Genomic DNA, 144,179 nt, shown 5'->3' on the forward strand with positions numbered 1-144,179 from the left:
AACTCCCACCACTATTGGCATTACAAATTTCAATATAATTGGCTTTAATAAATATATTTCAACCTGTACTTTTGTGTACAACTCCCGTTTGCATGTACATGGATGTTATACGCGCACGGGCAGCGCTCCGCCCACGCGCCACCCACCGCGTGCTGGAAAAAACTCGCGTGTTAAGTCGGCACAGACGCGACAGTGGTGCCGCCCTAGCGGCTAGAGGTGCGACACTCGTAAGTCCTATACTACTGACAAACATAAAAGGAACGGAAGTCATCCGCTGCGTCGTTGGTGATTTACGAGCAAAAGCAAATTACGCTTTCTATCTCCTCCTCAAGAGGCTGACAACGCGGAGCACTCTCTCATTGGTGTCCGCAAACCACGTCTCCAATCACTGCGGGAGATCGTTTGAAGCGACCTATCCGACACCTTTCCGCGTTGCCCTGTTTCTTTGGAACGAGAAAGAGAGGGAAAGTATGCATTGGTGTTTCTTTGTTCATAACTCACGAAGGATACAAAGGATGATTCCAGTTCTTATTGTCTTAGCCATACCGTGTACTCACACGAGCGACATCCTCGCGCAAGATTCTAAGCGAAGAAAAAGCAAAAACACTCACTTCTCACGGATCCGAAGTTCCTCCCCGTGTTATGTTGAGCATTCACGCGGTGCCGGAATAACGGGAGTTGCGTACTGCGCACCTAGCAGACGAAACTTCGCAGACGACATCGTCAGCGTCTTGTCCTGTCGTCTGCTACGGAACATCTTGCGGCTTTGTGGCAAGATATTCTCCATGGTTAACAGCGTACGTTAAGACACGACGTTCAGCGCTCACGCGACAGCAGAAAGCTATGACGTTTTTCGCGTGTTCCGCCATAGTATTCTGGGGAATGTCGCTCGTGTGAATATTGCGTTCCGCGTTCAGAAACTTTTGCACTTTAGTGCACTTTGAATTACGAGGTAAAATGTATCGTAGCGGGAAAAAGTGCCGCACCAAAATGTCTTGGAGACCTTGGCACAGTTTTGTTTGAACTGCCTTCAGGGAAACTCTCTTCGTGGGCATGTGAATCAACAATATAGGCGACTAATGCGAGGACAATATTTGAGTCAGTTGAGTCAACATTACCTGGCTATTACTCATTACTATTGCTACTGCGAAAACACATTCCTTCTACACGTGGCAGCGAGCAGGAAGTAACACTGGATAACTTCACCCACTTGCTGGGACATTTCATTTCACTTCGAGGGATGTTCATTAGAGAAGGGAGTGAGACACATATTCGTTGCCCAAAATACACACAGGAAAGCTTACGAAATAGAGAAACAAATAAGTACAAAAAGAGGAAGAATGGTCAAAGTAGAAGGAGTGGAATGCTTAGAATTATCAGCATAAAATGTGATGCGATAGAGCCAATGAGTTCTTCGTGATCAGCAATCGTTCAAACATGGCGTGGAAGTCTTACGAGGTGAACGAAAGTCCTCATTTGAGGTAGTTGGTAGTAGATTATAGTACATCAGAGCAGCGCTCAACACACAGACAGAATAAACCGACAGCTGCTTATCACTAAAGAATATTATTTTCACGCAAAACGGCTTCAATAGAGGCAGAAAAACATGAAATCCAAGTTGAAACTAGTTTAATATGGGAAAACCGTCAATGCGGAGCAGAGTGTGCGGAAGGCAAGTTGATATCACTCTATGATAAAAGCGATAAAATACCCCAGTGCAGAGGCCAAACAAAAAAGGACGAGCACAAGGACCAACAAAAGGGGCACTGAAGAAGCAGTGCTCCTATAGAGTTCGTCTTGTTTGAAAACGAGCTCTCAAACACAACCGAAGCGCACTTTTGCATCATGGCATGGTCACACTGGTTATACACCCGTGACTTTGAACATGTTCTGACTGCGTTTCCGCAGTGTGACCACAGATGTTGAGCCATACATGTTTGGGGGATGTTTGTCAGGCATTTTCGTCAAACATGTTTGACGGAATATTCGTGTTTTGTGGTTTTATGTTTAACCAGTGTGACTGCAGTCTTAGCTTAATCACGCATGTTGCACGTTTGCTCAGATGGTTCATGTGAATTCATGGACATGAATAGGCTGAATGGGAATGCTCATATGGCTCATAGGCTGTAGGAGAATGCTCATGTAGCTCATACGCTGTACGAGGATGCTCATATAGCTCATACGCTGTATGAGTTGTTTGCATGTTGCACGTTTGCTCAGTCGGTTCATGTGAATTAATGTGCATGAATAGGCTGAATGAGAATGTTCATATGGCTCATAGGCTGTAGGAGAATGCTCATGTAGCTCATACGCTGTACGAGGATGCTCATATAGCTCATACGCTGTATGAGTTGTTTGCATGTTGCACGTTTGCTCAGTCGGTTCATGTGAATTAATGTGCATGAATAGGCTGAATGAGAATGCTCATATGGCTCATAGGCTGTAGGAGAATGCTCATGTAGCTCATACGCTGTACGAGGATGCTCATATAGCTCATACGCTGTATGAGTTGTTTGCATGTTGCACGTTTGCTCAGTCGGTTCATGTGAATTAATGTGCATGAATAGGCTGAATGAGAATGCTCATATGGCTCATAGGCTGTAGGAGAATGCTCATGTAGCTCATACGCTGTACGAGGATGCTCATATAGCTCATACGCTGTATGAGTTGTTTGCATGTTGCACGTTTGCTCAGTCGGTTCATGTGAATTCATGTGCATGAATAGGCTGAATGAGAATGCTCATATGGCTCACAGGCTGTATGAGAATGCTCATGTAGCTCATACGCTGTACGAAAATGCTCATATAGCTCATACGCTGTATGAGTTGTTCTCATATAGTTCATACATGCTCATAGCAGCCCATGTGATTGCTCATACAATAAACGCGTGGTTTAGGTTTAACCAGTGTGACTGCAGCCTTAGCATAATCATGCATGTCGCACATCCATCTGTATGTACTATCAGCTGGGGTGGATTAACTGAGGTAGTGACATCAGGTAAAGATCAGTTAAAAACTGGTCTGCTTGGTAGTCCGTGATAAAAGCGATGAAGTAGCCCAGTGCAAGAGACAACAAAAATTTTAAAACACAAACTCTGGGACCACTGCCTCTTCAGTGCTCCTTCATTGGTCCTGTTTTCATCCTTGTTTGTTTGCCCTATGCACTGGGGTATTTTATCGCTTTTATCGTAGTGATATCAACTTGCCTTTCGCCACACGTTGATTCGCATACCTGATGGTTTTCCCATATTAAACTAGTTTCAACTTGAATTTCAAGTCGCAAGCTTCTGCTGAAGCCGTTTTTTGTGTGAAAATAATATTCCTTAGTGGTAAGTGGTTGTCGGTGTCGTTCCTTTTTATTCTGTCTGTTTGTTGAGCGCTGATTTGAAGTACTAACGTACGTAGGTGCAGTGTAAGTAAAGTAGTGAGTAAAGTACTGAAGTTCAAAAGTCCTCAAATGAGGAATTTACTTCACCTCGTAAGACTTCCAGGCCACATTTCAACGATTGCAGAACACAGAGAACTCGTTAGCTCTGTCGCCTCACATTTTATGCTGACATACTCAACACTCCGCTCCTTCTGCTTCGACCGTTCTTCCTCATTTTGTATGTTGATTGATTGATTGATTGCGTGTTAGCGCCGCGAAGCAACTGTGGCTATGAGCGGCGTACAGATGTGGACAGACGGAGAGAGGACAGCAGGAAGGAGTGGGGGATAGGGGGATTAGTATGCGTCCTGGGCCGACTTCAGGGGGAACTGTGCCGACATTCGTCTGGAAAGTCTTCGGGAAACCCAGGGAAAACCTCAGACAGCACAGCCGGCGGTAGGATTCGAACCCACCACCTCCCAGTCTACAGCACGACCTTGGTTACCACCAACGAGCGGACGCCTTAGCCCACTCGGCCATGCCGCTGGTCCATTTTGTATGTACAGTCATGGCTCGCTTATCCGGAGTTCAGATATCCGGAAACCTCGTTATCCGGAATACATTACGGGGAACGAACCTGCTACCATTGGATTTTGTCTCAGATATCCGGAATTCGTTATCCGTATCCGAACAGCAAGTACGAGGAACAACCTTCCAGGACCCGGGTTATTCTGATTCGGTTATCCGGAAAAGTGTCAACGTCAAATTGTTCCAGAAAAGGGTCACATTTCGCGGTGGTCATTCTGTAGTGTTTGACCTTCCTTTCTTCTGAGGTCACTCCTTTTTGGTGTGTGCGGACACACGGTAGAGATGGTATCGACGATAAGCCAAAGAGGTGCCCTGAACCCACGGAGCGCAAGAAATCCACACGTCAATGTCCACGTCAATGTGAACGTCAAAGCCAGGCCGTCTGAAAGCATCGCCGGTCGTTTGGCCTATGCCAAGTGCATTTGCAAGAAGACAAAAACATATGGGCAGGACCAACTTTCTCAGACATTGCCCTCAATTGAACAGCAGGGTGCCGTGCACTCTTAAAACAGAACTTCACCGCATAGCACGCTCCTAGCCAACCATCATCTCGAAGGACATCGTTCTCTCCTCTGATTTGCTGGAAACGGGAGCCGTACGCCATTTTTGTGACAATTATGAACTGCATAAGTGTCACAAAAAAGGCGTACGCCTCCCGTTTTCAACAAATCAGGGAAAATAACGATGTCATTCGAGATGACGGTTGGCTAGGAGCGTGCTATGCGGTGAAGTTCATTTTTAAGAGTGTGGCTGTGACCAAAAATATGTCACACGTGTGGCTACTAATGTCAAGAAGCTTACTTCGCATGGATCAAGTAACGATCTTCTCCTTGTTTTTCTTTTTTTTTTTTTTCTGGAGATTAAGAGGTCTCCCCAAATTTCTCTGCTTTCTCCGGAAATTTGCTTGGTCCGGACACCCGGAAATTCGTTATCCGGACGAAAAGGGACGACTCCCGAGGTGTCCGGAAAATCAGGACATCATTGTATTTGTTTCTGTATTTCGTAAGCTTTCCTATGTGTATTTTAAGCGACGAATATGTGTCCTCCCTTCTCTGATGAACATCAAACGCCTCCCGAGGGGACAATAAACGAAGTGAAACGAAATGTCATAGCTAGATGGCGAAGTTATCCGTTGTTACTTCCTGTTCTTTGCCACGTGTAGAGGGAATGTTTTTTCGCAGGCGTAGCGAGTAGTAGCCAGGTTATGTTGACTCAACTGACTCAAATATTGTTAGTCGTGTATATTGTTGATTCATATGCCCACGGAGAGAGTTTCCCTGACGGAAGCTCAAACAGAACTTATATATATTCTGGTACGGCACTTTATCCCGCTACCATACATCTTACCTCGTAATTCAAGGTGCACTGAAGTGCAAAAATTTCTCAACGCCGAACGAAATATGTCGTAACTTTCAGCATGTATGAACACGGGCGACATTATCCAGAATACTACAGCGGAGCACGCGAAAAACGTCGTAGCTGTCACGTGATCGTAAGGGCTCAACGTCGTGTCTTCACGTACACTGCTAACCTTGGGGAATATTTTGCGACACAGCCACTAGATATTCCGTAGCAGACGACAGCAAAGGACGCTGACGATGTCGTCTGCTAAGTGCACAGTACGCCCGATATTGCGGCACCGTGTGAATGCTCAACATTACACATGGCGGAACTTGGGTTCCGTGAGCAATGTTTTCGTTTTTCGTTCCACTAGAATATTCCGCGAGGAGGTCGCTCGTGTGAATACACACTCTTAAAAATGAACTTCACCACATAGCACGCTCCTAGCCAACCATCATCCCGAATGACAACGTTCTCGCCCCTGATTTGTTGAAAACGGGAGGAGGAGCCTATTTTGTGCCGTGCATAATGGCACAAAATAGGCTCCTCCTCCCGTTTTCAGCAAATTAGGGGCGAGAACGTTGTCATTCGGGATGATGGTTGGCTAGGAGCGTGCTATGTGGTGAAGTTCATTTTTAAGAGTGCACGGTAACGCAAACACAAAAAGAACTGAGCAAAAGAGACAGCAATGTATGCTTTCACTCTCCTCTCGTTCTAGAGGAGCAGGACAAAGCGGAAAGGCCTCGAATTGGTCGCCTCAGACGACCTTGTGCGACGATTGGACAGGTCGTTTACGGACACCAATGAGAGAGCGCTCCGCGTTGTCGGTCTCTTGAGGAGGAGAGAGAAAGTGTCAGTTGCTTTTGTTCACAAATCACGAACGACGCGGCGGAAGACCCCCGTTCTTCTTCTGATGGCGTCAACGTAACGGCATATTTCCTTCCGCGAGGGGAAACTTTTTGCACCCTTTGGTGCACCCTAAAGAAGTCTATCACTTCACCCTGGTGGCGGTGGCGGTGCTGGGGAAAGAGTACCACCTCTGATTCGCACGTGTTGCGGGATTGTCGAATTGCAGCGGTTATTGCAACGCGTGCGTAACAACGCGGTTTTCATTGCTGTCTGCGCATGACTCAGTATTCACAAAATTTCACATCAACATCTAAAAGTAACCTGTATGGAGAAGAATGCAAGGTTCTTGATCAGAAATCTTATAACCGGAAACTTCCGCCGAGAGAGAGAGAGCGAAGTTACGCGTATATCCACACAACATGCATCTTCCTCTATGCCGCCACCGTGCTGCTGTCCCAACATTCTTCATCTAATTTGTAACGTATTGTAGGTGTACCTCTACATTAATTGCTGCCATTAATCTTGGTAAGTGCTTTCAGCCTTCCAGAAAACGTCTTCGCTCGTATATTACACGTGGCGTCATGTTTTTTTTTTTTTTTTTGTCTGTCTTGTAATGCGATTAGCGCTAGAAGGCTCAGGTGAAAGGGAAAACTTTTTTTTTCTTTTATTGCGTGTCTGCGCCGCGAAGCAACTGTGGCTATGAGCGGCGTACAGATGTGGACAGACGGAGAGAGGACAGCAGGAAGGAGTGGGGGACAGGGGGATTAGTGTGCGTCCTGGGCCGACTTCAAGGGGAACTGTGCCGACATTCGTCTGGAAAGTCTTCGGAAAACCCAGGGAAAACCTCAGACAGCACAGTCGGAGGTAGGATTCGAACCCACCACCTCCCAGTCTTCAGCACGGTTACCTTGGTTACCACCAACGAGCGGAAGCCTTAGCCCACTCGGCCATGCCGCTGGTGAAAGGGAAAACAGCGGTGTTGGTGTGCGGGCTTATTGTATTAAAGGCGGAATTGCTTTTTCAGGAATTGCGGTTTCAGGTTGCTAGGTTTCTTTCTAAGAGGTTCAGACTTTTGTTCCTTATCTTAATAATCATTACTGAGGTGGATTACATCCATTTACGTTCACCGGAACTGGAGTTGCGCACTGTGTTATTCTTTTTCCTCTTTCAAACCAGGACCGTCCAAGTATATGCGAGCTAAAGTCTTCCACCGGGGTAACATTTCAGAACGACTCCAGCAAGTGCTCTGCAGTTCACCTCTAAAGTAAAGAAAGCTACACTTGATGCACCATGTCGTCAGGAGATTTTGTTACTGTTACAATTCGGTGCTTCGTTTTATATTCAGGGCCTTTGCTAGGGGTGTGCGGGGCCTGGAGCAAAGCCACATCGCGGGGCCTGCAAACGCGGGGCCTAAGGCGGTCGCCTTACTCCCCCCCCCCCCTATCGCCTGCCCTGTTTACATCACCAAAACAACCTTACCATCCATTACTATATGAGTGGTGTACTGCTATCTGGGCATCCTGTAAAGCCTGCACTCTTAAAAATGAACTTCGCCGCATAGCACGCAGCTAGTCAACCATCATCCCGAATGACGACATTCTCGCCTCCGATTGGTGGAGCCTATTTGTGTTCATTATGTACGGCACAAAATAGGCTCCGCCTCTCGTTTTCAGCAAATCGGGGGCGAGAACGTTGTCATTCGGGATGATGGTTGGCTAGGCGCGTGCTATGCGGTGAAGTTCATTTTTAAGAGTGTGTGCAGCGACTTCAGCCCTTATTTCCTGATAACATTGGTGCCAATGCAGTCGTTGGATGAGCTGTATCCCCAAGAAGACACATGGTCCTCAGGATATGTCCCCACAGTGTCATCGTGTCCTCGTCCTTCAAGGTGTATCCCCAGAACGTCCTGAGGATAACACTCGCGGATTGACCGTGAAGAGTCATTCAGGTACGTCCTGTGCCCGTCCCTGTGGATAGCTAGAGGGACGAGAAATATTATTTTGTTTAGTTTACCTGCTCAGACTCCCTAAACTTTGTTTTGTTTTTGGGCCGATCCTGGCCGATGTTTCTTAAATAAAGGGTGGCCCAGCGTAAAATTCCCTGCCGCCAAAAGGAATGACTGTCTATGATACATGAAGGATTTCCCGTGGAAAGAACAGAAACGCGCGATTCTGCCGCACTGCTTTTGACTTTCAAAGGTCCTACCTGAATGTCTCAAACCAAAGGGAGTAAGAAACATAGACTTTGCAATGAAGCAGAGCTAATACTTCAATCAATTCCTCGCTTTGAGTATTTTTTTCTTTGCGTAATCGAAAGACAGCTCGAATGGACAGCTCACCTCTCGTTTTGCGTAGCAGGCGAGCAGGACTCTCGAATTTACGGAAGGTCGCGTTATAAGCAACAAATGGTATCTGTGTTGACTTCGGAAGAGAATTCTAGTACCTTTCGGAGTGGGTTTCGGAGTGGGCAAGCTTAAGCTTGTCCCACCCTACGGTTGGCAATACGAGGATTTCTCAGACTTGTGTCCTTGACAAGATTCTGATTCTCACTGGAAGAATAAAAATGCTGCCATAACTTTGGTGTCACTGCAATTTGATGTAACTTCTGTAAGCACTTGGCGGATGTGCGTGCCAGAAATGGCAAAATAAAACAAAACAATGCAGGGAATAGACCTTTTTAGAAAAGCAAGCGCCACCTGTGGCACGCAAGGGCTCATGGGAACTTAGAGCGCCTTAAAGCATTATGAGACGACCAGAGGCGGAGGTAGAAGAAGAACAACAACATTCCCGGTGTGCGTAGCAGCGGCGTCAGCCCTAGATACACCATAACCGTAGCAGACGACAGAGCAGTGTCCCTCAAAGTTCCCATGCTGCTTTGCGCGGCGCGCTTGGTGGCGCGAGCATCTTTTTCAAATCGTCTATTGAGGGAAAGCACTGTCCTCCATGTGTACTTAAACTGTCCTAAATTGGTCCCTGAGGATGGGCGAGGGACAGCCTCGGGGACGTCGGGGCAGTACTATGACATTCTGAGGGTCAGATTTTGACATCCTAGGGACATACGTGTCCCCATCTGACAACTGTAGGATAGCCCTGGGGGCTATCCTTGACTTTGCTGGCCAAGTGCGAGGGAGGCTCCGCCTCCAAAATGCGCGCCAATAGGAGGACTCGGAAGGCGGAGCGCTGCGGCCTGTGCTCTTGCCTAAAAGATGGCGCACCCGTAGCGCTCGACTCGGGATATGTTAGCCGCTGTCGTACAGTTTCTTCCGCTAAACTCTTAGAAATGAACTGCACCGCACAGCACACTCCTAGCCAACCAACATTCCGAATGACAACGTTCTCGTCCCTGATTTGTTGAAAACGTGTAGCGGAGCCTTTTATGCTGTTCATAATTGTCACAAAAAAGGCGTACACCTATACCGTTTTCGACACATTAGGGCAGACAACGATACCATTCGAGATCATGGTTGGCTAGGAGTGTGCTATGCGGTGAAGTTCATTTCTAAGAGTGTAGAGCTACGACCTTGAAGCTGACCCACAGCCTCTGCTCTGGCAACATTCGCGCTTCGATAAGGGCACGCGTGGTCGCGGTAACCTATATACCGATGACGCGGCGATACTGCGTAGTTTTGACAATCATGCTTTATGTATGTGCCGTTACCAAATTTTTGGCCAGTTCGACGATTTCGCTCCGCTCTTATGTGTGAACATTGCCTCAGCTCACGGAAAAGGAATGCCGCTGCTTTTCTTCTGCTCCTCGCACTGAAATAAATCATTTGAAATAACTGTACTGTATGTTTCTTCTTTTTTCTTTTTGTAAGTAGTTACGGAAGAAAATAATTGTACTGTGTGTGTATGTGTTTCGTTTTTGTAAGTACTGAAGTACGCAGAAAGGAGAGAGATGTTGCTGCTTGTTCTACTCCTCACACTGAAGTCAATCATTCGAAATAATTATACTGTGTGTTTTTGTTTCGTTTTCGTAAGTGCTTACGGAAGGAAACCGCTATTTTGGTGCGAACCGGAACGGAATTGAAACAGTATACTTTTTTTTTTGTTTTTTTTTTCACTCAGGAGGGAAACCGAAAAATATATTTAACGGTTTTCGGTCCAAGAAAAAACTTCGCCGGTTTGAACTACGGATAGGCGAATGAAACAGACGTTGTGTGCTCTGAAGTCATGTCATGGATACTATACGAGGGTTACGGTTACGGTGGAATGTATGTCGGTATACTATGACCCTTAGGCTCCCTTTGTAATGGTTTATCGTTCGCGCACGCACACAGACTTAGAGGTACATGTGACGCTCTAGCAATGTGCCGTAGTGTTCGTTTTAATTTGATCCACGCAAACTCTCCTCAACTAAACAGCGACCCAAGGGGGCTGCATAACGGCTTCTTTATATGTAATGTCGTGCAACGCGTCCCTTGTTTGAGAGCAGCTAAGTTGAATACATTTACGTATACGCGAGGGCAAGCCCGTGCGAAGTGGCAACTCTTTTGTGGACAAGACACGAAGAAAATAAAACGGAGCCGTCGAGCGCGTTTGTGAGTGAAGGTGTCCCTCGATTTGCGTCCTACTCGTGCGGTGGTGCTTGCTGGCTAGACAGTAGCAACAGACATTCGGATGGGACACGATCGCTCCAATCCAGCAAGAAAGTACTTTACGTATGACGTCACGACAAACAAGTCCGTTTGTAGCATGTGCTTCAAGAAAGGAGAAAGCCCATTTGAACAGACAGTAACCTACAGGAACCAGGAGCTACCAATTTCACAGCTGTCTATTAATATTAAATACCATATATGCGGAATAAACGGGTTTACATTTTGTAACATTGATTTTTTTTTGTGGAGATGAATATTCCTAGCAGAAGCGGAACCGGTTAAAAAACGGTATGAACCGTTATTTTTTTGCTCCGGAACAGAACCGGTACCGGATCGTTTATGATTTAACCGGAACGAAAACCGGAACGAAAAACGTTTCGGTTCGGCACCCTGGAAATAATTGTACTGTGTGTGTGTGTGTCTTTTTCTTTTTGTAAGGATTCCACGACATGTGATCGAACGTCGTTAGGTCGAGAGCAAGGCCGAACATCGTTTGATCGAAAAAAATTGAGAAATTTTTTTTATTCGTTCGGTTTGAGCGTTGATAAAACAAAAAAGAAGAAGTTAACAACAAAAGAAAGCTTCAGTTCTAAATGGCGCCACCCTAAGGAATATTTCACTCTATGTAATGCGCTTGCCCATAAACACATTCCTCATCCCAATCCACTTTTTCGTGTGTGTGTCTCTTTCTTCCTTTTTGTAAGTAGCTACGGAATAAAATAATTGTACTGTATGCGTGCGTCTCTTTTTTTTTCTTTTTGACACTAACAAAGACGGTTAAGAGCGTCAGCTGTTTACTATATACATTAAAAACAAGACTTTCGTGCAGTAGGCTGCACTTCTTCAGGTACTGCACGAAAGTCTTGTTTTTAATGTATATAGTAAACAGCTGATGCTCTTAACCGTCTTTGTTATTTTTGATTCTGCATCGCAGGAAACTTGCACATTGTTTTTGAAACTAGTTAAGGAAGGTGTCCCGCCCGTTTCGTCGAAAGCCAGATGATCGACGCCGTTTGTTCCAAAGACGTTTGTTCGAAGGGTAGTTCTCACCTGAATCAGAAGCAGACAAAAGAGGAAAGAAAATTCAGGCAGCAGCGGAGGGTCCGAAAAAGAAATGGTCCCGCGTCCGGGGTTTCTCTTTCTTGCGACATAACAAGTGGAAAGAGAGGCCCGGATTGGGCACTCAGTCGTCCACTAAGCTAAATTAGCAAGTTGGTACTTAATTAATGGTACAAGCGTAATTAAGTATATTCGCTTGAATTGATTACTTTAACTACTGTAGGACGAAAACAGGACCGGGTCCTTTAGCTCAGACAGCAGTCAGTGCCGCAGGCTACTCTGCACCGTGCTCCGGAAATAATGCACAAGCACCGGGCTTAGCCTATGGCCCATCGTGGCATAGGCTGAAATATGGTTCGGCGAGGTTCCACGCTTCCAAAAATACAGGAGCGGCGTTGTAGATAGCTCATGAAACAGATCATACAGACAACGTGACAAGACTAAGAAGCAATTCTCCAAGGCCCTGATACCTTCTGCGGATTTCCGGCAGATATGTTGGAAAAATGCAGCGAACAACATGTCGCACGTTAGCGTGGTCGTAGGGAAAACTGTCACGGGCTGCGGAGCATTTTGCCAAAATGAAATGCTTGCTCTCAGGAAATGCGCTCAGGCAGTGTCAGCCACGAGGGCATGAAAGTGGAGCTAAACGTCTAGCTTTGCTTGCCAACTGCTGCATCTAACTTTCAAAGCTCCTGCAGACGCGGTTTCACCACTTAATGCATATAAATAGCGAAAAAACAAAAAGCATACCATCGGATCACCTTCTGGGCTGTACTTTAGTAACGCTGCCGCGGCAGACGGATAGGTGTGGAATTAGCGTTTGGGGATTTTGGCACGTTGTCATTGTTGCCAGACGATATGAGTGCATACGGGCGAGTGGTCGGCGATCGGCTATATGTCGCATAGTCGTCTGCTATCCAATATAGTCGCACGAGACGCGTATTGGGTACGGAGAGGTTAATAATCGTCCCTTATCGGATGTAGTCGTACGAGAAGCGTTTTAGGTATGGTAGGGTTGCGTCGTTTTTGTTTAATAGAACTTTTTATGTTGGAAGATTGAAATAAATGCTACAAATTCAAGTAAAGAGCAACACCTGGATGTGGAGGGAGTGCATCTTTTCCCAGGTTAGGTACTGATGTCGAAGAGTGGGTCCATGTAGAATAAGCATCCGGCGTGACTGAGGTTAGGTTAGGTTAGGTGATTACGTATTGCACATGTCAAAGAGTGGGTCCATGTAGAACGAGCATCCGGCGTGACTGAGGTTAGGTTAGGTTAGGTGATTACGTATTGCACATGTTGAAGAGTGGGTCCATGTAGAATGAGCATCCGGCGTGACTGAGGTTAGGTTAGGCCAAGTGAATACGTATTCCATCTGTCGGTGGGGCTGATGTAGACTGTGCATCCGACGTGACTGAGGTTAGGTTAGGTTAGGTGACTACGTATTGCACATGTCGAAGAGTGGGTCCATGTAGAATGAGCATCCGGCGTGACTGAGGTTAGGTTAGGTTAGGTGATTACGTATTGCACATGTTGAAGAGTGGGTCCATGTAGAACGAGCATCCGGCGTGACTGAGGTTAGGTTAGGTTAGGTGATTACGTATTGCACATGTTGAAGAGTGGGTCCATGTAGAATGAGCATCCGGCGTGACTGAGGTTAGGTTAGGCCAAGTGAATACGTATTCCATGTGTCGGTGGGGCTGATGTAGACTGTGCATCCGACGTGACTGAGGTTAGGTTAGGTTAGGTGACTACGTATTGCACATGTCGAAGAGTGGGTCCATGTAGAATGAGCATCCGGCGTGACTGAGGTTAGGTTAGGTTAGGTGATTACGTATTGCACATGTCAAAGAGTGGGTCCATGTAGAACGAGCATCCGGCGTGACTGAGGTTAGGTTAGGTTAGGTGACTACGTATTGCACATGTCGAAGAGTGGGTCCATGTAGAATGAGCATCCGGCGTGACTGAGGTTAGGTTAGGTTAGGTGATTACGTATTGCACATGTTGAAGAGTGGGTCCATGTAGAATGAGCATCCGGCGTGACTGAGGTTAGGTTAGGCCAAGTGAATACGTATTCCATGTGTCGGTGGGGCTGATGTAGACTGTGCATCCGACGTGACTGAGGTTAGGTTAGGTTAGGTGACTACGTATTGCACATGTCGAAGAGTGGGTCCATGTAGAATGAGCATCCGGCGTGACTGAGGTTAGGTTAGGTTAGGTGATTACGTATTGCACATGTCAAAGAGTGGGTCCATGTAGAACGAGCATCCGGCGTGACTGAGGTTAGGTTAGGTTAGGTGATTACGTATTGCACATGTTGAAGAGTGGGTCCATGTAGAATGAGCATACAGCGTGACTGAGGTTAGGTTAGGCCAAGTGAATACGTATTCCATGTGTCGGTGGGGCTGATGTAGACTGTGCATCCGACGTGACTGAGGTTAGGTTAGGTTAGGTGATTACGTATTGCACATGTCAAAGAGTGGGTCCATGTAGAACGAGCATCCGGCGTGACTGAGGTTAGGTTAGGTTAGGTTAGGTTAGGCCAAGTGAATACGTATTCCATGTGTCGATGGGGCTGACGTAGACTGTGCATCCGACGCGACTGAGGTTAGGTTAGCTCAAGTGAATACATATTCCATGTGTCGATGTGGCTGATGTAGACTGTGCATCCGACGTGACTGAGGTTAGGTTAGGCCAAGTGAACACGTATTCCATGTGTCGATGGGGCTGATGTAGACTGCATCCGACGTGACTGAGGTTAGGTTAGGCGAAGTGAATACGTATTTCATGTGTCGATGGGGCTGATGTAGACTGTGCATCCGACGTGACTGAGGTTAGGTTAGGCCAAGTCAATACGTATTCCATGTGTCGATGGGGCTGATGTAGACTGTGCATCCGACGTGACTGAGGTTAGGTTAGGCCAAGTGAATACGTATTCCATGTGTCGATGTGGCTGATGTAGACTGTGCATCCGACGTGACTGAGGTTAGGTTAGGCCAAGTGAACACGTATTCCATGTGTCGATGGGGCTGATGTAGACTGCATCCGACGTGACTGAGGTTAGGTTAGCTCAAGTGAATACGTATTCCATGTGTCAATGCGGCTGATGTAGACTGTGCATCCGACGTGACTGAGGTTAGGTTAGGCCAAGTCAATACGTATTCCATGTGTCGATGGGGCTGATGTAGACTGTGCATCCGACGTGACTGAGGTTAGGTTAGGCCAAGTGAATACGTATTCCATGTGTTGATGGGGCTGACGTAGACTGTGCATCTGGAGTCACTGAGGTTAGGATAGGCCAGGATAATACGTGCTATTCCACATGTTGTGGAATGGTCAATGTAGAGTAGGTATACAGTTAGAGTATGCATTAAATAGGAATGAGTATATGTGTTGCCGAAGAGGGTCGTTGTAGTTGAAACGTATTTACAAATATATACATGCAGGTCCATGGAAAGCTTTAAGAGCCCTGTTGAGGACTGTAGAGACTCTTGATGTCGTTTAGCAGCCTTTCGAAAGGCTGCTCATTTTTGTTGCTACAGTCAGTCCTCCAAAGGTACTCACTGAGGTGGTGTGCCATGTTTTCACTTGTCACACCACCTCTGGCCAACCTATGCCGTAGTGGTCTCCACTGAGATTCAATGTGGTTGGTGGTCACGCCGGTGTCTGGGTCAACAAAGTTGTACGTGTGATTGACCGTCATGTGCTGGAAACCTTCTGCTGACAGACCGGCGTACCCCTTCCAGCAGTCAGTGTAAAGGGTTGTGCCCTTTTCAACGTGCTTGTCAATGAGGGCAAGGAGTGTCTCCTTGTCTCTTTTGTTCTGCGGGCATATTTCCAGGCACAGTTGTTTAGTGTCAACGTCAATCAGCCCCAGTATCCATGTCCCTTCGACGATACGGCCACGTTGGTATTTTCGACGACCAATTTTACATTCGTCGATTTCCACAACGTGGCCAGGACCGCCGATTTTCTGAGTTTGTGCATTGGCCAGCGAGTCCGTGCAGACTTCTCGGCAGTACGAGTACCAGTCTGCAACGGTAGCTGACGATACACTTACCTCCGGAATTATGGAGGCCTCGTCGAGGGCCTGCTGAAAAGTCATTTTTTTGGCGAAACAGTACGTAAGAATCAGGACTTGTTCTGGTGCGAGTCTCACGTTCTCGAACCATGTTCCCACAGTAACAGACTGTGAGAACTGGGCATGGCCGTGCCGACATCGGAATTGTCCGAATGTACGCTGCGACGGCTTCACGCTTAGTTCACGTCCGCAGCGGGGGCAGTTCATGTTGTTGGGTAGGAGATCTTTGGAGTGAATCCACGATACAGTTGTGTCGGTGTCCGTGAGCACACGGCCTAGCATGAACAGGTTCATTTTTCCACTCATTTCGCAAGTTCGCGTTTCAAAACGGCCGCTTATGTGTCGTCTGCTATGTTGTTTCGTATATTTTTAGCTTTTTTGTCTGCCAAATGTTTGTGTTGTCTGCCGTGCGTTTATTAATTGCGCTCGTAATACACAAAAAAAGGCTGTAAAGTATTAGGATTTCGTTTTGCATTTCTATGAATTTTCGTGTTCGTTGTTGGTGCCGCTGAAGTAGTCGGATGGTGGTAGAATATAGATAGCCGTAGTGCTCAGTTTCGAAAAAGTCATTTTCGTAAAACATATTTTAAAAGGTGCATATTTTTAACTAACTTTGGTTCGTAAATTCGGAGATTGTCTTAAAGTTGCTAGGAAGATAGCGCATTTTTGGCTTTTCTTGTTTTTTCAGTTCGAAAAGGCCGCGGCATCGTTGCTAAAGTATATCCACCTTCTGGATGCGAAAAAGTGGATTATGATGAGGAATGTGTTTTTGGCAAGCGGATTACACAGATTGAAATATTCCTTAGAATAGCAGCATTTAGAACTGCAGCTTTCTTTTGTTGTTTTCTTCTTCTTCCTTGTTTCATCAACGCTCCAACGGAACGAATAAAAAAATATATCAAAGCTGCCATTTTGATCAAACGGTGTTCGATCAAATGGCTCTCGACCTAACGACGTTCGATCAAATGTCGTGGAACCCTTACAAAAGGAAAATGACACACACAGTACAATTATTTTCTTCCGTAACTACTTAAGAAAACAAAAAATAACACACAGTACAATTACTTCAAGTGATTCATTTCCTCAGTGTGGGGAGTAGAACAAGCAGCATTTCTCTCCTTTTTGCGTGCTTCTGTACTTACAAAAACGAAACACACTCGGGTCAGCTTCTAGGGGCGTTTATGTTTATTCGCTCGGAGCAGAGCCCGAGCTGAGCGGAAGTGCGTCACCGAACCGGAAATCGATCGGTCGGGTGTAAAGCGAGGAGAAAATTAAATTCCATACGCGACCGAGCGACAACGGCTTTGCGCTTGCGCAGTATCTATTGCTGTGTCGTCTGCTTCCGTTGGTGTTCGTCGTAGGGCACCGTTTATGCCTTAGTGGCTTGAAGGTTTCGCTTCTGTCAGTTTTTCTGATTTTGTGTTCCTTCTTTTTTCTTTTTGTACATCATTTCATGTTTCATTCCATGTTGCACGTAGTGTGTGGAAGACGACGACGACCGATTTGCTTGCCGTTCACGCGGGGCCACTCGCGCGTTCGTCCATCACGACGCTGGCTGCAAACTCTGCATCAAAGCCTGTGTTACATAAAGTTTCTCGACATCTGTCAGAGAGTTTTGCATTTTCAAGCACTAATTCTACAACTGGTTCGTGTGGTACGGCGGTCTAGATTGTCTGGATGAAAGCAATCTCAAAATTTCAAAATAGCCGCCATCTTCTAGCTCAGGAATTGTGGGAAGGATCTGCGAGCTCGCCCTCCAAGCTCCGAGCGAAGCGAGCTGCCTCGGAGGTGACTCTGAGCGAATATCCAAACACAAAGCGGGCGGATCTGAGCCAATTCTCATACGCTCTCGAGCCAGATCTGTGACGACATATCCGCTCCGAGCGCCTCCGGGCGATTAAACATAAACGCCCTAGGTCGTAGTTCTACCGGAAGAAGCAGACGACAGCGGCTCACATATCCCGAGGCGAGCGCTACTGGTGCGCCATCTGTTAGTCAAGAGCAGAGGCCGCAGCGCTCCGCCTTCCGAGTCCTCCTATTGGCGAGCATTTGGAGGCGGAGCGTCCCTCGCTTTTGGTCAGCAAAGTCAAGGATAGTCGCTCTTTCAGTTAAGTGCCGACATTTCAGCTGTTTGAGCCTAGTGCCCTCGCCCTTGACACGTATACAGGGTGTCCCAGAAAACGTGTCATTGAATTATAATAAAAAAACTACACCACCTAGAGTCATGCGGTCAATGGCATTTGTTCTTACTGGGTTTTTGCCACCTCCTCGTGTGGATGTCGTGTAACGTAAATTTAATTATGTAAATTTTTGCGGGCTTAAGTCGGAAATTTGCCTAGTAAAGGTCACTTTTTTACCCCACCAATGTGAAGAGCGTGTCTAATTTAGTCAAATTAATGATAATTTACAGGAATATTCAGAAGCGATCCCATCGGAAAAAATAGCCGAACATCATGCTCTACGGAGGTCGCACAGAATAGCGCACGATGAATTTTTCAGCGCAATCTTTGTCAGTCCGACGAAAGGAGGTTGGAAACCCAGCCCTCCCCGACATCGCAGAAAGAGATAAAACAGGCACGGCTTATCACGTCCGACTTTCGCTGGGATAATGCTTTCCCACTCCCAATTTTAGGAACTGTTACTTTTTCTACTATCACTCTGTGGGCTGGCTTCGGAACCTCCTTTCGTCGCACTGCGAGCGATTGCGCTCAAAAAGTCATCGCGCGCTATGGTCCCGTGCTCCGAAAAGCATGATATTCGGCTATTTTTTCCGATGGGATAGCTCGTGAGTATCACTGTGAATTATCATGATTTGAGTGAATTCGGCACGCTCTTCATATTGGTAGGGTAAAAAAGTGACCTTTACTTGGCAAATTTCCGAGTTCAGTTCGCAAATATTCACATAATTAAACTTGGAGTACATGACATTCACATTTGGAGGTGGCAAAAACCTAATAAGAACAAATGCTGTTGACCGCATGATTCTAGGTGGCGTAGTTTTTTTATTACAATTCAATGACACGTTTTCTGGGACACCCTGTATGTGTGGGCTCACATCCTCTGTGGAGCTTGCACAGCAGAGGACGCTCTGTCCAGGTGGCAATTTGGACAGTTCTTTCACGAAGAAGGCAGATTTCCGCCAGTAGACCGAAAACAGTTATTTGAAACAGTACCAGTTACTTCTCTTCTTTTTGAATTGCACAATATATGGCATGTTACGTGACTAATGGGGCTTCTTGCTTCTTTCCAGGCACCTCAACTGGTCATTTCAAGCTTCTGTATCACAATAGTATAAGGTGGCAATGAAGCAGGCGAGCTGGTGCCGTTAGTTTGTGTCCCTCGGTCTCATTACATAGTATTGGAAACCTAGTTGAACAACAAATGTATTAAACAACAAACAATTATCAGATAGGCCACCCACTCAATGCAATCAATGCAAACAAATCGGGTGACAAATGTGGGACAGCTTCCTAATATCGCAGTCGCACTTCACAACGCACTCGCTTTGTTGTCAGATCGCCAACACGTAAATATAACTGCAACTGACGTAAATATTATTGCAACACCAGACTACTACCAGACACTTTCCATTGGTGACGGTGATACAAACAATTCAACGTTGCGGTGAACCGCTAGAGGATACTTATATAACACGTCAGCAAAAATCTCATAGCCACGGAGATGGGTGCTTGGGTTCTTTCTTGCAAAGAACCGCCCAGCAGAAGACGATTTCATTCATTGAAAGAGTACAGCTCACATGCCATACCTGCTAGCGCAAGTGTAGCAAACTATTCATACACAAAAAGCTGTTCATTATCGCGTGTGATACGGACGCCTTCAACGAACGAAGAGAAACTTTAGCCTTGAGACGCGACCAGAGACCTTGTGAACTTGTAGGTACGACCAGCAGGCGCCAACAGGCGAGCATTACTTGGCGTTACGCAACACCAGTGACGTAAAGAGGGCCAAAAAGAAAGCCAAAAAAGAAAGCAGGAGAACGCGGGAGAGGAGGAATGCGGAAGAGAGACTTCAAGCGCGCGCTTCTCACAGAGTGGAACGATTTCGCCCGGAGAAATTTCTGGCACATTAGTTTCCCGGCGGGAAAAACAGTTTCCAGCAAAAAAATATATAGGGATTCGGGAAATTTCGTAGTCCTTTTAAGTCCCAACGTTTTGGGCACTGATCGCAGGTCTGCCGGGGACGCACTACCTGACCAAAGTGGGCCGATACAGACCAAAATCGTGCAGAAGAAACCTGTCCAAATCAGATCAAATATGGGAACTGCAGCGGCCATCTTCCAATCTATTCACGGTCCTGTCCACAGTGGAAACAAAGAGACGTCCTAGGGTGCTAAAGCAACTGAAAATATGACGTAAAAGAAGAAATGAATTTCCCAAAATAGGCGGTTATGCCGCGGTGGTGCGTAGGGGAGAGGCGTTACAGACGAAATCCGTAGAGTCCCAGACTACTGGGTCTTAGCTCCATGCTCACCAAACACAAGAAAAGCCTGCGGAGAGTTCCCCTCCATAGGCTCCGGCTACTCAAATGGGCAGCCACAGCCTCTGCTGAGGGTGATGGCGAACTTGTAGTCTGGGATCAACTCCCTGGGAGTTCATCCGAGGCAGGCACACACATCATGGAGCTCGACGATAATGTGACGGCATAGCGCAGAAATGATCGTCAAGTCTCCCCAGTACTTCTAACACACGCGCTCCTTCCGACATGAAGAAGCAAAAGGAGAAACAAGAATCCCTAGGTAGGGGCAAGTCCCAAGACAAACAGAGATCACTTCCACCAAGTGCTGTGCCTCTTTAGTACACACACTGGCCGGGCTTTCTTTGTTCCTGTTAATCCCCACATTCATTATGGGATAAGTAATCCTTCAATGGAACTGTCGAGGCCTCCACACGAACGAAGATGATATCCACGATCAACTCGAAAAGTGCAGGGCCCGCCTGCTTCTCCTTACAAGAAACATACCAACACGAAAAAAAGTAACAATCCTTTCCGCGGACATAATGTTTGTAAAAAGGACCATACAGGTGGCACTCGTGCATTTGGAGGCCCGGCTGTGGTTCTCCCTTAGGCTATAGATGCAACACATCTTCCAGTCGTCACAGACTTGGAGCCAGTTGCTGTTCAGGTCGGCCTTGAAGTTGTCTTGGCAGTATGTTCATTATACTTGCCACCATCATCATTAATAGAACAAAGAGGGCTTGAAAAGCTCTGCGATCAACTTCCTCAGCCCTACATCACCTCAGGCGATTTTAACGCTCACAATCCCTTGTAGGGCAGCCCAAACCTATAAAATAGCCCTTGGAAAATGTTAGAGAGAGTTCTTCTCTCAAGACCACTATGTCTCGTAAATTCAGGGTTACCAACATACGTTAAATTCGTAAACACAAAAGTTTCTTTTCGTTAGACATTTCGCTGTGCAGTCCTGCACTTTTTCCACGCCTAGAGTGGACAGTTGAGCAAAACCCTCGTGGTAGTGACCACTCTCGTATCGTTATAAAATTTCTTGGTCCAACAAATTCTCTAAGGTCGCGACCTCCACGATGGAAACTTTCTGAGGGAGGCAGCAGCTTGTTTCAGAAAGAAGCCGGCCTTGTACCTTTACCTTTTCAGGATACCAGAATTGAAGAGGCCAATAATGTTATCATCAATGCCTCTCTAAAATTCGTACCACGAACATCTAGCCGTCTCCCCAGGCATGCCAAACCTTGGTGGACACGCTGGTAGTTGAAATGATCAGTTTTTTGCTACTTTTTTGTTCTCGCAAAGGATCATCATACCCTATTATCCATACCAGGATATATGCATGTATCTTCGGAAGCCTGTACTGACATAGTTGTTCTAATAGTCTCTACGCCTAGCTGAGAGAGAGTTCAAACAGAGAAGGAGTGCCAAGGCTGCCTTGATCAGCGACATAAATTTTCCGCATTGCTTTTTTTCTATGTTTGCACAACGAGGCTGCTCCACTATATCGTCGCAAGAGCTGTAAGTCCAGTTGCTACGTTGGTCATCATGAGGCACGTGTGGCTGCTATTCATCGGAAGCTGTATTCTTACTTGTGAAGCCGGCGATGGTCCGAAGGTAATCCTGAAGAGGATCATGGCGTTTAACCCAGCGACTTTTACGCCAACATGCAAGAAGGGTACTTATTTTAAATTCAGTTTCGCACGGATGTCTGTGAACTTAGGTTTCATGAATGACAGCTCATGAATAGGCTCAAGCAGTTGAGATGGGGACTCATATCCTACGTTTCATTAACTGCCGTGCATTAAATGGTCAAAGTATGCATCTGGGTAGTGTTGGGCATAAGCTGTCTTGTTTGGCAACCGTTTCGTTAACCAATACTATCGTTAAGGAGCCTTTTTGTAGCACATTCATAGCTTTTTTTCGTACCAATGGTTTACTGTAGCAAACTAAATTGGGATCCGGAAAAATCGTCCCCGGAAAAAACGTCCCACGGAGAAAATGTCCCCCGGAAAAAGCGTCCCCGGTGGGAACCTAGGTTAGAACCGGGTCCTAGGTTAGTTTTCAGAGGTTAGGTTAGTTTATGCTTGTTTTTGACAGTTCACCATGCGGTTGAGGGGGCTACCCACAGCTGGGCGCTGGGGCTACGCTACACTATAGCCCCGTTTGACGAATACTATTTTTCTTGATACTTTTCTTGCGGGGACGATTTCTCCGGGGAACGTTTTTTCCGGGGAACGTTTTTTCGTACACCCAACTAAATCAATAAATGAAATGAAATAAGCCCAGAAGTAGAGTTGAACGGTGCCTTCTCGTGACGACGATAGATTCATACAACGACGACAGATCGCGTCACGGCGTGGGAGGATTTATGTTGACGATTTTCCGGGAAAAACTGGCCCGGAGAAAATGGTCCCGTGCAGGGCCGGCGACAGAAATTACGGGCCCCGAGGATTACTGCGGACGATTGCAGCTTTCACTCTTAAAAATGAACTTCACCGCATATAGCACGCTCTTCACCAACCATAATCTGGAATGGTATCGTTATCTGGCCTGATCGTTATCGTTATCTGCCTGTATCGCACAGAATCCACCTGGGATATTCGGACGGCAAAAAAGTAAAAAATGCCGTTTCGCTACTGAATAACGTTACTAAAATAGCTAAGTAAGGATAATGTCAAGGATATTCTCTCGCCGCACAACGCACAATTGGGGAAGCGTCAACAAAGCAATCTGTTTGCAGGCGCTTGTTACAGTGTCATTGAAAAAAAAAAATTGCGAAACTCCTGGGTAAAGATGGTACTCTAGAACCGCAGCAGAGAGTATTACCACAATGAAGGAGTGGAATCAGCATATGCCTTCATGAACGCGTGCAGAAATCCATCTAATTCGGTAATAAATCAGAGTGACTTTGAGCGCATGAGGCTGGTCACAGGTGCAAGCGATTGTAGAGGGACTGGGTACAGTAATTGAAGGCGGAAGGCATTTGCTAGAAGGCAGAACATCTCGTTTCGAAGGCATATAGGGATGTTGGTGCGGTGCTTCTTTTGCATGATCAGAAAGAATGCAGAAATGAACGAAATTTCAGGGGGCTGTTACGTTTCAGACTGCATTGTGGACACAGCGTGGCCGAAAAACATCTTGCAACAGCAAGCGAGAGAAAGCTTTTCACTAGTAAAGCAATTCAAAATGAAATCAATCAATGTTGTGGAGACGAAAGTAGATATATTATTGTCGGTCGTATTCGAAATATAGTGTGTGCTTGTCATTGGCCGCTTCAAGTGATGTGCCGCTGCGATCGGGCAAGTCGTTTGAGGACACCGACGACAGGCCATCTTTGAGGAGGACAGCAGAATGGAAGAGTAAAGTGCGGTTTCTGTCAAGGTAACGAGATATTTCGTTCCTGGATGAGAGATTTTTGCACTGTAATGCCCATGGAAGGACATATCGTTTGTTCAGGACTAACACAGTTTTTGCAACTTACAAATGACCTATACGTATCATCTCATACAACTGATTTCATGGTGTTTCATTTCTGAAAACTTGCGTGCCGATGGAATGATGCAGCGACGTAAGGTTGCTTGAAATATATAGACAACAACCGAGAGACTATGGGAAGTGTTGTACTTTGAGGCAGGCCCAAATGAGAGTAAAGTGAGATAATAGCTGGACTAGGTCCGGTACTGCAATATTAATAGTCCGGAAAAGAGGAAATTACGAAGACGAATATCAAGAAGGATAACAGTATTTTGTTGAGAATCAGAATACGCAGCCGTGTCTTGACGTTTGAACGAGTTCCCCTCAACGAGCTAGACTCCCGCCCCCCCCCCTCTCTCACAAAATTGATTGGTCCCTGGCCACATCCAGCACACCAACGCTCTGCTCTCGAGGCTCTCTTCACCTTTCTGGACACCACAGGACTTCGATCCTTATTGTGAAGGGGCTCATTCTTTCTTTCCCCGCATCACCACCAGCAATGGGGTAGAGTATCGCCCCTGGCGATGCGAAGCTCCCCAGCCACACTCTAGGAAAAAAAAGTGTAAAACGGGGAGTAATTGCAGGTTCTACTCCCTAGTCTACAATTACTCCCCATTTTAGTCCCCTAACCCGGCATTTAGTCCCGGCATTTACTCCTCAGGACTGCAAATCGTCACTAAACTTCGCGCACGGTCTCCTGAATGAGACAGTCTACATAAATATGTGCCCTTGGTCAATTCGAGCGGCATAAGGCTGTATAACTCAGACAACTCAGCAATATTCCAACCACACAAAGTAAGAAACAGTTAGCGCATCTTTCTCCGCAGATTGTGCCCTATGTATGGCGCAAGATTTTATATCACGCTATATATCACGGTTGACGGTTTGCTTCAAAGTATTTTCATGCATGTACACGAATTATGTACTTGGGACTCTTACAACTGCGCGGGAAATGCAGTTTACACTCTGTGACATTCATTTACTCCCCCTGCATTTACTCCCGAAAGGGACTATTTTTTGTGGCAAGGCATTTAGTCCCCAAAAGGAGTAAAAGCACTCCTTTTTTTCTTAGAGTGCATCATCGCTTAATAAAGTTGTCTTGTTTTTGACGTTACGTTTGAATCTACTATTTGGGAGTGTAATTGCCCTTCATGTTTCCGTGTTTTTCCACGCAGTGTTCCAGAAATGCGCTACCAAGGCTTTCGCCCTGATGAAACTGATATCAGTTATCGAAGAAAAGTGGGACCAGTTCGTGGTACGTTTACCTGACATACATAGAAATATCATCAGTACATAAGTTTCTACGCGGTGCACTCCGAGGAACCGTCTTTTGTTTTCTCTGCTCCTTGTGACAAAGAATCAGATTCTTAGCAATGTTTCCAACAGAGGAAGCAGCACCTCTACTATATTAGGTTCCATTTGACACATCTCAACAAGTTGGTTCCATCAATTTCATGCTCTTGGGACTCTGCTTACGACTGCAAGTTCTCCGCAGTAACCGGGGTTTCGATTTTTCACGAGAGCGTTTATCGCAGTTCATTATTTTCTGAGGACGCCGAGTTTTTGTGGGGATATTTTTTTACGTTTTGTCTTACCGCCCGAAATTTCGAGCAAGAGGGGCGTCTATGAAACGAAGCAAGGCACAACAGCAGTTTCGTTGAGACAACATCATTTATGTGTTCGCAATATTTCGTCAGACTTCACACGTTTACGGTTCGTTCCTGTTGAACTTGTCGTAACGCCCAGTGCCGTCCCAAGCAGTACAATGTACTGAAAGTCGAGTACAATAGGGGTGGATGGGTAGGTGGTAGACTTTGAACAGTCTCTTGAAACTAAAGAACATTGATAAGGCACATACCGTCCACCCCTATTGCACCAGACTTTCAGTACATTGTGCTGCTTGGGGTACCTCTAGAAACAAAACTTTCCCCGCCCTAACACCCTCTCTCTCTCTAATTTGGCGAAAGTGGGAGAGGGAGACGTACGCCTTTTTTTCTGATAAATAGCGCTTATCTCCTAGAACCGGGAGTGATGACACCACCGTCGTGTGCTGTTATGCAAGCGCTTGATGTGGTGACGCTTCCTCTTATAGGGTGTGGCTTACAATCCACTGAGATGACACTGACAATTGTCCAGTTCTTGGCCGTTTCTCGGTTACCGAAGCTTACGTCTTTTTCGGTTCAATTCGAACACATCCACATTTTACCGGGCTCAATAGAGAGTTTTAGCAGACCGTTGATAACGTGGCTAGCGTCGAACCGTATCAACCGGAACCAATCAGAGGATAAGATTCTGAGTCAAGCACGAGTGCGATTGGTTCCGATAGAGACGATAGCTTTATCAACGGTATACTAATAGCGTCCTCGATAAACTTGCTCCGGAATTGCCCCGAAACCACAGTGGTGCGTGGCGCTCTACACTGGCGGTGCCCTGGGCGGAGGCATTATCGAACATGAAACTGCACTGCACTGGTGGATCTGATGGATACTAGTATGCGCTACCTAGAGATCCGTGCTCGTTGTGGCTCGTAGGCTGCGCGACCCGTAGCGCGCGGCACCTGGCGAGCGGCACCGATCGAATGCCATGCTGACGATGACTGTCTGCTGCTACTTGCCCGGCTACACCTGGCTACTTGCCGCTTCCGCCTTCCTCCGTGCTTCCGGCAATCGCGATGCTTCTTGGGATTGCACTCTGGCGCTCGGTCGATTTTCTTGGTGTGGGTTCGGGGCAACTCAGTGCTGCACTGAACGGGTGCACTCCTTTTAATCGAGGACGTTCAGTGCGCACCAGTGCAGTTTATCGAGGATGGCAAGCCGCACCAGGTCGCACCGGGGCGCACCGGTGCAGTTTATCGAGGACGCTATAAAACTCACTAATGTCTTTCGTATTATTGCAGAGGACCCTGTCTGCATTCAACCGAACCTATTTCCTTTGCGCAGGAAATCAAGTGCATTACTGAGCTGCTGGATAATGGATTCCCGGACTATACTAGGGAGTGTTCAATGAACAGCATGTACGGAGATGTGAGTGTGACCAAATCACGATGTGATTATGGAACCCTGTTGGCTTCCACTGCGAGGGGGGGGGGGATATGTTTATTAAGAAAAAGAAAGGAAAGGTCAGCCAGACGAAGGTCGGCTTGCTATTCCAAACAAAAAAAGGCAAAAGAAGGGGAAGGGGAAGGAAATAAAAGGGGAAGGAAAGAAAAATAAGAAAATGAAAGGGAAGAAAAGAAGAAGAAAAGAGGAATAAGGAAAGGGAAGAAAAGAAGAGGAAAGGAAAGGAAAGGAGAAGAGAAGGAAAAGAAGAAAAGAAAGGAAAAGGAAAGGAGATGAAGAAATGAAAAGGAAAGAAAAAGAAGAAAAGGAAAGGAAAAAAAAAGGGTTAAGAACAAAGGAGTTAATGCGAGAAAGCTTGCTTTTGGAACGATCAATATTTCAGCAACAGCAAGGAGTGAAAAAAAGAAAAGAGAAACGCCGACTCAGAACCAGTAAGCTCTGAACAACAGAAAAGTATAGTATATGTGTGGAAACGTGGTTACTGAAAGGGATATAAGCCTCGACTGGTTATTTATGTTGTTATGTGATAATGTTCCCCACATAGGTGCAAGGCGTTTCACAAAGGTCCCCCGACTGAATGATTCGTTAAACAGGTGCCGCTTCCGAAAATCTTTTCAGCGAGCATCCCTAATACCCCTGTCACAGAGGCAGTCTTCAATTATCATTGAAACCAATCGCAATTGAACATGCGCTTAGCGCCACCAGGCGGGTAACTTGTCAGCGTCTCAAACAGCGTTGCATCCAATGCTGCTTGACAGGTTGACAGGTTACCCACTTGGTGGCGCCAAGCGCATTTTCAATTGCCATTGGTTTTAATGATAATTGAAGACTCCCCGTGTGACAGGGGTATAAGACATAGGTCAGGAACTTAGCAGTGAGCCGCTGATTTGCATACATGGCGATTAATTAAAGGAAACTCCCAACTTTTAAATTTTACTTCGGACGTTTTCGGAACCTCTGCTTTATAGGTCGCAACCTCTAGCAAAAATGTTTCAGAGAAAAAATACCCGTCGACACTTAAGGTTTTCTTTAGTGTACTTAGTTGGTTTCGGCTTACATATATCTGTTGCGCTGAGCAGCGTACCACTGCGCTCTTTCGCACGGCTATCCCGCTGCTAATTATGTGTTCATTCGCCTGGTTCACATACGGGGGTGACTGAGGATAATGAACAGGCTCATGACGTGCCTTTATCGTGATAACAAATGGACGGAAGCGTTTCTTCCGTCTGTTCCTTATCTTCGTTTACCCCTTCACTCTTAAAAATGAACTTCACCACATAGCACGCTCCTAGCGAACATCACCCCGAATGACAACGTTTTCGCCCCTGATTTGTTGAAAACGGAAGCAGGAATCTGTTTTGTGCCGTGCATAATGGCACAAAAATTGGCTCCTCCTCCCGTTTTCAACAAATCAGGGGCGAGAACGTTGTCATTCGGGATGATGGTTGGCTAGGAGCGTGCTATGTGGTGAAGTTCATTTCTAAGAGTGTTCATGCGTTCCACGCGGATGGACACGTAATTTGCAGGTGGTCAGCCGAGCGAAATAGCGCCTTCATACACTGCTCCGCGCAAGAGATATGTAAACCGAAACTAATTAATTACTCCAAAATCATTAAGTGTCGACACGCCTTTTTTTTTTTAGAACATCTTATAGTTTTCGTGAAGGTTGTAAGGTCTGTAGAACACAGGTTCCGAAAACGTCCGAAGTAAAATTTAAAAGCTATGAGTTATATTTAATCAATGATCGTGTATGCGAATCACCGTCTCCCGATTATTTTCAATCCCGCGGCATCTACATTTAATATGAGTAATGTCACACATCGTCTACATCTACCCTATATGGGGACAGAAGGTGCGGCATCTACATTTAATATGAGTAATATCACGCATCCTCTACGCCTGCCCCATATGGGGACAAAAGGTGACCATTACTGTGCCGCATGCTTGACATTTACACACACTTCCATAGATTAATTATACACCTGCCGGATTAAAAGCGCTAAAAAACAAACGAGGACAACACACACGGAAAGGAGCACTAACAACACATTTATTTGACATGAGACGCACATACTATAAAAGAGCTCAAAAACTACAGGTACAAAAAGTACAGGTCCCTACAAAAGTTTACGGAACACGCGAGCGGTGTATTTTCTCCTCGGTACGACACCCTAGAGGCAAGCGGAAGCTAGCGAAATCAGGCCAGTTCACTGCCTCAGAGGGGTGGACGACCGCGCTCTTAGCGACACACAGCGGTAGTTTCGGTATGATTACTGTTGTATGTGCCCCCAAAGTGAGTTGGATTTTACTGTTTTGCTCGCCAACAACACGTGATTCAACGATTGTTGAGACAGGGAGCTCGCCGCTATCATCGTGATACCAAGGATTAATCATAGTGGCAACACTTTACGGTGTATTGCTTTTATTGGAAAGCCATGATATGTAGACAAGAGAAATAAAGGTATCTGGTAAACAGTTGCTTTATTATGGACGACGCGTGACGAGCTGATAAACAACTGACGCTGACATGATAATTGATTGATAAACGACTGACGTGAGTCACGAGTTGTTGACGAGCACAACAGTTAAATCCAACTCACTTCGCGGGCACATACAACAGTAATCATACCGAAACTACCGCTGTGTGTCGCTAAGAGCGCAGTCGTCCACCCCTCTGAGGCAGTGAACTGGCCTGATTTCGCCAGCTTCCGCTTGCCGCTAGGGTGTCGTACCGAGGAGAAAATACACCGCTCGCGTGCTCCGTAAACTTTTGTCGGGACCTGTACCAACAGGCCCAATTCCACATTTTGAATTATACACCAGTTGTGCTCTTCCGTCATCGTGATTGGGATAAACAAGTCCGCCAACTGTGCCATGCGTTCTCTCTCAAAATACGGCCGGTGTGAACCACTAAGTATGCAATTGAAATTCTCTCTAGGCGCTTGGAAAATAAAAAGTTGAGCTGAGCGCTAACCTAGAACCACGGCCCTACATGCAGCAGCTACAAATACTTTTTATCATCATTAAACTTATCCCTCCCTTAATATGTTGAAATAAATAAAACATTAGAAGACTCACCTGTAGCAACACTATAAGCCTGGGAAGCATCTGTGTCGGAACTTCATTTGACGACGATACAAAACATCTACGCTTTGCAGTATCCGTAAACCCGCATCAACGTCCTCGAGATTTTCAGTCGGATACACGTCCATTATGCCCACATCGGGCCACTTCACCAAAACAAAAATCCACTTGGAACGCGAAAAAAAAAAAAGAAGAAAAAACGAACTTATAAGAGAACTTGTAAACGGCGCCACGACGCTATCAAGTAAAAATGGCAAACAAACAGGCGAAGAAGGAACGGATTGGCTTGGATTGGCTTGAAAACTAGACAATGTTGCCCGCCGTAATTCGCTGTCACCAATAACGAGGAATGGGGCAGGAAAGGTGCGCTCTAAAAATGACAATATTGAAAAAAAAAAACGAAGAAAAAATACCAGGTGTTAGTAGAATTAATTGAAGCAGAAACGCGAGCTTTTCTTTTTTATAATGCAGTGCCAATAATTAAGCATGAAGTACGGGCCTTGCAGGAGTGCTCGCCGATCTGGCTTCGTCGTTAGGGGCGATGTTTATCCACGTCTTCGTTGCGCTTCTTCTTGCATAAGCCCTAATTTATCTATGTATTTTTTTTTTACTTAACTGCTGTGAAATCATCATGGAGGTAAGAAACTAAGGAGAGGGCTATAAGATCGGAGGGCCGTGGGACCCCTCTAGCGGTCGCTCCTGGCAATACCACGCCCATCTAGTTGCCCAGTCACGTGATCCCCACATGTTTCGGCGTTATGGCGGTCTGCGCGGAGACTTGGAAGTTTAGCAAACATCTTCAGGAAACCTCTTACCTTCAAGGAGTCCATTCGCACAATGCTTTGAAGGTTATGGGGTGTTTCAACATTCGCCGCGTGATAAATCACAGCAAAAGTTGAGCAAAACAGAAGAGAAGCCAGGCAATGTCACGATGACGTACGTACGTCTTCTAGCGATTTAGTGATCCATTGCTTCCACACTGAGATGATCTATCTTGTGTTTCAACGGGTGTGATAACTTCTAACTCCAAAGATGTTATGAAAGCGAAAACAAGTTATTCGGCCGCAGCTTGTCTCTGTATTCAGGTAAGGTACGCCGCGGACATGGAAGACGCCATGTTTTATGACGTCTTGCCGTGACGTTTATGGGTCACGTGTTTGGGCAACTAACCACAATGCCATGCGCGAGTCACAGCACGCTCGCTTGCATTGGGAGAGGCGCTTAGGGCATCTCCTTAGTTTCTTACCTCCATGGAAATCATGCAGGGCCCTACTGACTTAATCATACTCAGCCCATGCACGGGATCTATACGTTCGTGCTATCACGTGAAGCCCCCGGCCTTTTTCCATTTTCCTACTCTGGGAATGTGTAACCCCTTTATCGTGTAATCTATTACCGCAACACTAATCCACTTTACACTTCCACATACATTTTTGTGTTTCTTTCGGAACACCCTTTTTTGGTCGTTCTTTTGACTACCTGTTCACTCGTATTTTGCAAGTCCAAAGGCAGTCAATAGATCTCCTTTGGCGCGACCTCGTTAGACTTTCAGGAAAAAGAAAGGCCAAAGGTTGTTTACAGCGATTGTTTGCGCAATTGTCTATGGGAAATCAAAGTGAAAAGAACAGATAGAAAAACCACCGAATCTCTAAAAGATGTCAATAGACAGACAAATTTCATTTTCATAAGGGTCGACATCATAGGCAAAATGCCTTCACGGTTACCGTCTGGCAGCCTCCCAGGGCAGGGCAGGGCCATAGTTCAGCTACGGCCTTTTCTTAATGCCGTCGCCTTAGAGGCCGTATGTGTGCCCGTTCGACAGAGTTAGAATACCATAGTCAGACGGCAAACTGAAGTCCGTACACGTAACGGCCGTAACTTCACCAGGAGCCCAACCGTCATCTCGAATCACAGCGGTATCTGCCCTGATTTGTTGAAAACATAAGGCGTACCCCTTCTTTGTTGTAATAGACCTCCCCGTGTTATGTAAACATTGCAGCGATTGAAGCGTCACAGTGGTGGGCGTCGGTCGCACGTAGAACTATTCGCGTGTGCTGGCGTATATAGTCACGTGTGTTTGTTTTGCCCGCCATTAGGCAGATCACGTCACAATGACGTAGTTCTCGGAGAACTCATTGATGTACTGCATAACTGTCACAAAAAGGCGCACACCTCCCATTTTCGACAAATCAGGGCAGAGAACGATGTCATTCAAGATGATGGCTTGGCTACCGGCGAAGTTACGGCCGTTTGCCGTCTGTCTAGGTTATAACTCGAGTCTCATCGAGAAATCATCCCATCTGACAACTCCTGCAGCCTATTCAGATATTTCAAAGTCCGCACACCGCATATCTGCTCTGCTGCATCGCGGTGCTTAGCTACAAAAATAGCGCTGAACCCCCTCAACTCTCGCCTATTTTATTACAGGCTATCAGATGCTTCGGAAAACCAGAAATACTGGTGAGTGAGATTAGCTTTATTGTTTCTGTACATCCTGCTGAAACAAACGAGCTTTTTTTAAAGATAAACTCAGCAAAAAATAAAAAATCTGCGCATAACTAAGCAATGAATACATCGATCTTCTCTTTCAGGATCGCGTAGAAGCAGACAATGTTCCACTTGCTAACACTGCATTGGTACAGTATGACATTCTTTTACTTATATACGTCGAAACGCTATGTCTCTTTGGACAGAGCCAAATTTTTTTCCTGGAAATTATGGCGCCCTTGATGTCCCGTCAAGTGAGAAGCGATAAATGTACCTGTAACTGTTTTTTCTCATTGCGCAGGATATCTCTAAATTACTCCAAAATTGGGCTTCACCGCACGACACCCTGGAGGTCAACCATTGAACAGCATGATGATGTCTTTATCACCCCTGATTTGTGAAATGCGCGGAGTGTGCGCCCCTTTTTCTGAGGGGAGTACACCTCTCGCCTTCAACAAATCTGCTGGGGAGAAAACGGTATCACCAGTGCTCGACTATGGTAGGCCTATATATAGGAGCGTCTTGTGTCGTGAGGTAATGTTGTAAGAGCGTGCAATGCGGATGCAATATACTTGTTCCAGTAAGTAGGGCCCTCATTTCGCGAAACAATTGTGAAAGGAGATGAGTTGGCGGCCGGCGAAACAGGGGGCTTAATTGCTTCATCGTCGTTACGGTCGTTACAAGCTAACGAGTGGCGGGAAATTCAAAAAGGCGGTCGCGAAATTTAAAAAGATGGGCACGTGAAAAAACACGTGCACGGCGCTCTTCACGCGATACGTGGAGGCCGTGGTACACGTCACGCGCAATGTGTCACGTGCCCCCCTTTTTGAATTTCCCGCCACTCGTTAGCTTGTAACGACCGTAACGACGATGAAGCGATTAAGCCCCCAGGACTGTTAAAAAGCGTGAACCGCGTGGTCCGAAAAGCGCCCGAATTCTTTCCGAACCGAATTCGGGACCGAACTTTTTTTCGGAGAACAGAATTCTGGACCGAATGGACGTTTTTTCACAATGGCTTATGCGCATGCGTATGACCTTGAGGCGCCGGAGAGGATTATCTCCGTCTTCACTAGATGGCGCAGTATGGGGGCGAAAGAAGTGGAGACCAGTGGGGAGACCGCGCGAATGGTGCGAGTTTGTTGGCCCCACTCCGGACTGGTTTTGGTCATTTGTGCTATCCACGTGGGTTTGTTTTGACGCGCGCCGAGCATGGTTCGTTGGACAGCCGCTGGGATACGACACGTATGTGAAAAAGGTCCGATGGATCTTGCCAAGCCAGATTTCTCCTCCGAAATGGGAAGTGAGGCCAACGGAAAATGTAGAAGCATCCAATGGCTATTTAGCCGGAAGGAGAACAATAGCAACAATGACGTAGCAACCTGGTCGACTGTTGCCGCGTGCGCGACTTGTACCGTTATGGATACAGGGATTATCTTATTGAGCTGGATTCTTGAAAGGCGATGTTCCCCAAGGCCAGAAGTCTTCGGCCGAAATTCGGGGTGCATTTCGGTAGCATGCGGTGATGCACAGAAAAAGTTCGGTCCCGATTTTGGTTCGGACAGTTTGCGGGATTTTTTTTTCGTGCCGTGCGCTTCAGCCTGTAGCAGGAGGACGTTTCTCACACCCGCAACTCATCCTTCGAGATTGATATCTCACAAAATGAATCCAGTCCACAGCCTAAGCCAAATACTGTGCCCATTAACAGAAAAATTGCCACAAAAAGGCGTACGCCTCCCATTTTCAACAATTCAGGAAAGATATCGACATGTAATTCTTTTTTTTTTTATCACGGTTTGTTCATTATGAAGTTCGCTTTTGTTCTCATTCTGAAGTCCTCGTTTTCAGGAGTAGAATATTGGTGTATTGCTTCTGAAGGACTTGGCACAGGTAATACAGGAAACAAGATAGAGCAGACAAGACAGTTGCTACTTGCAGCTGAACTTTACTGACAGGTTTTTTCCTTTAATGACAAACTGTCTGCCACACCAACGTTTATGTACGAGGTTGTTTAATTTTACGCTGGAACTCCCATGTTCTGACACCACACAGTTTTTACACCTACGTTGTGCTCTTCATAGAGGTGACAATTTCTGCTACACCTACATGCCTCGATCGAGAAAGCCCCGTTGCTGTTTGACCCCACTCGTTCGAAGCTGGTCAAAAACGAGTCCAGCCTCTCAAGATTGTTAGCATAGGACGGCCCTAATACCCCTGCCACGCGTGCACTCTTCAATGATCATTAAACCCAATCGTCATTGAACAAGCACGTGGCGCCATCTACGGTGTAACGTGTCAACCTGTCAGGGAGCATTGGATCCAACGCTCATTGCTAAGTTGACACGTTACACGCTTGGTGGCGCCTCGTGCGTATTCAATGATGATTGGTTTCAATGATCATTGAAGAGTGCACGCGTGGCAGGGGCGGCAAGTCTCGCGGCAAGGCGGGCACGCGTGGCAAGTCTCAGCTTACAGGCCGGATGCAGAAAGCAGGCTTTCCACAAACGTTGCTACAAGGTATGGCTACTGACTGTGTGGCACTGGTATACAAGCTTAAAAGATACGGAAAGGGCATCTCATCCCTGCCATCCGAGCGCGAAAGAAGAAATTCGAGGTGTTTCCCTGTGTGCACAGGACCGCACGTAATACCGAGGTAGTTGCAGAGAAGTCCGGTGTACAGATGTTTTTTTTTCTCTCTCTCTCGGCACGGCACTAGCTCACTGCGCTGTGCTCTATTGTTAGCGATCGTCACCGAAAAAGGCCGATTTGCCGTAGGAAGCACAATTAATGGTTTCTTCCCTGCGCAACTGCTGCCATCTATAGAATCCCGCGTAGCTGTGACCCAGTATACATTGGCCTAACGGCAAGGTGCCAAAAAGGACGGTTTAGAGAGCACCCGGTGCCCCTCAAAGTTGTAGGATGTGCACTCCTGTACCCACGCGCTGCAGGGCATGTAAGTGTTCCTCTCCGCTAGGTTGCACTCAAGTTATTCGGGTGGGGGGCAAAAGTCATTTGGAAACGAGATAACAGAGACAGCTGAAAATTCAAAGAAATGGATAACACACGTGTATTAGTGAGGCTTCTATTTTCGTTGTGGATAAAGAACTTGACCTCCTACTCGATTTGTAGCCCCACTAATTTCGAAATTGTTTTGTCATCTTACACGCTCATTGTACCATTGGTTGAGGGTACCCTTCAGACAGCGCTTGCGCGCACATTCGCCGCGGAAAAACATGTCATCAAAGGTCAGCTGCAAGCAGCGCCCGTCCTGACTCTGCACTATATTATTCTATATACAGGGTATCCCAGGAAGCGTGTCATTGAATGTTAATTAAAAAAACTACACCACCTATAGGGTCATGCGGTCAACGGCATTTGTTCTTATTAGGTTTTTGCCACCTCCTGATGTGAATGTCATGTATCGTAGTTTTAATTATGTAAATATTTGCGAACTGAACTCTGCCAAGTAAAGGTCACTTTTTTACCCCACCCATTTGAAGGGCGTGTCAAATTCACTCAAATTCATTCTAATTGACAGTGATATCCACGCGCTATCTCATCTTCGGAAAACCCAGGGAAATCCTCAAACAGCACAGCAGCACAGCCGGTGACAGGATTCGAACCCGTGTCACCTTCCAGTCTCGGCGTGGAAAGCGGTCATCTTAACCACTATGCCGCGGCAGCTGGTCCACTATATTGTCTCCTCTTTTATCTGCGCTAAGTCCTTCAAAACCTCGCTTTTATGTTCGCATCTGCTAACACATGGCGTACTCGAAAAGAATTTTTATTCTGCGTTTCTAAACGCGGATGGTTACAGCAACACTAATAATACACCGGTGCGGTGATTAATCGATCAGTTGAAGAGAAGAAAGAGTGGTTAGTTCTCACAAACTCGGTCATGCGCTCCTCTATACAACATTATTACGTACGTGCACTGTTAAGGCAGGTAAGCAGGTAAGGTAAGGTAAAACCTAACTTCACCAGGCTCTTAGCCAACCACCATTCCGAATGACAGCCTTATGTCTTCTGGCTTGTTGAAAACAGGAGGAAGTGAACAATGAAAGATGGAAGTCACTGAAAAGGTTAGCCAGCTGTAGGACCTGTACTTGTGCTTTCTATGTTGTTCCAGCCTCAGAGTATCAGTTCTCTCAGTTCTCTCAGGAGGAAGTGCTTTCTTGGCAATGCGCAATGTGTCCAAGATGGTCGCCTCCTTCCATTTCAACAAATTGGGAGACTTATAATGATACCATTCGGAATGGTGATTTGTTAGGAGCAGCAGCAACAACAACAACAATATATGACGACGATTAGGTGGTGTGTTTCACCGCGGCGGTACGGTACGCTACCCTATTGCCCGTTGAACATTATATAAAGATTATGAAGGAAGGATGAAAATACGAGAAAGAATTAAAGCGTTTGGAGCAAACCACTGGACAGGAAGACCATGAACACGCGAAGAACCCGACGATGGAGTACAGGATCTTCATAGGGGCCAATGAGTGCAGCTAACATGAGCGGCCTCTTGCTGATACGGGCAAGCTCATCACACAGTATTCGCCTTTGCGGGCAGTAGAGTGCACATTCTTTTTTTTTTAATCCAATAAATATACCCCCCCCCCCATAAGAATGTGTTGGTTTCTCGCCACGACACCGCAGGTGGAACAGAGGCTTCTGTCACAGCATCAGACTATACACTTGAATTGTGGGGTGAAAACCACATTGAGGCGGAGTCTATACGCAGGAGGGAAGTAAAATGGCGTAATGAACGCGCACGGAAAGAAAACGACAAATTTGGGTCTACCAAATACATGATAGGTTGAGCCGTGATACCCAGGCGCCATTGAAACCACACAGCCGGTAGGGTCCTCTGGGCACGGCTGTCGGGGACTCGGGGGCTGACGGGGCAGCCGAGCGAGGCGCGAGCATGGGCGATGAGCGTGCTGAGTGGTGATGTTCTGTTTTGGCAGTGTACAGTATAAGTTCTTCGTGGCCTTCGAACATGTAAGAAAAAGGAGTGACAACCTGGACTTGCTGGCATAGCGTACATTACAGAACAGCACAGCACAGTGATGTGTCGTGTGGTAGTCCTCTTGTTTCATCCTTCGTTGAAGCTAAAAATTTGCGTTGGAATTTACCGCGTTTATTTTGAACATATATTCCTTGATAACCTCAACTGCGCCACTACGGACAGTGGTTTATCCAGAATCCCAAGCACGGAGGGGTGTTTGAAAAAATTAGGGGGGGGGGTCATTATTATAGATACGTCATTACAGCTTAACATATCATTACCGACAGATGTCTAAAGCTGAAAGCGCAAGGGCACCCCCTGTAGGGGGCTGAAAAAGTTAGGGGGTGTCACTGAAAGTTTGGTGTGGTGTTCGGGGGTATAGGATGTTGTGGATATATCACTAACTGCGCGTCTTCAGTGGATGACAGCATTACCAACTGGTGACGCGAATAGTTCTTTAAGTACCCATAGTCGTATTGCAGATGCAGTGGCAGTCAGACAAAGAAAAATTATATTTTGTGTTTCTACCCCGCTCAGCACATGTAGTAGTACACATCGTACATCTATACATTCAAACCACTATCATTGCAGAAGTGCTTCGAAGAGGCTGTGGCTTGACGAGTACGGGACACTTCATCTTCGTGTTCAACGAAAGTGTGATATTAAACAGTACTGATAAGTTGATCAGTTATTCTTCACTGGTGGTATATTTCGGGCTTTGTCACGCGTATGACACCGTAAGGCACCTAAATGCCGGCACCTTTGCAGCCAGCTGCGGTTGTACTGCGACCGGCTGTTTCACCCGTCGTTGACAACCGTCACATGAGGTCAAGGTGTTTCCATAAAAGCCCATTTGCGCAGCGGCGTGCGGGACTCGCGCTATTTTCCTTCGGTTTTGTAGATGCTAGTAGTAGAGCTAGACCACGTAGATGCTACGCTTTACTTGCCGCTGTTGTTTTTGTTGTAAACCCACAGGGATGCCCTCCAATGTATAGCTCCATAGTCGAAAGCGTGCTGGGCGAACGTAATGCATTCTGCACAAGTCCTGGTCACACGCGACAGCAAACGTCAACGCACACGTGACCTTAAAGGCCAGCTACACCCATTTCCCGATGTGTTGAGACTGTTGTGATATTCAGAACGAGCACATCGAACTGCCCCCGAAATGCACCTTCGTTTCTCAATTGTCTCTTCCTATTACGACAACTAACCAAAAAAATAAGAAAAGAAAAAGAAACAAGCCATGCGCGCGGCCATTTTTGTGAAGTAGATGTGGGGAAACCTGTCCTATCTGCGTATAGAGAATCGTGCCTCTTATTGGATGAAAGCTGAGGCTTTCTTCGCCTTTCCTGACAGTTTCTCCCGTTTGTGAGGATATCCAGTTATGGCGGCCGGCTGTGACGAGGGTTTCGTCCAAATACGTTGGAAACAACTGTGAACTCAACAAACAACAATATGTGTGTCAACAAACATTTTCGACGTGAAATTGTGATTATGTGCTCGGGGAATTTCCAATATATCGATATATAGCATTGATATAAATATCGATAAATATCGAGATATCTGAAGGCCCTCATGGCCGGTTCTTGGCCACCAATAAACTATCATACCGCATCATAATACCGAGGCGCCATAACACACTACCTAAAAAAAATATTTGAATAAAGTAACTTTTCCTAGGACTGGTTAAAACAGAACTTGGCTACATAGAATAACATAGGGGGAAAAAAACCGTCCTTCAGAATGGTATCATTCTGTCTCGTGTCAAATACAAAGTAGCTTCGCCTCGCTTTCTCAACAAATCAGAGGAAGGTAGGGTATCATGCGGAAAGTTGACTAGGAGAGTACTAAATATATGATGAATTCCTGCATTGTGAGTGTCGAGTAGAATTTCAGCTAGAAATGAATAATTTGATTTAGAACATACACTGTTAGAAAAAAAGGTATAAAGGAGGTATAATAATGGGCTATTGTACCTTTTTTATACCTTCTGTTGCAGACATTTACCTTTGGAGGGTATAGAAAAGGGACAAAGTGCCGATTTATACCTCCAACCGTGCACAAGGGTATAAAAGAGGTATGAAGCAGGGATAACGTAACATATTTATGCCTCATTATCACGTGTTTATACCTCGTGTAAACATACAACCGAAGCTATACCTCCTAAGGTATAACTGCAGGCTGCTTATACCTTCATCGTTTTTATACCTTTACTTGCACCACGTGTTGAATCACATAATTTCCTTTTGTTGAAGCGGTGTCATTTAAGATAAACAGTAATTTGTTTAAGAAACACAGACTTCGTTAGAGTTGCGTCTACAATCTATAGGTTGAGTTTATGACTGCGTTATATGTGTACCTGAAATAATTAAATCTTGCCGTTCTCACCCGTATGGTTGTCCGCCAGGCGAAGGATGCTCTACAGTTTGCCAATCGCCAGCCGTATAGTTGCCTTATAGATGTCGATACATCTTCATTTGATCGATCTAAACTGCCAAACTCGCGGAATGGGTATTCCTCTTTGAACCTTTTCTTTCTTATATTATTTTATTCTATATTCTTTTTATATGGGGAACTCGTGTGGCGTACTCGAGCGTTGCTCTCAAATAGTTTGCATGTGTGCGTGTGGTGAAAAAGAAAAAAAAAACGCTTTTCTGCTCATCAAATGTTATTCCAACTCCCTCTCCTAAAATGTTGTCACAAACAGGATTAGAATATACTTCTGCAGAGGTACAGTTTATGTGAAGAAAAGGTAAGTTGTATACCTCCACTAGAGTTCCGGAGGGTATAAATTTATACCCTAGAATTTACGAGTTATTGCACGGGCGATTTGTACCCTAAAAGGTATAAATTTTTATAACAGTGATAGAAGGAGTACAGGTTCACTTCTGTTCAATCGAGTCAGTCTATTGACCAATAGACGGATTCGATTGAACAGAAGTGAACCTGCGCGGTTTTCTCTTTTTGCGGGAGACAGAGTTACTCATGTTTCGATACTACAAGCGATTCAAGATTTTGTTGCGAGAGCGGGTAAAGGACACAGGACAATGTGATACACCTGTGACTATTGAGCAGTGAAATCTGGGAGGCAAACTATTTTTATTTCAACAATGGCAGTTGAACTACAACTTATTATTTCTGTCCCAATTATTATATTCACATTTTCAACCCTGCTACTAATTCTCACTTTCCCATAGCTTCGCGTAGGCAGATATATTACGACAAATATGTGCATTGTATATGTGTATACAGGGTGTATAAAATTAAGCTTTCACTCACTTTATAAATAGGCGAACAAAACAAAACTGGTGCTATTTTTTCTGTTTCTTGCATAAGAAACAGGTGACACATAATTAGCAGCTCCTGTTTCTTACACAACTAGCGTAAAGTTATCATCCGGCTTCCTGTCATCGCTGTGTTTGTGAAGCGCTCGTGAAAGCTTAATTTTGAACACCCTGTATATTGTATTGTGAATAGATATGTGTGAGATTAAACGTATTACAAATATAGCATTCCTATTTAGAAAGCTAATGAACCACTGCTGCGAGATATGACGCCAGCACTGTATGTCGCACTCTGTTGTGACCTTGTACCTATTGTACCTATTGTACCTCTGCTTTATGACGTGTTGTCGGTACACTCTATCCTACCTTGCTGGCATTTGTCTTGATAATTGCTTCCCGACATCTACAAACCTTATGCACTCGTTGAGTCGTAACCTAAGCGTCATATTATATTCCGTTTCATTTTCCCGTATTTGGTATTGTACAGATTATACGATTAGTCCCTGTGTGACTCGGGCGCGTCTTGCGGATGAATTGCTGCCGCCGCCATGCCGGCGACCGCAGACGGAAGCTTGGCGATGTTGGTCCATATCGCCTCGTCGAGCCTCCATATTTCATCGGTGGGTGCTACAAGTGTAGCAGTGGACAGCCCACCAATCACGACTATCGGCCCTCCAGTCAAGGACAGGGCCTGACATCCGTGCAGGGGCTTCGGCAATGGGAGTCCTTTGACCCAAGAATCGTTTTTCAGTACGTGGACGTCGCGCACAACGTCCAGCGAGGATCCGTCGGATGCTCTGATGAGTCCCCCTATGGCGTGCAAGTGTCCTTGATGCGACACCAACGCGAAAGAGCCTCGGCCAATCGTAAGAGGGGGCAGACTGGAAACCCAGCGTGCTTGCTTCGAGTCCCACCGATACACGGCTGAAGACACGAATACTTTGTCGTTGCCACGCTGTGACTGTACCATGCCTCCTGCCACGACTAGTGTTCCACCATCCACGGCGGCTCCTGGTGCTGAAAGACGGCATGGCAACGGCGGTCCCAGCTCACGCCAGGTGTTGGCGTCGGGTGCGTACTCTTCAACTGATCCCAAAAACGTGTCGTATTCGTCCTGACCGGCCACGGCGTAGATTCGGCCAGCATGTGCCAAGGCGACGTGGTTGCATCGTGCGTAGCGCATGTCAGCTATGCGCTCCCATTCACGCGTTGCAAGGTCCATACGGAAACAGGAGCCGGTAGCGAATTTGAGGCCGACGTGTGTGTTCCGCGAGTCGAAGCCTCCTGCAAGAGAGTGGGAACTTGGCTTACCTTCTGAAGGAGTTCTGTTATGTGATTAGAAAGAAATTAATTCGAAATCACCGCAAACAGGGTCAACATTTACCTAATACGTAGAAGTATCCATTGAGCACAACAGCTGCATGGTTGTGTCGAGGTTGCGGAAGACGTGCACACCGTGTCAAGTGACCTGACCGGGGGTCCAGGTGCAATACGGCACATCCTGTCCCCATTTCGTGCGAACGAGCAGGCTCGATCCCACCCGACACGAGCACCATTGCGCAGTCTGGGTCGGACAATGGCCCTGTGTGCCGAGGCAATCGCTGCGATGGGTACGCAGCCCAGATAACTGCAGGGCTATCGCGGGCACCCGAACGACGCATCAGCTCCTGTTCCGCTGGATCTCCAAGGAGGGGTGGTGGCTGGTGGGAAAAGGCAGTTTGTTATACTTGCGTATAAGTTGTCGGGTATTCTTTAAAATTGTCAGTAATTTCATGTCGCAACATTTTTTTTTCTATTTGCGGTTTAGTGTTAGAACCACGAAGCAGCTTGGCCTCGATTTATGAACCCTCGATCTACGAATTCCCCCGCTTTATGAACGGTGCCTTCTGGTACAGAAACGCATACCTGCCTCAACCCAAGCCCGGACTTACGAGTCCCTCGATCTATGAAAGATTTTTTCCAGGAACGTTAATCGTTTATAAATTGTGGGTTGACTGTAGCGCGTAACTGATAAGATCGTTTAACTTAATTTCTTTTAGAAAAAAGCACGGTTTTAGCAAGTAGCCTAACATCTTTGATCGCAGTTTTCGGAGTAAAGGACACGCCCTGTCATACGAAGAGACAACGCCGTTACAACAGAATCACATCACATGACACCACCCGGAGATAACAGCGATTCAGAATTGTATTCGCCTTGTCTCCGGAGTGACACTGTACCCATACAACCAGTAACCGACCGTGGACAGCACACAAGGGTCCGAGCATTGCAGCCTAGTGTGAACACCCATCGAACGCCTCTGGGACGTGTTAGTTGGGATGCTCCAATGGTTATACAGCAGCAAACGCCCCACATACGTCACCCTCTGGACACTGTGCGCACCCCATCCGCACTGCGTGCGCAGGTGGGCGTTTGAGGCCCCTTTTCCTCCGTCGACCCTCCGCTTCCCTCCTCTCTCCCCCTACGTCATGTGAGTCCATCGTCGCAACAGGAGGAATCTGCGCAGAAAGCGTATATTTTTTTCGCCAGGCGCAGAAGAGGGAGTCACGTGATTCCATAGCCGTTGCAGCGGATAATTTCAAACACAGCTCGACCTGTAGAGGTTGTAGTTGACAAACATGACGGCGTCTCCGATATCTTCGAGTAATGCGGTTATTTACGACGGGAACAGCACCAGCACCGCTTGCAGTTTGTGAACCTTTAAGTGATCATGCTTCGTAGGAAACGGATACACCCCAGGCGGACATACTGAAATGCAGGTAAACGGCCGTGGTGCCTTTGTGTATTAGAGTTTCTTTTAGCCTCTATTGTTCTTCAAGTCGCTTCAGCCCACTGAGGTAACGAAAATGAAAACGATCCATGCTATGCTTGTACTATATGTATACGTGCCATTTTTAATTTGTGGTCGACTCACTGTGGTTTTCATCTTCTTTTCAGACCTAAACTCCTATCCCTCTCAACGTCTCTCGGAAAGTTTTCGATGTGTACTCTTTGAGCAAGGTTGGAATTATTCACCGTCTAATGCGTTACAGGTAAGAATGCTAGATAAATGGGAAGTATTGTCAAACGTTGATACGTGTATTTGCAATAGATATTAAAGAGCTTTAGTACATCGTACACTATCGCCTTTGCGTGCGTAATGGATAGCGTTGATGGTTCTGCGAACGCCCATAAAGAGAGCTTCGCGCAGTGCGCAGAACCACCAACGCTATCTGTTACGTACGCTATCACCTTTGCGTACGATGTACTAAAACTTTGTACTCTCGTGATACTTTATATATTGCTAGCTCTTTTGTCACATGTTCCTTCAAAATACGTACTGTCATGTATAGCTGTAAAACGTAATAAGGAGCTCTAAATATGAAAATAAAGGATGTTGGACGTGTACTCTGACTTTTGTTTCGTAACTGCATTGTGAGATATCATTATTATTGGAAGCAAGGAGTGTACTTGCGGGGACCAGTGTCATTATCTCTGATCTAGAGCTAAAGCTTACAAGAAACTGCATTGCTGTAGCTCAAGGACAAGGGGCGATGGTCGTGGAAATCCTTGATTCCATTGAATATGCATGATATATATGAAGAGACAAAGTAGATCCGAACAAAGGTCCATAGGGATCAAAAGCGGTCGTCATGGGACGTCCAATTCGCATATATTTGGCTTAATTAACAGGGTTGTTCGGACGTACAAAAAACGTCACTCGAACAGAATGCGTATGTCCCGCAGATGTACGTGACATCCATACCGGTGCCTCCGCGGGATACTGACGAACGGGTACTGGTTGTACAACGGAAGATAGACCCCATCGCATTTTCAACATATCAGGGGAGAAACGCTGCCGTGCAGGCTTCTCATAGAGTTAAGGCCAACCTCCATAGAGCGAATGTACGGCGAAAAAACGACGAACTTCGCCCGACTTCGGACGTCTTCTTCTTCTTCTTCATTATGTGTTTATAGAGATGTTAGCCAAGCTAGGGCTGGCCTGCTACTCTACCGGAAAAGGGGGTTAGGTAATTGGGGTAAAAGATGGGGAGGGGAGAGGGTAGATGGGAGGTTTAGTTATGGAAGAGACGCAGGGAGAAAGGAAGAGAAACTATTTATGTGGGTGTGTTTATAGTTATACATTTATAGTTTCAGGTCGCACTCCCTGATGGAGAGCAGGAGTCCTGCTGCTGTGAAGCAGGAGGCTTTGGAGGGCCAGGCGCCTAAGATTTTGCGCATGGTCAGGGGTCCGTTATGAATGTGCAGCAGTCTTTTCTCTAAAACTTTCCTTTGTGCGGAGAATTTTTTTACAGTACATAAGTATGTGTGTCTCATCTTCTACTTCTTTACAGGTGTGACACATAGGTGAGGATACAATTTTTAGTTTGTGTTTGTAAGCTTCTGTGATTGCAACACCCATTCTGAGTCTATGAATCAGTGCTTCTTGTTGCCTTGGCATGAGTTTTGTGAAGTGGTACTGGTGAGATCCTACGAGATGGGTCAATCATCTGTTTCTCCATTCAGGATCCTGATATATTTGATCGATCTGAGACTTTGTAATTTCCCAGATTATTGCTCTGTTGTCTGACTCTGAAAGAGGTGTGGCTATTGTTGTACGCGTGTGCCTCGCCAGCTGCTTTATCAGCTATTTCGTTTCCAGGTATTTTGGTGTGCCCTGGGATCCATTGTAGAAGGACTGAGTGGCCAGTATAGATTGAGCTTGTATGGAATGTGCGTATTTCCTTCACCAGGGAGGAACATTCTGACTCTTTGGGAGAGGAAACAGCTGCTATTGCAGATTGGGAGTCAGTGAGTATAGCCCATTCTGTGGGGTGTTCTTCTGTTTGGATAAGTTTGAGGGCGGTGAGGATGGCGTGCAGCTCAGCTGTTGTTGAGGAAGTTCTGTGGCTTAGCTTGTGGGACAGGGTAGCCTCCTTGTGAGGAAAATATGCTGCAGAGGTTCAACCCTGATCTGTAGTGGAGCCGTCTGTGTAGATGAGCGTTAGCCTACCCTGGAGCTCAGCTATCCTTTCAAGTCCTAGACTACAGATGTTGCAGTTTCTGACTTTTTTTGGCATCCCGGGGATTCGTGACTGGACTTCAGGTGTTGTGAGCCTCCATGGTGGCATTTTATTCCTTTTTGCAGGTTGGAAATCCGTCGGCAGGTATGGATGGAACTGAAGGATTGTTTTGCTCGATTCTGAGCTCATTCGCTGAGTGCCAAGATTGGCTAGAGGATGCTTAACGTGCGCGGTTTTATGACGTAGATGTACCTTTAGTATTTCCTGTGTGATGAGCAAGGAGATTGGTATTTCTCGTGCTTCTTCTAGGAGCGCTGAATGTCTTGTCGTGTGAGGGACTCCAAGAACAAGTCTCAGCCCTGAGGCTTGAGTTTGGCTGAGTTTCTTGAGATTTGTTTTAGCCACCCCCCTTTAACAGAGGTAGACTGTATCTCAAGTTGGAGAGTATGAGAGTGCCATAAATCTGCATTAGGATGTACCTTGGGGGTCCCCACGTAGGTCCTGCCATACTTCTAAGTATGTTCATGTATCCAGCTGTTTTTCGTTGGATGGAGCGTATTTCTGGTGCCCAGCTGAGGAGTCAGTCTATTGTAACCCCGAGGAATGTGTGCTTTGTTTTGATGGCTATTGGAGTGCTGTTTATTTTGATAGGGTACTTGTGGAATGGACGTTGTGTGAACGGTAGCATGACCGTTTTGTCCATTGAGATGCTCATTCCACGTACGCTGAGATAATGCGCAGTTGTGCTCACGGCGCCGCTTGTAGGCGGGCCACGAGAGTGAGGCGTTGGTGGTGAGCAGCCCATATGCATATATCATCAGCATACGTGGTTATGTTCACGTGTTTCCTGAGCAGATCTGGAAGGGATAACATGGCTATATTCAACAGTATTGGACTTAAGATGCCTCCTTGAGGGACTCCTGTGTAAACCTTGCGTAAGGAGCTGTCGCCATCTGTAGTTGCCGTGTATATTTGTCGTTTTGTTAGGTAGCTGTTTGTGTATTGGTACGGTCGGCCTATGATTGCAATTCGCAATATGTCCTTCAGAATGTCAGGGTGTGCTATGGAATCGAACGCCTTTCGAATATCTAGAAAAACTGCAGCAGAAAAGTTTCGTATGGATTTCTGGTGTTGGACTGATGAGATAATATCTATTAAAGAGTCTATTGTGCCACGGTGTTATGGACAAGGCGCTCGGCGACGATCAGGCCATGCCAGGTATTTTCGTCCAACGTGCGCGTATTCCGCAAACGTCTACTGCGGATGAACGCGATGCCGGCCAATCAAAGCGCACTTCCGCTAGGATTTGGTGCCCACGTCTCGCTGCCTTGTCGTCTACTCTTCTGAGCCGTCTGCTCACTTGCCTAGCAGTATTGAATATGCCTTTCGGTTCATCACTGGACACCGTTTTTCATGCAGTTGTTGCATTTAGTTGTCAAATTTGTGCTATCAAGTGCATTTTTTCGGGAGACCTATTTTCACTAAGCTCTTACTTTATACTCTAGTAACAGTGACATCGGAGTAAGATTATCCGACGCCGTCAGCTGCTTTTTCGTCACATGAAGCTGATAACAGCGAACACGCACGGCAGTCTGCACTCTAAAAACAGAACTTCTCCGCATTGCACGCTGTGCGCCAACCATTGCCAAGAATGATAGGGTTATCGATTCTGATTCGAAGAGCGAGGTGGACGTACGCCTTTTTGTGTCAATTTGGATATATGATAACTGCCACGAAAAGGCATACGCCCACCTCTCTCTTCGAATCGGTAACCCTATCATTCTTGGCAATGGTTGGCGCACAGCGTGCAATGCGGAGAAGTTCTGTTTTTAGAGTGTACCGGGCGAACTTCGTTGCAAGTCATACACGGGATACATAACAAAGCGCCATCTCGTAGCACTCCCGGAAACCTACCGGCATTCCTCCATGTGTGAGGCGCCTCACCCAGCTCGAGCCATGCACACGACTGTCATACAACACTTCTATCGCGTCTCATGCTTCACAGATATGCTGTTCCACTATCTTATTTGCGTGATGAGACGATGGTTTCGAAACGAAATACAAACCAGGTATGAGAGCTTCAAATACCTGTATTCTTTATTGCATCGAAAGCACCGAGCGCGGTGATTATTTCGATTTTGGGCAATAAAATTACGTTAACCTAGTGCAACGTTGCTGTGTTATCCCATCCCAGGAGAAATGTACACAGTTTACTACATTCCATTTCAGAAATAGTGCATTGTATACAACAGAAACATTTGGTGCAATATAAAAGCTTAGTAGGATTGCAGTTGTTGCTATGAAACCCGCTGCGATACTCCGTTACCCACTGTTACGAGATGTGTTTTTTTTTTTTCAGCTCGGTGAATCTCATTTTGCGTTATTTGAGCATCTCCCACATAACTGTCACGTTAGGTTGCACTGCATTTCATGTGACAGTTTACTAGACAGATAGTCCGCCTCAGATATGACCCTCAGACTATGCACTCTGACTGTTTGAATTGTTTAGTGCGAGGACACTTCATGCTCGCCTTACAGTCGCCTTCCACAGCTTCCCTGAGACATAAATGACTGCTAACCATCAAGAGGAAAGAGAAGTTCAATGCTGACCCAGCACATGTGTTCACGGCACTTCAAAGAGACTGATTTTGTTCCAAACGTGCCAAATGGAAGAGGGATTCTCTATGAATTTGCGATGCACGTTCGAGAAGAAGAAGCCAGAGAGAAAACTACCAAAGGAACGCGTAGTAGTGATGCAAGACTATCGATAGGACATCGATACAGCCGAGAAACTATAGTACGTTTCAGGATAATTGGCCATCGATACTTGCCGCAATCGCACTAAGCTTTTATTTTGTACCAAATGTTTTTGCCATATACGGTGCACTAAATAGTTCTTAAATGGAGTGTACTAAACTCTCTAAATATCTCATGAGATGGGATAACAGGGCAGCGTTGCACTAGGTTAACGTAATGCTCTCTTCCAAAATCGAAATGACCGCTTCTGTGCTTTCAATACAATAAGGAATACAGAAGTACTCTTATCTTGCTTGCATATTCTTTCGAACCTTTCGTCTTACAACGTGTATAACATAGTGAAATAGCACATGTGTGAGGCAAGACACACGATAGAACAGCTGCACGTGAGTCGTGTGTATGACTCGGGTCGGGTAGGAAGCCTCAAACATGGCGGAATTCCGGAGGTTTCCGTGCGCGCTACAAGAGGGCGCTGGATTTTCCATATCGTCGATTCGCTCTTTACAGGGCGCCTGGACGGTGCCTTTCCTCCTCTAAGCGCCCCGCGCTCACACTCTTCTGCTTAGGGAGTGAGACTACGCCGCGGAAGCTAGTGACGCCGAAGAAGCAGCGCTCATCTTTAAAATTAGTCTATCTAATATCCAAGCAATTTTTGAACGAAAAAGTAAATAGCCAGATAGATTGTCGCCCGACGCCGAACATAGTGGTATGTGCGTTTCATAGATGGGTTCCCGGATGCGACCGGCCAAAAATAAATAAATAAAAAAAAGTCAGTGCCATGCCGAATGCGTACCACCACCTCGATACCGAATACAACATTCACGCTCATTTTGCGCGAGAAATTAATTCGCATATGATGACAAGAGCAAAGCGAAACCCAAATACGGAAAGCAGAAACCAGAGTTGCATACTACGGCGTGATACCGTGACGTCACCCGCGTCGTCGTCTGCTTGGAAACTAACGCCACCTAGATACAGAAGGCCTGTTCATGTTCATTGCCTCCTATCCCTTCTTTGATTAAGAGTCAGAATTCGTCTGCTACTGCGATTGACCGTTCTGCGAATTCAAGAATCCGCTAATAATTGCAGCTCACCTGGAACCTGCAGTCATAAATATTTAGACAAAAAGTGCAAGACGCTTTCCAGAAAATCAGTTTTGAGAAAGATTGAGACCATTTTTCGCTTTATCTCCATCTTTTATCATTTATTACGCGGGGACGTTCAATCACAACTCGCAGACGACATTGGTTCCTCTTCTGGCCACGCCCGCTGAAAGCACGTTCGTGATTGGCTACGACCGTTCAAAACACGATCCTCATTGGCTGTTACGCCATTGCGACGAGTAAGCAGGTCTTTTCTAGGTGTTGTTGCTCGAAACCTGCAGTCTCCCTTGCGTTTTAAAAGAAACAAAAAAGGACGTCCCATATACTTGTCGTTTCCGTCGGGTAGCGAATCTCTGGCCGCGACTACTCATACAACATATTCAGCTGACCCTTGTGGTATCGATTGCAACGGGATACAAGCGAATACGCTTTCGAAACATGTTGTCTACTTCCAAAACACGAGAGAGGTCAAATGAAGCGCTGCCGGGAAAAGACGCAGAAAGATGTCAGCAGAGTGCTGCTTTCAGTGCCCTCTCGCTTCACAGAGGCGGTTTCGTAATAAATTCGTTTGAATAAATCTGCGCAGGTTTGGAGCGAGATACTTCGTATACGTGTTCCTGACATACCAAGTGTTACGAATATACCACAACCTTTGTGGTGACCTTGTGGCGGAGTTTTACCACAAGCGGACGGTGCAATGGTGATCGTGTTATTCTTATGGGTGCTTGCGGAGGTTCCGGCGAGCTCCCTTTCACTTGCGTAAAATTTGTATTACTTGCTACTAATTCGAAGCTGTATTACGAAATTTTCCTACTTTCTGTTATCGAACAGCACAGCCTCTCTTATGGGACGAGTGAGATGGACTTTTATCTCGTTATTTGATTATATTATCACGCCGCAAGGCGTGATGTCCACAACAGACGGAGCGATGTCCGCCTGGCTCGTGCTCACAATTTCGATTGCATGTGAAGCCCGCTTGGAATGGTCAAGGTTCAACGCAACACAGATTGCGCATCGACGCTCTAGATGTCGTCCTTTCGGCAAGCGCGTGTCACTGACACGAATGAATAATATTTGAAAATGAACAACAAATTATTATTTATAACTTATTTGCGAGTGAGCGTGGAATAGTCCTTACCTGAACCTGAGCGTGAAGCGCAGCGTACCGTCTGCGGGCAAGGAAGCTGCGCACCGCTGCCTGCGCTGCGACTACCTTTCGCACATGAGCTTCGTAATACCGGCGGAGTAAAGCGAAAGCTTGGTCGGTTTTGCTCTCAACAGCTTCTGGCACGCCGCATGTTGTACTGAGCAGAGCGCAGCACACTCTTTGAGATGCTTCTTTCCGACGATAGTTCTGCGACTGCGCGTAAGACCGGGTCTCAAAATTCTCGATCTTCCCATCGGAGCTCTGAAAGTATTTTAAATTCGAAAGTAAGGGCTTCGTACACGGAGTTATTCGGAGTGTTTATGACGCAAAAAACGACTCTCTCTGGCGCCTTCTCATACGGCGCTTTAAGGGACGATCGCATCCGTTCCAGTCGATTTCGAAACTATAATTTGTCAATTGCAAGAAGCGATCCAAACAAGGTGTAAATCCTACGTAGAATTATTGTGCCGCTATAGTATTTTGTGAGTACGGTGTACGGATGGGCATATTTTTGGCTATTACGAGCCCACTAGGCCGCCCACCCGACACGATCGCCCATGGAGCGCGCCCGCTGCCGCAAAGCATTGCGGGAGAATCTGAGGAGCGCGTGACGTTAAATATTCCTCGAGCTCCATGTGCGGCTGCCAGGTGAACGGTACAAACACGGCGAATTCCGAACAACGGCTCAATATGTTCGATTCGGAGATCTCGTGGAAGTCTGAAGGCGATATATCCGATGAGAGGTGGGTTTGTACCTATATATGTGTTTCTTTTTTTTTTCCCCACAGCGGGAATCAGACGTACGCCGAAACGCCAAGTGGTGGGAAAGATTTGTGCCTTCCTATTTCCGTGAAAATACAGAAGGGGCCGCTCCTTCTCTCAGCCTGATGCACTTCGTTAACAAGCCAATGCTAATGAGCACCTCCGAATTTGTGTTGAACCATTCGTCAACAATGTGTCTGCGCACTACTTGTCTTGTTTCACCTTCCATGACTTGAAAACATCGAGACGAAGTAGGGACGATAACAGACAAACGGTCTCGGGTTTTCAAGTCATGGATCGTCACCACCAGCTCGCTTGCTACTTAACTTTCCTTTCGTTATTGTTTCACTTCTCTCCAAGTAGGCGTAGACAGAAAGTTTCCTGTCTTTCGTAAACAATTAAAATATGACAATCATCAAAAAAGTCAGACATCGGCAGAATTTAAACTACGCATCTCTCGATTTCCCGTCAAGCGCCAATGGCCAATACGGCCACGGAAACAACCACAGACTTGTAGAGCGTGGTTGTTCTGAAACATATCCTGGCCGAACGTAAGGTAAGACAGCCAGCAATGTAAGCAGCAAGACTCTCATCCCTAGAGGGAATGAGGTCACCTTCCTTCGAAAGGATTTTGGGGGCCAGCCTCGGTAGTGTTGTCTTTGAACTAAACATCACTCGATGTTTGACGCTGTGTTTGTGCTGTCTATTCATGTGTCGTTCGTCCAAGGAACACTGTGTCCTCGCGTTGCCGAATGGAAGTCGGCAACAAACTGTGGCAATATTTCTTGTCGCGAAAATCAACCTCCGATCGCAAAACAATCGCGAAATGAAAGTCAGGAACTCCAACAGGAGAGACAACGTGCGTCACTTCCGTGGTCTGCTACGGCGGCGCGGCGACCCTCACCAGGGAGGCGACACTCAAATGGGAGGCATTGAATCTTGTATGAGTTGCCCAAGAAAGACGTGCACCTCCTATTTTAACGAGTTATGAGAGAAAACTGCAACAACTTTCAATCATAGAACTATCATAATAACTACGTAGAAGCCAAGCCAGCGAAGGGGGACACCTCAATATGCGAGCCGCCATGAACGATACGGTATAGTCCTAGCGTGTTCCGAACGGTGTCTCCTGCGAGTTCCGTGTGCCGTTTCTTCTTTCTTTTTTCTTTTTTTGCATGTCGCAGCACAAGGTTTAAACCGTACAATACTCGTTCCCTACGGAATCAAAGCGCACAGATGATGGCAGACAAAACAAACACAATTCGCACAGGGCACGACACATGAAGCCCAGCGTGGCTTGCATTGGATTGGATACCATTGCGCCGAACGCGCCTGGTCTTTACACGTGGAAAGGCTGTGGCCGAATATGGCCGGATCCACAATATCGATCGTGGCGCCTTCCAGACTTGGACATTGGGAGAGGGTCTTGCCTCCGTACAACTCATTTGCTCTCCCCCATCACTCTCTCTCCCAGCTTTTGTTCTAGCCTGTCTTGTTATGATTTCTACGCTTTAAAGTCACGGTCGCATCTGTTGCAGTCGATTTCGAAACTGAGGTGTCATTTTATGTAGGAGCAGACGCCGGATGTTGAGAGTATGCCGGAGAGCAGGGCCTTGTGAAAAGGGATGCCGCGACCGTGCGGGCGTCTGGAGGACGCCTTTCTCCTCCTATCGCCACCCTCTCACTCCTCCTGTTAGGGAGTGACGTCACGCTGATGTTGTTGCCGCGGCCGCGGAGCCTCTGCAACTGCGGAAGTGGCGCGAATATTTGAAAGTCATTTACCTATTATGTAAAGACTTTTCGGACTAACAAAGTAGTCGAGTAGATTGTCGACCGATGCCGTGCATAGGAGTAACTGTTCCGTAGATGGGTCCCAACATGGGACAGCGCCTTTAATAACAGTAACGGTTGGCTCCGAGCGGAGTTATTTGGCGAAGTTCTCTTTTAAAGAGAAACAACTCGGCAAACAATTAGTTCCACAATCCGGCACAATCCAGTTTACATACTGTACGAAATGACTTGGCTCACAATACCCAAATACTCGTATCTCGTTCCTTTGTTCTTGTGAGCGTATTTACCAAGAAACGACGCCATTCAACACAATCCCACCTTTATGTCTCCTCCTTGGAACGAAGTCACCTCACGATATACCCACGCGCAACAACACGGCATTCCAGGCGCTGGGGTCGATTACATTTCGGGCTCCTAATAGCCAATGACGGGCCCCGTTGAGATAAGTTGCGATGCGCGGGGAACACCGGTTGTGGGAACATCGTGGTGACGTCGCAGAGGAATGCAGCGATGAAAACATAGTGGTTGGTACGCAAACCTTGGCTTGGAGGCACTGTGTGCTTTTTCGCACCAACGATTTTTGAAAAAAAATAAAAATAAAAATCACCGCGGGCAACGTAACACAGAGCGGAACAAAAAAGCGCTCATTGTGCACCTGACCTGCGTAGTGCCTCTTTAACAGTATAGCCTGCACTCTTAGAAATGAACTTCACCGCATAGCACGCTCCTAGCCAACCATCATCTTGAATGATATCGTTATCTGCCCTGATTTGTTGAAAACGGGAGGCGTACGCCTTTTTTGTGACAATTATGAACAGCATAAGTGTCACAAAAAAGGCGTACGCCCCCCATTTTCAACAAATCGGGGCAGACAACGATATCATTCGAGATGATGGTTGGCTAGGAGCGTGCTATGTGGTGAAGTTCATTTTTAAGAGTGTGGGTCACCCTGGGGGCATACCCAGGTGCTCCTTTGGCAGGACAGATGATAACTGGAATGCACGTGCTGGGAAGCTCCTCAACCACGGCAGTCTTATTTTACATCCACGGCACCGCTCTGAAGCAACCGTTGGCGACTATAGCTGTGGGCACTGTATGACTCAGTAACTTTTCTTATTCGTTTGGTATGAGGTGCGAGTTGTAATAGCCACATGGATCACATCACTGCAGGACTACCATTTGTAAGTACTTCTCGGTAAGAGTCGTTCCCTCAACCCTCAGGAAAGAAATGCAGATACCTTTACAGTTTTATATAACCGCTCTTCCGTGTACAAGCGTCTGATTAACAAGGCGATTTGTGTGACCGAGTATCATTTGCAAGGTCATGGTCGCACATTTCGTCGGTGCGTTTACCCAAAACACACTACGCGCATGCTTCTAACCACTCTGAGACTAGGAAATACCTACACACAAAAGTACGCATTCCTTCCTTGCTAACTTCCTCCTCTCTTTCCTGGCCATCTTTATGCTCGTGCAGTACGTTCTTCCAGTAGGTGCATTCTTTTCGCTTGCACCTCCTGCACCAGATCTGAACTGGGTTATTTGCGTGCTGCACTTTCCTGTTGAAAAGAAAGGCATTAGCAATAAAGTTCCTTTCAGCTGGAAAGTGCAGCTCCCGAAAACCCGTCTTGCGTGGAGTCCACGGTAGTGCAGTCCAGTGCAAGTGAAAAGAATGCGCTTAGTATTGCATAAGTTAGTGCAGTTATTGCATTGCACTTTAAATTTGTGCGATAGCTTCATAAGGAACGCGCCCCCGTGGATTAATAGGGCGACGTGACCTGTCATGTGCCACGCCCACATGATAGCAGGAGTGTGTTTGCGGAAGGCTGTCATTGCGTAACCAGTCAGCACAATAGAGGTGTCTCCGACTGGTTGCTTCCGATCGCGCTAGAGCGTTCTGGAGTGACGTTTCATCTTCGACTGGTCGAAACAGAACACCCTCACTGCATTCGACTGGTTCATTTGGAGCCCGTTCCTCCAACTCGGAGCTATCTAGGGTGCTCTCACCAACGCCGTTGGAGAGATTGCGAAATCTGGTCGGGGTCCGGTCATGTGAGCCAGCTTTCGCTGAGTAGTGTTTCTGTTCCGCCATACGTGCCATGTTCTGCTTTTTGCGTCGTCGTTTTGACTACGAAGGAAACACCGGAATTCACGTGAGTGAACATTCCCTCTCCGCTCATCTGCTCGAACCTGCCGAGTTCGGCTCCGGTACGATTCCTCCGGCGCGGAGCCGGAGTGAGACGCAATCTGATGCACTCGAGCTCGGAGTATCGGGACGACCAATCGAAGACACCGTAACAACAAGGAGTTATAGGGAAACGTAGAAGTTTTCACGATAACGTTTCCGAAGACAGGTTAAGCCAATCGCCTGATTCCATTGGAGTGGCTGACGTCACGTTTCTGATATCTGATTGGCTGACAGCGCTAGGTAGTCGTAATCGCAGGACGCTTACGATTTTCTAAAACTTTTTACGCTGCGCCGATGACAGCCAACAAGCTCGAAGCGCCCGTCTCCCTTCAGGTCCCGTCACCCGTCTCCCTTCAGCCCGTCTCCCCTCAGCCCGTCTCCCCTCAGCCCGTCTCCCCTCGACGTTCTAAAGATCACGATGGAGGGGGGGGCAAACTAGTGCATACCTTCTTCGTTTTAGGGCGAGGGCAGTTCGATTTTTGAAACGTGATGTGGGCAAGCTTGCGCCTCTCCCATCCTACAGTTAGCAATACAACTTCCTAATGCAACACAATGAAACGATTGCACAAAACATGCACAATATCAATTGTGATACTCCGGTGACGACAGATGTTGAGGGAGGGCGGCGTCAGAGCATCCCCCCATTCCCCATAAATCCTCCCCTTCTCTGCCGCACTGGACAACATGTTGGCTTACCCACGTTATTGGCGGTAGTGAAGCTCCCAGAAATGTCCGTGTTCTAGGCTTGAACTCGGCTCCAAGTTCGGGCCGTCCACGAAGCTTAGTGTAATGGTAACTGCGGATGGAGAGCCACAAACATTAGGAACAATCAATGTGTGCGTACAATTTTCACTAGCGAATCCTGCAATTGTGTTCCCATCTTACTGCCTTTTGCGGAGCCCATTTCAAGACTTCCTGTGCATGTCCATCGAGCACAGGGGTAATCTGCTTCCTGCCTCTCTTTGCAGAGTTTTGGTGTCCTCATTTGCTACGATATTTGTGGTCCCAATTGCTACTTTCACAGTAGTTCACGTTCAGTACTGACAGTGTTTAAGGCAGAGTGAGGAACTAATACATTGTGTTCCAATTCTGCGAACTATGATTCCACTAAACAACGAGAATTAGCCGGGTCAGGCTACAAACATAGACGACGCAAACATTTAAGCCTCCAACGCCCAGAATAGACTAAATCAAACAACTGAGAAAAAACGTGCTGACTCCAGGATGGCACTCTAGGTCAGGAGAAAGCCCTGCTGTCGTGGTCTAACGGTATACTAGTCAGAAAGGTCCAGGTTCGAATACTGGCAGCGCCACCTTTTTCCTGAGTTGCTTGATTTCACTGGTTCCACTAAAGCTCGCTACGAAAGCTAGAGGAACCCCTACAACATCTAAAGCCTGCATCCCTTGAAGCGATCATAGTTCCGTTTTGGAACAAAACGTCTGGGCACAAGCTCGAAACGCCCGTCTCCCTTCAGCCCGTCTCCCCAAGGCGTTCTAATGATCACCATGGAGGGGGCAAACTAGTGCATACCACCTTCTTCGTTTTTAGCGTAAGCTTCGTAAGCTTTCTCAACGATTCATAGGAATGTGTCAGCTCAGTCACATTATTGAGGTTTCCATCTGAGTGGCTCAGACGAGATGGCTGATTTATAAGTATTTTTCCTGGCTCTGTGTTAAGCACTGCGAAGCAACTGTGCCCAAGCAGCACAACGTCTTTGCTCAATATTTGCAGGATATTGACAATACTAGTTCAACATGAACCCAGTATTGCCGACGTCTAGCCAATATTAAGCCAATATATTGTTCTGCTTGGATGGCTATGAGTGGCATACTGCCGTGGACAGATGGGGAAGATACAGCAGGAAGGAGTGGGGCGGAAAGGTTAGTATGCGTCCTGGGCCGACTTCAGGGGAAGCTGTGCCGACATCCATCAGGAAAGTATGCCAGAAAGCTCAGGGGGAAACCTCAGGCACCACAACCGGTGTTATAGGATATTCTAAGTCTAAAGAGTAAATTCGCGCAAATTTTATCAGGATTTACGTAACGTCTGAACGACAGCAAGAGGTCATAGCACCAAATTTTGTCCATTGACACCTTTCGCGCCATGGTGTCTCCGGGGCTGTAAGCACAGTGAGGCCCAACTGTATACTTCTAGCATAGATCGAAAACCGATACGCAGTGGGGTCATTTCCAGGGTCAGATGTGTTGTGCGTACTTTGTCATGCAATCGCACGCGAAATCGCACGCGAAAAATCGCACGCGAAAGCACACTCACAATGCTGCTTCAATGATGCGCTTGCGGACGGTACGATTTTCCAGCGCTTTGTGCGCGAGCGGTGGCTCCAGACACTGCAACAGTACGTCTTCTGAGAGCAACGGAAAACGGACGCATCCAAGAACGGCTTCCTCCCACTGTTTCCGTGTCCCGTAGTCCTGATGAAGCCATGCCAGCGCGGCAATGAACACGCTCGTTTCGTTAGCTGTTCCCAAGCAATCGGAATTGAGGAGAACCATCAAGGGCTCCCAGGGAAGTTCGAGGAACTCGCGGGATCGGATTGCCGCATCGAAGTTTTCCACGAGGAAAGACAAGGCTGCCTGCTGGTCGTCTCGTAACCCATGTTTTCTTGCGTTAGCAAAGAGCACGATCTGGCGACCCACTGGACCAACTTCCGCTAGGTATTGCAGACAGCGAGTAACCATGCCTCGCACTTGCAACTTGTACCCGCAGCGATAGACATCGGTCACGTTCCTGCAGGTCAGATGCATGCTGCCTGTCTGCAGGTAACTACGAAAGGCTTCGAAGGCTTCCTTCGTCACTCCCTCCATCTGCAACTGAATGGAAAAAATAATGTGTTAGTGTCGAAGCTAGCTGAAGATTAACCGGCACCACTCAAGCTTACCACAGCCCGCCACTCAAACCTACACTCTTAGAAATGAACTTCGCCGCATAGCACGCTCCTAGCCAACCATCACCTGGAATGATGTCGTTATCTGCCCTGATTTGTTGAAAACCAGAGGCGTACGCCTTTTTTGTGACAATTATGAATAAGTGTCACAAAAAAGGCGTACGCCTCCCGTTTTCAACAAATCAAGGCAGATAACGATATCATTCCAGATGATGGTTGGCTAGGAGCGTGCTATGCGGTGAAATTCATTTTTAAGAGTGTACCACATGTTCTGAAATAGCGAAGCTCGCGAAGGGGACTTCTATACTACCGAGCGGAAGTCTAAATTAAAATAGATGCACGAGGGGAACATGATAATTGATTTCTAACCCTTCATGATCACCCTGAGTGCCCGGAAATATGGCAGCTAAGAATACGTACGAACTCCCTTCGTAGGGCACGAATTGAAACGAACTCCCTTCGTACACTCTTAGAAATGAACGTCACCGCATAGCACGGTCCTAGCCAACCATCATCTCGAATGATATCGTTATCTCACCTGATTTGTTGAAAACGAGAGGCGTACGCCTTTTTGTGACAATTATGAACAGCATAAGTGTCACAAAAAGGCGTACGCCTCCCGTTTTCAACAAATCAGGGCAGATAACGATATCATTCGAGATGATGGTTGGCTAAGAGCGTGCTATGCGGTGAAGTTCATTTCTAAGAGTGTAGGGCGCCACATGACTTTACGTCTTGCGACGACTCGATGTGAAAAGAAAATGCGAAGCTTTCTCCGAGGTATACGAAGCTCTCTTGTCGGGCTGCCGGTCCCGTTCAGTAACCTGGACCGTTCAAGAAATTCTGAAAGAACATAACCTAATGTCCACACCTCACGATGTGCGCTCCTACTCCGCAAGCATGCACGTTATATTGTGTTGTCGGACACGTGTTGAATAGAAAATAACATTAACACAACCTGAGCGAGAAATTACACGTTGACTCGCCGAACTCAAACAAAAACTAACTATATATCTTCATTGCGCGCCGTGCGGCACCATTCTGTCCCTCCGTCGTCGTTCCTTTCTCCGTCACTCATTGCGAATCCCATCGCTAACGATGTCCAGATCGTTGAAGTGCCATTTAAATACTTAGAAACGTCCCGTTATTTTAATGGTAGCGCCTGAGCTCCCTCCTCGTATGTACTTTGAGATGTTGCATATATCATGCCCATACTGGTGAGAGATATATACAGGATGTTCTTTTTATACTTTACAGGCTGTAATTACCTGAAATTCATTGATTAACTTTTTAATTAGGTGTTTTCTGGGAAATGCGAGGTAGCAGAATTGGAGGGAATCATTGCTTGAGCATCATCACGCACCTTTAAAAAACGGAATAAGAAAAACGTTGAAACGACAAACACGTAGTATGAGGTATAACTACACCATGTCCCAATATTCTGTATATAGGTGAAACCGAACGAAAGCTTCATGAATGGTTCCAGGAACATCGTCGACTCGTACATTTAAAAAATTTCTGAAGGTATCAGCAACCACCAGGTAACCTTAGTTTCTAAACGTTTCTCCAGTCTCGGCCACACTATTGGTAACATTCGCCGTTGTTCTCCGCTCCGGTTTCCTTTCCGCAAATGCGCGAAAACGGGAAGCGAGTCGCCTGATACATTATCTGAACACTACCCATCCAACGGGCCTAAACGAAGGACTGGTTTTAGACTTCTAATCAACTCTCGACCGGTGTTACACATGCTGCCCCATTTAACACGTTCACGTGCAGCCCCCTAGCGGGCTGGGCAGTATGTTGAACATGGGAGAACTGATGTTCTGAGGCTGGAACAACATAGAAGGGACAAATACATACAAAGCCTCAATTGAGACTTTGTATGTATTTGTCCCTTCTATGTTGTTCCAGCCTCAGAACATCAGTTCTCCCATGTTCAACAGTTGCCGCCTGCATCGATCCCGTCGTATGAATGTGTGTATGAGAGAGCAGAAATGTAAGAGTGAAAGGAGGATGAGTGAGAGAGAGTGGCTGGTTTGTCCCTTCAGATGACGCACCCTGGAAGTCGCTGAGAAGGCGTGTTAGCTTAGCTCAATTGGTAGAGCCCTGGACCGGTAATCCAGAAGATGTGGGTTCGACTCCTACAGTTGGCTAACCTTTTCAGTGACTTTCAACTTTCAATGTTGAACATCCTCCGACACTAGCCTTCTGTTTCCCCTTTTTTCTGATGAAGAGCGTCCGCTCGAAACGACAAGTGCCGTCCACCCGCTCCCCCCCCCCTTTTGGGTACACTGGTCCCGGTATTTACTCCACCACCATGATGACACCATGCATGATGTGGAAAGCCCGCGTCTGGGCAACAACAAGAGGGACAGGACAAACACGACGCTCACATCGTGGAGTTTGTCCACCAGCTATCCTGCGTCTATGCTATATACTCTGATATATAAAGACCACGTAGAAAGTACACATCAACGAGCACGTAGAAACGACACGCAACCCGGCTCATCTGGGCCGGAAAACTGTCTATATGGCCATCATATCAGCTCAAATTCCAATCTGCTCCATAGTTATAAAACACGTCCGACACGAACGTCAGTCGCTCCAATTGAATGATGGCGTTTGACGAGGAGGCACCAACAGTGGGATTCGAATCGTTCCTGCTGGTACCTTTTCTTCAAACGTCATCATTCAACTGATGTATGTAACTGGGCGTCACGGCTTGTGTTGTGTTTGTGCTTCTACGTGGAATTGCCTCGTCCACTACAACGTCGTCTGTCGCTCCTTTTTGCGCTCGAGCAGAGCGTGGTTTCGGTTCATTTACACAGCAAAGTTTGGCGATTTATACTATATCAAAGCACGTGCTCGTTCCACGATATTTAGGAAAGAGAGTGGATTTAAATAATGACTGGCTCCAATTCTGCTATATCTCGCATTTAGCCGAACACACGTACTTGCAAAGTAAATTTATTAACTTTAGGTAATTAATCGCCCAGTAGTGACACCGTTTTCCGAGAGGACATCCGGCTGGCAGCATAACCCACCTGTGAAAATCGCGTCTAGGTAGCTTTAATAGGTTTATTATAAACATTATAGAATGAATAAGAACTATAAACCCGATTCTCGATTCTGTCGAAAAAATGTTAGGTTGACTAGGCAATTTCCGGACTTTAATTCGGAAAATTAAATTGCCCATGGCGAAAAATTCATAAAAGTGTTCTCACACAATGGCAAAAACTCTCTGAAGGCGAATACCGTTGACCCCATAATTTTCCGACGTGTAGATTTTTAAATATAATTTTTTGACACGTTACGTGAGACACCCTGTATTGTGGTGCGAAGCAGACGAGCTCGGAGACAATCGCCTGCACTGCGCTCCCACTGGTGTGCCTGACCTACGTCATCATGATGTTACTTTCGCTGGGGCTTCCTAAGGTGTAGAGGCAGTGCGAATCTTTAAAACTCGTTTATTTATTATGTAAGCTGTTTTCGAAGCAAAATTTGGCCAAGTAAGCTGTGAAGCAGTGCCAAACATTACCGTACCGGCCTCGTACATATGTTTCGGGATGCGATAGTCCCTTTAATGCGCCCTTATTACATGCTACGTCATCGCGCCTGCATCAGTCTGTCGCATGCAACACAGAACTCAGCGAATCCCTACCCAGCCTGGACTAAGCTTTCCTTAACAATAGGAACAACTCCGCGCTCGCATGACTCGGCCGTACAATACTGACCTTAACCCTCCGTATCCAGACCACAGGCCACATGCTTGCGCTCGAAGGAGACGGCCGTATGCAGTACCCCCCCCCCCCCCCACATCTCACCCCACCGCAGGCAACTTCAACGAGCTCGAATGATTCGGACGTATATAGCACTGCTCTAACTCTGACATATCCTCGCATCCCTAATATATCCCTACTGCCAGGCTCTTCCTTGAATCAAGTCCTTCCTCCTGTCATCTCGCAATAATGGCACCATCGCGTCCCGCTAAATCTACGTTCATCGTCTGCCGCGGGATCGTTATTAAAGTAGGCCCTCTTCCAGTCTACACTCTTAAAAATGAACTTCACCTCATAGCACGCTCCTAGCCAACCACTATCTCGAATGATATCGTTATCTGCCCTGATTTGTTAAAAACGGGAGGCGTACGCCTTTTTGTGACACTTATGCGGTTCATAATTGTCACAAAAAAGGCGTACGCCTCCCATTTTCAACGAACCAGGGCACATAACGATATCATTTGAGATTATGGTTGGTTAGGAGCTTGCTATGAGGTGAAGTTCATTTTTAAGAGTGTAGGATGAATATAAAAGGGCAACACCTAATAACATTCAGCTTACATCCGCGCCAAAGGCTTGCCGGGCGACCTATACGGCTGATTAACAACAGCGAGCATTTCTACGTAAACACATACCCTGAGACGTTGGCCGGCAGAAACTTCTATCAGCATTTCCTTGAGAAACGGACTTGCAGCTGAAATGACGTCACTATCAATCGTGAACTCTGTACTCGGGATGGATACCACTACGAGGCAATTCTTTCCAACTGGCATTCTCTTCTACACGATTTCAAGAGGAGAACGGACGAGCAACGTCACACTAAATTATCTTCCTCTTCTCTTACTGGATGAATACGAAACAGGAGTGAAGCGCTGTTATCGTTTGGTTAGCACCACCACCACCGCCGTTATTCTGATTAGTTTCTTATCATTGTATCTTGTCACTGGCTGCGTGGTTAGCGTGGTGGCCATGCCACGTCGAGACTGGGAGGTCGAGACGGCGAGGAGGACTGGGGAGGCCAGTCCTCCCAAAACATTATTTCTCTATTTGGACGCCGAAGTATGAAAAACTAATTTCCTGCCTTGAGGAGTAGGACGTCCTGAGGTTCCCAACCTACAAACGCGTCTGGCAATATTGCCCTCCCGGTCGATTTCCATCTCCTCGCCACAGCTACTGGTCGTCTTCCAGCATGGGCGGAGAGCGGAGACGAGCGCTTTTGTTAGTGGACAGACCCCACAGCTTAAGGTGACGTAACGTACTCTTGGAGAATCCGGCACTATGAAGGTCCGGCGGGTTCTTTCGAAAATTCGTGGAAACTAGTAATGCTCGCTGAATGCATGTTTATTTAGCACGTAGAGTCTATGAGCTACGTTGATTTATAATACAAAATAATAAAAAAACATCACTCTTGGTCCGTAGAGAAGTCCGTTTAAGAAAATTCACGTAGTCGCTTTGGCGGTACGCAGAAACTGACCCACCACCGCTTGTAACAAAATTCAATTTACAAGATTTATAGGTATGGCTTCAGAGAACAACCCATCGCCAACCCATGCAAAACCCAGCGCCATCTAGTAGGACTCACGGGAACCTACCGGAATTCCGCCATCTTTGAGGCTCCAAACTCGGCTGGAGCCATACACAAAGCTGTCGTAAAACTGTTCTATCGCGTGTTGTGCTTCATACATGTGCTGTTCCACTACGTTATTTGCGTGGTGAGTGGAAGGGTTCAAAAGGAAATGCAAACCAAGTACTGCACCGAGACGCTGAGCGCGTTATCCTAACGGAACGCTGTTTTGTTATCCCATCCCAGGATAAATTTTTGCAGTTTAGTACATCCCATCTGAGAACTATAGTTAGTGCACCCTATACAACAGAAGCATTTGGTGCAAACTAAACACTTAGTATGACCGCAGCTGACATGAAACCCGCTCTAATGTTCACTGTTACGCAGTGGAATAAAATGTTATTTTTCTCAGCTCGGTGAATCTGAGCTTTCGTTTGAGCATCCCACACAACTGTCACACTAGGTTGCACGGCATTTCATGTGACTGTTGACATATTTCATGTGACATGTGAAGTCCGCCTTAGATATTCGCCTCATAGACCCTGCACGCGCACTGTTTGAATCGTTTAATGTAAGGGCACTTCATACTTGGGCTAACACGTCACATAATATATATTTTACAGTCACCTTCCACAGTTTCCCTCAGACAGAAATGGCTGCTAGCCATCAAGGGAAAAGACAAGTTCAGTGTTGAGAGAGCAAAGGTGTGTTCACGGCCCTTCAAAGAGGCTGATATTGTCTCAAACGTGCCGAGTGGAAGAGATATTATCTATGAATTTGCAGTGCCATTACCCTTCACACTCAAGAAGCAGAAGTCTGAGAGAAAATCACCTAAACGCGTAGTAGTCATGGGAAAACTATCGGTAAGTATATACATCGATACGATAAACGGCCCATAGTTTTACGATAATTGACCATCAATAACTAAATGTTTATCATTGAACTAAATGTTTATGATGTACACAGTGCACTAATAATTCTCAAATGTACTCTATTAAGCTGTTTAAATATCTCATGGGGTGGGATGACAAAGCGCTGCAAAGACAGCAGAGCAACGACCCCGCTCCGCCAATGCTTTCTATGCAGTAAGGAATACAAGTATTTGAAGCACTCTCACCTGGTTTGTATTCCCTATTAAACGCCTCGTCTCACCACGTGAATAATATATAGTGGAACAGCACATGTGTGAGGCATGGCACGCGGTAGAACTGGTGCACGAGAGTCGAGAGCCGACGACGGAGAAGCGGAATAGGCGCTCGAAGTACGAACCTCGGTGCGACAATCCTCGCCGATAACTCGAAGTAGAGTTTGTTTCGTTTAGGAGAGAGTCCTGAGTTCAAGACAAGCCTATGTGTCGTGGGGTTCCTGAAAGTGTCGACACATATCTCCGAGCTTCATCATTCTTCAGAAAACTGCTGTGAACGCATCAGAGAGTACAGCAAACGGAAGGCTGTGATTGAGTCCGAAGCTAACTAAGTGCCCTAAGGTCCTCCGAACCGAAGCTGAGCGTGTCCGAGAGCATAGAGTCAGAAAATATACATATCAACTTTCGATGTCTACGGCTCCTCAACCAATTTCGCCCCATGGCTCTCTTACGCGCTAAATCGCCTGCCATCAACGTCGTCTGCGACATGTTCTTCAGATGTTTCAGAACAGTCAAGTGGTGCTGCAGCCTACCATTCAAAGTGTCCAGCGGCCGACAAATAATTTACGAAACGGTTCCTCGTCAACGACCTTAGTCATGTATGCATCATTTGCGATTGTCTGTGGCTTAAAAGAGACTTGAGGCGAGTCCCTGTTGAATGTCGAGGAATTATGATAGAAGAATTTACTGGTGCATGTCGAGAATTTGAAAGAGTTCTCGTAGGTTATTATAGTAATGAGTTACTTTTCAGTTACGAAGGATATTCCACGCTGCCAAATTATGAAATCAACATCTCTTCATTTTCATTGATATTCACATTGAATTCAATATCAGCGCCCATCAACACACCAGGTTGAATTCGCTAGGGCTGGGGGTAGGGGGGGGGGGGGGCGAGAGGAGAGACGAAAAACCCGAGGAGAGAAGGGGAAGGAGGTTGGGAAAGGAGGTCGGTCTGTGCATGCGCACTTGACCCGAGATTTTTTCCCGCGCTGCTGATCTGGAACGCTGTGAGTGGCTCCTGCAGATCACGTGGTTTGGGCGCCCGCCATTCTCCCTGGGCCACTGCCTCCGGCGGATGGTGAAATCATCTCCCCCACGTAAAGTTCCTGGGGAACCCCTCCTGAAATATTTTTTTATGGCTACGCTACTGGATCTATGCATCTGTCCACCACAGTGTTGCCAATTCTAGAGAAATTTCCCTTGATCTAGGAGATTTGAAGTCTGCCTGGGTAAAAAAAAAGAATTCCTTCCAAACCCAGGGAAATTTACTGCCGTGACACTTGGACCGAAAATTTCATGATGTACAATTATCCTTAGCTCAAGCGAGGGGAAAACGCAACCACACCACAGAAGGACTCCGTACAGTAATTTTCCGAAGCACCGACGGCAGGTACTCCAAGATCGGCGCGCCCTTATGCTCCGCACATCCACACTCGGACAGGGAATCACGCCTTTGTTTTCCTTTCCGCTTGCCGTCTCTCACCAAGTCGGCCTTGGCATCTCACGTTTATTTGTTATGGGAACGAGACAGTTACGAAATGTTGAGTGTACCATGAAATCACGACGCAAATACAACTTTCTCGCACGTTTATTCGTATTATCCGACTCGCTTGTCATCACAGGATGTGCTTAGGTCATATCGTTTACTCGTATTAGTTCAACGAGTATGTGAGCCGCCGCCGGACAAACTCGCTGTCTAGGGAAATCGGGAAATTTGTCGTTCAATCAATCCGGGGAAAAATGCGAATGTAGGTTGGCAACACTGGTCCACCAGCTCGCTTGCTTTTTTAAACATTCACCAATGGGCAGGTTCGCGCGGACTACTACCGAAGAGAGCTGAGACCAACGCCATCGTGGGGCCCATAGCTATTTCACTAAAAAAAATGTCCTTTGAAAAGCGCGGCTGTGGTGAGCACGCCGCCATTCGGCGTTGAACACCGCCGCCGACAAAAACTGCATCAGCGCGATCAGTGCACACTTCTTGTCCACGGTCAGGAGAAACCACTGTCTACCGCATTGCTCGAGGGAGGGCGCGCCACCTTCGTGGTTTGAGTAAACGTCCGAGAGAAGTCGCCCTCCACCTGCATCCCGAAGTGAACTTTCGAATGGGATCGCGTTGGCGTTGCGTGGCTGCGCTTGAACTCACATGACGGCCGTTATCGTAATTCACGATACACCCCCACCCCGACAGCCTCCACTATTTCAAATGTCTTTCTTTCCGGTGCACCCTCCACCCCCCCGCTACCCACTCACACGCACACACAGGTGTGCCTTTGCTATTTCAACTTTCGACACATCATGGCGGTGACACATAAGGCTGTACAGAACCCCGAGCCACCCCCCTTTTTTTTGCACCCCCCCCCCCCCCTCGTGCTTGCGATTCTGGATACTGCCGTCTTGGTACACTCTTAGAAAAAAAAGGTGGAGCGGTTACACATTTTAGGATGTAATAGTAGTCGCGTATGTTCTGCCTTAAAGGTTGCAAAGTTCTACCTGCTACCTTACGAATGACAGGGTTACCGCTTCTGATTCGGTGAGCGAGAGGGGCGTGCGCCTTTTTGTAGCAATTCGGACATATGATAATTGCTTTTACCACCCTTTTATACCCTGTATCAGACACTATGTCGATCTGGGTGGTAACTATACTATAGCACTTCCCACCTTTTCACACCTTTTGCTTTTTCTTAAGAGTGTCGGCCAGAATTTTAGATATACGTTGCGATTTATCTTCGTGCTGCCCCCAACAACACCGAATATCCTCTGGATGTACGAATAATGTCCTAACGGACTTATACGTCCAATGGATATTATGAGGATATCCATCGGACGTACGAATACGTCAGGACGTTATTCGTACATCCAGAGGATATTCAGTGTAGTTGGGGGCAGCTCGCGGTCAATCATGGGGGACGCTGCTACGGAATATCGGTTTAGATTGATTATATGGTAGTAATTATTGCATGAAGTGTGTAATTATATTATATTAACACTCTGCCCCGTGGTTTTACGTCAGATATAATTCCTGCGCTCAAATACCCCATCCCACACTCTTAATAATGAACTTCACCGCATAGCACGCTCCTAGACCTAGCCAACCATCATCTCGAATGATATCGTTATCTGCCCTGATTTGTTGAAAACGGGAGGCGTACGCCTTTTCTGTAACAATTATGAACAGCATAGGTGTCACAAAAAAGGCGTACGCCTCACGTTTTCAACAAATCAGGGCAGATAACGATGTCATTCGAGATGATGGTTGGCTAGGAGCGTGCTATGCGGTGAAGCTCATTTTTAAGAGTGCATTGACTTATGTGTAGCTGTCGTGGTCGTTGTTGAACATGTGGTCGTTGTTGTTGTATTCAAAGACAGTGCGCACTTTCCCTTTTGTGGGGATACGGCAGTGATGCTCTCGAGCATCAACGCCGTCTGCTTTCTGAAACCAAAGGAATGCTGAAATTGCTTGGTCCCTGGCCAAATCCAGCCCACCAACGCTCTGTCCTCAAAGCTCTTTTGACCTTCTTTGGACACCATATAGACTTCGATCCTTATTGTGAAGGGGCTCATTATTTTATTCCCCACATCACTACCAGCAATGGAGTATACACTGTGCTAAAAGAGAACTTCACAACATAGCACGCTTCGAACCAACCACCATTTTGATATCATTACGTGTCCTATTTTTTATTTTATTTATGTTCTTCTGCTACAACGCCTTACGGCCTTACTGTAGCGGGGGTGCATACGAATACGAGTAAGTAATAAGTACAACATGCGAAAAAATTACAAAGCACACATGTATACAACAACACGTACTCAGGTCCCGACGTGATTCCACTCGCCTACATGGTACGAGGAAAGAATGAATGTTTGAAAACATCAGTTCTACATCTGTAGGGCTGAATTTTTCTGTGATGATCAAATCTCGCTGAGATATACGATGGAGCTTCCAAGTATCGATCCTTTATTGTGCCAGTTTTATCATTAATAATCTTATCTAAACATTGCAAACGTAACTGTTGTCTCCTCGTGGGAGACAATCGTGGGAGACTCCTCCGTGTGGGAGGCGTACGCCTTTTCTGTGACACTTATGCCGGTCATAATTGTCACAGAAAAGGCGTACGCCCCCGGTTTTCGACAAATCAGGGCAGATAACGATATCATTGGAGATGTTGGTTGGTTAGGAGCGTGCTATATGAGGCTATACGCGTTGTATCCTGCCAATTTGTTGAAAATGGGAGGAGGCGCCTATCTGGGACATGCATAATGTGTTCCAGACAGCCGCCTCCCCCTGTTTTGAACAGATCAGGACAGATAATGATATCACTCGGAATGGGGGTTGGCTAGGGGCGTGCTATGTGGTGAAGTTCGGTTTTAACAGTATATCGCCCCTGGTGATGAACCTCTCCATTCGTCATCTCAAAATAAAGTTGTTGCTGTTATGTTGTTCAAGGATTCGTCCACCGCAAGTCGTGTGGAATCGCGTGAAAGAACAACACATGAAACCCCAAAACTTCTCTCCCAGTTTCCCGCTAAATGTTGCACATTTTACCGCACGACAAGTGACGGTGGCAACTATGTAAGCGCCAGGTGTTTCACTGAACCGCCCCAGCTTAATAATTCAGAAAAAGATGACGCTATCGAAGAATTTTCTGTTTGGTCAACAATCCTTGAGACATTGGCGAATCTCAGTGAGCAGCTCATTTGCGTACGCTCGAAAATTGAATAAAAATCTACCTTTTAAGTTTGACTTCGGACGTTTTCGGCACCTCTCTCCTACCTATCAGGACCTTCCATTAAAAATATTCCAGAAAAAAGACCCTCGAGGACACTCGGTGATTTTTTCGAGTAATGAATTGGTTTCGGTTTGTACATCGTACAAATGCGGTCTTTCGCCCAGCTTTCCGGCTCTCAATTGCATGTTCATCCGCCTGCTGTTCACACAAGGGGTGACGGTCGATAAGGAACAGCTGCAAGAGATGACTCGGTATTCCTTCTTCGTCTCTACCTGACTGGTACAGAGCGCTCGTGGTGTTGTCGTTCTGGTGACAGTGTGTTCTTTACCCTAATGATGTAAATGCACCGCGAGCGCTGTGAGCGCTCACACGATCTCTCAGGATGTTTACACAAAAGAAAGTGATTCGAGAGCGTCCGTTGTTTTTTTTTTTTTCTTGTTTTTTTTTGCGAACTGTTCCGTTGGGGGATTTTCGTGAAGCATCCGGTATGCTGCGGTAACTTCAGATTGATGTAGCCAAATAGTTAATCAATTGCTGCTCTGCTGAAGTGACCATGGTGCTTATAAAACGCTGGAAAATTGGACGCGCAAATGAGCGGAAATCTTCAAACTTTCGGGATCAGAATAAACGCTAATAAACGGCGAAAGGACCAAGCAAATTATCGGAGCTTTCGCATTGTCTGCTTTCAACAGGTTTCATAAACGAAGTTCAGTCTATCTTGTTGACTGTTACTTCAGTCTAAACGGGTGGATCATCATTGTACTCCCCAATCAGCAAAGTGTGGCATCTGCACAGATTCCAAGTGCCCCTAGAAGCCATCATCAAAAGATGTGAGGTGATATGAATTGCCTGGTGTTCAAAATCCCCACCACCCTCAATGATGCATTACAGTCAGATCACGGTGTAGCACAGCAGTGGAATGAGGCAGCAGACAAAACAGCCAAGGAAGCACTAAGCAAGACCAAACTCAGCGCCATACCTTTCTCCAAAGCCGACTTCAAAGCTTTTGTGACGAAAACAACACAAAAAATCGAAAGAGCCCTGGAACGCATCCCTCCGCCCTACTGTTTATCTCTCCAGATTTAACAGCCATTGTCCCAAGAAGCCTGGAGAAACCAATGCAAACTGCCATATCCACAGAATCCGCTACGTCAACTCTACTCACGGGCAACACTCTACAGAATGAAGCTCGCGTCAACTTCGCCATGCAACACCTGCAACACTCCGGAAGACACGCTTCACATAATTATGCAGTGTCCATTTTACAAAACTCACAGAAAACGACTTCAGGCTGGGCTTGATAAGCTTGATTCCCGACATTTCAGCTTCTGCCTACTCTTTGGCTACTGGCGCTGCGCCCAGCAGCAAGTGAAAGTAATGAAAGTATTCTGCGCATTCTCAACATACAGAGGTATCGTCAACCGCTATTAAGCGATTTCCACGCTGATATGGAAATGAGAGACTGAAGGAAATAGTGACGCTCACGTCAGAGCGTCGCACGTAGAAGTCACCTCTTCGCAATGGACCATTTCTGGGTACGCGCATGCGCATGCCCAGCGGCGACGCCATGGCGGCGACGCCATGTCTGTAATGTGTTGCGTCGTCAACTGTTGAAACATTCAAGGCATAAATGTCGGTGGACCATTATTCCGTTCTTCCCACCGAAAGAAGCGGGAGCTTTGGATTCGCGCCGTTGGGCACAAGCACAAGAAGAAAGATCGTTCCGTGCGGATGCCGACGAAGAACCCACGTGACTCTCTGATGTGAGGAACCTCCTTCTCTTTGCCGGTGGTGATGCATGCGCTTTGAAGCTGTCTGTGTGCCTTGTTGTACTTGGCATGAAAACATGGCGTGTTATGAATACGCATTAACAAGTTTTCGTGTGGTTTTTGTGGGGTGCATTACGTGTTGTGTGCTTCCACATGGCCAGGCTATACCATTCTAAACAAATGTTATCCTACTATATCCTCCAGTTAAGTCCACGTGGTGTTATTTCGTCATTTCGCCACCATGAGCGACGCGTACGTGGAAATTGTTCATTACGCGGAAGCTTACAGGAAAATGGACCTGCAGGTACCCACCAGGGAAGTCACATAGCTCCAGAATTCATCCAGATATGAGAAGAACAAGAAATGGCGGACGGGAAGTCGAAGTTCCTTTTCTTGTGTGCAGGACCTCTGTGAGGCCGACAAAGGCGAGCCCTCTCACCAGCATCACCACCACCACCACCTTGTGTGCAGGTCTCCGAAATTAAACATTCCACTGAAACCTGCCAACCGCTCTCATGAATCTGAGCTTTCAGTACAATATGGAGAGAGTCGAACCGAACCCGAACCGAAAACCGTTATTAACCGTTATTTTAAGCCGAACCGGAACTGAACCAAACCGAAACAGTCGACGCCATCTTGGAGTTGAACCGGAACTGAACCGTTAAAAAATACCGGTAACCGGTTCAAATAACGGTTCATAAGGAACTAAGGGCGGAAATTTGCATGTTGTTGCATGAACATAAAAACTACTTGTTTCGTCCTTTTTTTATTCTTCTTTTATTAGCTTTATATGGCCTTCCTGTTGCTTGCCGAAAAAGTCGTGCCCTGCAGGAATGCTCTAGATTTTCTGGAGTCGCGAAATAACAACAACAAAGATGGTAACTTAAAGCTGGTATGACTATACTAATGTGTAATATATACACATGAATATATATAAGGATTAGGGATCAACGACATTTTTAGGTAGCATTCATGAAGTGACATATATTATAATAATATACTAATCAGCGCCAGCTATACAGGGTGTCCACCCTAATTTGGGAACTCATCGCTGAGACATAGCGCGAATGGGCTTACGTAGTAAAGGGCCAGCCACCCGCATGCTGGTGAGAATGAAAAGAACATTGCAAGCTGATTTTCTTTCTGCATTTCAAATAAAATAGGTAAAAACAACCATACTGACATCGTATTTAAGATTCGGCAATGGGTCGAAAATGGGTCGTAGTCTCTGTTTGCACTTGCTGTTGCCCGTGCTCTGTCTTTATTCTACAGACACTTCTACTTTACATAAGAACCCCGGCTCAGAATCGCACCGTTCCAATCCAACTTAATTAAAAACGTTAGAAGCCCCAGGGTTCTAACGTTTTTACCATTTTAGCTCCCCAGCCGGGGAGCTAAAATGAGCCAATCAAACTACAATGAAGCGTTTGCTGTTTAACGTATATTCGCGTCTACTGACTGGTAGTCAGAGGCATGGTTGACTGTTATTTCCTGCCTAGATTCTGCGAACCGATGGGTTAGTTAATGAGCTACGTGCTGCCAAACCGGTAGTTTGTGGTTATGCTTCTGTCGTAACCACTACTAATGTTGTCTTTGACATCGCGCAAAACCTTCCAAAATCTTGAACGACCGTTAACGCCTTCCTGTCCGCTTCAAGCACTGTACCACACAAACGGAAGTCTGCCGGATCCTACCTGTTGTGCTTCCTTCACACCCGTGGCCCCTGAACCGGTTCGTAAACCGAACCGTTTGGGAAAAACCGGTTCGAACCAGTATAGTTGCCTTCCAGAGCTGAACCGGATCTGAGCCCTTATCGACGAACCTAAAAAAGGACCCGAACCGAACCGATAAACGTTTCGGTTTGACTCTCTGCAATATGCTGCTTCCGTTGACTGATACCCGGAAATTTGATGCATCGGTACTGCGTCGTGATACTGATAGCTACAACGGCCTGGTTCCCTTAGCGTGTATTTCGAATGGCAATATTTTGCCATTCATCGTCCACACACCAGGAACTGAACCGGGATCGGGAATCGTCACACGTCACAAGCCTTTCTTCGGTATGCATCACGGACGTTTTCTTTAAAACTGCAGTTAGACATGATAACCAGTTAATCTTATCACTGTTCAAACTAAAACAGAATCTTACCCAAAAAACTCGACAGGCCCAGCTTTGGCAAGTGCCTCGATCGCGTACAACCTATGGTGACCAAACTGTATCGTATCATATCTCGTCGCTTCTTAACAAATATACACTGCATGGGCTAGACATACAGAGCTTCTCATTGAAAGACCTGCGATCTATGTTTGTCACCTGATTTCACCTACTTAGAGTCTATGGTTTCCATTTGTACTTGACTCACTTGTTGTTCATGTTGTATATTCTTGGGTTTCTTTTTCTTTTCAATTAATATTTTCTGCTCAAAGTTACATTGCACGAATCATATTGTGTATTGTCGTCACGTGTGTATTGCGTGTATGTACTTTACTGCCGTTGTGCCGAGTATCCTCTTGGGGGTGTGCCCTCGTCAAGCAGCAGTCTTGCTGCTTTTAGGCCATCCCTTGTACATAGCCAGTGTAAGTTACATTCCCATCTCGTGAATAAATTCAATTCAATTCAATTCAATTCAAAACAAAGCAAGCCCATACTATCCAGAACATTAACCCCTTTCAGTGTAAAAGCGCTTTTTTTCTCCTTCTATCTACCCATACCAGTGCAACCGGTCACCGCCCAATTTGTCGAATCGCAGCCCGAATCGAAGCTAAGCGGATTATCTGTTGGCGAATTCCATCGACAACAACAAAAAGGCAGAAAGAGGCGCTTTACGACGGGTCATGTGTCTACTCTCGTTAGTGTCGTACAGGTTTGCGTCCCCAATGGAATATCACCTGCCCTAGGCGGAAGCAAACCGCGTCTTACATACTGCACGACGCTGCGATCCCAGTTTATCTTCTTCAATTGGAGTGACCACGTGACTGACTCCACTCCAGGGGCGCGTTCCTGGAAGCGCGTGAGCACCGTAGCGCCTTAGTGCCGCTCATTCCAAAAGCATGGACTGCGCAACGATGCTACGGTGCTCACGCGCTTCCGGGAACGCGCCCCTGGATGCTTCGGAATTGTAATGGAAGAAGACGGCGAATATCTTGCGGGACAGGCGCGATGTGTGTACGGCACTGGTTGGTCGAATAAAGATTGTTCTTCGGAAGCACTAGAAGGAGGAAGGTGTGCTGGCCGTGGCCGAGTGGCTCCATGATGGTATTCCACGCCGAGACTGGGAGATGACTCGGGTTCGAATCCGGGCACTGGCTGTGGTGTCTGCGGGTTTTCCTTGGGTTTTCTTCAGACGCTGTAAGACAAATATCAGCACAGTCGCCTGTGAAGTCGGTCCCGGACGTCCGATCCCCCCCCCCCTACGATAGTCGTGACGTTGCCTGAGCGTGGCCGACTAGGGCAAGCAATCGGCGAGGTGACGATCCAGGAGACCGACAGTGAATTCCTTCCAGCAAGCAGTTCCATCACCACCACCATCACCTGCTGGCCGACCCGTGGCCCAATGCATTGTGTCAGAAGGCCAAGATGTCAAGGAACCAAACTTCTCCCGAGGTATCATCAACGGCCAACGTCGATTTCGCCGGGTTCCCCCGACATCCCTCCACATTCGATGGTGTTGTTCATGGCCACCGTGGCTACAGCTGCTCGAAGACTACGTGTTTTCGCATCTCGAATGGCCACAGCGTATCAGGAACTGAAGGCGATACGCACTCTCCTGTGCAAGATCGGTCCTCAAACCCGAAGCACTCTTTTGTGCCTGAAGAAGCGCTCTGCACTTGGTTCAACGGCGTCAAGGAGGACTTATTTACGTTCTCCGTGCATCCTCTCAATGAAGTCTACGACAGCACAGGGTTCTACAAACGCACCCAGCAAGCCGGCGAATCTGTGGGCGCTTCCTACACTGCTCTGAAGAACGTGAGACGTGTCGGAGAGAAATTCATTGTCGGTTTCCTGGATTGTCACCTCGCCGATCAATTCAAGCGCTATCTTTGGCTTTCTGTCAATGACACCTGAACCAGAGCAGGACAACATGAAGTCACAGAAAAGGAATGACGTATCGCAAGTGACCAACACTACAAATCTTCATGCGTAGCTAAGCAGAAACAGCGTACGCGCCTTCCTATCTTGAAGGGGGAACGACGTGACGCTCGAATGAGTCTCGATTCCACGACGTGCAAACCAGCTCATCAGAGAAAAGTATGTACTATGCGCACTATGCAACTTCCGCCGCAACAAAGGACATTTCGAAGCAGTCCGCTGCAGGAAGAAAACCAAGATTTGTGCTCTGTTCAACTATTATCTGTGCCCGTCGATTTATAGAGCTGAACATCAACGGCTCATCGCTCACGTTCAAGATTGGCACAGAAGCGGAAGTCTTGTGGTTTCAGAGTAATTTGAATTCTAACCACGTCCGGGACTTGGAACATATATACTTTTTTGCTGCATCACATCAGCATATTACCTTACGAAACGGTCGTGCAAAACATTTCCAATCCAATCCAATCCTTTGGGAAGTGCGAATTTACTGAGAAGATTGATTTACATGAGAACGCGCAGCTTCAAATGTCTCTCTCATCAGCTCGTCGCGTCTCGTGACGTCAGGTGGCTGAAGACTCTGCATTGGCCAGCAAGAATCATCTGCTAGCCAGAGCGGCCAGTAGAGATTCGAGACGGGTGGCGCAAAACGCGAGTGCAGAAAGAAACAAATAAGTCACTCGCCTCAGGTACATGACGTTGCAGACCGGCAGCCGAGGAGAGCAGGTGTTCTTACCCGCCAGATTGGAGAGGGTGGGAGAAGCTCTCATGCGCTCCCAGAGTACGTGCTGCACTCGTAGTTTTTGTCCGAATGTGTGTCCCAGGGCTTGTAGTCCTCATCTGTAGTTCTCCGGACACATCTCCCTCACATTCTTCTTCATTGCCCCGACTACCAACCTTCCCGATCCGCACTCTCCGGGTCTTAGTCAGCTGGACTCTCGCCCTTTCTCCCAATCAAAATTGCTTGGTCCCTGGCCGAATCCAGCCTACCAACGCTCTGCGCTCAAAGCTCTTTCGACCTTTCTGGACACAATAGGACTTCGATCCTTATTGTGGAGGGGCCCATTTGTCACACCCGAGTGTGAACAGAGGGACGGATGAGAAGGAGAATCCCACACCCTGACGATGCTGGGATAGAGATATTGCTTTTTATCGCCGATCAGTGAATGACCACACCACTCCGCTCGTATTCAATATCAAACAAAACATTTATACACATAAACTAGTAACGATGTACAGCTAACACAGACAATCGCGTGGAATAGATGACTGTAGTTCGGGAAGAATGAATCAAACTTATATTACGGTAAGTCCGGTGGTTCCTGGTGGTGGTCGGCGGATGTTCAGATGCTTGCTGAGGTGCGACGGAGGGAGTATGCTGCGACGGAAGGAGACTTGCAGGCACGGCACAAAAACTCACAGAAGAGTCTGATGCACAAATAATACGGACGAACGAGATGCACTTGCTCACATCAACCCAATGCTGATGCCAACTTTGTCGCTGCGCCCGATACGCGGCTCAAAGCTGACCGTTCAAGGAGGTGGCCCAATACCAACTACCACTCTGGCTAAAATTCCGTCGCCTTGTCTCTTTCGTCCCCCTTTCTCTAACTAGTCGCACACAATGCGTCGGTCGGGGTGCACATATGCCCCTTTGAGGGATCCATGCCGACGAATGCCATAAACTTACAACCTGGGTGTCCTTTAAGAGAAAACACATGTTCCATATAGCCGTGGGGCTGCAAAGGCGTCGGGGAAGGTATGGACGGGATACATGTGTTTTCACTTTACCTCCCAAATAGAAAATACGGTCCCTGGTACGCGAACTAAGTGCCGTTCAAGGACCGTGACACTTTCCCCCCGCTTAAGACGTGTTTACGGAACGAAACACTCAATGAACGGTCTCGAGTCCGCAGAACGCAAGCGTGTCTATACCAAGAGTCTTCATAGCAGTAAAGCATGTATGAAATACAACATTTGTGTCATGAGCATAATGAGATAACGACAGATACCTACACATTTCTACCACTCAATAACTCAATACCATAACCACTTGCGGGACAACATAAACATGTACATGCACGTTCCGATGGGTCCGACAAAACAAATCCTCGCGGCCATTGGAGTACAAAGAGAAAAAATACTAACAATTCTCATAGTGGGTCACAAACGAGAATATACTTATAGCAGCAAACAGTACACTGATTTTAAGACGATATATACTCAGGAATATACACATGAATGCAGTTATTACACAGCTGCATAATGTTGCGCCCTAATACGATTACAAAAAGTTCTAACAAATCAGACACGACTGAGGTAGTCGGCGCCTACATTGTCGCTTCCACGGATATATTCCACCTTAAAGTCATACTCTTGAAGCATGAGACTCCATCTAAGTACTCTCTGGTTAACGTGTTTACACTTATTGAGGTACTGTAGTGGCCGGTGGTCCGTCTGTACGGTGAAAGGGACTCCGATTAGGTACGGCTTAAATCGGTTAATTCCCCACACAAGGGCCAACCCTTCCTTTTCAACAGTGGCATACGCAGTTTCAGCCCCTGTCAATTTGCGGCTCGCGCAAGAAACGGGGTGTAGCACACCCTCGTACTCCTGGAGAAGCATGGCTCCGAGGCATGTGTCGGAGGCGTCTGTCCGTAACGTGAATGGACGCTGCAAGTCGGGCAAGCGCAAGAGAGGGGGGCTGGAAAGTGCTTTCTTCAGTGCCTCGAAGGCACGTTCGAGGTCTTCAGTCCAGGATACATTGTTAGACGCTCCCCTTTTTGTTGCGTCTGTGAGAGGCTTCGCGATGGCCGCATATCCAGGGATGAATTCCCGATAGTATCCAGCGAGTCCAAGGAACGATCGTATCTGCCGTTTTGTCGCCGGTCTTCTTGCTTGCTGGATCTTCTCCAAGGTCTTCGTGAGCGGTGCCTTTGTGCCTCCTCCGATCTCATGGCCCAGGAAGGTTATTCGGCTGAACGCGAGCTCGCACTTCGTTGGCCGCGCCGTCAACCCTGCTTGCTGTAAGCGGTGGAATACCTCTCCGAGCGACTTGATGTGTTCTTCCCACGTAGCTGAGGCTACCAGCACGTCGTCGTAATAATGCACTACATCGGCCACTCCCGCGAGAACTTCCCTCATCAGTCTGGTGAACACAGCTGGGGCTGTTTTTATACCAAACGGCATATAGCAAAAATGATATAGGCCCTTTGAAGTGGAAAAGGCCGTCTTGGGCTTCGATGCCTCGTCCAAGGGCACTTGCCAATATCCCTTCGATAGATCTAACTTTGAGAAGACCCGTTTATTTGCGATGGATGTGAAGATTTCTTCTGCATTTGGGATAGGCTCTGAGTTCGAGACCAGTACGTCATTTATCCTTCGAAAATCGATACAGAGACGGTTGGTTCTGTCAGGCTTCTTGACAATTACAACGGGGGAGTTGTACGCAGACTCCGAGGGCTCAATTACACCCATCTGTAACATCCGTTCCACTTCTTCCTGCACGGATTCCCGTAATGCGTAGGGAAGTGGGTACTGTTTCACGTATATAGGACGGTCTGTGGTCATCTGTAACCGGCATTGAACCAGATCAGTTTTTCCCGGCACGTCTGAAAACACGGTGCCGTATTGGTCCAACAGCAGCTCGATTTCACGCCTCTCCTCGGCGCAAATTTCGGATGAGATTACGACGTCCTTAGCGTCCTCTGTCGGCTCCATTTGCATCAACGGCAGCTCTTCTTCTGCTGGCCCTGGGTCTGATACTGCTGCACACATCTGCCATGACAATCTGTCGTCACCTTCGCGTCCCTTGCTTTCTGCCCTTAGTCTAGCTTCGTCTGGCGGGCAGCGCTGTTCGTACTTTTTTAACATGTTAATGTGAAATACCCTTCTTGCTGTCCCCACGTCGACTTCATAGTCGACCGGTCCTTTTTTCTGTGTGACGGGGAATGGACCCTTCCAATGCATAAGTAATTTGTTATTGGCGGTTGGAAGCAGTACTAGTACCTTGTCCCCGGTTGTCAGATTTCGGTCCTTCGCCTTCTTGTTGTAATACTGCCGGTACCTTGCTCCTGCCTTCTCCAGTGACTCGTGCGCTAACTTGCAGGTCGATTCAAGCCGGTTCCTTAATTCTAGAACGTATTCGTACGTTGTCTTCGTCTCTTCTGGAAGATCAGCTCGGGTCCATAGTTCCTTCAAAACCGTCAGGGGCCCTCGGACGTGTCTTCCGTATAACATCTCAAATGGAGAGAACCCAAGGCTCTCTTGCGGGACTTCACGATACGCGAAGAGCAACGCTGCCAGGTACCTGTCCCAGTCGATAGGCCTTTCTTCGCACATCCTGCGCAGCATACTCTTCAAGGTCCCATTAAAACGCTCGACCAAACCATTTCCCATCGGATGATATGGGGTGGTTTGAATTTGTTTAATCGAAAGGAGCCTCCCGACTTCTTGCATTAGTTTGGACACGAAGTTGCTCCCTCTATCACTGAGAACCTCCCGGGGAATACCCACTCTTGAAAAGATTTCCACCAATCCTTCCGCAACACTTTCGGTGTCAGTGGATTTAAGTGCAACGGCATCGGGGTAGCGCGTCGCAAAATCGACGAGAGTCAAGATATAACGGCTGCCCACCCGTGATGGAGGCGAAATGGGCCCGATGATGTCGACAGCTACTCTTTGGAACGGGGCGTCGATCTTGGGCATGCACTGGAGTGGAGCTTTCGCGATTTTTCCTTTTGGGGTTGTCCTCTGGCAGCGATCACACGATCGGACGAAACGACCAACATCAGCCTGTAGCCCAGGCCAGAAAAAATCCGTCAAAATTCGGTCAGTTGTCTTCTTCACCCCTAGATGCCCTGCCAGGATTCCTTCATGAGCGAGTCGTAGAACCGCGTTCCGATACTGCTTTGGTACCACTAGCTGCTGCTGCATGTGTCCGGGTTCGTCGTAGTACTTCCGGTATAAGATGCCGCTTTCCTCCACGAATTCGAAAGTTCTATTGGTGTTGTGGCATCGCTGTTCCTGCCCCATTTTGTCGTAACAGGTTCGCAGTGTGGGGTCCTCCTCTTGTGCTTTTATAAGTGTAGCAACATCCGTCGGTCCGCCTTCAATATCTGGAACACGTAACCTTGGCGGCGGTCTCTTAGTAGCCACGTTTTGACTTCTGGTGACGACAGCTGCTGCTGCTCCTGAGTCCTCGTTGTCGGGTTCCAAGGCCCGATGCTGTGACAAGTCGACCATCTCGCACTGTGTGGTTTCTGGTATGTTCCCTAGGGTTTCCATGGATCCTGAAGTCGCCGCGACCCTGTCGTCAGCTGTTGACTGTTCTGTGGGGGCTCCCAATTCTTGATCCCAGCTTTCATCTGGCTCGCCGACTGGCCGTACTCCCGCTGCGTTTCCAAGGATGAGGTCGTACAACGGTGCCTCCATTACCTTGGCCGTAACGTTGCCAGAGAAATATGGCGTCTTCACCTGTATTCTTGCCTCGGGCAGTCGCTTCATGGTGCCGTCCACGAGGTAAACAAGGCCAAATTGCCCGGTGTATTGAGAAGGTGGCACAAGACTCTTCCTAACAACAACTGTGTTACTTCCGGTATCCCTTAAAACTGATACCATCTCCTCTCCTACCCTGCCTTCGACGACTGGCAAGTCCGTGGCGAGGACTTTTACTTTATTTGACAGGAATGCGTTCACAACCGGGACTTCCTCACCACTTCGGAGTTCGACGTAGCCGTCTTCTATGTTTTTGTTTAAATCCCTTGGTTCAGTAGCCACGAAACAAGAGCTTTGCATTCTCGAATTGTTCACCTGTCCATCAGTCTTGCCCCTGCAGGCGTCTGCCTTATGTCCTAATAGGCCACACTTAATGCACCGGCTATCATCGCCCCTCCTATGCCAAACGCTCCTGCATTGATTTGCAACATGTCCTATCCTCCCACAAAGGTAGCATTTAGGCGGAGGCTTTCCCTCCCGTGTAGGTTTACCGCTGCTGGGTCTGTCGGATGGTTCCCCTCCAATGGCTTTTCCCTGCCTTGCCAAATCTTGGCCTCTCGATATATCAGTGTTGGACTTCCAACCTCTCTGGAGCTCTCCGCGCTTTGGAGCCAAACTACGAATACAGTGCGCTTCCATGAAATCGTCTGCGGCTTCGGAAACCTCTTTCAGAGTGTTTAATTTCTTTTCCTTGAGAAAAAGTGCGACGGTACTTGAGCAGTCCAACAGGAATTGCTCTCTTATGAGGAGGTTGCGAAGAGCTTGAAAATCCCCTTCTTTAACTTGGGAAAATTCAATCCATCGGTCAAAATAACTACATAGCCGTGTGGCAAACTGAGATCCGGATTCTCCCTCTTCTGGCTGTATTGTACGAAACTTCTCTCTGAAGCCTTCGGAAGTTAGCCGGAATCTCTTCAACAGTGCGGCTTTAACCTTTTCATAATCACCACAATCTTCGGGTGCGATTCGTGAATACACCCCCAGTGCCTCCCCTGTCAGGCACATGCTTAGGGACGCTGCCCAATAGCTCTGGGGCCATTTTTGACTTCTCGCTACGCGCTCGAACCTTAGCAAATACGCGTGAAGGTCATCTTTACGCTCGTCGAAGGGGGCCATTCCCTTCTGTAACCCTAGAACGGGGGCATTCAAAGCTGCCGGCCCGGTGGCGGGCGTCGGACGTGCATTTTCGAGCTCGAGCAATTTCAACTTTTTATCTACTAACTCGGCTTCTGCCTTACGAAGTTCTGCTGCTTCTTTCGCGGCCTCTCTATCGGCTGCGCGCTTTTCTCTCTCTGCCGCCTGCCATTTAGCATCTTGAACCTCAAGCCACTGTTTTAGCTCAGCACCCTCAAGGCCTAACTCTTTGCCAGCTGCCACTAGTGCCACAACATCCATCGTCGGCGCGAGTGCGTGGCCACCCAAAGATCAGACGATCACTGCAATCTCTCTCAGGGTCTCCGTCCGAGTCTCATCATGGTCCTGTCGCGGACGCCAGTAAATTGTCACACCCGAGTGTGAACAGAGGGACGGATGAGAAGGAGAATCCCACACCCTGACGATGCTGGGATAGAGATATTGCTTTTTATCGCCGATCAGTGAATGACCACACCACTCCGCTCGTATTCAATATCAAACAAAACATTTATACACATAAACTAGTAACGATGTACAGCTAACACAGACAATCGCGTGGAATAGATGACTGTAGTTCGGGAAGAATGAATCAAACTTATATTACGGTAAGTCCGGTGGTTCCTGGTGGTGGTCGGCGGATGTTCAGATGCTTGCTGAGGTGCGACGGAGGGAGTATGCTGCGACGGAAGGAGACTTGCAGGCACGGCACAAAAACTCACAGAAGAGTCTGATGCACAAATAATACGGACGAACGAGATGCACTTGCTCACATCAACCCAATGCTGATGCCAACTTTACGGCTCAAAGCTGACCGTTCAAGGAGGTGGCCCAATACCAACTACCACTCTGGCTAAAATTCCGTCGCCTTGTCTCTTTCGTCCCCCTTTCTCTAACTAGTCGCACACAATGCGTCGGTCGGGGTGCACATATGCCCCTTTGAGGGATCCATGCCGACGAATGCCATAAACTTACAACCTGGGTGTCCTTTAAGAGAAAACACATGTTCCATATAGCCGTGGGGCTGCAAAGGCGTCGGGGAAGGTATGGACGGGATACATGTGTTTTCACTTTACCTCCCAAATAGAAAATACGGTCCCTGGTACGCGAACTAAGTGCCGTTCAAGGACCGTGACACCATTACTTCATTCCCCACATCACTGCCAGCAATGTGGTAGAGTATCGCCTCGTCCGATGAAACTCCCCATTCATCATTTTAAAATAAAGTTGTTGATGTTTAGGTCGTACATCACCCAGACGGTGAGGAGCTCCGAGGACCTGGGAACAGCTGCCAACAGAGGCTTCTTGACACATTCACTGCTGAACTAGCGTGGTGGAACAGAGTCACAGTCGAAAAATTGTAGACGTGGTTGCATCACAACAAGTACCACTACTCGACTGCTCTGCTTCTACTAGTCTTCTGTCTTACATCTAGTCTTGCCCCTGACCTCTGACCCTGACCCTGACCCTGACAAGTTCGTGAACGTCACCATGCATACATACACGGAGACAAAGACTTGCTTATGCAGTCTTCACCCGGAGCTCTTCAGCGGCATTGGAGCCTATCCTGGTGAACATACCATTCATCTGAAGCTTGAGCCCTTCTCCCTCAGCCCTTGTCACTCAGTGCCCATCGAAGAGTTGCTATTCGTGTGCTTGACATTGAAGGACTTGACTTGAAGGATGAATTGTTGTCACTCAAAAGCAAAGGTGTCATCCGAAAGGTGGAACGCACAACCAAATGGTTTTGAGGCATCGTCATCGTACCTAAAGCTACAGGATCTTGCCGAATCTGCATGGACCTCACGAAGCTAAATCAAGCTGTGAACGCTTCATCATGGCTATCGTTGATAAACTACTTTGTTTGCTCGGCGATGCTTGGGTATTCCCGAAATTCGATGCAAGGTCAGGATTTCATCAAGTCCTCCCGCGACAGTCAGGAACATACAAAATGCATAACTCCCTATGGATGTTACCGCTGCTGTTGCCACCATCACGATCACGTTCAGCATGGCCATCGCCGCTCCGATCATTCCCGTCATCTCTCATCCTCATCACTCATCATTATCACCACTCATATTAGACCCCCTAGCTATGGGGTAGCGTTCCACTCCTAGAGTGGAAAACCTCCCCACTTCATCATCAGAATATATATGTTGTTGTTGTTGTTGTTTCCTACCTTTCCGAATCGCTTCAGCTCCTGAATTTTTTCAGAAGCAAATGTCCAGTGTCCTATAGACGGCTTACCTCGAGAAGTTTGTGTGGTAGACGAAGCCCTTTTGATTGTTTCGTCTCAGCAAGAACATGATCGATGCTTGCATATGATTTTAAGTGGAAGGAAGCAGCTGGTGTGACATTGAATGCATCTAAATGCACATTCATCCGGAGGAGTGCAAAGCTTTTTGGGTGCGGTTGACAGCTCAGACGGTATCTCTCCGAACCCACAGAATGTTGAAGCTGCTCAAACCATGTTACCTCGAAAAGACGTAAAAGACGTTCAACGGCTCCTCGGGGTGGTGAATCACGTAGGCCGTTTCATAACAAATCTCTAAACAATCACCGAGTCAATTCGTGCCATATACAGAAGAACGTAGCCACATGGGCATGAAGTGACGCACAAGAAGCAGCTCTTGCTGTCGCCAAGACGACATTGTCACCTTAGATATGTCTGACTCGATACAAACCGTCGTTCTCGAGCACTGTGTCGCCGCGTGCAAGTTCATATGGACTGGGTACTGTATTACTACAAGCACAAACATCGGGTCGCAAGACGTGCTATCGCCTTTGCTTCCCGGTCGCAGACTTCTACAGAAATACACACAGATACATTGGATGATGATCAGGTGGGCGATTCAGTGCCGCTGAGTCGGTACACTGCCCTGTTGCACATTGGGAACGGATGAGGAGATGATGATGGGGGGAGCAGTTTCAGAGATCCGTCACCGGACAGGTCGAGCGCAAGTACTCCGCAAGAAGACGAAGGCCTTGCATCTGCTGGGCAGCATTCGACCACGGTCCGAGGTTCTTCCCTAGGTTGAACGGCCGTTTGTCAATACGTTGCATAGAAATTTACATCAGTGCACGCTCATGGTGATATTGCCCACAAGCAAGGATGACGTGGCAGAGGTCGCCGTTCACTCCACAAGTGGGGCAGAGGGAAGGCGAGGTGGTGCTGAGACGTTGTTTAAACTTTAAAGGCAGGTGAAGGTGCGACGTTGAGCCTCATGCGGTGGAAGAGTGCAGTAAAGGGGCATAGTATTCGCGGAGGAATTTCGAAAGAAAGGTGGGGCCCGAGAGAAGGGAGTGAGCTATGTCGTGTTGCCATTGAGCCTGCTTCTAGGGGCCGGTGAGTGCCGAAAAGAAGTGTCTTCGGTCGCCCGGAGCCAAAGCGTGAGAGGCGCCAAGGAACGCCAAGAGTGCCAATTGCGCATGCGCGTGCTGAGTCGAAGAAGGCGACGTTTACGACACGTAGCGGACGCCTACTCATTCAGAATATACGGGGCTTGTTTTCTAGCCGCTTTCGTCTTCTGAAAGACCGAAAAGATGGTGGCTGAGACGTCCAGTGTGCCAGGACCGTGGTGCACTTGCTCGAAAAGGTTTCTGGTACGTAGCAGGATAGCACGCTATACTATACTTGCCACAGGCAAATGCAAAGTCGCTTGGGTGTCTGCTCCATCCTCCAGCTCCTGCATATGTAACCAAAGACACCTATACGTGAATCGTTTGCTTCGTGCACAAATAAGTAAGCCATATTTAGCATTCAAAATCGGAACAGAATCGAAAGTGCTCGAAGAGGAGCCGGTTTGAGTGTAGTCTGTGCTGTAAAATTAAATTATGAGTCACAGGCTTTGACATTTCTGTCGCCATGTGACGTAACACGCCATGTTCCTATTGGTCGGTCCTACTTTTTTTACATTTCCTACCTGCTCAGCGGGAGGTCGCCGATATGCTTCTGGACTCTTGAGTCATTTTCATTTTACTGGATTCATATGGGTAGGGCTACGTATCGCTAGGTGCACCAAAAATCGCTATCCCATGTCCTCTACTGAGACTGAATTATGCCATCCTCGCAGCCCTAGAGTACATTGCCGGCCTGCCACCGCAGAACTCTTGGGTTGTGCTCACTGATAGCAGGGCGTCGCACCTTCTCTCGCTGTCTTCCCGCCCCACCATCATACGTTACCTGCTCAGCACGATCATCCAGGCATACAATCGGTTCTGCGCCCTATATGGTCACGTTCTTTTTCTGCAATGGATTCCCGGTCGTCTGGGCCTATCCAGTAACTCACGCACAGATGCGGCTGCACGACGTGCTGGACCAGTTATGACTCATGCCACTGTACATCTGCCCCTACACTCTTAAAAATGAACTTCACCACATAGCACGCTCCTAGCCAACCATCACCCCGAATGACAACGTTCTCGCGCTAGATTTGTTGAAAACGGGAGGAGGAGCCTATTTTGTGCCATTATGCACGGCACAAAATAGGCTCCTCCTCCTGTTTTCAACAAATCAGGGACGAGAACGTTAATTGTCATTCGGGATGGTGGTTGGCTAGGAGCGTGCTATGTGGTGAAGTTCATTTTTAAGAGTGTAATATCCCTGGCACACGGGCGCCTTTGCACTCCTTTACAGAAAGGGACACCTAACGGAAAGACGTTACATCACGTGACACGCGGCAAAAGAGAATCTCCTTTCACGAAGCGGTCCTTTTTGGAAGCTGAGATGGGCGATCTCCTTTTCGTCTGTAAAGGCGTATGGCGTAGCCTCGAACGAAGGGCGATACGGCGACAATACTCTAGAACGAAGGATAGACCGTGCTTTCAATTTTCAAATACTCGAACCTGCATGCAGACATTGCAGTTGCAGCAAGTATTTTGAATTGATTGGTCGCATTATTATACTTGCGGGTACTGTTATCTAACTGCCTGACTGTTATATCTTACAGTTTATCTTATGTGAACCATGAGCGAATGTCAAGAATCAACCGGCTCTTGCCGTGTGTCACCGGCACGAACTCCTTTCGCGAATGTGTCCTTTGCGGCTGTAAAGGAGCCCTAGAGGAAAGGAGTTCAAACGTGCCAGTGTGTCAGGGATATTACTGTTTCTGCCTGCCGTCTGTCTGCACGCCGCAGGTGTGCTGCTCGTGCCAAACCGTTCAGAGCTGAGGCTGCCTCACACAGCAGTCACCTGCAATCAATCGACCCCTCAGTGGACTTCTTTATTACGTGTCTCTGCACTCGTCACGAGGAATCGCTCCTTCACCGCCTCCGTCCTCAACGTCGCCCGCACACCGCTGATTCTATTCAAAATGGGTCAATCCAGCACTCCCCTCTGCAATAGCTGTGGCGTGGTGTCTGTGTTCTCCACTGCATCCTACACTGCCGGCAACACCTTCTCCACCGTGACGACCTCTGTCGTCGTATAGCCCAACTTGGCCACAATACTCTAACATTGGCTACCTTACTGGGTCCAACTCTTCACCACACGCAGTGGGTTCGTCCCTACTGCGTTCCTCCGTTTTCTCCACGCTGCGGACCTTGTCAACGCCTTGTGATCGTGTGACCGTGTGTGTGATTTGTTTAGTTTTCTTCTTCTTTTTTTTCTTTTCTTTCCTTTCTGTTTTTGAATAGCAGGCCGACCCCTGTCTTGCTGACCTTCCCTTCTTTCTTTAATAATTCTTCATATCACCCACCTCCTAAGCGTTGATATTCGGCTGATGTCATTTCTAAGATGTTGCTCGTTGCAATAAATTCCCTGCGAACACAGTTAAACTTAATAAAACATAATAATAACAACACAACCCATAACACGATAAATAATAACATAAACTTCCTCTCAGTGGCGTCTACCTTCCAGCACACGTCGCGTGTTGACATTCCTCACGTGAGGAGATAAAGACGTAAGTACAAGAGGCACGTGCTGTCATAACCGGACCCCCCCCCCCCCCCTGTGACAGATAAGGTTGCAGACGCACAAGTAAACGAATGTAAATATCACAAGACGCGTGAGAAGACAAAGTTTCCGCTGCAAGAGAAAGTTGCGGACGAGACGACCTTCGTGGCGCGTCAGTGTCACTTATCGTATAGGCAAGCATGTGACAGTTCGCGCCTTTGGCACAATCGTCTGTCGCACTCTTGTTTCGAAACAGGACTCGATCGAAGGACGTGCGCCCGTACTACCCTCTCAGCCGGTTCCTCTTTTTTTATCACCGATCTTGTCTTTCTTTCGTTCTTTGTTTGTTTACACTTTTCTTCCCAAGCAGCAAAATGTACTGAAAGTCGAGTGCAATAGGGGTGAACGGGTAGGTGGAAGGCCTTGAACAGACTCGTGAAACTAAAGAACATTGATAAGACACATACCGTCCACCCCTATTGCACTCGACTTTCAGTACATTGTGCTGCTTGGGTTTGTTCACTTTTGTATCTTTTTTGTTTGCACCGCCATACAACTATGGTGCTGAAGACACCGATGAAGAGAATACAGCATGAAGGAATTGGAAAGAAGGGGTAGTGCGTGTCCTAGGCCCACCTCAGGGGAACTGGGGGCGGTATTCGCCTCCGCAGTCCGCAGGAAGCCCCGAGAAGGCACCGTGCCAGAAAGCGAAACCGGTGTTCCGCAACCACCTCTCAGAGTTCACCATGACCATGACTTTCGAGCTACCATCAACGGCTGTATATCCTCTGGGGCATGCCGCTTGTCCCGCCCAGGTCGCTTTTAGTTATGATATTTACGCATGTGAGAGAATGAACTAGCAGAAAAATATAAAATAAAATAAAATAAAAATACGTAGAGGACGAACAAACACGACGAACACAAGTCCTGCTAACTTCAACTGGGTCACAGACGCATATACCCCACACACCGACATAAGGGGGGGGGGGGTAACGTTGGGTAGACGAGCGGTCTGCCTGCCTAGATGGCGGGATGTTGCTCCGGGGAGAGGGAAAATGGGGAGAGGGAAAAGGGAGGGAGGCGAAGGGGAGAGCAGTTACATTATAGTTGCTGCTGGGCATCATGTGTTCTTGCAGTCGCCCTTGCGGGTCGACGACATTGAAAAAGTCCAGAAGAGCTACATACCGACATAGCCGAAAGAAAAAGGCACGTGGAAATATGTGCTGTGCTAAACCACTATTTAGGTTTAATCGAAAAATGAAAGGTCCCGGATGTGCTGAAAATAAATTGCGCAAGAGTGCCAGGTAGGGTAGTTGGTATATATATATATATATACCAATTACCCCACCTTGCCACTTTTGTATATATTAACGTAACATCCAACGGGACACACAACATTCTAGTTTCTAAGAGAATACGAAGCTTTTACTTCAAGGTACAATACAAGGTATCTTGCGATAGGCCGGGTAGACATTATGTTGGTGCTTCATGTGACCCAAGAAGGATACGGCGTTATATAGCGAATACAGTTGTAATTCGCGTCGCATGCATGGGCAAAATTAATGTGTTATGGTGCACTCGAGACTTTTCGGCGGATTGCGAAAGAAGAAACCGCCTCCGAAAGACATTGGCATCGCCTATTAACACCCCGTTCTTTATAATCGAAATGTCGTTGTTGTCGGTGATGATATCCATGATGAGTGCACTTCCGTCTCATCAGTACCGTTCATTCTGCGTATACCTCACCCTTCAACTCTCATCTTCCCCTTTTTTTTTTCTCTTTTTTTTTTTTTGTTAAAGTCGTGACGATGCCCAACGTGTGTGGCCAACAACGGCAACCTATCCCCCCCCCCCCCCACGTGACGTCGTCATCGTATGGGCCTTGTTGTTTGTTGACATTCGCGTCATAACAAACTATCTACAGGGTGTTACCCTATAAAAGTCTACCCGTGCCGCCATGCCGTATTCGCCAATTACTCAATGCAGGTGGCACATTGTGCGATCTTTATATGAAGCTCATAAGGGCAATTAATCTTGGTAAATTTCAAGGTGATTGAGTGCCGCGGCACGAAGTTATAACTCAAAACGTGCAATTCCCATAGTCAAAACAAACAAGATGGCGGCGTTGAGAACAGCACTTGACATGCTGCTCCCCACACGACAACGTGTCGCATATCCTGCCAGCCCGATGGAACTGCAGTATTCATTTCGCTTTCGTGTAACTGTCGTATTTTGCTCAGAAGTAAGCAACGTGAGGAACGAAAAATGCCGACGCATACTCAGCAGACGACACCCAAAAGGGATGTCGTCTGCTAACTGAGAGGAGCCATCTTGGCTGTTTTGGCTACGGAACCTCACGTTTTGCGCTATAACTTTGCGTTACGGTGCTCAATCACTTCGATATTTACCATGACGGAATGTCCTTATCAGTTTTATACGTAGACAACACATTGTACCGCCTGCATTGAGTAATTGGCGAGCACGGCATGCCGGCGCGGGTAGACTTTTATAGGGTAACACCCTGTAGTATTGTGGGATAGAGTCATTGCGAAATGGAGGCGATATGTCGATCACGCCGTACATGCAATGGGTGCAAACTCCCACCCTTGTCTTATGTCGCCGGCGTGCTAAGAAAAGGTAACCCTTGGGTGCATGCCACACCTCTCTGTCGCGTCTATAGAGGCGTCCGATAAGATAATTTTCCGCGCCAAATCGATTGCACACGGCGCTACGTCATTACGCTAAGATAGGTGGCAGGCTTTGTGTGTAGAAGTTCCTGATAAGTGATGTTGACAAACGGACCCTTTGTTGCATAACATCTGTGAGCAGAAGGTATTCGTGTCTGTCGGCGGCAAAATCTTTCTTGTTGAGTCATTTCGGCATCAGAGTTCCCTCTTAAGATTGACTGTAATTTTTTGCATTCGAATTTCCTCGAGTGCTTGATGGGAAGGAACCGTACGGAGGCTCTCAAGGTACACAGTGCATATACCGAACTTCCCAAGCAGCACAATGTACTGAAAGTCGAGTGCAATAGGGGTGGACGGGTAGCGGTAACGCGATCACCACTTATTCTCGCAACTTTTCCTCGATTACATGCGAAGAGCCAAATGAATATACTACGGAAGTAATAAGTGTAGGTAACATAGTAAGTACCAGCTCCCGTGGCGTAGTGGTTAGGACGATCGCTTTCCACGCCGAGACTGGGAGGTGACACGGGTTCGAATCCTGTCACCGGCTGTGCTGTCTGAAGTCTTCCCTAGGTTTTCCGAAGACTTTCCAGACGAATGTCGGCACAGTTCCCCCTGAAGTCGGCCCAGGACGCATACTAACCCCCCCCACTCCTTCTTGCTGTTCTCTCTCCATCTGTGCACGTCTGTACGCCGCTGATAGCCACAGTTGTTTCGCGGCGCTAACAAGGAATTAAAAGAAAGAAACACTTAGTGAGTTAAGCGCAATAAGTACCAGAAAAGTAAGGTACCAAGCGTAATAAGGAAGAGTAAAAACCGAGCGTTCTGTGCGCATTTCCGATGCTTATGCATCCACAGAAGTGCGCAGGCTTATCACCGTGTTTTCTCGGACGCATTCCCGCCAAATATGCGCCAAGCTACGTCTCACTTAGGATGGGCGTTCCATTGTTGCACGCATATTGCATCATGCCTTCCGTGTTACAAACGGCTAGATATGTTGTGTCGCATTGCCCCCGCCTTCGCAACGTGGCAAAGTTCGAGGCAAATAACGCCATAATCGGTTGCGGAATTTATGTATGCTTCACTACGATATACGTGATGTACGTGTGATATATGTAGTGGCGTAGGCACGGAGGGACTTGGGGGGGGGGGGGGGGGAAGAGGCAGTGTGCTCAAACACTGAATGAGGGCTCCGAGGGAATCGAATCAAGACAGATTGCCTGTTCACGTCAAATACCAAAATGCTAAAGCCTGAAATGAAGAGCTATCGGTAGGTTTTTAGAGTTCTGTCATGAAATGTAAGCTACAAGGGTAGCGAGACGGAGTGTTGGTACGTACACTGAGTGGCGTACCTAGGGTGTGGCAGGTGTGGACAGGTGCCATGGGTGCCAGGTGAACAGGGGCGCCATTATGCGGTCGGGTGTGAATGTGCCAGGTCCTGCACTCAACCTAGCACATTCATAAATGATCTAAAGCACCCGCCATTAGAGAGGTTGTAGTGTGAAACCTAGTGCGGACCACACGAAAACGCATCCCCAGGGACATCATGTTAACCATGTTGCCATGGGCGCAGGTAGCTCTAGATACGCCACTGCGTACACACTCTAAACTATTTTACACCCTTTTGAGTGTAAGGTGGGCGTACTATAACTCACACCACTTTGAGTGTAAAAGTTTGTAGGTGTAATGAAACACACCTACCTCTCACGGTGTATTCACAACACCATCAAACTTTTACACTTAAAAGGGTGCGAGATATGGTACACACTCATTACCTCTGAAAGGGTGTAACCTCTACCTAACTGGTGTCCGGCTTGTTGGTCTACACTGGTAATTCGACGATACCCTGCCTGATTCAATTTTTGTGTAAATCGACACCGATAAGCAATGGCGTAGCGTGTGCAGCTTTGTTTCCATAGTGAGTGTATCATGCATATCAGTCAAAGTAAATGCATAACATGAACATGTGATGCATTGTGTTCTCCCAATATAGCGGTGGTGGTGGTGGTGGTAGTGGTGGTAGTGGTGATGGTGAAAAGGGCTCGCCGCTCCCAATATAGCAATTCCGATCTGGTGCCATATTGGACCAATATATGGTCTGATGTACGGTAAGGATACACGCTCTTAAATTTAGAGATAAATTGCAAGCATCACATAGATGGGATGGCGAACCAAAGCTCACTTAGAAAGGCATTTCCTTTGTAAGAGAAAACAGATACTATATACATTGCCTGTCTTTCGAGCGTCTGAAAATTCGATAGTCCTGCTCGCATTCCAGTCAAAACGAAGGGTGAGGTGTCTAAGTTTAACATGAGACAATTGATGTTCTGAGCCTGGAACACATAGAAAGGACAAATACATACAAAACCTCAAGTGCCTAAGAAATTAATGATGGAAGATGTATGTCACTGAAAAGGTTAGCCAGCTGTAGGACTCGAACCCACATCTTCTGGGTTACCGGTCCAGGGCTCTACCAATTGAGCTTCCATCTTTCATCGTTAATTTCTTAAGCAATTTGAGGCTTTGTATGTGTTTGTCCTTCTATGTTGTTCCAGCCTCAGAACATCAATTATCTCATGTTAAACTGCTGCCACTTGCGTCGATCCCGTTTTATGAATGTGTGTATGAGTCAGAAAAATGTAAGAGAGAAAGGGGCGCGATGAGTGAGAGAGCGGTTGGTTTGTCCCTTCAGATGACGCACCCAGTCTTGGGTAAGTTACTTCTAAAAAGTAACTGAGTTACAGTTACAGTTTATCTGCCAAAAATAGTAACTAAGTTACAGTTATAGTTACTTTCTTGGTCGAGTAACTAGTTACAGTTACAGTTACTGAGAAAAAGTAACTTAGTTACATTACAGTTACTTTTTATAAAAATGACCATGAGAGGGTGATACAATTGTTAAAAGCATACGTTTATTTACATTTACTGAGGTGCGATAAAAGTTGTGCTGCACTTAACCAGAAGCAGTATAGGTTAATACGCGGTTATCCCACACGGAAAAATACGACATGTGCATGCGACCTGGCGCATCGCGGTGAAAAAGAAGAGCATGGTGATACGCACGCGTTTCGTAGCGTGTAGAGAGAGAGACACACACACAATAACAAGGAACTCGCCTCAAGATGCTTTTTCAGGTTTGAAGTTGACGTCCTGTTTGCAGAGTACGTCTTATTCCATAGCTTGCACTTTACAATTAAATTATTCTCCTCCTTTCATGATAAAAACTCGAAGGTTGCTTCATAGTGCGTCCACGGAAGCTTATGATAGCAGCAACCGGTCGGGCGCAACTGAGCTAACCGGAAAGTTTCTCTTTGTGCATAGTCATTCCCTTGTCCATATCCACAGGAGGCAGGATCCCGTGCTAGGGCAGTGACACTATTACTCACATATGACTCACTCCGACCGTTGAGGGTCACTAACTTCAACTAATTTCTGTTTGCAAAGCTGGAATTCCCTGCTTGGTCAAGAGCCCAAGGCACGGGGCACATACCGATTACGGATAAAAGGAAGGAAGACACTGATGGGGGAAGCAGGGGAAGGTAGAGTAAAGAAAAAAAAACGACATTTATTCGAGTGACTAGTTACATTTTGCAGTTACATTCACAGAAATAGTAACTAGTTACAGTTAAAAGCTACTTCTCTGGAAATGTAACTAGTTACTGTAACTAGTTACCCCCAAAAGTAACTAGTTACAGTTACAAGTTAAAAGTAACTTAGTTACTACCCAAGACTGGACGCACCCTTGGATGTCGCTGGTTTGGTGCGTTAGCTTAGCTCAGCTTAGCTTAGCTCAGCTAAGCTAGTCAGCTAGCATGGCTAGCTAACTAGCTTATTAGCTCAATCAACTCACGATCAAGATAACGTTTGTGTTTCTTCCTGGTTTTGGTATGAATGAAAATCAAGACTCATTCTACACGCCATTCATATTCCGCGACAATGTTAAACATTTTAGAATAAGGCACAACACCTTTAAACCATTACACCCTTAACACACCAACCTAGATGTGCACCCAATTCACACCCATCTATGAGAGGATCAGCCTCGAAGGGGTGTAATATGAGTGCGATCTGGGTGTATATTGCGAAGTAGAGCCCTCTTACACTAACATAGGTGTAAAAAAATTTAGTGTATCCACAAAGGAAAAAAAGAAAAAAGAAAGAGCAGCTGGGAAACGAGGAACAGGTCGTAGCAAACGAACATCGCAGTCGTCCTGTCTGCAGTGTCCTGTAAGACACTGAAATAAATAAATAAAATAGAAATGAAATAAAATAATTATTCATTTATTATGAATAAATATTTATATGAAATATGAATTAACCTGAAATAAATAAATAATAAGTTTGTTGTTAACTGAAATAATGTTGAAATAACATTAAATATTATTTAAATAATAATATTTAATTGTTAAATATAACAATTTATATTGTTAATATAATAATAACGAAATAATTGTTTTTGTCCTGTTAGAGGGGAGGGGGGAAGAGGGTCAGCCGTCCCGCGGGGCTCCTGCCGCACCTGCCGACGGCAGGCCCTGGCAGGTTGTTTGTACAGTATAAAGCGGGAATGAAGAGAATTTGAATTTACGATCTCGGCATAGTGCGAATGTGTGTTTTCTTTTCTTTATTTACAGAGTTTCTGACGGCAGTGAGAGAGAGAGAGGAGGGGGAGGGGGCGCTTCACGTTTACCCGGGCACAAGCTCTCCTCGCGACGGCTCTGCTAACTCCCCTGTCCCCCACTCCTTCCTGCTGTCCTCTCTCCATCTGTCCACATCTGTACGCCGCCCATAGCCACTTTAAAAGCGATAAAACACCCGTGCCGGGGAACAAGTCAACAGACGACACAACACACAGGCACAGACTGACGAACAAGGATTTATTATCAAACTTGGTTTATATCCTCAATCCTAACCAACAACGCCCTCTTCAGCAAAGTTCCCAGTCACACCCCCAGCATGCCTAGTGACTTTATCTTTATCAAAAACTTTGCTGAAGAGGGCGTTGTTGGTTAGGTTAGAGGATATAAACCAAGTTTGATAATAAATCCTTGTTCGTCAGTCTGTGCCTGTGTGTTGTGTCGTCTGTTGACTTGTTCCCCGGCACGGGGGTTTTATCGCTTTTAAAGTATGCTGTACCGAACAGCCCAATTTTTAACCATTTTCCCATAGCCACACTTGCTTCGCGGCGCTTCGCGGGCGGAATTTAAAAAAAAAAATATGCGGCGGTACCCTGACATTGAAATTACTCCACGCAATTGTTCAGCTGGCCTTAACCTTTATGGAAGCAACGACCGGGATTTGTTTCTTATTGACGCGTCATCACGGCAATAGACATACACGAAGGAAGATAACAGTGTCAATTGCTGAGGCTGAATCAACAAGGAGGAAGTGTTCGCCATGCAATGTCGTCTTATCTTCACGTGGTACGTACGCGGCAAGATGAATGATAACGACGAATAGCGAACGAGTGTGTTTGTCTTTGCATCCTCTTTCGCTTGTCGTTTGTTTCTCTCCAGATCGGCTCAACTTCTCCTTCTTCTAGCTAGCACAAATACGTACGTTATTTCACTTAGTATAGAGGACGAGCGCTGTATATTCTCCGGGTTTCCTAATAATATACTGTAGATAAATGTAGCTTACGTTAAACTAGTTTTTTTTTCTTTTTCAACTCAGGTATCGAAATTAGATTAATTAGTGCGTATGGCAGTACAGCTGTTGAGTAACCACGATTAGCTTAGCCCTTAAAGAGGGATAAAAATTGGGCGGTTCGGTGGATCATGATTAAAAGCGCTAAAAGCCCAGTGCCGGGGAGCTAAAATAACAGACGCAGACACCATTGCACTGTTGTCTTTAAAATCCGCTTATATTATGATCTTCCTAGACCCAGTGCTTCTACAGTGCAATGTGTCTGTGTCTGTTATTTTAGCTCCCCGGCACTGTGGGTTTTAGCGCCTTTAATTTCAGCTCTTAGCCGCCGCATATAGCTCTTTGTGATGCGGCCTACTCGGAGCTAATATTAAGTGAGCAGCTAGCGGCAGTGTTATAATGAGTTTACGAATTTAATTTCTTTAATTAATGAAACTGAGTCCAGGATGAAAAGTAGAAAACTATAGAGCAACGCCGTGAGGTACCTTATTCCGCAAGAAACCGCGGCGACGTTGTGTAGTACGTTATGCAAGAAGAGAAAAACCTAAAATCTAGTTGTGTAACTATACCATATACTGTAACTGTGTCGGGCTAGATTACCGTAGTGTGACTTCGAAGGATCTTTTCAGGTGCTCCAGCCGTGTAACACTCCACATCAGCATCAGCATCAGCATCAGCATCAGCATCAGCATCAGCATTAGCATTAGCATTAGCATTAGCATCAGCATTAGCATTGGACTGGAGTCATCACGGGGTGACCACCGTAACGAAGCCACTCCAGGATTCTTCGGAACCGTGGCCTACTAATGTCGTCGAACTTGCCTGCGAAGCTGGCCCAGGACGCACGACTCTCACCGAGCAACATGCCGCCACTCCTGCAGGCAGACCGCTTACAATTAACATGCCACCAACCAGCCAGCCAACCAAGGTGACCCACTATATGTAGCCAGTGCTTGCTCGTACGTGCGGCGCTCCGGAAACACAAACCCGGAAAACCTTCAGCATTACCTTCATCACCTGTCGCGCGCATGCATAATATATTCTCTGTCGAGCTCTGCTTGTTTTGCTTTGTGCGAACCCACGTAGATCGATGGCTCGAAAACGACTGTTCGTGAAGCCAGAGCTTTGGCCCTTCCTCTCCGGATCAAACATTCCACGTTGTAGTGGATGAGCTTCATTCAAATGAAACATTCCACTGAATGACTGATTCTGTATATAGAACAAATGTTGCACTTTCACTGAGTAAAACGCTGAACCGCTCTTCCAATGGCAGTCGTCACGTATATGAGATCGTTTTTGCTCTGTTTTGCAGTAAAACGTTTGGAAATTTGTAGGAGCAGCTGCTTGGCAGAGCGGGTTTAGGCGCTCCGCTCGTTGTTGGTAGCCAAGGTCGTGTTGAAGACTGGGAGGTAGCGGGTTCGAATCCTACCACCGGCTGCGCTGTCTGAGGTTTTCCCTAGGTTTTCCGAAAACTTTCCAGTCGGTATGGCGACACAGTTCTTCCTGAGTTCGGCCCAGGACGCATACTAACCCTCTTTCCCTGTTCTTTTTTCCTTCCCCTTTTCTTTTCCCTTTTCTCCTTTTTTTCATCTCCTTTTCTCTTCTTTTTTCTTTTCCTTTTCTTTTCTTCCCCCATTTTTCTTTTTTTTTGAAATAGCAAGCCGACCTACGTCTGGCCGACCTTTCCTTTCTTTTCTCTTAATAAACATATCCCCCCTATCCCCCCTCATTCCCGCTGTCCTCTCTCCATCTGTCCACACCTGTACGCCGCTCATAGCCACAGTTGCTTCGCGGCGCTAACACGGAAACAAAACAAAAAAAACTGTGCATAGGCAAAAATGTCTGAAGAAACACAGGTGAACGCACTAGCCACGGCGGTTCAGTTGGCGGATCAGATATACGTACACGTGGTGCATCTCCGCTTCGTAAATATAACGAAGTCAAGTGAAACGCTTATCTGCGTTTTCGTTCTCAGAATTCCCGATCAACCGTGGAGGACGGGACAACGTGAAAAGAAGCACGACAGCGACGCTTCCTTGGGCAGTATACAAGGTCTGCTTTGACAGGGCAGGGAAGGAAGCTTGGAACGAACGTGTTGAAGAAAGCAGCTCCAGAAAAGGGACAAGGCACGCGTCTCGTATAAGTTATACCCCTGTCACACGGGCATTTTCGATCCTGCTCGACCGAACCTGCTTGAACCCAATGCAGATCGGATGGTGCTACACGGCCGCTTCCAAGCAGGATCGAACTTTGATCCTGCTTCACTCAAGACAGTTCCCATAACAGGATTGAGAATTTCAAGACTGCTCGACGGCCGCCATTTGCATCCTCGACCCCGGTGAACTGTCATAACTTAAGACGGACATGCGCGCGAAGCTACAAATGATGCTTACATCGGTATACGATAAATTACCACTAATATCGCCGTTATATAGGAAACGCGAAATTAATGAGTTCCGTTTATTCATTTGCACAGGTCAACCATTCAATGCGCATTGAAAGTGGCCGTGTAGCAGCGTCAAAACTCGAGCGTGCTCGGGAAGTTCAATGCAGATCGTATTCGAGAAGGATCGAAATGCCCGTGTGACAGGGGTATTAGGTTGCGTACCTGACCGCCTTCTATCTTTTTTTCTTCGACTCTCTTGTTCGTTTAAGGGGCTAATCGTCACAACTGACCATCAAATCCCTTTGAAGTTGTTTATCGGCGATTTCCAACCCGAACTCGTGGAAAGAGTGATTCTCTCTGGGTCTCTTTCGTATGCAAAATGTCTGTCTTAGCACCCAAGACTGCTATCCGAGGAAATTCGTGATTGAGTAAAAATCCACGAGTAAGCTACTGAAAATAAATAAATAAAAAAAGAGTGCACCTTTGGGCATTTTGCCGAACGCGTTTAAGTGGGTTTGCCTTATATTTTTGATGAAATAATTCTTAAAACACTATGAGCCTTTGATAGAACGCTTTCTTGAATTTATATTGAGATTATCATTATTATTTTGCACCGTTACTTCTTGAGCTCGGTGCGCTTCATGTGGCTGCTCAGCCCAGTAATGCGCTTTGACATTTGTCGCTGCTGCCCGGGTCGCAGCACCCAGACGAGCACGTCGTCTTCGTTCTGCTTCCTCATGATGTCGTTCCTGTTCCTGCTCGTTGGCAATCCTGGTCCGCCTGCATTGTAAAGGCTGCACACTGTATACTGGCGCGCAAAGAGAGACTAATTTGTTTTACATGCTTTTCCACGTAAACGTCTGACGTCGCACCAGTTTCTCCAACGCCACTGCACAAACACTGCTAGCGCTGGGCGGATTTTGTGGCACAGCAGGCGCCGCATCTGTCCTCCTACACTTCCTTTCTCCCCTTTCAATGGGGTAGCTTCGCCTGGTGGTTACTGTGGTACAGGGAGCATCCCAATGAAGGGAGTACTGAGGGATGCTCCCATTTTTCCTGTCGTGGGTAGTCTGTGGTGGGTAGACTACCCAAATCCCAGAGCAAGAGGGTTAGCACGCCCCTCCGTGGCCCGTGCCACCATCATCTCTCCCGTCCCTCTTTCACCCTTCCCTCTTCGCCCTCCCCTGGGTGCACCGAGCCGCCACTTCAAAGCAGGTTGACCGCGCCTTCCCCCTACATCACCCCCCCCCCCCTCTTTCTGCCCTTTCTACACTTTTTTCTCTCACGGCATGCTTCTCACAACACTTACTGTCATTGGAATGGACGGACCTAAACACGGTGGCTCGCACTTAAAAGATAATCGCAATGAATAATAATAATAATAATAATAATAATAATAATAATAATAATGTGGTGCCGTCAGGTTTGCCTGCCTATAGTATGCCGACATGTTGCACGTTGCCGCAGGGTAGGACTGGGGATAATTTCCACTACCTGGGGTTCTTTTGACGTGCGCCTGAAATCTCCGTCGCACGATGCTGGAAGCAATGTTTACCTCCCCCTCATTGCTGCCGTCCTCGGCCAGGATTGAACCCCTGACCCTGAGCCCGGCGAGCCAACACGTTACTGACTGTGCTACCGAGGAGGGCCTGACGAAATTATGTTAGAATGAGATAAAATTCATCTCAGATTCTTACCTGCAGTGGTGTGTTTCTCGCTTTTTTTTTGTAACTCCCGCGAAACGCAGCAGACATTTACACGTAAAATACAATCTGGAGGAATACATATGTTGTCGGAGCCGGAATTTTCTACTTATGTGTACCTGACCTGCAGCATTTTCGCAAAAATTGACACGCGATTGTGGAAGGCTGGAAAAATACATAAAGTGCACATACTTGACTTTATCCCCCAACAAAATGACACTTTTCGGTATTTTTTCCCATCACGATGAGATCATCTCTGTATCGCATAATCAACTCCAGGTACGAGCTCGCAATGGAAGCTAAATTTGGGAAGGATTTATTTAAGAAATGACAACGGGACATATATACGGAGACAACGTAGCTGTATCCTCAACGCCCTTACGTAACGGGTTCGCTGCACTGTACATCACGCGTGCGGCATTTCTGCAAGCCTGAGAACGACGATGGTTTCACAAACGTGTGCTTCCCAATCAATCGGACGGGCGTAATTATCCTTTCTTAATGCTAATTTACGCTGTACAACTAATACTACGAGATGACGTAGCTCCCACGGGTCAACTCCACCCACAAATCTCGAGACGTGCGTAGTTGGCTTAGACGGGTGCACGACGCCCCCGCGTCACGACGAGCTGCACCCGCACGCTCCAAAAAGCTGCGCGTGCGTTAATCATGTGGCGACAGCACTCGTCGTAGAGGATGTGCTCACCGAACATTAGCATGCCTTTGAAGGAAACGGATTAAGCATTCCCGTGAACGAGAGACCATGTTCATGCTTAGTATTACGCATCGCCACTGGTTCATTACAACTGAAATCACTTCTGGGGCCTGGAACAATGCAGCATCTCAAACCTTTTGTCATAGAAGCCTTAATGTGATTCATAACGCACACCAGGTGAATCTCCCGTCTTCGACTGTGTTGACACTGAGTGTATGATCCCCAGTGTCCCAGTCACACCACGCGTTTCAAAGGCTATAGACCTCTCCCTGTTTGTAAACAAATGACGTCATAGTGTTCGACAGCGCCACCAATTTGGTAGAGTTGAACTACGCTCGAAGCTAGGGGGGCGAACAAGGTCGCGCCCGAAAGCCACGGTCTTGAGGGGATTACGATGGTCCCTGAAAGGGACGCGACCTTCGGTCCTACTTTTCTTTCGATTAGGAGGCAGCGAACAAGTGCCCATTCGTGGAAACCAGCCCTCCCCTTCCGATCTGTTTTGGTTTCGGTGTGTCTACCAACGTCATGATGACGTTTCTCGGGTAGAGGTTTATTCACACCACGGAGTCATAATTATGGCAGAAATTGGATTTAAAGTAGGCCGTAAAAAGCGACCGTGCGCAACGGCCATGGAGAGCAGTACCAGCCTGTGGTCTGCCTGGGACCTTGCGCTGAAGCTACAGGGGTCACACTCACTGTTTAGTCCCGAAAAATGTCTGCTACTTTGCTGTCGTCTGCTACTCTGCTGTTCGGGATTCCGAAAAAGCACTGCTCCTGGCCCGACCAGCCCTCCTCTACCGACGTTATCCTGACGTTTCTCGGGTAGAGGTCTATTGCCTCCCACAGTAAATGAACGTGGGTTGGCAGGTCTCATGACTGCGACCAACCTCTTCGGGTGTTTTGCGTTTACATATCCCCCTTCCATCGGAAACGAAACGCGTGAATCGGCCTTCCCACATCACGCGAAATAACGGTGCCATCGTGACACGAGTGATCGACCCCGATACGTCACTTGAATTCTGCATGAAGTTTCACTCACCAAGCGGCGAGAAAAGGCTAGCAGTGAACGTATATCCACATATGCGACAGTTAGAAGCAAAGAAAATGCTTGACGAAGTGCAGCAAGCTCACCCTTGTTGCTATGAGCTCCAAAAAACTGGATAGTTTGCGCAGTATCGTTATATGGTACTCATAAGGTGCGCTTAATATATTATGGTAAGCCTTGAGCATGCTTACGGTCAACAGCTTGTCAGTGTCTCAATGTGTCGTCCGCAGCCTTACGCTCCGCCCTGAATGTACGACTATATTATCCGCTAACGTATATAGATGTTCCTCTGTGACTGTAATTCTTATGTTGTCACGGAGTATAGCAGAGTATAGCCCCCCCCCCCCCTTTACTCTTACAACTGCTCCCTCTCGCGGCAGAGTTTCAACAGAACCCACTCTTCAAGGAACCTTGACGAGGCACATTGAACCGAGCCAAGCGAACTGCGCTCGTTCTCATTATATTTCACTCTGTAGCGGTAGATTATTGCAAAATTCCTATTCCGCCACTTCTGCTGTCAGCATGATCAGAATCCATATGTCGCCAATGCGGGCAGAGAACGTCCATCACCCCGTAAGGCGCCGCTTCGTGACTTGGTTAAAGTGATGAGGTCGCGCTGCGGGTGGCCGCTGTCTGCGCTGTAGACGCATGGAGGTCTGATCGTAATCTTCCTTCCTGGTAGAAAGTGATCGTTTCCCAACGTCTTTTATTTTATCTTTTTCCTCTCTACTATTGATTTCGTTAAAGAGTTCGTCAGCTTTGCGAATAGAAGGTGACCACATGGATCGCACAAGCTTGGATGGCAACAACGGCATATCCCTTTCCTGTGTATTGCTGGCTTCCGTGGCATGCGGCGTGATATGATCCAAAATTATTTTACTCCGTCCGCTGTAGACAGACCTTGTACAGTAACTTGAGTAGAGTATTTATGCAACGTATTTCAAATGCTTTTACGATTAACTTTTAACTACTACGTATAACTAAAAGTAACAAAGTACCTTTCATGAACTGTACTAACCCGGATAGTTGCAACGCCCCCGCATGTGTAGTGTCTCATTTGCTATGTGTTCTGTCGTGTTTGTATGCGTGTGTCTCATCTTTTTCATCGTCATCCCACTCATATATTAACCTACATGCACTCAGGTAGCAATTCTTGCGGCGAAACATCTCATCCCATCGTCTTTCGTGTAGTTTTTGTTGTCGGTACCTTTCAAAAACTTTCGAGGTTCAGTATTTAGTAATCTAACGTAACTAGTGTTTTCAATAACTTCTTGCTCATAACATGGGCTCACGTTCCAGGTTCCTTTGAAGATACTTCTCTGTGTTGCATACGGATGTCGAGCGAAGGATTCTCTGTCGTCTGGGCAATGTGCCTCGTTCTGTACATTTATATACAGGGTGTTTTTTTTTATTTGTTACAAAATTTTTATGAAAAACTAGCGAAGCAAAACAAAAATGCCGTTCTACCAGGTGCTTATACGGCCAGGCGAACATCCTGTTGGACATCGTATACAGGTACTGAACGACTAATTAGCTAAAGTCCATTAATTTACTCATTAATTAGATGTTTTCTGGGAAATGCGAGAAAGTAGAATTGGAGCCAGCCATTATTCAAATCCACCGTCCTTATTAAACGCCCTGAGAAGCGAATGTACTTCGAGGTATAGCCCTGCACCATCCGCGGATGGAAGCGGATATCCGCGGATATCCGCAAGATACTTGCGGATTCGGATGAAAATTTATCACTTTCTGCGGTGTGCGGATCGGATGCGGATGGCTCGAGGTCGGATGCGGATCGGATGCGGATGCGAAGGCAGCGGATCGGTAGCGGATCGGATGCGGATATACCGCGTGCTGTAATTTTTCCACTAGCAATTTATTTGTATTGCGAGCCGACAGCGAGCGCATGCTCGGGTTCGCCTTTGACCATGCACAGCCAAGACGGGAGAGGAGGCATTCTGGCGTCCACGCGAGCACCGACGAGGTAGCGTTCCACGCGTTCCAGAAGTATCTCCATATCGCGTTTGTTGAAAGGTTTACCTTTGCTTATCGTCATGAGTCCTTCCGTGACAGCATGGAGGCATTCGAAATTATACCAACATTCTTCCGGCGGTATTTACGCGTCCTTCGAAACTTGCGGATTTTGCGGATCGGATGCGGATATTGCGTTTTGCTCAGCGGGTCGGATGCGGATGTAAACGGTCGTGTATGCAGCGGATGTGGATCGGATGCGGATAACGTGTGCGCGGATGCGGGTCGGATGCGGATGCCAAAAATCTCATCCGCGCAGGGCTCTACTTCGAGGTATAAATTGACAAATATCGCTATGCAAATGAGCCGAAACCAGAACTACGCACCACTCGAGCGCAGAAAGCGTGACGGGCAATCCATGTGATACGGCCACGTGCTTTGAAGCGATGGAGCTGATTGGAGTATAGGCGCTTTAACCTGTTGGCAAGATAGTCCGCTATCCTACTCGGATAAGGCGAAGGTTGCGCCGTTTCCGGGTGTAGTTCTGGTTTCGGCTCATTTGCATAGCGAAATTTGACAATTTATGCTTCAAAATGCGTTCGCTTCACAGGGTGTTTCATACCGACTGTGGATTCGAATAATGACTGACTCTGATTCTGATATCTCGCTTTTCCCTGAAGACATCTAATAAGTTAATCAATGAATTTTAGATAATTAATCGCCCAGTAGTTGCATACGCTGTCCTACAGGATGCTCGCCTCGCCGTATAACCCACCTGCTAAAGCGGCATCTATTTCTAGTTTCTTAAATAAAAATCCTTAAAAATCCTGTAACGAATAAAAAAACACTTCGTATATGCTTTTGCGTCTGTGACATTCGGGACCATTCACGCCCCTCTTGGGAAGGGATAGCGTGCAGCGCCTGGAGTTTGGGAGCATGCATGAGGTGATGTGTTGTCCTGAAAGGTATGCGGGAGTATACCATTGGGACCCCTGTCAGGCAGAGTAATAAGTTGCTCCTCATGATCCGAGCCCGTTCATACACTTTCCCGCGCCGTGCTCTCCGCAGCAGGGATGAACTAACCAGGGGACGACTTTGTCGGTAGCGAAGGAGGCACAAGTTTATTGTACCAGCATATAGCAAAATCACTTGTTACGCGACATGACAATAACGGCGCTACCAAAGCGTCGGAGTAGGGGCTGCGGAGGTAGGAGGGTTCATCCACTCAGCCGATGAGGGATGCAATTTACCCGTCTACTCCAACTCTCCAGCCAAAACTGCCCAGCGAACTCGCGCTGGCTTCCGCCAAACCTCGGTTGTCCTTGGCGGCTCAACTGGCCAACACCGGTTCCGTGGTTGGCGCCCTTGAATCCCTGCCTTCAGGGACAAGAGGAATTCCTTCCCTATTATACTTCCCTCGTGCGAAGGAGATTTAGAGTCTTTCTAATGAGTGCGAGCCGACGTTCTGGAGCCACCTCTCCGCATCGCGGTGTATACATAGGCGACAGGCGACCCGCACTTACAGGCAGGATAGAAGACCCGTGCCGAAAGCCGTAGCGAGAGAGGGCACGTAAAATATTAATAGCTCATTATGAGGTTAAAGCAACGATAAAGAGAAAATAATCATGGCCGATACATCATTGGATCCAACGCAAATGCGTTAGCATCAAAACTGGAAAACCTTTGGGAACTCCCCTTCACGACGCTACACAACCCTTCAACGACCCTTCGCAAGCGCTACACAACTCTTTACACGACCCTACACAACGCTAACGCAAGACAACATTCGCAGCCAAACAAACCTTCCGGGATTTCTCCAATTCAGCTTGGCGGTGCAGTTTCGCAGCCCTCTTTCGCCGCCGCTGCTTCGCACAGCTTTCATAACCCATGGTGCGCCCAGGCAGACACGTCTGAACCTGACGACCACCACAGCTGCACTGTGCCGAGTGACGACGTGCCTGCGCCGTGGCTGCGTCGCACACTCCACGTGCTCTCTCCTTCCCTCTCCACTCACATCGCATGCGCGCCGCGCCGGGGTTACAGACACACCACGCCGCGACACTTGCGTAGAGAGGACTATAATGCGAATGCATTAAAGCGCCTGTTCAGTATTGGATGGTAATAAAAAAAAAACGGTGCACGCTATCGGATAGTGATTTCGAAAAGCAGTTGTTCCTGCGAGCTTATAAAGCTTTCTGGTAATGCCATTTGCAACTTCACGCGCTTCGTATTTCTTTGTCATTCGAATTCCAAGTGTGACGTCAAAGTATCTTGAAAGGAACGAGTTATTTTTAAGATTATTTAATATTATATCTTAAATATTTTCAAGATAGGGTATTTAGTTACTTTATGCCCTGTACTCATTAACTTAAATACTTTTTGTGAGTATCTTGTACACCGGGCTGTATGCACATGAAATAGATTATGTATGTACCTATAAGTGCTTCTATGTACACACTAGTATATTAAATATATTCTGAACAGAAACAATAACAACAGCAGTTGCATCTTGAGTGATTATGTGGGCTGGGCTGTTTCCCGACCATTCTACTGCAGTCTCTTGGCTATAGGTGGCGTGCATATGACGTCACACCATAGCTTTACCCGTGCTTTTTCCCTCTTTCTGGCGAACCGGCGCACCCTGCCTATAGGCGTGCTCCTTTTCACTCTTTCTGGTGATCCGACTTACGCAAATGCACCCCACCTATAGAGCAAACACCACTCTAGTACAAACATTCTTTGTCAGAAGATTAGCCACGCAAGATCCTAAATCAAAAGGACCCGGCGGGGGGTACCTCGAAAAAAAGTGATTGAAATTCCCGTTGCAAAATAAACTACTGTACATAGATGTTATCTGACTATAAAATGCGCAGTCGCGCGCGGGAAACTGCCAACAGCGAAGTGAGACCCACTTGGACATAGAAATGCAAACACCGAACTTGGACTAACCTAATAATAAACGTATCAACATGCTGCTCCGTCGCGTCCGTCCTGCTAAACCTAGCGGCGCAAAAATGTGGATTTGGTTCGCTGAAACGACTTGGACATACATTGAAAACCCGCGAGTACGAGTGAACAAATAGTGATGTCGTGTTTTCGAACACGGCATACGAGTATCATACCTTACGAAGCAACAGAGCATTCTCCTTGGTTTTCCTTCCTTTAGAGAAGGTGAATTTCCAGACCGGGGATTTCGCAACCGGGAATATCGACGTCTTCCCCCCCCCCCACCCGGCAAAAATGTAAAACATACTAACACAAAACATTTAGTACACCAAACCATCAGGTGGCTTCTGATCCCGTGTACCACGATGTGATGTTCGTGAAGGGTTGATCCCTGCGCGGATGAGATTTTTGGCATCCGCATCCGACCCGCATCCGCGCACACGTTATCCGCATCCGATCCGCACCCGCACCATACACAACAGTTTACATCCGCATCCGATCCGCAAAATCCGCATGTTTCGAAAGACGCGTAAAGACCGCCGGAAGCATGTTGGTATAATTTCGGATGCCTCCATGCTGTCACGGAAGGACACAATCATGACGACAAGCAAAGGTAAACCTTTCAACAAACGCGATATGGAGAGACTTCTGGAACGCGTGGAACGCTACCTCGTCGGTGCTCGCGCGGTTCGAGACGCCAGAATGCCTCCTCTCCCGTCTTGCCGCCGTGCATGGTCAAAGGTGAACCCGAGCATGCGCTCGCTGTCGGCTCTCGGCGCGCAATACAAATAAATTGCTGGTGGAAAAATGACAACACGCGGTATATCCGCATCCGACCGCTACCGATCCGCTGCCTTCGTATCCGCATCCGATCCGCATCCGACCTCGCGCCATGCGCATCCGATCCGCACACCGCAGAAAGTGCAAAATTTTCATCCGAATCCGCAAGTACCTTGCGGATATCCGCGGATATCCGCTTCCATCCGCGGATAGTGCAGGGCTCTAGACGATACATATTTTTCACGAATGCGCCCGTTTCCACCAGGGATCGGAACGGGCATTTTCTTCGGTCCGGTTCGTGTTCGGGTTCAGGCATATTGGTTCGGTTCGGGTTTAGCTCCGCTGAACCAAAATTATGAGCTTGAACCGGTTCAGGTATATCCGTTGGGTTCGGTTCGGTAAGCGCGATAGCGGGGAGACTACAGACCGTGCCTTGCATCACACAGCGCCGTCTCCTCCACGGTTATCTAGCGTCTCGTAACACTCGTATAGGAGAGTCGTAACTGGCACCTTATATGTCCCCGGTCATGCCACAATGTTTCGACAAGGGCTAGACGCCGCTTTCCGTGATGCCACTCGAGCTATTATCCCCCCACCTGTGGTTCACGTGAATCGTCGGCGACTCAGCGGGGCACAATCTCTCTCGAAAATAATAATGTGTTTGCTCGTAGGTGTGAGACGCTCGTATTTTCGCGACACTCCCCGATATGTGATTATGTCGGCGATGGACGTCTTCCTTTGTGGGCCGTGCAACTCATCGTCAAGGTTTTGCGTCTAGTCATTTCCGTTTGCCCAACGTGGCTCTGCAACTGCATTCTCGAACAAGATGGGGAAGAGTTTATTTGCTGGGGTCTTTTTTTCTTTTTTTAAACATTGCATTTGCACAACAGCTGATTCCTCAACTTGAGTAATGTGCTTTACTTGCACGTAAGCACAGTAATGGGGCTAGAAAATTAAGTGTTTGTCAATACATCGTCCACCGACAGCCTCGTACAACCTACCATATTATGGGAGGAAGGTAAAAGGCACTGAGTTTCCTCTAGACTGTATATTTACAACGCACAATAGAGAGTATGTAAGTAAATGTAAGTGAAGGTCCATACAGCGTCTGTAATCTTGTACTGTATCTAATAATTGCAATACAAAGTAAATTTCAACAAATAGAACAAATAGAGAGTGCAAAGCACGTTAATATAAATACACTATTCATGTTTCTAAGGCAAACATAGGCAGATAAAGACTGGACGTTATAAGACTGACCTTCCCTGTCCCTTTAAAGACAGAGCAATGGATCTCTCGCAGTACGTTAGGTTAGCGAACATTACTATTCAGAAAAAAAACTTAATATACAGGACGATGTATATACATCAAGGAAACTAACAGGCAAAAATGGGAGAAGTCTAGCACTCGCAAGTGAATAAAATAAGTATTTAAAGAGATGGAAACATTTATTTTAAACCGAGTCCGAAAGCTTGCATTTCAATCTCTTCAATCAATCTCATCAATCTCTTTAAATCTTTGGGAAGGGAGTTGCCTCAGGACAGAAGCCGCCGATATTTCGAACAGAGACTTGTTCTTCTTCTGGGCCCAGAAGAAGAACAGTCTCTGTTCGAAATATCGGCGGCTTCTGTCCTGAGGCAACTCCCTTCCTACATTCTACCGGTTCGCTGGATTTCTACCCATCTATCTTTAAATCTTTGTGTGTTTCAATCTCCTTAAATACTTATTTTATATACATCAACTACGAAAATCGTTCGAGACACAAAAAAATAAAAGGAAAGCAGCCGAACGATGCACGAGGAATCGAGGATGTATCACTTCTCTTAGAGAGAACGACTGAACTTCGTGTATGCGCCTTTTATCTCTTTCTGAGCAGTAATGACGTATCGAACAGCTACCTTACCGGAAGAGTACATATTACGAAACATGCGCTTGTTCCCCGCATGAACCGCGAACAAGTAGCCAGACACATATGTGGCTGCATATTATGGCGTAAAATGGTGACAAATAGCATATATTTGGTAAGCAGATGCGGGGAATTCGGCTTATCGGTCAGCGACCATCAGCGTAAAACCGTGGACTAAGTGGTCCCTCCCCTCCCCACAAACGAATAAATAAACAACAAAGATTATGTATCTGCCACTGCCAACACACACGACTCGGACGAATTCAGGTTCTTGACCACTTATTAGCATTTTACGCGCCGGCACCGATGCTTCCTCTCAATCTCGCTCTTTCTCTACTTCTCTCGTGTGTGTGTTTGCTGTCGGTATTTTTCGCATTAGAGTGTGAAGCGCTGATGCGTAATTCCGCTGGTCGTTTTCGCGATGCGAGGAGGGGGGGGGGGGGGTGATAGGGCTTGCCGTTGTCGGCCTCATAGATGTGGACAACGTCACGACTGACGCGTCCTGGGCCGACTTCTAAGGGAACTGTGCCCACATATGTCTGAAAGCGTCTGAGGAAAGCCCTGGAAAAACACCAGACGGCACAGCAGGCACCGGGATTCGAACCCGGGTACCTCTCAGCCTAGACGTGACATGGCCAGCACGCTAACCACTGAGCCACCCAAGGCGTAGTCGTCGGACGTGGGTTCACTGTAAAAGAAGAGCACGACGAGGTATGGTGCCGCAATTGTTGCGGTGAAGCACCTCATCCCATCGTCATTCATGTAGTTCTTGTTCCCCTGACTTGCTGACAACGGGGGGCGTACGCCATTTTTGCGGCACTATGCGGTTCATATTTGCCCCCAAAACGGCGTACGCCCCCCGTTTTAGTAAAATCGAGGGAAAGAACGTTGGCGTTCGGGATGATGGTTGGCTCGGATCGTGCTATGCGGTGAAGCTCTGTCTTTAGAGTTCATCTGCCCGCATCTGTATACGCTGCTCACAGCCACAGTAGCTTCGTGGCGCTAACGCGGAATAAAAAGTCATTCTATCAAAATCTATTCTATATATAGAATATATTCTATTTAAAAAATCTAAAAAATGTCTGAAAAGAGGGGGGTTAAAGTGGTTTTTGGAGGGGGAAGGAAATTGTCTTCCCTACCTAGTTAACGATGTTCGGGGGGTTGAAAAGAAAGTATGCGTTGCGAAGCATAGGGATAGATTTGTTAGCTGTGTTTCTCATGTTGTGTATGAAATTCCATTGTCATGTGGGTCCATGTATCTGGGCCAAACAGGAAGGTGTTTAAATGTTCGTTTGAGAGAGCACAAGTATAATCTATCTGCACGTTCTGGTAATCTTTTTTTACACGTGAGGGATTGTGGTTGTCTGCCTTTGTTCGGTGCCATGCAAGATAAAGGCCAGGTTCTCCGATAGCAGGGAACGAGAAATCTGGGAAGCTTTTTTGATAGCGGAGGGGGGTGACAAGTGCGTCAGCAGCGCTTCCATTGGGTTGACGACGAAGGAAAGGGAATTTGTGAGCTCTTTTAAGGAACGGTTGTTGTCGAAAAATCAATGTTGTTAGTGCACTAACTGTGTGTCCGTCGTCCTTGTGTTTTTAGCGCTTTTATTCCGCCATGCCTTACCAACAGGCCCAGACTGAAGTTTTAAGTGCGGAATAAAAAAAAAATTACTACGACCAGTGTCCTCTGCCGCGAGTTTGAACAGGAAGAAAAAAAATGTCGATAATGTGATATCGGCGCCTTCTTGCAGACGCCACGCAGCCAAATATAAGAAAAGCGACAAAGCTGGCAGAAATGAGCCTTCCTTGCTCTCCGTATATAAGGCGAGCTGCTCCCGTTCCTCTCGCTTCAACCATAAGGCGGGGATGCAAATTCTTTTAAGGATTTCAATAATCGCTCCAAGAGCTCCTCCGTCAAGCGTGTGATGAATGAGATATTCTTCCGCATAACACCTCCGCTGACAGCCGGACCTCCTTCTCTCCAGGGCACTCCTTAATTTCCGTAAACTGGTTGACCCGAGCGCAAATAGTGGTACTCAGTGACGCACTACCGTCATCAGCGTCCAATGACACGCTCTTTGTTATCCGTATATTTTTCAGGCCTAAGACAATAACCCAGAGCTGCCGTATTTTCACATCACCGTGACAAGTCAAAATATCGACCCCTGCATGCAATCAAATTGAGATTATAGCCTCGTTAATGGAATACAGCAGTTTGCTTTTCATCTCTACGCCCTTCGCTTTGTAAACTCTTTGTAAACTGCGGTTTTAATTCAACATGAGTCGCTTCATATAGGCCCGTAGTTACGTTTGTATGAGAACAGCTGTCTCCAGAGGCGACTGTCTGATTGATTCATTGATTGGTAAAAGAAAGGAAAAACGGAGATGTTAGTCTTGCGTTAGATGTTAGATGTTAGTTAGCTGGCGACTGTCTGCACTGTACTCATGAACATTATCTCCAATATGTAAAGCAATTGCTCTCCAGATTATTAATCAGTTATGCAAATTTGTCGACTGATGTTCAGCCTCAAAGTCAGCAAAGCAAATTACTTATATGTTTTATTACTATTATTATTATTATTATTATTATTTGCGTATTGTAGGCCGCAACCGCTTCATCCAATTTACACCGGAATACCTGCAGTTGTTGGAATGGCATACGAGCTGTTTTTTCGGTCGTGTTTTTTTTTTTTTCTAATTTCGTGTTGGAACCGCGAAGAAGCTGTGGCTAGAAGCGGCATAAAGGTGTGGGTAGATAGACAGGGGTCAGGGGTTACTACGTGTCCTGGGCCGACTTCAGGGGGAGCTGAGCCGATATTCATTTATGGAAAGTCTAAAAAAAAGAAACGAAGAAAAACCTCAGACAACACATCCGGTGGTAAGATTCGAACCGTCCCACGTCTTCAGCACGACGTTGGAGCAACCACCAACGGACGGATGCTTATTTGTCGGCTATGTACCCACCTGATTTTTCAGAGGAGGGGGGGAGGGAGGTCCTGCCCTCGACAGCATGATATTACACTGTCAAGGTCAATTGAAACCCTGTGTATCGACATAAATTGAGGAGGGCCTCCTGACTATCCCATAACCGTCCCTGGTGCGGGCCAGTGCTGGCGCTCGCAGTGCAGATGTGACAACACCGGATATAGTTGGGCAACCCTCTGCCCGGTGGCATCGAGGCCGGGCGAAGAAAGTGCTAGCTGGCAAATTCCTGGAGCTCGGAGAGCGCCAAGCGCACGTCGAAGATGTGGCAAAACTGGCGAGAACAGGCCAGATCTGATAAAAAAAGCTGCCAGGAAACCGTCTCCGTAATTAAGCGGGAGCCGCAGGGGCTCCGGTAAAACGAGCATGTGTTATGTGAATGTTATTTGAACAAATAAAGAAGCCGAAAAACATGTGCTGGTGTTTTCTGTGTTGAAAACTGGAGAAAATAGCAGAATATACAGCGTAAGTTAGCAAGAAAGTGGCAGGATGTCAGCACACTGGGTGCGGGTAATGCCGGTTTAGATGTTTACCGTCCGCGGATGCATTTGCGAGTCTATACCCGTATTTAAAGGTACCATAAAGCAGTCGAGGTGCAACTTCATGTTTTCTGTGCCCTGAATTGTGTACGTCCTCAGGAGTAAAATGCCGCAAAATTTTCTCACGTAGACGTTAGAGCTCCCGAAAAAATGCAAATTTAAAACTATTGGCAACACTGTGGCGAAGCAGACCGACGAAACGCCAACTCTGCCAAGTACGGCGGCGAAAATGTCTCATGCGCACAACTATGGGCCGAACAGAGCGACGTACGATAGCAGCGCCACGATGCTGAAACAAGACCCAGGTATAGACGTGCTACTGAGTGCAAGATTCGGCTTGTGTTTATTTTCTTTCACACAAATTACATTTTCTCAAAAGGTAGTATTTGCAAATCCCAACAGGAAAGTCATCTGTTTATCGGTCTCCTTGTTTACAGGGTTGCATGACCAATTGAGGACTTCTTCCCACCAGGCGTCGCCCAGACATTCTTGACTCCGTTTTTATTTACCAATTAAAAATACTTAGAGTAAACTCCTGCGCATACTACTTGTTGTGCTGAACCTTTGAGTGTAGCACTCTCACGTCATGCTGATTGAATAGGTTCTATCTCGACTGCTTTATAGTACCTTTAACCCCGCAAACTGCAGCGACACTGAATTTCTACCCGCAAATCGCAGAGCCGCGTGGGTATCTGCGCGTTTACCCGTACCCGCGCTCACTTTTGCCGATTAAATATTCATGGACGTCTGTTCCTTGAATATTTGAATCAGTGAAGGCGAAATAAGAATTATGTACACCAGAAGGAGTTGATACATTCAACGCGTTGACACTGCTTGTTCGTCGTGCTTCGCAATTATGTGCATTCATTATTCCTGTAGGAACCGTTCGAATCAACATCATGAATGATTCAAACCTTGTGGAGGAAGAAGCCTTGCATACCTTTTCTTCTGGGTCTCTTGCACTAAGAAACAGCAACAGAAATAGGAGCACACGTAGACATGCTACACGATGTACATCCAAATGTCGCGTGCATCAAATACTCGATAAAAAACACGAATGATTATTAAAAAAATGGGTCATTTCTATTGGGTCAGTGTATTTTTTTTATATGAAAAGGGAATTGATAAGCAAATGTACCAGGCGCGATGCACTAACATTTACTTCATACTACGCCCCATACCCACTACTGTGGTGTGTGTGCCTTATCCCAAAACTGTTGAGTATTTATTTTTCAATTAAAGTATTTATTAAGTGTTAGTATTTATTTTCCAGCACATTCCAAGCGCTGTAATGACTGTTACTGGGACTGGACAAAGGCCTGGGACTGGAACTCTCGGGGTCACTGAATGGTCTTTTCCAGTAGAGCCGTCTTCTCACCGTCTTTCTGCAGCCCTATTAATTAAGGTGCAGGTGGGTACAACCAGAGAGGAGGGTGGAAAGCGCGAGAAGCACTCCTACTTGTGAGTACGAGCCCCTGAGCACTACCCCAAAACAGATGTCCCGTTTACTAAAAGGGAGCGCGTTCCACGCGGTACGGAGCCGCTGTTTAACGCGCCCTATGACTTTGACGTAAACAAACCCGTACTCTGTGAAGTTCAGAGTTCGTCGCAAGTATAGCACCGCGCATTGCCCGCAGCAAACGAATTTTTTGTGGGAAATAGGACCCCCTCAGCACCTCGCTACGCTAATGCTACGTCACATTCATCTGATTACGTCACGCCAGGAGATGTGGGCCGGGCCTCCAAGGTCACTCATGTGGGCAGAGTCACGACTGTATACCCAAGTTTGAGACTAGATTAGGTGAGGGGCTCAAATCACGTTAATTGTCACAAAAAGCCTCGCGTCCCACACTCTCCCCAAGTCAGGGGGTGATAAGGGTAACTTATGGCCTCAGTAGCTGATGCGCCACGAAAACCCGAATCATCATCGTCATCATCATCATAACGGTAACATTCCCTGCAATAGCTGGCCTCCAGCGCGTGACGTGACGCATAGGAGACGCGTCACAATATGGGAGTCAGTGCGCGCCCTTTTATGCAGCCGGAAGAAGAAATGAAACAGCAATAAACGATTGTTGTCATCGTACAAGGATGCTTCTGCCAGACACGCCGACAACAAAGAAAAAGAGAAGGAAACATGTTTATGGACACCCGCAGGTGCAAAGACAATGCGCCGTCTGCATGACCTGGACTGGTTCCAGCTGCTCGACGAATGTCAATCACAACGCGCTATGAATGAAGTTCACCTACAGTGCTAGCAAACTGCCAAACCACGAGTCAGGTGATACCTGCTGTACTACTACGAAGCTGAAACGAGTGCACGTGGCTGATCAAGAGTAAACAAAGCCTGGACGACCTCCAGTTGGTGGATCAAGGCCAGAAAGTGTGAGCAAAAAGAAGAAAGCCCTAAGGATGATTGAGTTTGCGCACGGGGCAGGGTAAACGCTATGCGCCCCTCCCTCCCCCCTCTCTCTCTCTCTCTCTCACTCTCTCTCACTGCCGTGAGAAGTTCTGTAAACAAAGAAAACAAAACGCTCATTCGCACTGACGAGATCGTAAATTCACATTCTCTTCAGTCCCGTTTTATGCTGTACAAACAACCTGCCAAGGCCTGCCATTCGGCGCCTTCGCTGGCGAGGGTGCCTGGGGCGCCTGCCCCTCTCGCCAGACCGCGCAGGCAAGCTGGTGAATGAAATCCGTGATGAACAAAGCTAGATATCGGGCACACACAAAAAGGGACAACACAACGCGCAAAGGGCTGGATGTCACGTGGGTTCTTCTTATCGTGTTGTCCCTTTTTGTGTGCCCACCCAAGGCTTTCTTCATCGTGGAATCAGTGAAAGATTTTGTAGTGACAAAATGAAGATATGTAACTGTCAATGATGGTAGGTGTGATTAGATGATGATAAGCGAGATGAAAGAACGGGGTCGTCGTGACAATACACTTTACGATACGGTACGACAGTTGGTCTCTGCACAAGGGCGAAAGTGAAGCTTAGAGAGACCACGTGAAGACCTGTCTGTCCACTCACAACGGAGCAATGAAGGGGTATTCGTAGATTGACATGGGGGTCCATAGAAGAAACCACGTCTGCCTCAACCTTGAAATGTTGAACGAAAAAAAAATGAAAAACCCTTATTTGGGAGAAGGACCAATGAAGTTGCTCCACAGACAATAGAGGAGGGAGGAAATCTGTGCAGCTACACGGACAGAGCTCTGACCTACTTGCATAGCATACACAAATAAACATCAACTGGCTATTTTTCTGGGGGAAGACCAAGATGTTGAACTTCCACATAACGAGCTTTATCCTTCTTATTATTTTTTTTTCTTGCCATGTTGCTCTCCGAGTTGTACGGTTGTTGTGCTTGTGCGATGAGTTGGGGGGGGGGGGGTCTATTTGAGCGTTATGGAGTCATGCGTCATGGGCCGATTGGAAAACATTAATTCTGCTACAAGAAACATGTTCCCGGTAAACAGGCACTTTCTTGTTGTATCCCACTCAAGTAGTTGCTATTATCGTTAAATTAATAAATAGATAAAGGGAACGCATGTATGAACGTCTGCACCAACATTTCTGCGACGGAAATAATACGAAACCTGGAAAGAGCACTGATGGCGAGCGAGTTGGTTTGGATCAGACGTATAGACATGATGCGTAAAGAAGACAAGACGCTCCACAGGCAACCGCTCTGTATGCTTTGTGAGCTGCACATTGCGAGTTAACGCGCACACTTCCCTCTTTACCCAGTGTGTGCCCCCATATGGTGGCAGAGTCACGTTCTTCACCGTGCAAATGCAACAATAGAAACAATCGTCATAAAGCTGAAATGAAAAAGAAATGGAAAGCGCGTGTCAAATAAAAGAACCGCCGGCCTCGGTGGCTCAGTCGGTAGCGTGTTCGCCTTCTGATCCCGAGATCGCGGGTTCGAACCCGGCCGAGGACGCCAGCAACTTGGTGGCAGGGTACAAGTTGCTTAGACACGCCGTCTTCCGCGAGGGACGTTAAATACGGGGTGCCGTGTGATGAGCTTTCATCGCACGTTAAAGAACCCTCAGGTGGGCAAAAGCAATCCACAGACCGACCGCTGTGGCGTCGCTCATGATATCAGTTGTCTCGCGACGTAAACACCCAATTATTATTATTATTAAAAGAACCGCATCCCATGGCGCTTCCCTATAGCTCCAGGGCTATCCATGGCGCTGCAGTCCAGAAAAGCGACTAGTCATCCACCCATCCACAGCGCATGCGCGGACGTGCGGATTCCTTCCTCTCCGCAGACGCAATCGTAATATCCCGGCTGTACACGAGAGCTATCGCTGTTGGCGAAATAGCGCCAACGATTCGCGTTATTTTAAACTTGGTGCGCTCCAAGCCTCAGGCGACAGCAAGTGAGGAGCGTTTTGTATGGATGGGATACCACGTAATCGTTGCGATCGGCTTATGCGCGGGGTCTCGTGACCGTGCTCTCACGGGGTTACGGATGGGTCGCGTTAAGTAGGGGCTCTGCAGAGTGCAGAGGGAGCCCCTGCGGGGTTTTAAGCCAAGAGAGCGTTGCGGCTGCACGTGATGTGCGCACGTTGCGTGTGTAAGGCGTCTCTAGGCGCCTAGGTGTCACTGAATGTTATTTTCCGGTCGAGCCTTACCCGGACCGGCTATCTGCAGCCTTAAGAAATATTAAGATACAGGTGCGTTCAACCGGAGAGGAGGGTAGTGAACGCGAGAAGCACTCAGACTTCTGGGTATAGAGGAGCTGTAGCGCCACACTCCGCAAAAGGAAAGTAAAAAGGAGCGCGCTCAATGCGCTCCGGAGCCGCTCCTTAACACGTCCATGCGTTTGTCGTGCCTTACGTGAAAAAAACAAAAACAAAAAAATAAACAAGGCGGTCTGCCTGCCAGAGAGGCGGCAAGGTGCCCTGAAAGAAGAAAACATGCGCAACACGCACAGGAAGGTACTGTATACAATGCAGTGAAGTGTTCACATGTTAACTTGTCCTGTGAGTACAGAAGTTTCCGTTATTGTCGTTAAAAGACTCCTCTGAGGTTGCTTTCCCTCATAAATTAGAGTAGAATCCATTGGGTTTTTCGCCGTGTCGACAATGGCACCGTTGGGGTAAGTTAGGGATTCCAACAACTGTGCTGGGAGGCCCAGGTCTTTCATCTGTTTAGACGATCTTCTTTGGTGTTCGTATTTTGTGCAATGAAGCAGTATGTGCTCAACAGTCTCTTGCACATCCCGGGAGCTGCGTGACTCATCTTTACTTCGGCCTGTGAAGTAGAGGACTTCCTTTGTGTTGGCGCCTGTTACTCTCAGTCTCATTAGCAGAGACGTTTCTTCTCTATAGAGAAGCACCATTAGCAAGCAACCATTATAGAGAATGACACCGTTATCACGCCTGATTTGAGGAAATCGCCGGCCGAACGCCTTTTTGTGACAAGCAACGGACTCTCTGAAAATGGAATTTCACCGTATAGCACGCTGTGCGCCAACCATTACCACGAATGATTAGGCTATCTCTTAATTCTGACCTGTGTCAACTGTTATATATGCAAATGAACACAAAAAAATCGCACCCCCTCCTCTCCTTCTCTTAGCATCAGAAGGGATTGCCCTATCATTCGTGGCAATGGTTTGGCGCACAGTGTGCTATGCAGTGAAGTTGTGTTTTAAGAGGGGTTTTTCCTGTGTTTTCCTCAGACACTTTCAGACATATGTCGGTACAGTTCCGTTAGAAGTCGACCCAGGACGCGTATTACCCGGGATATTAGTCGTGAAGTTGCCCACCCCTGTGGAGCCGACAAAACGGCGTGCCTCTTCGCCGCCACCACCACCTGTATAGTGTATAGGGCATAGTGTATAGAGCATAGAGCTGAGTGGAGGATCAGGAAAACGTTCGTTTTCAATAGAGAGAGGGGCATCAGTGCGACAAACAAAGGAGCGACCGTGACATCGACAACGAACATCGCTCGGGCGGTAATGCTGAAGAACTGGTGCAGCGCGTTTTATGCAGTGAGGGTGGCGCACGGGCATCACAAGGTGGGGAAGACCCATCTACTAGGTGGCTGAACCATGACTACGCGCAGAACGCCAACATAATGCTACGGTATAGTCAGATAGTTGCCAGGAGAATGAACATTTCCAGGTTCCACACCAGGTCCCCCAAACTCACCTCGGAAAAGGGTGCAACGAAGAAGGCCGCCACTAGATACCCACTGTTGCCGTTCTGGATCACTTCAGCGCGCTAAGTTTAGCGGCAAAATGTTTTTGTTGTTTCTGCGAATGAATCTAGTCTTTATATGTCCAAATAAAACGCGTATAACAACTTTCTGTGTCGTGTTTCACTTTTTGGTCCCGTTTTTAAACGTGTTGAGCGATCGGAAGGATCTAGTGCACGGCTGCGTGCATCACATAGCGTACCTGTCGTACCAGGCGCCGCAGGCGCAGTCGTCCATTTCTCCTTCGGTGACTTGGCCTGGCTTGGATTGTGCTTCAACTGGATCTTTAGCGCGCTACAATCCAACGCAAGCCAACGTCTGGTAACAATGGGGTATCTAAAGGCGGCCTCCGGCATTGCACGCATCGGGATAGGAACAAATACATGGGAAAATGGCGACATTGGGGGACCTGTTCCACACTCTAAGAAGAAGAAAAAAAAGAGTAAAACGGGGTGTAATAGACCTTTTGAGAAAAGCCAGCGCCACCTGTGGTGCCCGAGGTATGATGGGAAGTTGGAGCGCCAGTTTCCTGTTTGCTGCTGCCGGCGCATGCGCAGACGCCATGCAGATTGCAGACGCTCTGGTTGCATCTCTCTGTGAAAGTGATCGTTCGATTGCGTTTTGTTTTAGAATGTGCCGCTTGTAAAGGGACGCGGAAGAGGTAGTGAGTGTTCTCGGGAGCAGGCCATGCGCCCTTTGTATGCCTTAAACACTCAAAGGAGGTCAATAGTGCGCGACATTCATTGCTCACAAAGTAAATAGCGTCGCTAAACATCACACGTGGTCTCGCTGGAAAAAGCAGACGACAGAGCAGTGTCTCTCAAACGTCCCAAGACGCCTTGCGCCGCCCACTTGGGGGCGCGGGCGCTTTTCTCGACAGGTCTATTGCAGCTTCTACTCCCCTAGACTGCAATTACTCCCCATTCTAGTCCCCCAACCCGACATTTAGTCCAAACATTTACTCCCCAGGACTGAATATTGTCACTGAACTTCGTAAATGGTCTCCTGAAGGCAACAGTCGAAGTAAACATGTGCCCTTGGTCAATTTGATGGCATAAGGCTGTATAACTCAGCCAACGTAGCAATTTTCCAGCCACACATAGTAAAAAACAGTTAGCGCATCTTTCCTCGCAAATTGTGCTCTGTGTATGGCGCAAAATTTTATATAACTCGACATATCACGGTTGACGGTTTGCTTCAACGTATTTTCATGCATGCGCACACGAATTATGTACCTGGGACTCTTACAACCGCGCGTGAAATGCAGTGTCCACTCTGTGACATTCATTTACTCCCGTGCATTTACTCCCGAAAGGGACTATTTTTTGTGGCAATGCAATGCATTTAGCCCCCCAAAAGGAGTAAAAGTACTCCTTTTTTTCTTAGAGTGCAGATCTCTGTCGTGCGTCTCTACGGCGGCTGCCCTGGCGAGGCCCTCACCTTGGCTGCTTTACACGCACCCCACGCTCCGAAACACACGAGTGTACGTGACTGGTGTCGCGCTTCTAAGGCGGCGATCTAGGTGACAGCTCGATCCGGAAATACACAGACGCGCGGCGCAGACCCAGGTTGCGACCCAGCCAACGCGCCACGGAAGACAACACCGCTAATCCTTTTTCGTGCGGCTACTCGCTTTAAATTTGGAGGCGGATTATTTTTTTCGTCCAAGTTTTGTTCCGCGTGAAGGGAAGAGAGGGGTGGAGAAGGGAGGTGCTCTGGCTGATATTAAATATCGTATATTAGTACAAATCTACAGTGTTTCCCGGTGACAGCCTACTCCCTCACGGAATTCTTCCACTGTAGCATTCGTGGAGCGTTAGGAGAAGGTAGCCAAAGTATACACATCTGATGATCGTCTTCACGGTCGTCGGGATGTTTTCACTTTATTGCAGGGTGTCGAACCGAACCCGATCCGAACCCGAAACGAACCCGAACCGAAAAAAAAAACGAATTTCCCGAACCGAAAAATAACGGTTCGGGAACGAACCGTTATTTTTGCCAGAAACGAACCGGAACCACAGTTTTCAGTATTTGTATAACAAAACACAGTATTATATTGTACAGTACACAGTATTAATACAGTATAACGCAATACAGTATTTATATTGATTGGCATCGAATCTGTCTACGGGGGGGGGGGGGGGGGGGGAGGTCGTTGTTGGCCACACAGAAGTGGGCGTCGTCACGACTATATCAAAAAAAAAAAGAAAGACGAACGGGGGATGAAAGGTGCAGGGTGGAGATACGTAGAGTGTGCGTGAGTTCATCGGGGATTGCAAAGTGATAGAGCAAGACCCGCTTCCTGAAGAAAGAGAACAAGGTTACTCGCTTTAGCGGAACGTTCGGCATAAGAACCACAGGGGGTAGAGGATGTCCGCTAGCGTGCCACAGCTGGAGTGAGGGAGATGGGCTTCACGCGCAGAATGGTATGCTCGGCAGTCTCGCAGGATGTGGTGGTGGTGGTGGTGGTGGTGGTGATAGGACTTGCCGTTGTCGGCCTCACTTATGTGGGCAACGTCACGACTGACGCCCTGGGGAAATGTGCGTCCTGGGCCGACTTCTAAGGGAGCTGTACCGACATATGTCTGAAAGCGTCTGAGGAAAACCCAGGAAAAACCCCAGACAGCACAGCCGGCACCGGGATTCGAACCCGGGTACCTCCCAGTCTCGACGTGACAGGATGACGTGACGTCGCAGGATGTGATGGATTGTTTCACGATAACGGTTCCGAAAACAGGATAGCCAATCGTGCTACGAATTTGAAGTGTGACGTCACCCGTTATTGCTGCGTTCATGGTCAAACCCAAAGACTCGCTGGAGCATCCGCAGAGGTGAGAAGGACGTGCGACAGACTGAACTAGGCAAACAGACTGAATTAGGCAAACAGACTGAATTCACAATAAACATTGTACTAATGTAATTGTTTAAAATTGTAATGACGAGAACAATTTACACTCTTAAAAATGAACTTCACCGCATAGCACGCTCTTAGCCAACCACAATCTCGAAGGATATGGTTATCTGCCCTGATTTGTTGAAAACGGGAGGCGTACGCCTTTTTTGTGACACTTATGCTGTTCATAATTGTCACAGAAAAGGCGTACGCCTCCCGTTTTCAACAAATCAGGGCAGATAACGATATCATTTGAAATAATGGTTGGCTAGGAGCGTGCTGTGCGGTGAAGTTCATTTTTAAGAGTGTAATATGCGCCAGATCTACTAAAGCTCATTATTATCGATACGTTTCCCAGCCGATCTTATCGAATATCGTTTAATATCGTGCATTGTGAAGTGAAAGTATCTCTATTTGTATCACGGTCACCAACAAACACCATCAATCACTTATCGATGTTTATCGATATTTTGCTTGCAAATATCAGTATTCATCGGTATTCGATTTTGGCCGGTGTTCGGTCGGATTAAAAAAAAATTATGCAATACAATGAGATTACACGGAATATGAATTACGGTCTTCGGTGTACCTTCCTTGGTATTCCCTATGCCGTCATCAAACGACAAGGAAAACCCAGAGAGAAGCGGACAGCCTCCGTGTCTCTGAAGCGTTTGTTCGTCGTGCACTCTAAAAAAAAAAAGGAGTAAAACGGGGAGTAATTGCAGCTTCTATACTCCCCTGGACTGCATTTACTCCCCATTTTAGTTCCTTAACCTGACATTTAGTCCCGACATGTACTCCCCAGGACTGCAAATTGTCACTGAACTTCGCGAATGGTCTCCTGAATGCAACAGTCTACGTAAATATGTGCCCTTGGTCAATTTGATGGCATAAGGCTCTATAACTCAGCCAACGTAGCAATTTTCCAGCCACACAGAATAAGAAACAGTTAGCGCATCTTTCTTCGCAAGTTGTTCCCTATCCATGGCGCAAGATTTTGTGTAACTCGATATATCACGGTTGACGGTTTGCTTCAACGTATTTTCATGCATGCACAGGAATTATGTACTTGGGACTCTTACAACAGCGCGTGAAATGCAGTATCCACTCTGTGACATTCATTTACTCCCGTGCATTTACTCCCGAAAGGGACTATTTTTTGTGGCAATGCATTTAGTCCCCAAAAGGAGTAAAAGTACTCCTTTTTTTCTTAGAGTGTGGTCCAAGTAAACCAGGACGCGCTGCACCCGTTTGCAGTTCCGTCGTCAGTCGTAAAGCACGCATCGGCCGCACTCTTGAACCCTGCCAGTTGAGCCCAATGAAGTTCGCTCGTACGCTAAAACTCTTGCCTTTGGAAAACGTCGAGCTGTTCGTGTCAGTCGTTTGCCCAGCTGTCGCCCACCTCTAAGATGACAACCTTCTCTGAGTTACAGCGTTATGAACGGAAAAAAAAGGAAAACAAGTACGACACTTAGAATGGTGTCGAAAATGTAGTGTTTGTCCGTGACTCGAGTACATGAATGCGAGCGGGTTCGTTAGCGTCATAAGAACTCCTCGGTTTGTTCCTCGTTATGCCACGTGTTGCTGTGACATAGTGTTGGCTACACGCTCTAATCTAAATAGCGGCCTAAATTTCACGCACACGCATACACAAGTCGTGTGCACATGTGTTTCACAACGTGGGCGAACGACTGACGACGTTTTCCCTTATTTACGAATACAACAACACAATAAATTTGCAACGCAACAACGAGATATAATGTATCAGAGAAACCGCAAGCATTACAGTAAGCAACAAGCAGTTGACCTTCGGGTTGTTCATGGGCACCTTATCAAAAATAAATTATTATTATTATTATTATTATATTACAAGAAAAGACGCTCCAGTTAATTTACAAAGTCTCAAGACTCAAATACGGATAAGATTAGGTCTCTTACGCATTGATTCTTACTTTTTTTTTATCCTTTTTCTCATTTTTTTTTTCGTTTTTGTAACATTGTGCGTTTGACCTGCTGAGAATGATGCAAGTAGCATCACTATTGCACTACCTCACTCCTCTGCTGTAATGCCTTACGGCGCTGCAGAGCTCTCTGAATAAATAAATCAATAGATACATTAGAGGGTGTAGTGAATTGAAACATGCCACTGTTCGGGGAGAAAAACAGCTACGTAAACGCATAAATATATTTTATTGTAGTCAGAAGGATGGAATGCCCAATTGAATATATACGAGTACAGTGTGCGTTTCAGACGCCGTTCTAAAGTAAGACTCTGCCGAAGCACCGGACAGCCTCGAGGAGGATGTTTATAAACAATAACGTTGGAACCGGAGTGCTTTCTTCGCAGTTGCACATCCTGGCACGCTATAGGAAGACCTACCTTCCATTATTACAGGATGTCGCTCTTCGCATCGACACTGGAGACACAAACACGCTGCGCGCGTGTGGGCCGTCCTTGCGTTGTGCAGAATTCCTGTCACATTCCCTAGGGGCTATTCGATAAAGCTCCCGGCGATTCAGAGGAAAATACAAACTTGTTGAAACTGTCTCAGCTTCACCGCTTTGCGTTCTCGTCTCGTATGGCGCCTCCTTCTGAAAGTACGTAGCGAATGCTTGGATGACAGAGTAAGCCGCTAACCCAATTTGTGAGGTGTAAGTTACGTCCCGACTGGTAACAGTTTTAGATCAATGGGAGATAATTTAGATTTGGTATGGCTCTACATTTCAACAGGCGCACTCTTAAAACAAAGCTCACCACATTGCACGCTGAAGGCCAACCACTGTACAGAGTGATATCCCTCTATCAATCTTGATTTGTTGAAAGCGTGGGGCGTACGCCTTTTTGTGACACTTAACATTTCTTCATAAGTGTCACAAAAAGGCGTACGCCTTCCGTTTTCAACAAATCAAGGAAGGGAACGATATCACCCGGGATGATGGTTGGCTTGGAGCTGGCTATGTGGTGAAGTTCATTTTTAGGCCCTCTCCCCCTCACCATCAACACCACATTTTTAAGAGCGCGGTGTATTGCTTGTACGAGTGTTCGTTGTAAAGAAAAAGGGAGAGAGGAAAGAAGGTGAAAACTCATGCGAAGGGAAAGGAAAAGCGAAGCCTTCCGTCGCAAGATATCTTTCTTTCGTTTAGCGTTTCCGTTCTTTCGGTTTTTACGTATATATTTAGCACCGTGAAGCAACGGTGGCCACGAACGTTGTCCAGACGTAGACATATGGAGAGAGGGACAGCAGAAAGGGGATTGCAACGGTATCCCAGCGTTCAAAATCCCACATCGCAAAATGCACAATACCGACAGCACAAATTGCAAAACCGAAAGCTTACATCTGTGTGGTCTGAGGATTGCCATGTTTCAGAGCAGGATATCACTGCGCAACGTGGCAGCTTCGCGACTTCTCGATGTTCATCGCAGTCGTTTTAGTCGCTAATGAAATTCACGTTGTTCTGAATAGATTATTTATTTCACTTGTCTATACGAAATGTTCAAAATATGACAAAACCTGACTGCTGAAAAATCTCGGACTTGTGTGCCACATGGCCGCCGTTCTGTAGAAACAAAACGATGTCATTTACCTTCTCCAGTCTTAGTATACAAGAAATACAATGTATAAGTGCACTAACTTGTGGCTGCCTAACTAAGAGAGTTACACTATATATAGATGACGCCCGTTAGGCGTACTATGAGGCAACTATGAGCAATTTTCGAGTTGCTGGCAGTCGGCCGACAAGGGCTCCAGCAGTTCGATTTGCTCGGAAGTGCAAGGAATCGCTCCCCGACCGAAAACTTGAACAACAACAACATATACCGGGTGTTTCAGTTAAATCCCCGGGCTAAATAATTCGCGAACCGGTGCACCAATCGAATAACTTTCTTTTTCACAAGTATCTGTCCAATACCGCCTACAAGATGCGCACCGCGTGAACGAGCGGGAGGCGCTCATTATTTAAATAAAAATTCAAATGAGTTTCGTGAAAAAAGCTAATTTCTAAAGCAGGGCGCCGTCGGCATTAAAATGGGTACTACTCCTTTCGGGACCTTCAGTGGACACCTTTTAGAGAAAAATCTGCCACCGAAGCGGGTTATTTATTGCAGTAATTAATTGGTTTCGGTTTACGTATTTTTGTCGCGGCTGGTCGCGGCGAAGCGCAAAAGGACGTAATTCATTGGTGTAATTCATTGGTGTAAGGATGTAATTCATTGGTGGACATGGGAGTGAAAGAGCGTCCTTTTGCGCTTCACCGCGACCAGCCGCGACAAAAATATGTAAACCGAAACCAATTAATTACTGCAACAAATGACCCGCTTCGGTTGCAGATTTTTCTCTAAAAGGTATCTACTGAAGGTCCCAGAAGGGGTAGTACCCATTTTAATGCCGACGGCGCCCTGCTTTAGAAGTTATCTTTTTTCGCGAAACTCATTTGAATTTTTATTTCACACACACACACACACACATACATTGGATGGTAATGGGCTGGGCGATTCACCGCCGCTGAGGCGGTACACTGCCCTATTTCGCGTTGGGGGAGGATGAAGGGATGATGATGGGGCTTTCAAAGAGCAGTCGCCAGACCGGTGGAGCACAAGTACTCCGCCAGAAGACGAAGGCCCTGCGTCTGGTGGGCAGCGTTCGACCACGGACCGAGGATCTTCGCTAGGTTGAACGGCCGCTTGTCGATGCGTTGCATAGAGAGTTCCATTAGGGCACGCTCGTGGTGGTATTGCCCGCAAGCCAGGATGACGTGGCTGAGGTCGCCGTGCACTCCACAAGTGGGGCAGAGGGAAGACGAGGTGGAGCCGAGACGATGTTGAAAGGCAGGTGTAAAGGCAACGTTGAGCCTCATGCGGTGGAAGAGAGCAGTTAATGGGCGCGGTAGTCGCGGAGGAAGGACGAGAGAAAGCGTGGGGTCTACATCAGAGAGAAGGGAGTGAGCTATGTCGTGTTCCCACTGAGCCTGCATCTTGGGACCGGTGAGAGTCAAGAGGAGGTGTTTTCGGTCGCCCGACGACATCATGATCGGAGAAGAAGCTGCGCGCCTCCCGCTCATTCACGCGGTGCGCATCTTGTAGGCGGTATTGGACAGATACTTGTAAAAAAGAAAGTTATTCGATTGGTGCACCGGTTCGCTAATTATTTAGCCCGGGGATTTAACTGAAACACCCGGTATATTCTGATGATGAAGTGGGGAGGTTTTCCACTCTAGGAGTGGAACGCCACCCCATAGCTAGGGGGTCTAATATGAGTGGTGACAATGATGAGTGATGACGATGAGAGACGACGGGAATGATCGGAGCGGCGATGGCGACGCTTAACGTGATCGTGATGGTAGGAATGTCCGAGAGCGCTGCTGGCGTCATAATGAGTCCTTTAGGCCTGTCGCCTCAAAGCAGCCAACCACGTGACGTAAGGCCGCCCTGGAGTAGGCCGCGGTGTCCCAAGGGCCGATGATGGTCGACAAGTTGAAGGGGCGGCAGCCAAGGATGGCAAGCTGTGACTGCAGTGTATGCCTCTCGTTGATATAGGTCCGGCAGCGGAGGAGTATGAGTTCTACGTTGGCAAGTACACCACACTCGTTGCACATAGGGCTAGCCTCACAGCCTAGCTGGTAGCGATAGAACGGAGTGAAGGCCACATTCAGACGTAGCCTGTGGATGAGCGACTACAGAGGACGAGGAAGCTTTGCAGGCAGCCGGTATGACAGCGTTGGGTCTACCATCCCGTAGAGGACCTAGTTGGAATGTCGTGTTGCCACTGTAGGGTATAGACCAGGAATCGGACAAATGCCAGAGGAGGGATCTTCTGTCTCCTCTCGAGAGTATAATGGGCATAGAAGGCCGTTGTTGATGTGCAGTGGCAGCGCCGGCCTCTTGGTTCCCAGTTATTCCGCAATGCCCTTGAACCCACTGGACCGAAAACTTGAGAAGTTCCTCGTGCACCGGCCAATCAGCGAGGGTAGCATTGCCACGTAACCCCCGATGGCATGGTCTGATTTCATCCGTGGGTCAAATCCTACAGGTACAGCTGAAAACTAACTCTATTTCTTTTTTCTTTTTTTTTTTTCGATAGCGTCACGCAAACATGGCAATAGTCATATTTTGAAGATAATGATGATCTTTTGGCGTAATACGCTGATTAAAATTTGACAAACAGCAGCTAAAGAAATGATCTCATCAGTTCGATTAGAACCCACATTCTCCGGTTGCCGTAAGGTTGCTTGTTCTGGGTGAAGCAACCCAGTTGAACGTGGTCTCAAAATTGCTCGTAAGACGTTGGCTCGAGTTGGTTCGAGTTGCTGGAAAAAGTTGCGCGTGTGAACGCTGCCTTATACTGTGCTGCTTTGTGACTTTTTTCAACATGTGTATTCTTAACTGTGTAGTATCGGGATACCCACGAAACCGGAGAAGTCTGCAAGAGAGCCAGGGGGAAAACTCCAGGCGACACAGCCTGTGGAAAAATCCGAAGCCACCAAAACCCACACTCTTAAAAATGTACTTCACCGCATAGCACACTCCTAGCCAACCATCATCTCGTTCTCTCCCCCGATTTGTTGAAAACGGGAGGCGTACGCCTTTTTTAAGACACTTATGCTGATCATAATTTTCTAAGAAGTTTCCCGTTTCCAAAAGGATGTCATTCGGGATTATGGTTGAGATACTCGTTGTTATACTCTGGGATCAAATGACAGCTGTTGCGGATATGCGAACTAAACTCCACACCAAACACTAAGTATGTGCAAGTTGAGGTAGCACACTATGCAGGAAAGTTGTCCGTTCAGTGGCAGCCGGGCGAGATCGGATTTCATAAGCTCAGCGCAAAGTTCCAGGCGGTCGTTATCAAACTTGCGCGACCGGAAACTATCGATCGTGCGTGCTCGGTATGCGTCGTTCCTGGGCTGTGCGCCCCACGTGCATTTTTAAACCTGAACTTATAAAAACGACTATCATACGACTTTGTTTTAACTAGGGTTCCGCGTTTTCTTTTTTTCGGTTTTTATCTTTGGGCGGATTCGGCGTAAGTTTTTCGGTGTTTATTGATTTTCACAAAATTGGCGTTTTTCGACGTTTTTCCTGCCGTATACACGGCTTACCCGACAGTTATCGGCTAATAGAAATTACGATGTAACTTCCACACAACGCTCATTCAACACGGCTTTGTCCGCTGCGGTGGTGTTCTACGGCAAAGGAAAAAAGTAAACGGACATTTTCACAACCATCGTATTTCTCTATACGGTTTTCTGATCTGCATCAACAACCTGCTGGGCATGTGCAGCAATAGGCGATTTCAGATATTGCCCTTGTGCTCCGCACGGGGGCCCTACGTCGCCTAAGTCACGCGCATCGCGCAATGCGTCGTGGGAAATGGTTTACATTCGTGCTCGTCTGCCTGTTGCTCGAAGGTGCAGGAGGTGAAGGAGAGAGAAAACCAAAACCGTTTGCGCTCTTCTTCTCTCTGACTCATGAAAACTAAATCCCAAGGTGCAGCGGGGCTTTCGCAACACGGCGCTCTCTGGTGGGCCATTCATGCAATTTCTGAAATCGTCTATTTTTCTCTTTCCTGTCCTGGAATGTCCCTCTGTATTCGGTGTTTTTCGATTGAAACCGAATGAGGGAAAATTTACCCGGCGTATGTTTTTCGGTGTTTTTCGACTAAAACCGAAAACGCGGAACCCTATAGTTGTAACGCTCCCATTGGAAAACGAGGCATAGAACCGCTATCATTTTTGCAATACACTCCCAAAAACAGATGGTGGTGGTAGTGGTGGTACTGCTGAAAGACAACATGGGAGGGGGGTCGAAGTAGCTTGCCGTTGTTGGCCGCACTCAAGTGTGCATCATCACGACTATAGCAACAAAAAAGAAAAAAGGAAAGGAGAAGGGAGTTGAGGATTTCAAAGAGAGGCATAGGCAGGATGAACGATACTGATGGGACGGAGGTGCACTGTACATGAGAGGTGCACTACACTCTTAACAATGAACTTCACCGCATAGCACGCTCCTAGCCAACCATCATCTCGAATGATATCGTTATCTGCCCTGATTTGTTGAAAAAGGGGAGGCGGACGCCTTTTTTGTGACAATTATGAACAGCATAAGTGTCACAAAAAAGCGTACACCTACCGTTTTCAACAAATCAGGGCCAGATAACGATATCATTCGAGATTATGGTTGGCTAGGAGCGTGCTATGCGGTGAAGTTCATTTTTAAGAGTGTAGAGTGGTCTTTCCGCGAGGCCCGTTTCTTGAACAGAACGCACGAGGTTACGAGTTTCACCGCATAGCACGCCCTTAGCCAACCACCATCCCGAACGACACCGTTCTGCCCTCCGATTGGTTAAAAACACTAGGCGTACGCATTTTGACACTTCTGCAGTTGTCTTAATTGTCACAAAAAAAAGCGTATGCCGTTCGCTTTCCACGAATCAGGAGTGATATAGTCATCATCCTGTGCAATGGCTGGCCTTCACTGTGTCATGCCGTGAAGTTCCGTTTTAAGCGCAGGGGTGGCACTCAGTGTATTGCTCCGTAGACGAAAGCGTGCTGGGCGAACGCAATGCATCCTGGACATGTCCTGGTCGCACGTCACAGCATACGTCGAGGCACACGTGACCGTAAAGATGGCGACGTCCGTGATCGGCGGCCAAACCTTTTGTAAACAATGCGGTTGTTGTTTCTGCGAGACGTTTTGGATGTCTTTCGATTACGGTGATTATTTTTATCTGATAATCTCGCAGTAAAACGCGCAATTTTCCACATAAGGTCTCGATCTGTTGACGACTTCCAAAGATGTAATGACGAGCGCGCGTTAAGACTCACTGAGCCGATGCGATGTACGTAAACTAAAGAGAAATGAGCTACCATGTGGTGGGAGAAGCACGCATAGTTTACGCTGGTAAAATATGTTCATCTCTTGGCTTTATGACGACGGAGATACGTCTGTAAGCGGCAAAACGACATGAAAACAAAGTCACATGACCTCAAAATGACGTTTTCTATCACGTGTGACCAGGACAAGATGGCAGTTTTGCCAAAGGCACCCGCTTGAGGGTAGTTACAACAATGGCTTGTTTCTGTCACCGCTGTGGTTTTAAGAGAGTGGGTTGTTGTTGCCGCTTGTCGTTCCAAGACGCACCACCAGGCGCCGTTAGCGCGGGAGGCACGCGCTGTCGCGTTCCGCGATCTAAAAACAGAACTTCACTGCACAACACGTTCAGGGCCAACCACAGCATTCAGGATGATATCTCGTTCTGTCTCTTTATTTGCTGCAGACGTGGGGTTTGTTGGTGGCGAGTTATTGCCGAGCGAACTGCCTGCCATTGTGGCGGCATGTTGCTCGGGGGACGGAGCGTCCTGGGCCTACTTCACGAGGAACTGTGCAGAAATTTGCCTTCAAGCGCCTCAAGAAAACCCACTTGTGACGATTTACGTAATGTATAGCCTAACAGAAAAGGCAGACGCGCTCGCCTGCCGTTTTCATCAGTGAGAAGTTTGGGGTCGCGCCAGTTTGGACAGAGTCAGAGCCGTGCGTAAAAAACGGGAGTCTGGCCGTCAATGGGAAATGCTTATACCTGATGTTCCGCCCACTTTTTGAGCTGTCTAACCAATGACGTCTTGAAATACGGGGCTCTATCCATCGTCCAACGCTCACTATATCTCTCCCCCTACCCTACATGGCCAGCGCCATTTTGGTGAAAATGTGACGTAGCCCTGTTAACGGGGCTGACGGTACACGACCAAAACAAATCGATGGACTCAGCACAAGGTAAGGGAAAACTCCGAACAGCAACAGTGCAAATAAATATGGGTTTAATATCCCGGGCTATATACAACAGGTATTTACAGAGGGCAGACTTGTGCGTAACGCGTTACTAGTAATTGCGTTACTTGCAATCAATTACTTTTTTGAGTAATTTTTCGAGTAATCAGTTACTTTAAAGTCAAAGTAATTTTTCGAGTAATCAATTACTTTTCTGAGTAATCGATTACTCAGTAATTGATTACTTTCCCGGCAGAGACTAACTCATCTTTTAGATGTTCTGCCCCAAGTCAAGATCGTCGTGCCGTCAGCCGTTGTTCTGGAATTTCAGGGTCTCTCCCCCTAATCTGTTCCTACACCAGTGTGGTGGTACCTTTGTGGTAGCTTTGGAGGTTTAGTGAGTCATGGGGAAGTTCCACGCATGATCTTCCACAATCGGGTCAACGTCTTCCCGGGCGATAACTACAGTAGACGTACATATTTTTGGGTTATTTCAGCTGTTCCACTGTTGAACTTTCCTTTTTTCTTCTTTATTTCTTCTTTTTGCTGAGGCACACAAAGACGGGTATAATTTGCGTGAATGCAGAGTAACGACCGGAGTAACGCGTTACTTTTCTACTCGTTACTCAATTACATTTGAAGTCCTGTAATTGGTAACGGTAATCAATTACTTTTTCGAGTAACGGGCACAAGTCTGACAGAGGGGAAATGAGGTACAATCTATACGCGTCAAGCCACGGAATTCCAACACATAGCTAGTGGGAGCTCACCGCCTTGAAGTGCGTTGCCTTCATGTGAAGCGTACTGGCGACGAAGTTGGTGGTCTGGATCCAGGGACTGGGACAGAAACGTTCCTGGAGGATGGCTACGCACGGCAGGAGAACGTCAAAGCCCGGGAGCTGGCAGGCGAGCCGATGGAGGACGATGTGGGTCACGGCAGTGGCAGTCTTCCGGCGCAGAGCCTCGCGGACTGTCTCACGGGAGGATTCCGAAGATCAGCACGACAAAATGGCCGTCACAAAAAGTAGATTGGAAGGGATTGAAATGTATACTTTAAGCGATCGGCAAATCTAGCGAATTTTTTTGTCCCAGATGTCTGAACGCCTCCTAGACGGTGCAAGGCACGTCGTGAATTGTCGTCTGCCATCCGACGTTGTACCGCTGACGGCAGAACCACCTGCTGTTACACATCCGGTCGTGAGTACGATATCTTTTTTTTTTATTATTATCATTATTAAACAGCATGGCTAGTTGGAATCAAACAGGCAAGAATGTTTACATTCATACAACTTAGTAATGACATTCGAGAACAACAACAATAAATGATGAACTATGAGCTGGGGTGTTTCACCGCGGCGATACGGTACTCTACCCCCCATTGCACGTGGAACATTATGTGAAGATGATGAAGGAAGGATGAGAATACAGGAAAGAACTAAAGCGTCTGGAGCAGTCCAGTGGACGACTGGAAGTCCATGAACAGGTGAAGAACCCGACGATTGAGTACAGGATCTTCATAGGGGCCAATGAGTGCAGCTAAGATGAGCGGCCTCTTGCTGATACGGGCAAGCTCATCACACAGTATCCGCCTTTGCCGGCAGTAGAGTGCACATTCCATAAGAACGTGCTGGGCGGTCGCCACGACACCGCGGATGGAACAGAGGCTTGTGTCACAGCATCTGAAATGACATTCAAAATTGTAAGGCACAGTGCCGTTTTTCTCATGTCTTGGTCATGTCTCTCTCTCACGTTCTCAGTCATGACTCGGTTATCCGGACACCTCTGGAGTCGTCCCTTTTCGTCCGAATAATTAATTTCCGGATAAGCCAATCAAGCAAACTTTCAGGGTAACCCAAAAATTTAGAAGACCCCTTTATTGCTCCAGAAGAAAGAAAACAAGGAAGAGATCGCCTACGCGTTGCCTTAAAAGTCGTGCAATGGCCGCTGCTCGAAGGTAGTAGTAAGCATCTTTCATACGTGTAACAGAAGTTTGCTCACCGCCGCGGCACCAGCTGCGTCACAATACTGCTCAAAGAAGAGTAACGTCTTAGAAATATGGTCCCGCGCGCATGTTTCTGTAATGAGCCCAGGCGGATCTGACCTCTGAGAAGCCTTAGACTACAGAAGGCCCCAGTGAGATGTGGCCCATTTCCGGGACAATGTGAACACAGCACACGCCAAGAACAGAGGCCGTAAACACATTTTCAGATACGCGAATCGGAATGCGGCATGACGGATAAGCGAGCCGGAATGACGCAATGACAGATAAGCGAACCGGACCGACGGATCATTCTACTGTTCCGGAACGATCAGGAACAGTGGTTCGTACTTGCTCTCCGGATACGAACAACGAATTCCGGATAACCGAGACAAATGTCAATAGTGTTCTAGTATAGCGTACGCTGTCGCCTTTGCGTACGTAAGCTGTAGCGTTGAGGGTTCTGCGCACGCGCAAAACAACAAAAGGGTTTCGCGCATTGCGCATTGTGCGTTATACTAAAACTCACTAATGACTGCAGGTTCATTCCCGGTAATATAGTCCATATAACGAGTTTTCCGGGTACCTGAATGCCGGATAAGCGAGACGTGACTGTACTTCGTTCAGTTCGTTATGTGTTCATTGTAAGCCTAACAACGATGACATATCGATAGCGAAGCATAAGTTGAAACTGGCTTTCAAGATACTTATAAGAAGATGTACATTTGCTGCGTAAAATCAGATCAGTTTGTAAAAAAAAAAATTTCACGAAATGCCGCTTCACCGTGTTTGCCTTCGTCACCATTTTGGGCAGCGGTCGGGCGTCATGGCGTCCTCCGTGGTAAAAAACAAACCAATGAGAGGCGTCCAGCTGTAATTGACAGGACGAGCCCCCTTTTTTTGTTGGCTCCGACCAATTGCCACACTCTCTTTTTATACACAGCTCTGCATGGAATCGCCACTTCTCTGATTCTTTCTGCGTGTCCTTCCACGGGGGGTTTTGCCAACAAATTTCACGTTTCTCCGATCACTCGCGATCTTCGGTCATTCTAAAAACTGTGAGGAGGTGGGTTCGAGTTCTGCAATCTAATGTGTTGTCTCAAGTTAGTTTTCAGGGAGTTCTCCGGCATACTTTCGACACCGGTGCCGGCAGAGTTCCCCCTGAAGTCGGCCCAGGATATAAAGTACCCCCCCCACTACCCCTCATGTTCATGCTGTGCTCTCTTTCTGTCCACGTCTCACTCGCATACTTATAGCCGCAGTGCTTCGCGGCGCTCACACGAAACTCACATCGACTGTGGTCTCTTTATTTCTTAATCCTTCACTTACGCAACCCCTGGCGTGCATGACATGATTCCGGCTATAGGGCAACTGGCTCGGTTTCAAGTGTGACAGAATGGCCGCGTCATAACTGTCGGGAACTGCGATGCCCTCCGTGGACAGAATTGCTGAGATGTTTCCACAGTTATCCGAGTTATCGTATATTCTCGAGGGCCGCTCTCGAAGTGGATGTTTACCAGTGATGGCCTCTAACTACTTCTACAGTAGTTTAACTATAACTACTAACTACTTTGTGATTGAGTAGTTTAACTAGTAGTTCAACTACTTTTCAGGGGAGTAGTTAAAACTACTTTTTTAACTACTGCAATGCAGTTTAACTACATCTATAACTACTTATCGTTGTCCACCAACACCAATCCCATGTAGTGTTCTTGGGCACCTAAATATGAATCACAAGCAATAATAAACTTTGGCTAAAGCCATTGCTACGGTCGTCAAATACAAAGTCTTGCAGCGGGATTCCTTCTGTGCCTACGCGATAAACTAAGCTGCAGAATTATTTCACAGCAAATGAGGCTTCACTAGACAAGCATTAAAAGTGAAGATTTCGTACACATGCACGACACAATTGCTCTGCACCTCCGTTCTCATCAAACAAGTAGCTCAAGGTAAAAGTCGGAAGCACAATCGTGCCGTAAAGCTTGCGGCAAAATCGGAAGTAGTTGGCGCCTTCAGTAACCTAACTACTGTAGTTAACTATTCGAAATAGTAGTTTAACTAGTAGTTGCCACTACATTTCTGCAGGTAGTTGATAACTACTTTTTAACTACAATCAGGTAGTTTAACTAGTAGTTTAACTACATGTAGTTAACTACTGGCCATCACTGATGTTTACACGCACTCATTCGGTATACATACAAATCCTCCCGTAACAACTTTTTGCACCGGACCGGCTTGGACCGGTTTGCACGCGTGCCAAAAGACGTCTTTGTCTTCAGAATACAGGGTGTTTCGCCTAAAGTGATAAAAAAATTATAACCGGCGAACGTACTCGCCGGAGGATTGTGGGACTTTCGGCAATTATATACCTTCTGGAAACTTTTGCCGCAATTGAAGGAGGCCTTTGACAGTTTTTAATTGTTTATTGTAAGTTTATTTTTGTTAATTGAACTTTGAAAATTGGCAAGCGAACATCGCCCTTTTTTTTTACAGAATTATGAAGTCCTCCACGCATAACCGCAGACCCAATAAAAACTATGCACAGTATCGGAACAGAAATAGTCGAAAAAAATTATTAAAAATTACGCCTTAGCCCCGCCTGCTTGATTTTCGCAAAGAAGCTGGCACGAAATGTGCGTCTACAGGAGGAAGTGTGAACTGAGCTTCATTTGTTTTGCCTTCTTTGTGACAAGACGGTTCTCACCAGCATCAAGGTCAAAGCGGGGGAAAGAAAGGTAAAACAAGAGGCAAGAACACTTCCTCCTCTCTTCGCATCTCTAATGATGTATTCTTTGCCACAATCAAGCGAAATTTTAACTTTTTTTTTCGACTATTTGTGTTGCGATACTCTGCATAGTTGGATCTTTGGTTATCCGTGGAGGACTTCATATTTCTGTAAAAAAAAAAAAGTGCGGTTCGCTCGGTAATCTTCAAAGTTCAATGAAAAAAAATAAGTGGTGGCAAAAGTTTCCAGAAGGTAATTGAGCCTCTCTATGCAATAAGGGGATAAGTCGAAAAATCCCAAACCGAGAAAAGAGGCCTGCTCTGTTTGTCCGTCCCATTGACACACATGCATTTCCCGTTTCTTACCCTCCTGTAGCAGGCCATTAGATTGCAATACGGTCCTAAATTTGGCAGGTACATACTGGTATGTAGATGTCAGTGCAGCAAAAATTGTAAAAGGGGGATAAATCGACTTATCCCCTTATTGCATACAGAGGTTCCCCCAATTGTCGAAAGTCTCACAATACTCCGGCGAGTACTTTATAATTTTTTATCACATTAGGTGAAACACCCTGTATATCTAAAAGCGAGTTCGAAACATTGATGTGCACGTTGCTTTCAAGAAGAACACAGTAGGTCATTAAAAACAATATATACTTAAATGCATTATATTGGGGACCTTGTGTTTTAGGGGTAACACTCTGTAAAACCCAGTTTTACCCCCGATTTGAATGATCGTCAGTTAGGGTGAAACCTAAAAAGCCCCAAGAACTAACTTGGTAAACTGAAGTGTCAATTCGGCGACTACTACAGGCACAGGAGAACGCTAAGCACTGCACATTCAGCACGGCCTTTCCGGTTCATCCTGTTCACCTAAATTCCGAGAAGTTCTCACTCTCCTTTATCTCCTTTTCTTTTCGTTATGTTTTTTTCTTTCTCTCTTTTTTTACCGAAAATCTGCTTTCCCACCCAATATCGCTTGATTGTACCCTCCCAAGCAGCAAAATGTACTGAAAGTCGAGTGCAATAGGGGTGGACGGGTAGGTGGAAGGCCTTGAACAGACTGATGAAACTAGAGAACATTGATAAGACACATACCGTCCACCCCTATTGCACTCGACTTTCAGTACATTGTGCTGCTTGGGCTGTTTTAAGGCCCCTGACCTGACACCCGATTTTTACCCTTGCTTTTCAAAAACATAAAACCCGAAAACACAAGACCCTAGTTAAAGCGCACGGCTACGGCCGCGTACATTTTTTTTTTATTTTTTCGTTTCGCTTCTTGTACGGAATTACGATTCAGGCATACAACAACAACTTTATTTGGGCTTTGAAGAGTGGGGAGGTTCATCGCCAGGGCCGATACCCTACCCCTTTGCTGGTGGGGATGTGGGGAATAAAATAACGAGCGCCTTCACAATAACGATCGAAGTCCGATGATGTCCAGAAATGTCAGGCATACAATGTCGAAAACGCTCGTGAATTTCTGCTGAAGAATACGTCGAAATAGTCCCTTCCCGTTGATGGCGCTACAAATCATTTTCGGGGGCAGCGTCGTTACAATGCCCAAATTATTTACATTGCTTCGTTACCTGAACCACTTGATGAAAATAGCCTCAATGTCTTGTGTGCACCCGCTCATATACATATACACCACCCAAGCGTCCTGCCATCGAATGATGGAAAAATAAGGGATTTTAAAAATATGGGGCGTAATTTACCGTGTCCAATAAGCGGGCCGTATACGGCGGACGCAAGTGAAGGAAACAGGGTTTCCGCACCGCAACCCTATACCGCAAGCGTAAAGCGCTTGCGGGTTAATCATGCGGTTTTCTTTTCTTTTTTTCGTTCCCTTCGCTCCCCCGCAACATGTCGCGCCGTAAGTTCACTTTTGGGCGAGTTTGAGTACGGACACTAAAGCGTGCGCCCCCAAGACCCAGATCACGGATTCGTTTCTGAGCAGATTGTGACGATTCCCAATTTAATGAGGGGGGGGGGGGCAAAATCGCCCTAGCACCCTTGATCTAATACTGCAAAAATACTTTGTACTACATATTTCGGATCAAATAACAAAACGGCTAACCCTGCTCAACTGAACGTTCTGTTCGTTTTTTTTTTTTTTTTTTTTTTTCTGCTACGTTCTGCCGCAGCTTGTTTCCGCACACTGCGTGATCACTTCTGTGCACGTAGCCAGCGGTTTTGCGACGGGTCAGACCCACGAATAGGTCTCGGCACCCGAACGAAAGCAGATGTGGATGAAAAGAGGAGAATCACTGAAAAGGTTAGCCAGCTGTAGGAATCGAACCCACATCTTCTGGATTACCAGTCCAGGGATCTACCAATTAAGCTAAGCTAACACGCCTTCTCAGCGACTTCCAACGGTGCGTCATCTGTAGGGACAAACCAGCCGCTCTCTCTCACTCATCCTCCTTTCACTCTTACATTTTTGCTCACTAATACACATATTCATACGACGGGATCGACGCTGGCGGCAACTGTTGAACATGAAAGAACTGATGTTCTGAGGCTGGAGCAACATAGAAGGGACAAATACATACAAAATTTGAGGCTTTGTATGTATTTGTCCCTCCTATGTTGTTCCAGCCTCAGAACATCAGTTCTTTCATCTTCAGCAGATGTGGATGACTGCGTCCCCACTGCACCCTGACCTCCCCTGACAGACGTCGAGATGAGGTGTAGGAAATTTGCACGAAAGATAAAGGTGAGGTGAGGGACATTCCCAAAAAACACACAGATGTGTGGTGAGGCGAAGAAAGCCTTCAGAAAGAAAAAAAAAAGGACTGAGGAGAGTGGAGGAGGATTTTGAGAAGAAACATTGAGGTGAAGAGAAATCTTCAGTGACAGAAACGGATACGACCATAAGCTGAATCCGAAATAAAAATAATCAAATATACAATTTTCTGCTCTTGTGGAGCCGCATAAATATAACGCAATAAAAAATAAAAATAGGCAGATGGCCGTCAGAATTATACTGCAGGATATCGAGAGAGATTATCGGTAAAACTTCGTTTGCGCTTGACGGGTTTTCAAAAAAGAGGTTGTTCCTGCTTTTTTCCAAGGGGTGCGCTTTATTTCCGCGACTGAGACAAACAGCTTGCTATTAATTAAAATCATTAATTAATGTATTTTGGTAATTAAGAATCCCCCAATTGCTTTCATACTGTACCCCCTACCCCCGAAACGCCCTCTAAATTATGGTAATTGGGGGGTAACCTGCACAATAATGTTTCACCGCGATCTATAGATCAAGATAGCATTTGTTCCTACCTTTGCTCTTGTCCTAGGTAGGTTGGTTATTTGTGCCCATGAGCGACATGAGTCTGGGTAATCGTGCACAAAAGAACAGAAAGAACACAAAATAAAAATAACACGAAGAAAAGGAGAACGAATAACACATTTACAAACTACACAGTAGTGCCGACAGAATCAAAGTGCTTAAAGAAGACTAGACCTGAAAGCATCCCAGGTGCAACCAAGCAAATGTAGATCAAACTTTAAAGACATCGCATCGAACGCACTCAAAATTATTCTTGGTCTTATTCACTCCCTCTTCGTGACCTTGCATTTACTCACAAAAAATACCGAACAACACAAATGTTCTGCACACACCTCGAAACCTACTGCCACCCGAGAGCCTCTTCGAAAGAGCGACGCCTTTCCAGAGCAGCAAAATTAATGTCCCTTCTCATTGAACCCATGTGCCTCGTGTAACTTTCTAATGGACTGCTGCCAAACCACGAGTTCTGCATGCAGGTATGTATATCGTATTATGTGGGCCGACGTATACTTAACCTTCGACATCGGCACGCATTTATCCTGCGCGACTATAATTATTCTGTCCTATCCTTCTGGAGGTGGACGATTACATTGAACCTTATCCGCGGCGACCAGAAGGTCAAGTTTGCATATTTATGAGGTACGCGCTTTTTGCATTGTAGGCGGAATCTTTGTTCGTGTGTATCGCCGAGAATCAGCGACCTTGTAAGGGATTCGTGCCAAGGCCAATCAAAGGTGAAAGACATCTTTCTGCAGCGAGGTACTATAAAGGGTGAAAGATGAAAGTCACTGAAAAGATTAGCCAGCTGTAGGGATCGAACCCACATCTTCTGGATTACCGTTCCAGGGCTCTACCAATTGAGCTAAGCTAACACGTAAGCAAAGCTAACACAGTTTGTATCTGTCCCTTCTATGTTGTTCCAGCCTCAGAACATCAGTTTCTCTCTTGTTCAACTATAAAGGGTTTTCGATAAGGATGGGTATCTCACAGCCGTCGCTCAAAATTTTTTGGTGTGTCGGTGGGTCTGTTGCGTTTTACTGCCGACCGGCATGTAATGGACCATTTCGAACAACGCGTATGCGCATGCCCAGCCCTTGCGTCCGCCATCTTTGAGTGGAAAACATCGCTATGGACCTTTTCCGAGTAAGCGTACGGGCATGCGCAGCCGCCTGCGGGCGACTGCCATGTTCATTGGGGGGAGATAATCGGTTTCAAGGTTACGCGGACGTTCGAGGTCTACATCTGACAACTCTTTGTACTGGTAATCAGGGCCGGCGATTAGGTGGGGGGCGAGTAAGGCGACCGCCTTAGGCCCCGCGTTTGCATACACTCTTAACTCCGTACCCTTTAGTAAAGGGTAAAAAATCGCAATATTTTACCCTCTATTTCAGAAGCTACCAGGTACCCTCTGAGCGACCCCTTTTATAAAAGTTACAAGGAAACCCACTAATTAGAGGTTACGGCCTTCAATCCAGCACCTGCCCGTAAAGGGTACGCCAACGCGCGGCTTTTTATACAGGATGTTCATTTTTATTCGCAACAGAGTAGCGCTCATTTGGCAGGTGGGTTATGTGAATTTTTGCTAATTAATCGGTCCGTAGTTACAGACACATGCGTCAGGAAATGTCGGAGATGTTTGTAACTACGGATGGGTTAATTTGCGAAAATTAACGTAACCCACCTGTCAAATGAGCGCTGGTGTGATGCGAATAAAAACAAACACCCCGTGCGTGGGATATGGACAGACATTTACAGAACACACCAAGGTACCAAAATGAACCCGCAGAAAAGGAGATCTTGAACATATGTATATTACAAAAACAGAAGTCTGTCGAGAGGTGACACATTGTGCACAAGTGCGATTCTGATGTGAGGAGAAACCATGGTCGCTTTACCATGTATGTGGAAAAAAGAACTATCTTCTAAGTGAGAAGCAATGCATAAAAGTGCGAGGAAGCTAGCGAGTCAAAACAACTGACCTATGTTTGCCAAGCTGAACACACCCAACGAAATGGAGAACTGCAGCAGAAAAAAATTTATTCCACATTCGTGTTGCAGAGGCGAGCGCAAATGGCAATACAGTATTACATAAAACGCACACAACCTTGAGGAATATGAGTGTACAGTAACGCAGGAGACACTACATTACTGCGTTATCAGCGTTGGAGGCGCTCTGGGACGAGTTTGTGAGGTACTGCATTGCGCTGGTGACGGTATATGTGAACCTGCATGTGGGATCCTGGGAACAAAAGTTTGGGCAATGAGAGTAACAATTACGGAACCATTCAAATCGGTACAAAGCACAAGGTACAAAGCAGCATAAATGCAGGAAGGCGTTCACTCCGCGATTGAGTCTTAGAATATCGTAAGAATACAACGAGTAGGAAGCTGCGAATTATATATCTTGATGCATATATCCGCAGCTCGCAAAATGCACGCCGGTGTATTGACTTGGCGACCAAGTAAGAGCAGAAAAGTAGCAAGCGTAAGTGGCGTTCATATGCAGGACCGCAAAACGCTTGCCATAATCACAACAAACATGCGCTAAGAGCTCTTGCTATCAAAATAACGCACGTACCTAGCACAAAACGTACACTTACCCAGTGTATGAAGTGTGTGAATTAGGGCTGCGGTGGTGACGTTCGTTTTCGGTTATATATTCTTTGCAATCTTCGCACTCACTACACTTTCCCCTGAGAACACCGAAAATATCCTTGTTTGCTAGAGACATCTAGCTTTTCCGTTGTTCCTGACGATACTATGATAAACGCGAGGAAAACCACTGATTAAAACAGATTACACTTGTTAACGGACGGACGACGAGCGTTAAGCGTTTCAAGGCAACCGCTCTCAGTGTGGATAGACATAGACCAGGCTCGGCTACGCAGCGAAATCGGAAATCTTGGTGGTTGCGGCATTGACAATGGTTTTCCACCCTTTAGAAAGAAACATACTATCAGTATTCCAGACTGCGAGCTTATAATCTGTGTTCATACAGCATTGATAACATGTAGTCGACGTATAGATGACGCTGAAACAGATAAAAAATAACAGCGTAGATTCTCAACTGTCGTCTCGAATGGGAGGCTGAAACGCGGCATTATGCTGAAAAATAGAAGGAAAACAAACGATAAGAACGTGAACGATAAGAAACTAACAAAGAAATTATCGTTGGAGATTTCGCTTAGAAGTTACAGTGCCAGAGTAGAGGGTACATTTATAAGTTACAACAAGCTGTTTTTGTTTTTTCCGAGATGTAACTTCTATTCGTGTTGTAAAGACATGACCTTGGTCGCTTTTAACCTCTAAATATACGTTACAGTGGTGTAACCTATAAGAAATCTCGAAATCTACGTCTATATAGAAGTTACATGTTTCTAAAAGTTACAATAAAAGGTACGGGTTTAAGAGTGTAGGCCCCGCACGCGAAGCCCTCAACCAGGGATTACTTTTTTTTAAATATCAAGTATACACTTAATCGTGTGAAACAGGCCCCGCGATGTGCCTTTGCCTCAGGCCCCGCACACCCCTAGCACCGGTCCTGCTATTAATGAGTACAATGCGCTTTCACTCTTTCCGAATTCTTCCTCCAATCCTCTTTTGCTACTTTCCCACGCAACGTGCCAGTTCGAAAAGCGTCTCCATGTTTATTGGGGGGAAAGACACGGCGTTCGACATTCCGCCGCCAGGGACGATGCGAATATGGAAATGATCCATTGGGGGCCGATCGTGCTTTCGATTCTATAGGGAGCTGCGCGAACGTTTGCCTTGCGGAGTCTGAGGAGAAGAGTCCAGGGAAAAAACGCCGTAGGGCTTGATTCACACTACTGCGTTTCGCCGCGTGCAGACACAGCAACAACAACAACTTTATTAGGCGATGATGTATGGGGAGTCTCATCGCCGGGGGCGATACTCTACCCCAGACCACGACCTACTAGATTATAACCACCATGTCAGGCGCACCCCTTCTATGCGCCGCATTTTTGGAAGGTAGCGG

At 46.9% G+C, this 144,179-nt stretch overlaps 4 protein-coding genes across 5 annotated transcripts; 1 reads left to right on the plus strand and 3 right to left on the minus strand.

The window, feature by feature from the left end:
* Positions 1-15,258: 15,258 nt before the first annotated feature.
* On the minus strand, positions 15,259-16,185 carry LOC135400498 (uncharacterized). Its single transcript, XM_064632330.1, has one exon. It carries the CDS (start codon positions 16,183-16,185, stop codon positions 15,259-15,261), a length of 927 nt encoding a protein of 308 aa, XP_064488400.1.
* Positions 16,186-21,920: 5,735 nt separating this feature from the next.
* Positions 21,921-32,829, plus strand: LOC135400499 (uncharacterized). The gene is made up of 6 exons (XM_064632331.1): positions 21,921-22,036; positions 25,011-25,090; positions 26,775-26,858; positions 32,406-32,438; positions 32,570-32,719; positions 32,767-32,829. Exons 1-6 carry the CDS (start codon positions 21,994-21,996, stop codon positions 32,827-32,829), a joined length of 453 nt encoding a protein of 150 aa, XP_064488401.1. The 5' UTR covers positions 21,921-21,993.
* Positions 32,830-41,217: 8,388 nt separating this feature from the next.
* On the minus strand, positions 41,218-63,000 carry LOC135399594 (kelch-like protein 2). 2 transcript variants are annotated; one of them, XM_064631322.1, is made up of 6 exons: positions 62,824-63,000; positions 57,779-58,335; positions 56,200-56,299; positions 50,754-51,023; positions 42,223-42,454; positions 41,218-42,038 (listed from the first exon to the last, which is right to left on the minus strand). In XM_064631322.1, the coding sequence occupies exons 1-6, from the start codon at positions 62,959-62,961 to the stop codon at positions 41,251-41,253; spliced, it is 2,085 nt and encodes a 694-aa protein (XP_064487392.1). In that variant the 5' UTR covers positions 62,962-63,000; the 3' UTR covers positions 41,218-41,250. The 2 variants fall into 2 exon arrangements, with proteins under 2 accessions (XP_064487392.1, XP_064487391.1); XM_064631321.1 differs by having other exon boundaries at positions 42,139-42,454.
* Positions 63,001-77,789: 14,789 nt separating this feature from the next.
* LOC135400500 (uncharacterized) lies at positions 77,790-82,376 on the minus strand. The gene has a single exon (XM_064632332.1). The coding sequence runs from the start codon at positions 82,374-82,376 to the stop codon at positions 77,790-77,792; it is 4,587 nt and encodes a 1,528-aa protein (XP_064488402.1).
* Between the last annotated feature and the right edge of the window lie 61,803 nt (positions 82,377-144,179).

Source organism: Ornithodoros turicata, chromosome 7 (assembly GCF_037126465.1).
Source record: "Ornithodoros turicata isolate Travis chromosome 7, ASM3712646v1, whole genome shotgun sequence".
In the NCBI taxonomy this organism is placed as follows: Eukaryota; Metazoa; Arthropoda; class Arachnida; order Ixodida; family Argasidae; genus Ornithodoros; species Ornithodoros turicata.

Excerpts from the sequence above, each read along its gene's own strand:
- LOC135400498 (XM_064632330.1), bottom strand. The coding sequence starts at position 16,185 with ATGAGTGGAAAAATGAACCTGTTCATGCTAGGCCGTGTGCTCACGGAC.
- LOC135400499 (XM_064632331.1), top strand. The coding sequence starts at position 21,994 with ATGGCGTTTAACCCAGCGACTTTTACGCCAACATGCAAGAAGG. Across the intron at positions 26,859-32,405 it reads TGAACAGCATGTACGGAGAT|GCTATCAGATGCTTCGGAAA; the intron begins GTGAGTGTGACC and ends ATTTTATTACAG. Across the intron at positions 32,439-32,569 it reads TCGGAAAACCAGAAATACTG|GATCGCGTAGAAGCAGACAA; the intron begins GTGAGTGAGATT and ends CTTCTCTTTCAG.
- LOC135399594 (XM_064631321.1), bottom strand. The coding sequence starts at position 62,961 with ATGCCAGTTGGAAAGAATTGCCTCGTAGTGGTATCCATCCCGAGTACA. Across the intron at positions 51,024-56,199 it reads CACTACCGCCAATAACGTGG|AGCTCCGATGGGAAGATCGA; the intron begins GTAAGCCAACAT and ends AAATACTTTCAG. Across the intron at positions 42,039-42,138 it reads TGGATACTTCTACGTATTAG|GAGGCTTCGACTCGCGGAAC; the intron begins GTAAATGTTGAC and ends ACTCTCTTGCAG.
- LOC135400500 (XM_064632332.1), bottom strand. The coding sequence starts at position 82,376 with ATGGATGTTGTGGCACTAGTGGCAGCTGGCAAAGAGTTAGGCCTTGAG.